At 44.5% G+C, this 123,772-nt stretch overlaps 3 protein-coding genes and 1 long non-coding RNA gene across 10 annotated transcripts; 2 read left to right on the top strand and 2 right to left on the bottom strand.

Annotated features, from left to right (window-relative positions):
- Positions 1–13,728: 13,728 nt before the first annotated feature.
- Positions 13,729–60,497, top strand: LOC124118257 (integumentary mucin C.1-like). Of its 4 annotated transcripts, XM_048394968.1 has the most exons (15): positions 13,729–13,832; positions 37,823–37,849; positions 38,798–38,839; positions 39,323–39,519; positions 44,967–45,131; positions 46,200–46,347; positions 47,964–48,011; positions 48,841–48,870; positions 49,409–49,582; positions 51,235–51,273; positions 52,146–52,175; positions 52,834–53,007; positions 53,986–54,288; positions 54,895–54,915; positions 59,778–60,497. In XM_048394968.1, the coding sequence occupies exons 1-15, from the start codon at positions 13,733–13,735 to the stop codon at positions 59,951–59,953; spliced, it is 1,674 nt and encodes a 557-aa protein (XP_048250925.1). In that variant the 5' UTR covers positions 13,729–13,732; the 3' UTR covers positions 59,954–60,497. The 4 variants fall into 4 exon arrangements, with proteins under 4 accessions (XP_048250925.1, XP_048250926.1, XP_048250928.1 ...); XM_048394969.1 differs by lacking the exon at positions 54,895–54,915; XM_048394971.1 differs by lacking the exons at positions 51,235–51,273; positions 52,146–52,175; positions 52,834–53,007 and having other exon boundaries at positions 53,986–54,289; positions 54,893–54,915.
- A 4,042-nt stretch (positions 60,498–64,539) lies between these two features.
- Positions 64,540–66,097, bottom strand: LOC125378961. The gene is made up of 2 exons (XR_007220565.1): positions 65,644–66,097; positions 64,540–65,595 (listed from the first exon to the last, which is right to left on the bottom strand). It is a non-coding gene; the product is annotated as an uncharacterized LOC125378961 (long non-coding RNA).
- A 2,425-nt stretch (positions 66,098–68,522) lies between these two features.
- Positions 68,523–108,168, bottom strand: LOC124118256 (ubiquitin carboxyl-terminal hydrolase 25-like). 4 transcript variants are annotated; one of them, XM_048394974.1, is made up of 22 exons: positions 108,014–108,168; positions 104,318–104,447; positions 102,598–102,763; positions 101,083–101,163; positions 100,084–100,233; positions 98,091–98,179; positions 96,901–96,995; positions 95,580–95,728; positions 94,734–94,861; positions 93,563–93,658; positions 92,488–92,637; positions 91,978–92,183; positions 90,360–90,430; positions 88,935–89,163; positions 87,644–87,817; positions 85,310–85,461; positions 83,660–83,844; positions 82,481–82,565; positions 81,541–81,620; positions 78,902–79,028; positions 75,760–75,946; positions 68,523–74,012 (listed from the first exon to the last, which is right to left on the bottom strand). In XM_048394974.1, the coding sequence occupies exons 5-22, from the start codon at positions 100,210–100,212 to the stop codon at positions 73,828–73,830; spliced, it is 2,517 nt and encodes an 838-aa protein (XP_048250931.1). In that variant the 5' UTR covers positions 100,213–100,233; positions 101,083–101,163; positions 102,598–102,763; positions 104,318–104,447; positions 108,014–108,168; the 3' UTR covers positions 68,523–73,827. The 4 variants fall into 4 exon arrangements, with proteins under 4 accessions (XP_048250931.1, XP_048250929.1, XP_048250930.1 ...); XM_048394972.1 differs by lacking the exons at positions 102,598–102,763; positions 104,318–104,447; positions 108,014–108,168 and adding an exon at positions 102,478–102,488; XM_048394973.1 differs by lacking the exons at positions 102,598–102,763; positions 104,318–104,447; positions 108,014–108,168 and adding an exon at positions 101,998–102,022.
- LOC125378966 (repetitive proline-rich cell wall protein 2-like) lies at positions 101,836–102,759 on the top strand. Its single transcript, XM_048394980.1, has one exon. It carries the CDS (start codon positions 101,836–101,838, stop codon positions 102,757–102,759), a length of 924 nt encoding a protein of 307 aa, XP_048250937.1.
- Positions 108,169–123,772: the final 15,604 nt, after the last annotated feature.

A 123,772-nucleotide genomic window follows, 5' to 3' on the forward strand; every position in this document is an offset into this window, starting at 1 on the left:
AAATGGGGTTTAACGTTGCGTTCGCAATAATCTTGCACTTGTATAGCGACGAGCATGCACGGGTGTATATCGAACAACGAAACTGGGATACGATGACATGCATCAACCAAGTCAGCGAGCCTGACCACCCAATCCCGTCAGTCGCCTCCTGTACGACAAGCATAGTCGCCTTTTACGGCAAGAATTGGTCGCTTAAGATCGATTCTAAACCGGATTTTCACGGATCCTGCGATGATTGAGATGACTGGGCCAGAAACATGGCTTATCCGGATTAATATGCATACGGACACGTAGGGATGAGTGAGTGAGTATTGTTTTACGCCGCTTTTAGCAATATTCCAGCAATATCACGGCGGGGGAACCAGAAATGGGCTTCACACATTGTACCCATGTGGGAAATCGAGCCCGGGTCTTCGGCGAGACGAGCGAACGCTTTATCCCCACAGCAAACATGACGTTCAGCAGAGAATGATTATTAATTTCACATACTTTGGTAGTCCAGTACGCAGAAGAGTAGCGTCCCTTAGCCGTTCTCTCTCTCTCTCTCTCCCCCCCTCTCTCTCTCTCTCTCTCTCCCCTCTCTCTCTCTCTCTCTCTCTCTCTCTCTCTCGTCGCGAGGATCAACACAGCAATTTGGGGTCAAGGTTCAGGTTTGCTGATGCCAGCTTCTCGCCAACACGCTACTTCACATGACATCATTTCAACATTAAATTCAGATTTGTCTCTGCACGGGTGTATACCGTCACTCTCAGACTGTTGTCTTTGCGCCCTCCATGTCGATGTTTAATCCATGTATGCATTTTATGTCGTACAAGGTTTGTTACAATAGCTATATAGGTGTAAATGTCTCCGTCGCGCCAAACTACATAACGTGGACATGTCAGTCGAAGGTGCGCGTTTTATTAATGGCTGTGCCAGGTTATAGGGAAACGCGGGGATGGGGGCGGGGGCACGGGGGGCCCAGTCGTCTAAGGCGCCGCGATTCGCGTCCCTTGAGCACGCCAGAAACCTATTAGTGTGGGTTCGAATCCCGTTTCGCCCCGATTAGGTTTCTAGGTTTGTCAGCACCACACCCGTGCTCGTCGGTTTCACCGAAGTGGTAAACGTCTAAGACCTGCATCACTTCGAGCTTTCCTCCCACATTAAGCTGACACCCCATGATACAACTGCAATACTGTTAAAAGCGGCGTTAAACCCAGCTCACTCACTCACCAACTCACTAACTCACTCACTCACTCACCAACTCACTAACTCACTCACTCACCAACTCACTCACTATAGGGAAACGCTTTAAACGAATGAAGTCACTCTATATAATTTTTAACTTGATTGAAATTAAAATTAATGGGATCCAATGAGTTCTGGTGTAAAAAATATGGACATAAACATGTGTGAAAATAACTCATTGTCTATTGTATATGGCAGAGGTGGTCAGATAAGGGTAGGTGATTATGCTTGTCTAACGGGATCGGGTGGTCAGGCTCGCTGACTTGATTGATGCCTGTCATCGTATCCTAATTGGGTGGATCAATGCTCATGATGTCAATCAATGGATTGTCTGGTCCAGATTCAATTATTTACAGACCGCCGTCATATAGCTGGAAAGTTGCCGAGTGCGGCGTTAAACAACAAACAAAAAACAAAGATAGGGGAAAATTCCTGTACAAATTGTAGTGTTACTGATTATGCTATCCCTTCCTTAGATACCTTAAAATATGTTACTGATTTAAAGTTGAAAATGTTGATCCTGTTTATCCCATTCCCATAGCGCTCTGAAATTTCTTTTCAAATGTTAATAACACATGTATACACTAACGCAAGTCAAATCCAATCGACAACAGACATCTGTCAATCAGACATTGAAATTGACAACACTGACTCCACGTGCAATACGAGACGATTGGATAAGAGGCACGCTGACGATTTTGTACAATCAATTTAAAACAGGGACATTTCTTGTGTGATGTCTCCAACTGATTCCTTGGTGCCCGGTGATATTTGTAATGACGATGTAAACTTTATTACACATAATATTAACAACATTTTCTTACTCACAGCGAAATCAGCATTTGCCGTGAAGCGTGTTAATCACGGTATTCACGAAATGGATCTAAGCCTTGGTTCGGGCGCCACTGTGAGATCAGTAGGGGACGGTATCACCAAGCAAAACGGAATTTTAATGAACATAAAGTTTTACAAAACAAAAAGCAAGTTTTAAACAGTAGTCGACTTTTGAAAACCTCCTCAAACTCTATAACAGTCATCGCTTCAAAATGCAAAACACTTTTTCTGACATACAAATAAATTACACAAGCGCGTTTTGGAAAATATTACGTCAGAAAGATAATGACGCAAATTTGAGACCTATCGTAACCTTTTGACTATTTCAAAAACCTAAATGCAGAAAAATGTAGATCCTATCCCTGATGATCCGACTCATCTTAATATTAATTTGGATGTCAATAATTGTAATGACATTTGAAACACTGGTGTAAGTGAACAAGAGATTGTACGCGCCATAAAACTGATTATGTTGAAAGTATTAACATTCTGTCAAAATCACGAGCGGCTTTTAGACATGGCTACTCCACAAATGATCAAATTTTTATCCTCCATGCAGTTATTGATTTACCAAACACTAGAAAAAGCTTTTGTCAATGTGTTGGTTGATAGGTTTATGAAAGAAATTATTAGCAATGTATTGATGGGAAACCTATTCGTATTATTATTAATATGTACGATGGCATTAGATCATGTGTGTGTACAAAAAGGTGTATGTTCTGAACAATTTCCTTATCTTGTTGGTGTCCGGCAAGGAGAACAGTTATCTCCAATGTTGTTTTCATTGTTTGTAAATGATCTGGAACCGTTTATATTCTTAAAACCGCCCTTGTGTATTTGTTCAATCTAAGTCACTAAATGATCTGTTAGATCTCTCCGTTTTTTGTTTGCATCACTATATGCAAATGACACAGTGACTGTTTTATTGGATTTTAATCATCGCAATGTGCAAAATATGTTTGATGTATTTTCACTGTACTGTAAGAGATGAAGGTTACATATCAATACTAGTAAAACAACAAAATATATTCTTTGGTGGTACAACAAGAGACAAGAGTAGACATTTGATTGAATTGCTCACGAATTAACGATTATAAATATCTTGGAATTCAATTTACAAACAATAACACATTTGTACACCTCTTTAAAAGCCAATTGGGAATCTGACATTTAGGACATGTACTTTGTACTACGTGAAAGTAGAAATTTAATCTATCAATAAAATGCCAACTATATTTCTTCTATTCTATGGTAAAACCAATTCTATTCCACGCTGTGAAACCTGGGGTTTTGAAAACTGTAAACAATTTGAATCTGTTCATGTTAAAACAATTTTCGTAAATTACTTCCCATATATGAAAAGTACACTTTTATTCATGTTATATGGTGAATTTGGTGGAGTATCTTTTATTAACTCTATTAAATGTCGAATTGTAGGTTTGGGGGTTAAGCTCTAATGTGGCAAAGAACAAAATGTTATCAAGAATCCTATATCAAATGTTATGTTATAAAGTGTTATAAACAATAGCTGTCATAAATTGATCAAATGTTTAGAAAGTATTTTCAATGAAACTGGGTAAAATTATTATTGGTTAAGCTTCTTAATCCTTAATCCTATCATTTCTTCTGGATTATCTGATACAGCAGATAGAATGCAGAGATTACAAATTCTTCTAAAGGTATCACATATCGGATATTTAAAACTGAACTCGTTCTTGATAGGTATTTATTATCTATCCCTTTCTCTAAGGATCAGAGTGTAAAATCTCTCTTGTTTAGAACTTCATGCCACAATTTCCCTTTGGAATTAGGTTGGTTGGTTGGTTTGTTGTTTTGCGCCGCACTCAGCAATATTCCAGCTATATGACGGCGGTCTGTAAATAATCTAGTCTGGACCAGACAATCCAGTGATTAATATCATGAGCATCAATCCACGCAACTGGGATCGATGACATGCATCAACCAAGTCAGCGAGCCTGACCACCCGATCCCGTTGGTCGCCTTTTACGACAAGCATAGTCACCTTTTACGGCAAGCATGGTTTGCTGAAGACCTATTCTACCGCGGAATCTTCACGGGTGGTTATAAAAACTCTCGTTGGTTTCACCGAAGTGGTAAACGTCTAAGACCTGCATCACTTCGGGCTTTCCTCCCACATTAAGCTGACACGCCGTGATATAACTGTAATACTGTTAAAAGCGGCGTTAAACCAAACTCACTCACTCCACCCACACCAAGCTGACACACCGTGCTATGATAAGCAGAATCAATAAGATCCATAGAAACTAGGGGGCACGGGCGGCCCAGTCGTCTAAGGCGCCGCGATTCGCTGTGCAGGGTTGCGTCCCTTGGGCACGCCAGAAACCTATGATTGTGGGTTCGAATCCCAGTTCTCCCCGATTATGTTTCTAGGTTTGCCAGCACCATACCCGTGCTCGTGGGTTTTTGCGTAGAACGATGTTTTGGATTGTCTGGTCCAAACTCGATTATTATCCCCCATCTAACAAAGTTGGCGGGGGATATAGAAACGGGCTCCGTCCGTCCGTCCGTCCGTCACGTTTCGTTTCAAGAGCATTACTCAATAACCGTTCAATATTTTTTCATGAAACTTTGCAGGTCTGTCAAGTACATGCTGAACTGGTGCCTTTTGCTAGTAAGAAATTTTAGAATGTTTTATTTTTACGTTTCCATGGCAACAAGATTGACTTAGATTCTGTGAGGGTAGGGTTCGTTTCCGGAACATAACTCATAAACCGTTCAATATGTTTTTATCAAACTTTGCAGGTCTGTCAGGTACATGCTGAACTGGTGCCCTTTACTATCTATGACAAGTTCCACCTCGGTTAAAAAAGGTTCGGGTTTGTTTAGATTTAATTATGTCATAAATTCTGCAACAGGGGCGGGGGATATAGCCACGTCAGTGGCAAACTCTTGTTTATTTTTATCATAATGCTGATTGCCACGTTAAAAAATCACAAACGACCAAACCACAAACAAAAAACATTTCCATGTATTTTAATTGTTTCTCTGCATGCGACACAAGTGTCTTTATTTTTTATTGTACACATTTTTATTGCCATATTCAAACATTAGATAAAGCTTCAGGGTTTAAAAGTTACCTGCGGTTTGACACATGCGTGTGTATGAGTGAGTGAGTTGGGTTTGAGGTCCCTGCTCTGAGCGGTGTTTCAGTCACATGTATATCCTGGCCTGTGGGGTTAATGAGGAACAAAGTGGATGGTTTACAAACATCTAAGGTACAGTTAAAACACCGGATCCTGAGGATTAGCTTGTCCTACTACACAGTAAGTTGGTTTACCTGCTATCACCAGTGATGGGACACGCTGTGCATATTTGCGGCCTCAGCAGTGCAAGAATAGGCTTGCTTTTGAAAGTAAACTTTATAAGTTTGAGGACGTCATATGCAGAGTGATATGCATGAGAATACATTAATTTGATGGACAATGTAAAATGCCTTTACATAAGCTACTTAAAATTACGCTTCTGATTAGAAACTAACAAATTGTTTCTCTGCCTAACGGCGCAATTAATACATCCTCAATTACCCATAATTTAATTGCCAAAATACTAAACTACCTGCCCAAAAAAGTATACACTTGAAAATTGGACTTGACCAAAAAACTACAAACGTTATCATAACGTTACTAGGCTGAATACAAAAGTTCCAGAACACAGCTATGATATCCGTATCAAATACATCACAATTAAATAAAAATCATGTCTTGTTTTGTTTTTTTTAAGGCCACAATCAAACATGAGGGAATGCTTTTAACTTTAATTTCACACAGTGTTCGTACGCGCACGCACGAGTATTAATGTGTCGCCATGACAAGGTGGAGTACTGCTCAGCCTTTGTTTGTCTGGTCCAGACCTGAGTATTAATGTGTTGCCATGACAAGGTGGAGTACTACTCAGCCTTTGTTTGTCTGGTCCAGACCTGAGTATTAATGTGTCGCCATGACAAGGTGGAGTACTGCTCAGCCTTTGTTTGTCTGGTCCAGACCTGAGTATTAATGTGTCGCCATGACAAGGTGGAGTACTGCTCAGCCTTTGTTTGTCTGGTCCTGACCTGAGTATTAATGTGTCGCCATGACAAGGTGGAGTACTGCTCAGCCTTTGTTTGTCTTGTCCAGACCTGAGTATTAATGTGTCGCCATGACAAGGTGGAGTACTGCTCAGCCTTTGTTTGTCTGGTCCTGACCTGAGTATTAATGTGTCGCCATGACAAGGTGGAGTACTGCTCAGCCTTTGTTTGTTTGTCTGGTCCAGACCTGAGTATTAATGTGTTGCCATGACAAGGTGGAGTGCTGCTCAGCCTTTGTTTGTCTGGTCCTGACCTGAGTATTAATGTGTCGCCATGACAAGGTGGAGTACTGCTCAGCCTTTGTTTGTCTGGTCCTGACCTGAGTATTAATGTGTCGCCATGACAAGGTGGAGTACTGCTCAGCCTTTGTTTGTCTGGTCCTGACCTGAGTATTAATGTGTCGCCATGACAAGGTGGAGTACTGCTCAGCCTTTGTTTGTCCGGTCCTGACCTGAGTATTAATGTGTCGCCATGACAAGGTGGAGTACTGCTCAGCCTTTGCTTGTTTGTTGTTTAACGCCGCACTCAGCAACATACATGACGGCGGTCTGTAAATAATCGAGTCCAGCTAAGCTTAAATTTCTGGGCCGCGTCCCAATCAAACCCTCTCATCCAAAACTTAATAAACCAAAACATCAGCCCCAAAAACCAAGCTCTAGCTCGTAAACACCCCTTACTTACCCCAATATCCCAAAGAATAACAAACTACCTAAATGAACACCAAATTAAAAATCTTAAACAAAACTGCAAACAATCAAATATCTTCACCCCTAAACTTAAAATACCCAAAATAGACACAACACTAGCTAGCCAAATAAATAAACAAACCGACCCAAACATAGCTAAAACTACCACACTAGCATACATACACGAAAATTGGCCAAATTGGTGTCACATTTACACGGACGGATCCTCAGATCCGACCTCCAAACACACAGGTTTCGGAGTCCATACCACACAACCAACTAAAACCACACAATCCTTCCGACTCCCAAACAACCAATCAATATTCACGGCAGAACTAATGGGCATGGCCTCAGCCCTCCATAATCAAGAATCCAAAAAACACAAAAAAATCCTAATACTTACCGACTCCCTAAGTGGACTGCAAGCCCTCCAAAACAAAAATACCAAAAACCGACCTAAATTAATAAATCAAATACTTAAAAGCTCCAACGACCTAACTAAGGCAGGCAAACAAATAACCTTCTTGTGGATACCCGCCCACGTAGGAATATACGGTAATGAAAACGCAGATAAAGCAGCTAAACTATCCCTCAAAATCCCAGAAATAAGCTTAAACTTACCCATCTCAAAATCAGAAATTAAAAGTGTAAACAAGCAAAAAATCAAAAAATCAATCAAACTCAAATAGCCAAATCAAAAAAGTGCTCAGCAAACCACTAACCAAACCAAAAATTCTCCATCCATCGAAAAAAATCGACAGAGTAATCACTAAACTCCAAACAGGACACACCAACCTAAATAACCACCTAAAAAAATTTAAAAAACACACTACAGGTAACTGCCCGCACTGCAAACAACCAGAAACCCCAGAACACGCACTCATCCACTGCACACACTACCTAACACATCGAACCGCATTACAAACCACCCTCAATCTAAACAAGGCTCTAACTCTAGAAGCAATACTAAACCCACAAAATAAACTAGAAAACTTCAAGGCCTTAGGCGTATTCTTAATCAAAACGGAACTAATAAAACGCATCTAAAAACACAATAACTCACCAAATCAAAATCACATAAACAAACAAACATCCACCATACCCAGCTCCCTTAGTTCTCCTCCCCAATCCCATCGGCATCTATTCCAAATCTCAAAATTCCCAAATTCTATATAAGCAACCCCTAAAACCCCCCTCTTGGGTTGCACAGACCACCTTCGCCCCTTTCGGAAACACATTAAATGGCCTGGCCGGGCCCGTGTGCGAAATACGCATCAGTCGGAAAGCGCACGTTAAATCTCCAAAGTAAGTAAGTAAGTAAGTAATAATCGAGTCTGGACCAGACAATCCAGTGATTGACATCACGAGCATCGATCCACGCATTTGTGATACGATGTTATGCATCAACCAAGTCCACGATCCCGTTAGTCGCCTCTTATGACAAGCACAGTCAGCTTTTACGACAAGCACGGGTTGTTGAAGATCTATGCTACCCCGATCTTCACGGGTAGTACTGAGTGAGGATGGAGCAGTATTCAGTAACGCTCTCCAGGTGATCACGTACCTTCACGTCATCGTAACTTTGTTGTATCCATAAAATAGATTCCTTAGGCGAGGATAAATCCAGCTTAGATAGAGGATATTAATTTTGTCTTTTTCTTGTTGTTATTTTCCTGAGTGGCTAAACCACAAAGCGACTATTGAAATATCAACTTTGCGTTTCACGAGATAAGGTGAACACGTTATTTGACAAGAAAAACGCAAATGGTCCACTTTTTGTGTCTTTTTTGCATGATTTTCATTATCTTGCCTTGAAAGCCACATCAGACTGAAAGTAGTACCAGCTTACAGTGTACTTTCATTCGAGGGGTGGTCGGGTAGCCTAGTGGTTAAAGCGTTCGTTCGTCACGCCGAAGACCCGGGTTCGATTCCCGACATGGGTACAATGTGTGAAGCCCATTTCTGGTGTCCCCCGCCGTGATATTGCTGACAAATTGCTAAAAGCGGCGTAAAACCATAGATACTCACTTACTCTTTCATTCGAATGAAATATCGATTATTTATTTCGTGATATCTATAGCAATCCATCACGAAATATGTAATAGGCCAAAATAACTTACTTTCGATATCGCGTGCATTTTATGTCCGTTTTATTCCGTGTGTTTGCCTGGTTAAACATTCTTAAAATGTGTGTGACGTTCCCCCGTGTTCTGGTCTTGCGGTTGTAGCCCAATACCTGTCTTCGAGTGTATCGAGTGATACAAGTCATAGTCTCCACCCCATACGTGTCTTCGTGTGTATCGAGTGATACAAGTCATAGTCTCCGCCCCATACCTGTCTTCGAGTGTATCGAGTGATTCACGTCTTAGTCTCCGCCCCATACCTGTCTTCGAGTGTATCGAGTGATTCACGTCTTAGTCTCCGCCCCATACCTGTCTTCGAGTGTATCGAGTGATTCACGTCTTAGTCTCCGCCCCATACCTGTCTTCGAGTGTATTGAGTGATACAAGTCATAGTCTCCGCCCCATACCTGTCTTCGAGTGTATCGAGTGATTCACGTCTTAGTCTCCGCCCCATACCTGTCTTCGAGTGTATCGAGTGATACAAGTCATAGTCTCCGCCCCATACCTGTCTTCGAGTGTATCAAGTGATACAAGTCATAGTCTCCACCCCATACCTGTCTTCGTGTGTATCGAGTGATACAAGTCATAGTCTCCACCCCATACCTATCTTCGAGTGCATCGAGTGATACAAGTCATAGTCTCCACCCCATACCTATCTTCGTGTGTATCAAGTGATACAAGTCATAGTCTCCACCCCATACCTGTCTTCGCGTGTATCGAGTGATACAAGTCATAGTCTCCACCCCATACCTATCTTCGAGTGTATCGGGTGATACAAGTCATAGTCTCCACCCCATACCTATCTTCGTGTGTATCAAGTGATACAAGTCATAGTCTCCACCCCATACCTGTCTTCGTGTGTATCGAGTGATACAAGTCATAGTCTCCACCCCATACCTGTCTTCGAGTGTATCGAGTGATACAAGTCATAGTCTCCACCCCATACCTGTCTTCGTGTGTATCGAGTGATACAAGTCATAGTCTCCACCCCATACCTGTCTTCGAGTGTATCGGGTGATACAAGTCATAGTCTCCACCCCATACCTGTCTTCGCGTATATCAAGTGAAACAAGTCATAGTCTCCACCCCATACCTATCTTCGAGTGTATCGGGTGATACAAGTCATAGTCTCCGCCCCATACCTGTCTTCGAGTGTATCAAGTGATACAAGTCATAGTCTCCGCCCCATACCTGTCTTCGAGTGTATCGAGTGATACAAGTCAAAGTCTCCGCCCCATACCTGTCTTCGAGTGTATCAAGTGATACAAGTCATAGTCTCCACCCCATACCTGTCTTCGAGTGTATCAAGTGATACAAGTCATAGTCTCCACCCCATACCAGTCTTCGTGTGTATCGAGTGATACAAGTCATAGTCTCCGCCCCATACCTGTCTTCGTGTGTATCGAGTGATACAAGTCATAGTCTCCACCCCATACCTGTCTTCGTGTGTATCGAGTGATACAAGTCATAGTCTCCGCCCCATACCTGTCTTCGAGTGTATCGGGTGATACAAGTCATAGTCCCCACCCCATACCTGTCTTCGTGTGTATCGAGTGATACAAGTCATAGTCTCCGCCCCATACCTGTCTTCGAGTGTATCGGGTGATACAAGTCATAGTCTCCGCCCCATACCTGTCTTCGTGTGTATCAAGTGATACAAGTCATAGTCTCCACCCCATACCTGTCTTCGAGTGTATCGAGTGATACAAGTCATAGTCTCCGCCCCATACCTGTCTTCGCGTATATCGAGTGATACAAGTCATAGTCTCCACCCCATACCTGTCTTCGAGTGTATCAAGTGATACAAGTCATAGTCTCCACCCCATACCTGTCTTCGTGTGTATCGAGTGATACAAGTCATAGTCTCCGCCCCATACCTGTCTTCGTGTGTATCCAGTGATACAAGTCATAGTCTCCACCCCATACCTGTCTTCGAGTGTATCGAGTGATACAAGTCATAGTCTCCGCCCCATACCTGTCTTTGTGTGTATCGAGTGATACAAGTCATAGTCTCCGCCCCATACCTGTCTTCGAGTGTATCAAGTGATACAAGTCATAGTCTCCACCCCATACCTGTCTTCGAGTGTATCGAGTGATACAAGTCATAGTCTCCGCCCCATACCTGTCTTCGAGTGTATCGAGTGATACAAGTCATAGTCTCCGCCCCATACCTGTCTTCGTGTGTATCGAGTGATACAAGTTATAGTCTCCACCCCATACCTGTCTTCGTGTGTATCGAGTGATTCACGTCATAGTCTCCGCCCCATACCTGTCTTCGAGTGTATCGAGTGATACAAGTCATAGTCTCCGCCCCATACCTGTCTTCGTGTGTATCAAGTGATACAAGTCATAGTATCCGCCCCATACCTGTCTTCGAGTGTATCAAGTGATACAAGTCATAGTCTCCGCCCCATACCTGTCTTCGTGTGTATCAAGTGATACAAGTCATAGTCTCCACCCCATACCTGTCTTCGAGTGTATCGAGTGATACAAGTCATAGTCCCCACCTCATACCTGTCTTCGAGTGTATCGAGTGATACAAGTCATAGTCTCCACCCCATACCTGTCTTCGTGTGTATCGAGTGATACAAGTCATAGTCTCCGCCCCATACCTGTCTTCGAGTGTATCGAGTGATACAAGTCATAGTCTCCGCCCCATACCTGTCTTCGTGTGTATCGAGTGATACAAGTCATAGTCTCCGCCCCATACCTGTCTTCGAGTGTATCGGGTGATACAAGTCATAGTCCCCACCCCATACCTGTCTTCGTGTGTATCGAGTGATACAAGTCATAGTCTCCACCCCATACCTGTCTTCGAGTGTATCGAGTGATACAAGTCATAGTCTCCGCCCCATACCTGTCTTCGTGTGTATCGAGTGATACAAGTCATATAGTCTCCACCCCATACTTCCTATGGGTGAGATAACCTGGCCTAGTGGATACAGCGTCTGTCTGGAGAGCGGATGTCGGTGGTTCGATCCCCCGTCGCGTCATTCGAAAAGATGGTAAAATATGGTGTGTGTTGTTACCTTGCATTAAGGGGCTAAAACAAGAACTGGTTGGCTCGGAGTCAGTATACTGTGTCTGAGTGGGGTATTCATGTTAAACTGCGGCATGGTATCTCAGTGGACTGGCACGACAAACCCGTGTTTAGTCTAGATAGTACAAACAAACAAACAAACAAACACACTAACACACACACACACACACATGCACACACACAATAACAAATACACACGAATGCATGCACACACACATTAACACACACACACGCACACACACATGCATGCACATCTCTATATAAGTGCAATAATATTGAACGCGACATTAACACCCATTACGCCTATGAATGTAATTGATAACGGTACATGTAGACCTTCAGGATGGCATCCTCTCCAGGAAGACCCCCGCCCCAGCGGACAGGGTCAACACCCCCACACGTCAACTCCACATGTGAACGACGTCCAATCCAGCATCCCCCGTCATCGTCTCACGGTACATCTAACTAACGATCATTTAAAAGTGGCGACGAGACCATGCCGGCATATTAACACATCCCACCCCACCACGGTCCCCGTCAACGGCTGCATGATGGACGGGGGAGGGTGGTATTTGAGGAAGGTGTGCCGAGTAATCAATTCTTGAAGATGGTTGTATTGGGACTGTTATTATACCTGTTAACATAACACTCTCGTTTCTCGTGACACGCCCGCCCTAAAATAGCAGAGTCCCGACTAAGTTTTTTTTTTTTTAAATTTTAGACGCTGTTGGGAGCCCACTTTAATCGGACTTGTTGCACACGTCCCATAACTCACACCTAATAGAACCCGTGAAGATCCGGGTTAGAATTAGAATCTCATCAATCCATGCTTTGTCGTAAGAGGCGGCTAACGGGATCGGGGGGTCAAGCACGCTGAATTGGTTGATGCATGTCATCGAATTCCAACTGCGTGGGTCGATGCTCATGATGTCAATCACTGGATTGTCTTGTCCAGACTCGATTATTTACAGACCTCCGTCAAATAGCTGGAATATTGCTGAGTGTGTCGTTAAACAACAAACATAACTCATAGTGTCAGTTTCTCATGGGAGCCTAGTCGCGGTTTCCATGACGTCTCGAATGGTTTTTCATCCTATTAAAATGTATGGGAGCGGTCGGGTAGCCAAGTGGTTAAAGCGTTCGCTCGTCACGCTTAAGGCCCAAGTACGATCCACAACATGGATACAATGTTTGAAACCCATTTCTGGTGTCCCCCCGCCGTGATATTGCTGAAAATATTGCTAAAAGCGGCGTAAAACCACTCACTCACTCACTCAGTAACTCGAATTGCAAGGACAGAGCCAAAATTTAAAGAGGTTACAAGATACATACTTTAGAAATATATTAAAAAATCGCCCCTTTCTACCGTCAAGTTGTGTTGTTGTAACCTGGCTTATCTGCAATATTCCAAATATTCACATACCTTCGTCGTTTAACAGAAGATGATGGTTTGAATTTTCATAACGGGAGTTGTTCCTTCATCACTGACTATCAAGGAATGTCTCTCATGAGTTTTAAGTTCAAACGATTTTAAATACATCAAGATGATTTCAAGTATCACGTATTATATGACACTCCCTAGAATATCGAGATGACGTCGTTCCCAAGGCATGCAAACATGACACCAACCTGATGCCCCTCTCACGGGGAATGGATTGCTCCATATCATATCTGGGATGTACCAATTGCTTGGGGAAAGGGGTGATATGTAATTCGCATGACTATATATAGAAGGTGCCGGGAAACGGTGTCATTTTCATCAACAGTTGGATTAAGACGAGTTGCTGCTATGAAACGTGCTATTCTTCTGTGTTGGGGTAGGTCATATACTTATGAATTATCAACCTGATTTTTTACCTAAAATATTAAATACTTTGTTTCAACAAAGAATGCAAAGCATACGATAAGTGTTCAGCTTCCTTAGAAAACGACAAAAATTGAAGGGCAAAAGGTCGAATTAAGACAATCTTCGACTCGTGAATTATATAGCCATAACGAAATTAATAATCGTCGATCATATTTACCGGGATATTGTGGACTACGGGATATTATAAACCATTCACTCACTCACTATAGCTGTTGTCATGGCAACGTTTCAGTGCTCTAGAACAACTGAATTTGATTACACGTCATAGATGTATCTCAGCGTTATCATTTGGCATATGTGAGAAACTTAAAGACAGGGGATTAAACCAAATATGTTCATGAGTCAGAAATATCAGAAATAATTTCAATGAACTATCAGCACACGACAGAAATCCTTTTCAAATTGTTTATTTTTTTCTGGTTGAAATTTTTACTTTAAAATAGTCGGTGTGAGTATACCACTCAACTATAATTAAACAAAAGTATCAGTCTTGACAGGGAATTGTCTCTCTATATAAACCCCCGCACACACATACTGAGTCGTTAGTTAAAAAATTTTTCACCAGGTTGGCAGTGCATTTTGGTATGGAGCGTATCTAGGAGTTACTGCCAGCTGCCTCATTTGCATATTTATCGGATCTTGAAAATATAGAATACTTAACGAGCTCCCGTGTAATACCAGTTTTAAGAAACGAGTGAATAGTTCTGGTATCTGACGAGCGAAAGTGAATCAGATACCACAACTATTCACGAGTTTCATAAAATTGGTTTTAAACGGGAGCGAGTTTAGTATTTTATTTATTACTTGCCATTTATAACGTTTTTAGAAGTATACTGTTGAGTATGAATAGGCTGACACCTACACGATCCACGGCATAGTCCAATTGAGTTTAACAGAATAATACTTCAAACACGTCAAAGTTTTAAACGTATGAATTTAATACCATACAACGGTCAACCTTTAGAATTCACAAAATTATCGTAGGGCTAAGACTATCGCAACTCACATACTTTAACAGACGTTGCGTTCGCCTTGTGGAACGGGGCTTGCACCTGAAAGTTTACAATAACGTCACAATACCCGATGACGTAATTTGTGGAATTTTGTTGCAAGATCCATCGGCGAAACAATGCCATGTGACGTCAGCCTACCAACAAGGTTGCTGGGGTCATCGAGTGTGCATAAGCTCCTCTCAGTGATCTATCATCTCCACACGTAATGTCGTTGAATAAGCCAAAGGATGTTGAGAGCTTTCAATATTTGTTCGTGAAACGTGTTCCGAGAGTACATAAGCACGCGTTTTGGTATTACACAATATGTAATACAGCTGTATTTTTATTAAACGGGTGATCTCTTCACGGGCAAGTAATAATCATGCTTATCACACTGGTTTGTCGCATCGATGACATATGTAAGATATGAAAATTTCTAATTCAAATTCAAATTCTACCAAGTGAAGGTTGTTGTTTAAACCCGTTGTCGAGAAATGTCCCGTTATTTCCGTTACAAACAATAGTAGTGCGGAAGGGAAAGGCACTGATTACCTATTATTACTGCACGTACCCCAGTACGCATTACGTCGTCATCTGCTAGTTCAGTACGCCTTACGACATCTACAACTCCAGTTTTGATAACGACGTAATCTATTACTCCAGGTCGCATAACGTCATCTACTAATCCAGTACGCATTACTACGTCATCAACTAGTCCAGTACGCATTACGACGTCATCTACTAGTCCAGTACGCATTACGAAGACATCCGCTACTCCAGAAGGCATTATGACGTCATCAGCTACTCCAGTAGGCATAATGACGTCATGTATTACTCCAGTACGCATTACGACGTCATCTACCAGTCCAGCATGCATTACGACTTCATCTACTAGTTCAGTTGACATTATGACGTCATCTACTAGTTCAGAACGCATTACGACATCATATACTTGTCTAATATGCATGACGACGTCATCTACCAGTCCAGCATGCATTACGACGTCATCTACTAGTCTAGTACGCATTACGGCCTCATCTACTACTCCAGAATGCATGACGACGTCATCTACTACTCCAGTACGCTTACCACGGCATCTACTACTCTAGTACGCATTACGACGTCATCCTCTACTCCAGGGCCGACTTGCACAAAACGATCTTAGCGCTAAGATGATCGTAACTCCCATACTTTACATAGCGCTATGATCGCTTTGTGCAAGTGGGCCCAGTAGGCATTATGACGTCATCAGTTACCCCAGAAGGCATAATGACGTCATATACTACTCCAGTACGCATTACGATGTAATCTGGGGCGCGTTGCAAAGCGCCAATCGCTTGTAAGCGATGTACAGCGATTCGCCTTACAACAGTGCGCTAACTTTCAGCCGCTTGCAAGCGAAACAATCGCTGACTGAGGTCGCTTCGTTCTCAAACCAAATTGGCGGCTTACTTTGACAGCGGAACAAGGAATTCTTGACTGGATCAACTAGAAAATGAGCAAAGGTAGCTAACACCCCATCATCCTCAGTCTGCTCCACATCTTCAAAGTAGTCATAAATTTCATCAGCTCGTCATCGAGCCTCTTCTATTACGTTCTTCATTACGCAGATGGTCAGGCTCGCTGACATGGTTGATGCATGTCATCGTATCCCAATTACGTGGATAGATGCTCATGATGTCAACCACTGGATTGTCTGGTCCATACTCGATTATTTACAAACCGCCGTCATATAGCTAGAAGATTGCTGAGTGCGGCGTTAAACAACAAACACACAAACGTCAAGGCAACCAAGCGGTATAGTTGTACCGCCTTTTTGGAAGAGTGCGCAAGCGCTTCGAACTGTTGCAGACCCCGGGTTGAGCGATGAATTTGCTTTCTCTAAGCGATTCGTGGCTTGCAACGCGCCCCTGCTTGTCAAGCATGCATTACGACGTCACGTAAAAGTTCAGTGGGCATTATGACGTCATCTACCAGCTCAGTACGTTTTACGACGTCATCTACTACTCCAGTATGCATTACGACGTCATCTACTACTGGAGGGCCATGGGGGGCCAGAATCTGGATGTTGTGATTCCGGAAAAAGGATGGGGTCAGTCTTTTCGTGTAAGGTCGGGCATTGTCTTGTTGGAAAGCTTAGACTGCTGTCACACCGAGTGATAGATGAAGCCTACATATATCAAGGAAATTATCAGCTTCTAAAACACCTTTGCTACTACATGTCATACACCATTTCAAAGGTCTAATCCTACTGTTTAATAATTGAAAGTAAAGTTTATCACATTATTAAAATAATGCATTTATAACTTGATTAAGTTCGTTTGTATTAAAAAAAATCTTAACGTCTGGATTAACCACCAAGAAAGCTAAATTATGGCGATTTTCGGTAATTTTAGTATTTCATTATAGAGCTATACACTAACTTTTTTCTGTTTTATTTTCATTGTTGAAGTAATGGGAAAAGATGATAAAAAGAAGTACAAGTACATGCTATCATAACATAGTTCCCGGTGACGTAAGTACATACTGGGAAACACCGCCGTTTCTGAAGCTTGGTATAAATAACATGTGCGAAAAGACGTTCGATGTTCATCATCGCCAGAAAGCTCTGAACATCAATAACATTCAGTGACCTCGTCAGGAGTACTTGCTTAGTTGTAACATGCGACTTTATTGGACGGAAATGGGGTTCTAATGACCCTTTTTGCCGTAATCTTAAAATATAAGGATCGTGATTGGTAAAAATCAAGCACATGACCTACGGCAGCTAATCAAATTACAGCAATAAATACCGTCCTCGTGTGTGATATATTTCAGGTTAAGACGTCAGTCTTTGGTTAAATCATGTTAGTTTGAACGTTTAAAGCAGAAAATCGCGACCTATGTTTAAAATATGGAACTACGTGGACATATCGTGCTAGGTTACAACCTGTGACGAAGATTTCTAATACATATAATCGCTTTCGAGGCCTAAAAATCGAGGCGAAAATGCCGAGATGTCATTTGACTTACATTTACACGATCGCACCTAAACATGGAAATAGTAACTTAGATGTAAGTTTGACAATATTTGGAAATATATTTGTTGATTTTGTTTATTACTTGATGTTATTTATTTACGATTTGCATGAAACGTCTATACACTGTTCTTTGACATGTTACATATGGACCTGTTGTCGAAGCATGTGTCTCCGATTTTCTTTTAATAACATTGCGGGAAATCGTTGATATGTTTAAATCTATTAATAGTGAGTGAGTGAGTTAATGCTTTACGTCACATCGGCAATATTTCAGCCATATCGTGACGAGAAATTATACATATTTAATACATATATTTTTGCTAAATTAACACCTGTCATCGATGGACAGTAGAATTACTAGAATATCACAGATTAATATGTAAAACTAGCATACAACTATAAAAAGATAGCACTATAAATAACGGTACAATATAAAAAAGGGCTATAGATCGCCAGCAGCTGAAGGTAGATCACCATGCTAGGGTCCATTGGGACTTACAGTACTTCAGCTTCCTGCATGGACCCCAGCCGGATTTACATCATCCCTTCAGGTGTTGGCGATTATTAACATACTTAGCAATATTAAAATAACATATATTCTACGATTAAAGACTGTGGTAAGAACAAATCTACTTTGAAAGACGTGGTCTTACATACCCTCTCCAGGGGACAATCATTTTACACTACTTTAACCCCCTTCGAGGATACAGCCACTAACAATCTCAGTTATCAAATTTATCCTGCCAATCATAAAAAGGTATATTATATACACAACATATTAATCAAAATTTATGGTACAATTCAATGTTTTTTAAAAACCAATAACTAAATGAGAACTGATATTAAAAAGATCATTAATAGATGAAACATTGAAATAAGTATCCCTTGTGATGGCAAAATCAATACAGTCAAGCAGGACATGCTTGACTGTGATTCTTTCATCACAAGGGATACAGAACGGAGGATCTTCACCTTGTAACAAATTCTCATGTGTATATCTGGAATGGCCAATACGACATCGTCGCATTATGACCTCTTCAAATCTGGACTGACAGCCCAAGTAGGTGTAACCGATATTTGGTTTAATTTCATGTAATTTATTGATACCTACTTGGGTGTCCAACTTCTTTTGCATTAGATCTCGGATGTAAGATCTAATCACGGGTTTAAAATCAGTGTACGGGATCAGAAGTGGTGTCACAGATTAAATCTATTAATTAAATATGATGAATTGAAATACTATTTTTTTATATTGTGAAAAGTGATAGATTTAATAATGAATGATAAGACAGGTAGGTTCATGAAACTATATATTATTTTGACGTGGCTTCGATGTGGCCGGTGTAGGAGGCTCAGATCACGCCCCTGGCACAGACGTCTCTAGAGTTATTTGAACCAAGGCTAAGATGACTCCTCCTAGGCCCAAACGACTACCCCGTCGTAGACTCAGATAACTCCCTAGACTCAAATGACTCCCCAGGCTCAGACGTCTCTAGAATTATTTGAGCCTAGGCTAAGATGACTCCTCCTAGGCCCAAACGACTACCCCGTCGTAGACTCAGATAACTCCCCAGGCTCAAATGACACCCCCATTTGTTTTGAAGAATACAAATGTTTTGACACTAAAAGTGCAACAGTCTGTGAATGAGTGTGTTATAATTTTAAATCAAATAATTGGATATAGAATAGGTGGAGTAGTTTGAACCTGATACTCAGGAATTGGATGTAAGACACAGGGAGTATTCTGAAAATAAATTATAGATTAAGAAAAGTATAGTGATTTAAGAGAGGCACCAGGAGTTTTTTTTCCCAATAAAGTTAAATATAAAACTATAAAAAAATAACTGGTACTGAAACATCAGACACAATATTGGGGATATTTCTTAACCTGACATTTCAGAAGAGAAATCGAGGAAGAGGGGTTGAAAACCTTCATAATACAAGATATGAGAGAGAATAATATAATACTTATCATAGTGTCACATGTTACATACACTTCATATGTACACAAACAATAAACTATAGCATCCGACCATACGAGACACTAGACAAATACAACACAATGTTCAAAGTTAAGTTAAGTTAAGAAATGTGCTGGAAAGTTCGACACCCAGATTATGTTTCTACGTGTGTCAGCGACCCGTGAAGATTCCGGCGTAGAATAGGTCTTCAGCAACCCATGCTTGTCGTAAAAGGCGACTATGCTTGTCGTTAAAGGCGACTAACGGGATCGGGTGGTCAGGCTCGCTGACTTGGTTGAAGCATGTCATCGATCCCAATTGCGTGGATCGATGTTCATGATGTCAATCACTGGATTGTCTGGTCCAGACTCGATTATTTACAGACCGCCGTCATATAGCTGGAATATTGCTGAGTGCTGCGTTAAACATCAAACCAACCAACCAACCAACGTGTGTCAGCACTCTCTCACTTTTACCAAACTGGTAAACATCACTTCGGGTTTTCCTCCCACATCTAGCTGACACGCCATGATATACCGGAATTCATTGAAGGGCTACGGTGTAATGTTTTTCTGGGCAGAATATTCGAATTTTGTATTCCAAAATATTGAATCCGCTAGAGGAGGGTGCGCATTATACTTGGGTGCGCAATAAACTCAAGTAAATACGGTAACTGAAATACTCTTCAAAGAGGGCATAAACGCTACACTCCGAATTAGGCAACAATCATTGCAAAAGGATCTCTGATGACGATGGGACAGTATTTGTGATGGGGCAGGATACGCGCACCTGACCGCGAACACCTGGTATCATCACTATTTGATAGCGATTCATAAACACACGCTCATGATACAGTCCGAATCGTAAATCGACTCCGCTTTAACTGGAGAGTTCTTATGTTTATGGAAATGTGTTTTCTCGTTTATATTTACTTAAAAATGACGCGTTTGAGGTAACCTAAAAATGTGATTTATAGTCTACATATTGTAGTTTTACATCCCGTTACACATTAGTCTATATTTAACGTCTAACCTCAAAACAAACTACAACGGTTCTGCAACACCTGTGTCGCATTCATTGCCCGGCTGTATTATAACTATTTGAGCAAACCCAAATATTTCGAATAAAGGTGAGGTAAGGTGAAATGGGGTTTAACGGCGCGTCCAAGATTATTGCACTTATATAGCGACGTGCATGTACGTGTGTGTGTGTTTGTGTGGCTGCTTGTACTAGTCCGGACGGATGCCGATTTATAGTGCTAGCACACTGAGATACCATGCCGCAGTTTAACATGAATACCCCACTCAGACACAGTATACTGACTCCGAGCCGACCAGTCCTTGTTTTAGCCCCTCAATGCCGAGCGCCAGACAGGGTAACTACAAGTACCATCTTTTAACGTCTTTTGGTATGACGCGGCCTTGAATCAAACCCCGGACCTTCCGCTCTCCGGGCGGACGCTCTACCACTAGACCACGGAGGCGGTCATTTCGAATAAAGGTACAGGTATGTATCCATCTTCCCAACCTAACTGATGACAGCGTAAAGGTGTCAGGGTGTCACAGACCGAGACAGAAATTCATTAACCTTCGCATGATAATATATCATTATGATTTTTTTCCTGGTTGAAAAAGAAGCAACCACCTACCAATGCAAACATGGCTGATAACGTATTATCCGGGCATTTTTACTGCGGAGCTACAGGACATGCGCAGTGGAATGCGTCGAACACCTCTGTTGCGACAGGAGCATGGCGAGGTCCAGGAAGGCAGGAGCTGGCAAGCGACATAGTTTGTTTATGATATCTAGGTAAATATGGGGCGGGTGCTGATAGAGATTAGCAAATAACAGTTGACTCCTCGGTCAGTAAGTGAGTTCGTTTGCATCTAGGATCTGATCCGGATATCACGAACACATCGAAACATCCAAACTCGAAGACCTTAACCATGGCGTGCCATTAACATCATAACCGACAGTTCGGCATATCGGATACTGTTTACTAATAGATAAATCAGTTTAAGGCCACAGCATATTCACGAAAGAGGCGACTAACGGGTCGGGTGGTCAGGCTCGCTGACTTGGTTGATGCATGTCATCGTATCCCAATTGCGTAGATCGATGCTCATGATGTCAATCACTGGATTGTCTGGTCCAGATTCAATCATTAAAAAAACGCCGCCCTGTAGTGGGAATATGGCTGAGTGGGGCATTAGGCAACACGCAAACAAACAAACAAACACAAACACACAAACTGGCAAATTCATAACCTGTTTACCCTACAGTAGGTTTGTCCTTTACAAAAGAGATATATACTGCTCATAGAATTCTCTGCATCAAGTGCCCGTGTGATTATAGTTAACGTGAAAATCATAATGTACGCGACCCGTGAAGATTCCGGGGTAGAATAGGTCTTCAGCAACCCATACTTGTCGTATAAGGCGACTATGCTTGTCGTAAAAGGCGACTAATGGGATCAGGTGGTCAGGCTCGCTGACTTGGTTGATACATGTCATCGATCTCAGTTGCGTGGATCGATGCTCATGATGTCAATCACTGGATTGTCTGGTCCAGACTCGATTATTTACAGACCGCCGTCATATAGCTGGAATATTGCTGAGTGCGGCGTTAAACAACAAACCAACCAACATAATGTAAGTATTGGTCTGGACAATGGAAACTATATATTTGGTAGAAGATTATGTTTGTATTGTAAAACATGTTTGTTTAAAGAAAGTGATTGAAGATGAAGACCAGTTTCTGTTCGTATAAAGCTTTGAGGATTCAGTATCACAACGTTGTAGAAGGAATTGTAATGTTATCAACATTGTGAAAACTTGTAAAAACAAACATGCTTAGGACTAGTTGCTTATATATTTTATGTTCCACTATGAAATGTTTAAGTGAGTAGGTCATGCGAAAGTAGGAAACTCGTACAGACCTGGCCTTTGCATAGAGAGCCCTCGTCCGTCACGACGGAGGCCCAGGTTTGATTCCCCTTGGTACAATGTGGCCTAGTTCTGATGTCTCCCGCCGCGATATTGCAGAAGTTTGCTAAACGCGGCGTAAAACCCACCTCACTCATATTATCCTCCCGGAATTCCGGGTTTGATTCGGCCCCCAAAATCCAATGCTGGTCGTAGGAGGCGATTTAATGGCGCGGTGACTTCGTTGATAGAGTGACGTCGTTGATAGAGTGTCGTCGTTGATAGAGTGACGTCGTTGATAGAGTGGCGTCGTTGATAGAGTGGCGTCGTTGATAGAGCGGCGTCGTTGATAGAGTGACTTCGTTGATAGAGTGACGTCGTTGATAGAGTGGCGTCGTTGATAGAGTGGCGTCGTTGATAGAGTGGCGTCGTTGACAGAGCGTCGTCGTTGATAGAGTGGCGTCGTTGATAGAGCGTCGTCGTTGATAGAGTGTCGTCGTTGATAGAGTGTCGTCGTTGACAGAGCGTCGTCGTTGATAGAGTGGCGTCGTTGATAGAGTGTCGTCGTTGATAGAGTGTCGTCGTTGATAGAGTGTCGTCGTTAATAGAGCGTCGTCGTTGATAGAGTGTCGTCGTTGATAGAGCGTCGTCGTTGACAGAGTGTCGTCGTTGATAGAGCGTCGTCGTTGATAGAGAGTTGTCGTTGATAGAGCGGCGTCGTTGATAGAGCGGCGTTGTTGATAGAGTGGCGTCGTTGATAGAGCGGCGTTGTTGATAGAGCGGCGTCGTTGATAGAGCGGCGTCGTTGATAGAGCGGCGTCGTTGATAGAGTGTCGTCGTTGCCGACCCGACCCGACGTACCCGACGGCGTGGATCGTTGTCCATAATTTTGATTTGCTGATCCAGATTCGACCATATACAGGCAGTTGGAATATTGCTGATTGCGGCTAAAAGTATGCACACACATACACACACTCACACTCTCACTCACTCATTTACGGCAGAGGGGGCACGGGTGGCCCAGACGTCTAAGGCGCCGCGAATCGCTGTGCAGAGTTGCGTCACTTGGGCACGCCAGAAACCTATGATTGTGGGTTCGAATCCCGGTTCGCCCCGATTATGTTTCTAGGTTTGTCAGCACCATACCCGTCCTCGTGGGTTTCACCGAAGTGGTAAACGTCTAAGACCTGCATCACTTCGAGCTTTCCTCCCACATTAAGCTGACACGCCGTGATACAACTGCAATACTGTTAAAAGCGGCGTTAAACCCAGCTCACTCACTCACCAACTCACTAACTCACTCACCCACCAACTCACTCACTATAGGGAAACGCTTTAAACGAATGAAGTCACTCTATATAATTAAACCCAACTCACTCACTCACATGCTCATTTACCGCAGACCTTAGTGTTTGAGATCCTCAGGAGTATATACATGTATTCCTTTGGTCATGTGTATACGTGCTGAAGTAGCCAGGATTACAGTCGTGCAAACACCGGAGATTAGTTTATGCCGTCAATGTCCCCTTCATCCATACAGGGACGCCAGCAACTGTATTGAGATAGTAAATAGTTGTGTCCACCTCACATTCCATCACACAGAGGCTTGGCACGAAAACAAATGTCGCGGGCCAAATGTCTCCCGTCGAGGTAAATTAATTCTCTGTCATGCGCAAAAAGAAAAGCGTTAAGCACGGGTGTGTTTGGCAATCTCAGCAAGATGTATTATCCTAATCTATAATCCTGGTGAAAAGTTAACAATCTATTCTGTACAGCACACATTCCCCAACTCAAATGACTCTACGTGTGATCAAGATGTCAGGAATGAAGCTATTTCTGTCTGTCAATGTGCGCGTGTTTGCAGCTGGTTTTGAAGATATGCAGCTGGTTTTGCAGGTTTGCAGCTGGTTTTGCAGGTTTGCAGCTGGTTTTGCAGATTTGCAGCTGGTTTTGAAGATATGCAGCTGGTTTTGACGAAGATTTCTCATACATATAATCGTTTTCGAGGCCTAAAAATCGAGGCGAAAATGCCGAGATGTCATTTGACTTACATTTACACGATCGCACCTAAACATGGAAATAGTAACTTAGATGTAAGTTTGACAATATTTGGAAATATATTTGTTGATTTTGTTTATTACTTGATGTAATTTATTTACGATTTGCATGAAACGTCTATACACTGTTCTTTGACATGTTACATATGGACCTGTTGTCGAAGCATGTGTCCCCGATTTTCTTTTAATAAAATTGCGGGAAATCGTTGATATGTTTAAATCTATTAATAGTGAGTGAGTGAGTTAATGCTTTACGTCACATCGGCAATATTTCAGCCATATCGTGACGAGAAATTATACATTTTTAATACATATATTTTTGCTAAATTCAAACCTGTCATCGATGGACAGTAGAATTACTAGAATATCACAGATTAATATGTAAAACTAGCATACAACTATAAAAAGATAGCACTATAAATAACGGTACAATATAAAAAAGGGCTATAGATCGCCAGCAGCTGAAGGTAGATCACCATGCTAGGGTCCATTGGGACTTACAGTACTTCAGCTTCCTGCATGGACCCCAGCCGGATTTACATCATCCCTTCAGGTGTTGGCGATTATTAACATACTTAGCAATATTAAAATAACATATATTCTACGATTAAAGACTGTGGTAAGAACAAATCTACTTTGAAAGACGTGGTCTTACATACCCTCTCCAGGGGACAATCATTTTACATTACTTTAACCCCCTTCGAGGATACATAACAGCCACTAACAATCTCAGTTATCAAATTTATCCTGCCAATCATAAAAAGGTATATTATATACACAACATATTAATCAAAATTTATGGTACAATTCAATGTTTTTTAAAAACCAATAACTAAATGAGAACTGATATTAAAAAGATCCTTAATAGATGAAACATTGAAATAAGTATCCCTTGTGATGGCAAAATCAATACAGTCAAGCAGGACATGCTTGACTGTGATTCTTTCATCACAGGGGATACAGAACGGTGATCTTCACCTTGTAACAAATACTCATGTGTATATCTGGAATGGCCAATACGACATCGTCGCATAATGACCTCTTCAAATCTGGACTGACAGCCCAAGTAGGTGTAACCGATATTTGGTTTAATTTCATGTAATTTATTGATACCTACTTGGGTGTCCAACTTCTTTTGCATTAGATCTCGGATGTAAGATCTAATCACGGGTTTAAAATCAGTGTACGGGATCAGAAGTGGTGTCACAGATTAAATCTATTAATTAAATATGATGAATTGAAATACTATTTTTTTATATTGTGAAAAGTGATAGATTTAATAATGAATGATAAGACAGGTAGGTTCATGAAACTATATATTATTTTGACGTGGCTTCGATGTGGCCGGTGTAGGAGGCTCAGATCACGCCCCTGGCACAGACGTCTCTAGAGTTATTTGAACCAAGGCTAAGATGACTCCTCCTAGGCCCAAACGACTACCCCGTCGTAGACTCAGATAATTCCCTAGACTCAAATGACTCCCCAGGCTCAGACGTCTCTAGAATTATTTGAGCCTAGGCTAAGATGACTCCTCCTAGGCCCAAACGACTACCACGTCGTAGACTCAGATAACTCCCCAGGCTCAAATGACACCCCCATTTGTTTTGAAGAATACAAATGTTTTGACACTAAAAGTGCAACAGTCTGTGAATGAGTGTGTTATAATTTTAAATCAAATAATTGGATATAGAATAGGTGGAGTAGTTTGAACCTGATATCAGGATTTGGATGTAAGACACAGGGAGTATTCTGAAAATAAATTATAGATTAAGAAAAGTATAGTGATTTAAGAGAGGCACCAGGAGTTTTTTTTCCGAATAAAGTTAAATATAAAACTATAATAAAATAACTGGTACTGAAACATCAGACACAATATTGGGGATATTTCTTAACCTGACATTTCAGAATAGAAATCGAGGAAGTGGGGTTGAAAACCTTCATAATACAAGATATGAGAGAGAGAAAAAAAATGCTGATCATAGTGTCACATGTTACATACACTTCATACTAAAACACGTACACAAACAATAAACTATAGCATCCGCCCATACGAGACACTAGACAAATACAACACAATGTTCAAAGTTAAGTTAAGTTAAGAAATGTGCTGGAAAGTTCGACACCCAGATTATGTTTCTACGTGTGTCAGCGACCCGTGAAGATTCCGGGGTAGAATAGGTCTTCAGCAACCCATGCTTGTCGTTAAAGGCGACTAACGGGATCGGGTGGTCAGGCTCGCTGACTTGGATGATGCATGTCATCGATCACAATTGCGTGGATCGATGCGCATGATGTCAATCACTGGATTGTCTGGTCCAGACTCGATTATTTACATACCGCCGTCATATAGCTGGAATATTGCCGAGTGCGGCGTTAAACATCAAACCAACCAACCAACCAACGTGTGTCAGCACTCTCTCACTTTTACCAAACTGGTAAACATCACTTCGGGTTTTCCTCCCACATCTAGCTGACACGCCATGATATACCGGAATTCATTGAAGGGCTACGGTGTAATGTTTTTCTGGGCAGAATATTCGAATTTTGTATTCCAAAATATTGAATCCGCTAGAGGAGGGTGCGCATTATACTTGGGTGCGCAATAAACTCAAGTAAATACGGTAACTGAAATACTCTTCAAAGAGGGCATAAACGCTACACTCCGAATTAGGCAACAATCAATGCAAAAGGATCTCTGATGACGATGGGACAGTATTTGTGATGGGGCAGGATACGCCCACCTGACCGCGAACACGTGGTGTCATCACTATTGGATAGTAATTCATAAACACGTGCTCGTGATATAGTCGGAATCGTAAATCGACTCCGCTTTAACTGGAGAGTTCTTATGTTTATGGAAATGTGTTTTCTCGTTTATATTTACTTAATTGTGACGCGTTTGAGGTAACCTAAAGATGTGATTTATAGTCTACATATTGTAGTTTTACATCCTGTTACACATTAGTCTATATTTGACGTCTAACCTCAAAACAAACTACAACATTTCTGCAACACCTGTGCCGCATTCATTGCCCCGCTGTATTATAACTATTTGAACAAACCCAAATATTTCGAATAAAGGTGAGGTAAGGTGAAATGGGGTTTAACGTCGCGTCCAAGAATATTCCACTTATAAAGCGACGTGCATGTACGTGTGTGTGTTTGTGTGGCTGCTTGTACTAGTCCGGAAGAATGCCGATTTATAGTGCTAGCACACTGAGATACCATGCCGCAGGTTAACATGAATACCCCACTCAGACACAGTATACTGACTCCGAGCCGACCAGTCCTTGTTTTAGCCCCTTAATGCCGAGTGCCAGACAGGGTAACAACAAGTACAATCTTTTAACGTCTTTTGGTATGACGCGGCCTGGAATCAAACCCCGGACCTTCCGCTCTCCGGGCGGACGCTCTACCACTAGACCACGGAGGTACAGGTATGTATCCATCTTCCCAACCTAACTGATGACAGAGTAAAGGTGTCAGGGTGTCACAGACCGAGACAGAAATTCATTAACCTTCGCATGATAATATATCATTATTATTTTTTTCCTGGTTGAAAAAGAAGCAACCACCTACCAATGCAAACATGGCTGATAACGTATTATCCGGGCATTTTTACTGCGGAGCTACAGGACATGCGCAGTGGAATGCGTCGAACACCTCTGTTGCGACAGGAGCATGGCGAGGTCCAGGAAGGCAGGCGCTGGCAAGCGACGTAGTTTGTTTATGATATCTAGGTAAATATGGGGCGGGTGCTGATAGAGATTAGCAAATAACAGTTGACTCCTCGGTCAGTAAGTGAGTTCGTTTGCATCTAGGATCTGATCCGGATATCACGAACACATCGAAACATCCAAACTCGAAGACCTTAACCATGGCGTGCCATTAACATCATAACCGACAGTTCGGCATATCGGATACTGTTTACTAATAGATAAATCAGTTTAAGGCCACAGCATATTCACGAAAGAGGCGACTAACGGGTCGGGTGGTCAGGCTCGCTGACTTGGTTGATGCATGTCATCGTATCCCAATTGCGTAGATCGATGCTCATGATGTCAATCACTGGATTGTCTGGTCCAGATTCAATCATTAAAAAAACGCCGCCCTGTAGTGGGAATATGGCTGAGTGGGGCATTAGGCAACACGCAAACAAACAAACAAACACAAACACACAAACTGGCAAATTCATAACCTGTTTACCCTACAGTAGGTTTGTCCTTTACAAAAGAGATATATACTGCACATAGAATTCTCTGCATCAAGTGCCCGTGTGATTATAGTTAACGTGAAAATCATAATGTACGCGACCCGTGAAGATTCCGGGGTAGAATAGCATAATGTACGCGACCCGTGAAGATTCCGGGGTAGAATAGGTCTTCAGCAACCCATACTTGTCGTATAAGGCGACTATGCTTGTCGTAAAAGGCGACTAACGGGATCGGGTGGTCAGGCTCGCTGACTTGGTTGATACATGTCATCGATCTCAGTTGCGTGGATCGATGCTCATGATGTCAATCACTGGATTGTCTGGTCCAGACTCGATTATTTACAGACCGCCGTCATATAGCTGGAATATTGCTGAGTGCGGCGTTAAACAACAAACCAACCAACATAATGTACGTATTGGTCTGGACAATGGAAACTATATATTTGGTAGAAGATTATGTTTGTATTGTAAAACATGTTTGTTTAAAGAAAGTGATTGAAGATGAAGACCAGTTTCTGTTCGTATAAAGCTTTGAAGATTCAGTATCGCAATGTTGTAGAAGGAATTGTAATGTTATCAACATTGTGAAAACTTGTAAAAACAAACATGCTTAGGACTAGTTGCTTATAAATTTAATGATTCACTATGAAATGTTTAAGTGAGTAGGTCATGCGAAAGTACGAAGCTCGTACAGACCTGGCCTTTGCACATTGAGCCTTCGTCCATCACGCCGAAGGCCCGGGTTTGTTTCCCCTGGGTACAATGTGGCCTAGTTCTGATGTCCCCGCCGCGATATTGCAGAAGTTTGCTAAACGCGGCGTAAAACCCACCTCACTCATAATATCGCCCTCGGAATTCCGGGTTTGAATCGGCCCCCAAAATCCAATGCTGGTCGTAGGAGGCGATTTAATGGCGCGGTGACTTCGTTGATAGAGAGTCGTCGTTGATGGAGTGTCGTCGTTGATAGAGCGTCGTCGTTGATAGAGAGTCGTCGTTGATGGAGTGTCGTCGTTGATAGAGCGTCGTTGTTGATAGAGAGTCGTCGTTGATGGAGTGTCGTCGTTGATAGAGCGTCGTCGTTGACAGAGCGTCGTCGTTGATGGAGTGTCGTCGTTGATAGAGTGGCGTCGTTGATGGAGTGTCGTCGTTGATAGAGCGTCGTCGTTGATAGAGGGTCGTCGTTGACAGAGCGTCGTCGTTGATAGAGTGGCGTCGTTGATAGAGTGTCGTCGTTGATAGAGTGGCGTCGTTGATAGAGCGTCGTCGTTGATAGAGTGTCGTCGTTGATAGAGTGTCGTCGTTGACAGAGCGTCGTCGTTGATAGAGTGGCGTCGTTGATAGAGTGTCGTCGTTGATAGAGTGTCGTCGTTGACAGAGTGGCGTCGTTGATAGAGTGGCGTCGTTTATGCCGTCAATGTCCCCTTCATCCATACAGGGACGCCAGCAACTGTATTTAGATAGCAAATAGTTGTGTCCACCTCGCATTCCATCACACAGAGGCTTGGCACGAACACAAATGTCGCGGGCCAAATGTCTCCCGTCGAGGTAAATTAATTCTCTGTCATGCGCAAAAAGAAAAGCGTTAAGCACGGGTGTGTTTGGCAATCTCAGCAAGATGTATTATTCTAATCTGTCATCCTGGTGAAAAGTTAACAGTCTATCCTGTACAGCACACATTCCCCAACTCAAATGACTCTACGTGTGATGAAGATGTCAGGAATGTAGGTATTTCTGTCTGTCAATGTGCGCGTGTTGGGAAATGATGTTTGCAGGTTTGCAGCTGGTTTTGAAGATATGCAGCTGGTTTTGCGGGTTTGCAGCTGGTTTTGCAGGTTTGCAGCTGCTTTTGCAGATTTGCAGCTGCTTTTGCAGATTTGCAGCTGCTTTTGCAGATTTGCAGCTGCTTTTGCAGGTTTGCAGCTGCTTTTGCATATGTGGGTGAGTGGGTATTGTTTTACGCCGCTTTTAGCAATATTCCAGCAATATCACGGCGGGGGACAACAGAAATGCACCCCTTCATGTTACAACTCTCCGTCTGCTCTCTGTGGTGTTTGCTTTCTCTTTACTAATGACATGCGTCAAACCTTGCGTCAAACCTTGGGTCAAACCTTGGTGACTAATGGGATCGGGTGGTCAGGCTCGCTGACTTGGTTAATGCATGTCATCGTATCCCAGTTGCTTGGATCGAAGCTCATGGTGTCAAGCAATATTCAAGCTATATGACGGAAGTCTGTAAATAATCGAGTTTGGACCAGACAATCCAGTGATAGCGATTTGAGTAGGTCGTTCTCGAATGTGTTGTGATTGGAGGTCATTCGAGTGAGTGAGTGAGTATGGTTTTACGCTGCTTTTAGCAAAATCCAGTAATATCACGACGGGGGACACCAGAAATTGGCTCCACACATTGTGACTATGTGGGAATTCGAACCAGGGCATTCGTCACGAAAAGCGAACACTTGAACCACGAGTTTCTATTATGATTAACTATTTGTTTATCACAATTAATGAGCACAAGAAACTGTATTATAACCAATTGCCTTGTATAATATTTAGGTAGTATATCAGTAAGCAATACCTGTTTGTAATAAACGTATGATTTATATATCATAGATCGACAGGTACATGTATTATAAAGGACTTAACATCAAATATACTCACGGGTGTATTGTAATTTCAGCCTCAGAAAACCTTTCAAATTTTTTATGGTAGACATCTAGACGACATTTCAGTGAACAAAATTATGCCCGATGCAATTGCCTATTTTGGCTTGTACCATATGTTCCCGTGTTTTTGTCAGGTGAACAATTGACTTGCCTTGCATGTGTTTGTGACGAGTGCCACAGGTTGTGAAGGATACACTCACCTTTTCAGTAACTCAATCACTTTTTGACAGCTATTCATAAACACAAGCTCGTGGTACTGTCGGCATCGTTCAATCCTCTACGCTTTTAGCAGAGATTTCTTGAGGCTGTGGAACGGATGGTCTCCCTTTTGTTCACATATAGCGTTTTCAAACAAAATTTGATATTCTGGGAATTCAGAATATGTTTATTCATTCAATTGTACATTGAGTGAAATTTCTTTACGGGCTGAGGGTGTTTCCATCAGGTAAGGCATTTCTCCAGCCAGCATGTAACATGGCACTCAGCTCAACTCTGATGGTAGCATAGGTGGCATTCAGCGCCTGGTTGTAGTTTTCCTCTGGGTCTACTTCATGATTGTACAGTTCCGCGGCCACCAGTTGGTCCCAGTGGATTGTGACCTTCTTCTTACTGGCACTGAACTTGACCCATTCTGTGTAGCGATATGTGTTGGTTTTCATGGTATAACCCATAAGAGCCTTGCCTCTGCGGTACTGGGAGAAGGCGGCTGTCTTCAGTGTCGTATTTGGATTCTTCACCAAAGGCATCAAACTGACCCCCTCTGTACACAGGGTAACATTTTGTGAACTTTCAGGACACATCTCGACTTTAGGAAGCTCTGCTGCTTCAACAAGTGTTGGAAATAGATCCACAAATTCTGTGAGCTGTTCTGTGACTACTCCTTGGTCTGTGAGCCCTGGGATGTGGATCATCATAGGAGCATGGGTTGCATCCTCGAAGTTTGTTTGTTTTTCCCATTCGCTGTGTTCCCCAAGCTGCCACCCATGGTCTCCCCAGAAAGAAATGATAGTGTTATCAGCCAGGCCAAGATTGTTAAGCTCGGCTATAACTCGCCCAAGTTCGTAGTCTGTGTAACTCATACAGCTATAATATGCCCTTCTTAACTCCAGGGTAACGTTGAGGGGGAAGGTGAAATTGATGTCTCCAACGCCCTTTAATCCAAGAGGCTTTATATTCTTGAACTCACCCATGTTGGTAAAGTTGTGCCAAGCAACTGGGGGCATACCCACTGGTGCAAAATAATTGGGAGGGGGTCTTAGACTCTCAAGAGGGTAATAGTCCATGAAGCGAGCTGGGAAGTTCCAAGGAAGATGAGGCTTGTGAAGTCCGACAGCCACAAAGAAAGGTTGCTCACCTGACTTAGCTTTAGGGGCCACGTCTTGAAGAACCTGTATTGCATGGTCAGCAAGCAGGGTGTCTCGCAGGGGTTGTTTTGCTTCTCGGTCCTCAGATACAGCCTCCCAAATGAGATCATCCTTAGCATACTTATCAGATGCATGAAAATATGGATCTGTCCACGACACGGGGTCGTCATTGCCCGACGATTTCCCAGGGTCGAACACCTTCCCCATCCCTATTGTTCTGTACCCGTTCTGTTTGAAGTACTGGGGCAGAGTGGTAAAGTTGCCTCCACATTTCCTGAAGTAGGGACCGATGTTCCAGACGTGACTTGTGTCGGGTCTCCTGCTGGTGAGAAGGGCTGTTCTGCTTGGATTGCAAAGTGCTTGGGAAACATAGGCTCTCTTGAGGAGAAGACTCGTTTTGGCTAATGCGTCTAGAGAAGGAGTCTGCATCACTGGATAGACGGGCGAGGGGAAGTCGGGGCCAAGGTATGATCCCAGGTTGGGACGCATGTCATCAGAAACGAGAAACAGAACATTTTTCTTGGCAGACACCACAGACATCAGAAGGAGAAGGGCAAGGCACTGCATTGTGTGTATGGAAGTCATAATGTGCATTCACAAGTCTTGCATGATTTGTTTTATACTGAGAGGAATTGGAACAGTTGGGAATGGCTAAATTCCACATGTTATCTCAGTCACGTTGTACGTATGCATAGCTGTGTGACGTAGGAAGCCCAAATAACTCTGCACGAGGTTATCAACAGTAGATATGCATGTAGGGAATTTGGACGGAATGTTCAGATTCAGCAAATTACAACACATGGACATTCACAGGCCTGGCTACGTAGTGTTGTGTGATAGATTCAGAACCTTGGTATTCTTGAGAAACAACAAAAGATTAGATTGTGTTCTCATGCGTGAAGCAATATGTGCATATATGGCGCCAAAAAGATCTCTTGTTTTATTTTGCTGAAAGTGATTAACAATGTCAGGAAAATCTTAATTTTGTTTAATTCAAATATCGTGGCTGCATTTGAATACAGATAAATGGAGTGTTTAACAACCAAAATCCGGAGGCTTTAGTATTTATGATACTCTGAAATGATCATAAAAGAATAATAACATCTGGCACCTTCAGTTTCATGTGAAATCTCCGTATTATAAATAATATCACAAATTTGTAAACTCATAATGGTAGTGAGAGTCTTCATATGTATTTAGAAGCTGGACAGTTGACAAGGAGTGTGATGGACAACAGTTTCTGTAGTATACATACACAACGTCTCACGGCTACATCTTGACCCTTAATAAAGCATTTAGGCCGCCTCCGTGGTCTAGTGGTAGAGTGTCAGCCCGGAGGGCGGAAGGTCCGGGGTTCGATCCGCGGCCGCGTCATACCAAAAGACGTTAAAAGATGGTACTTGTTGTTACCCTGTCTGGCGCTCGGTATTAAGGGGTTAAAACAAGGACTGGTCGGCTCGGAGTCAGTATACTGTGTCTGAGTGGGGTATTCATGTTAAACTGCGGCATGGTATATCAGTGAGCTAGCACTATAAATCGGCATCAGTCCGGACTAGTACAAGCAGCCACACAAACACACACACGTACATGCACGTCGCTATATAAGTGCAATAATCTTGGACGCGACGTTAAACCCCATTTCAGATATTCTGAAATGATAAGAATTTGCATAAGACACCGTCAGTTTCAAGAAATCCCCAGATTAAAATTTTAGAACAATGAAAATGGTACTGAGAGTCTTTATAGGCATTTAATAGAATTTAGATAGGATTATTTTGGATAGCACTCACTCACTCATTGTAATGGTAAGGTTCCTGATGCTATGTTAAGTAAAACTCACTCACTCACTCACTCACTCACTGTAATGGTCAGGTTCCTGATGTTATGTTAAGTAAAACTCACTCACTCACTCACTCACTCACTGTAATGGTCAGGTTCTTGATGTTATGTTGAGTAAAACTCACTCACTCACTCACTCACTGTAATGGTAAGGTTCCTGATAGTATGTTAAGTAAAACTCACTCACTCACTCACTGTAATGGTCAGGTTCCTGATGCTATGTTAAGTAAAACTCACTCACTCACTCACTCACTCACTGTAATGGTAAGGTTCCTGATGCTATGTTAAGTAAAACTCACTCACTCACTCACTGTAATGGTAAGGTTCCTGATAGTATGTTAAGTAAAACTCACTCACTCACTCACTCACTCACTGTAATGGTAAGGTTCCTGATAGTATGTTAAGTAAAACTCACTCACTCACTCACTGTAATGGTAAGGTTCCTGATGCTATGTTAAGTAAAACTCACTCACTCACTCACTCACTCACTGTACTGGTAAGGTTCCTGATGCTCTGTTAAGTAAAACTCACTCACTCACTCACTCACTCACTGTAATGGTCAGGTTCTTGATGCTATGTTAAGTAAAACTCACTCACTCACTCACTCACTGTAATGGTAAGGTTCCTGATGTTATGTTAAGTAAAACTCACTCACTCACTCACTCACTGTAATGATAAGGTTCCTGATGCTATGTTAAGTAAAACTCACTCACTCACTCACTCACTCACTCACTGTAATGGTCAGGTTCTTGATGCTATGTTAAGTAAAACTCACTCACTCACTGTAATGGTAAGGTTCCTGATGCTATGTTAAGTAAAACTCACTCACTCACTCACTCACTGTAATGGTCAGGTTCTTGATGCTATGTTAAGTAAAACTCACTCACTCACTCACTCACTGTAATGGTAAGGTTCCTGATGTTATGTTAAGTAAAACTCACTCACTCACTCACTCACTGTAATGATAAGGTTCCTGATGCTATGTTAAGTAAAACTCACTCACTCACTCACTCACTCACTCACTGTAATGGTCAGGTTCTTGATGCTATGTTAAGTAAAACTCACTCACTCACTGTAATGGTAAGGTTCCTGATGCTATGTTAAGTAAAACTCACTCACTCACTCACTCACTGTAATGGTCAGGTTCTTGATGTTATGTTAAGTAAAACTCACTCACTCACTCACTCACTCACTCACTCACTCACTCACATTCCTGCTATAACACAGAGATATGCCAACATGTGTCTCTTCGCCGTGTCTGCTGCATGTCGTTATCACAAAGCCACAATCCAAAAGCACCAGCACGTCTGACCAGACGCTTTTCAGATCAAGGCCGCAGCCCACATAGCTTTACTTTAGATAAACCGTTACAGTTACAAACGACAATCAGAGGCTGAAAGCCTTGAATTAGGGCTAATCAACACTACAGATAAACTTTCTTCAGACAGTTAAACTAAAGTTGTTTGAGAGGCCTTTCTTAGATGGAGAGGGCGGTCGGGTAGCCTCGTGGTTTAAGCATTCGCTCGTCACGCTGAAGACCCGGGTTCAATTCCCGATATGGGTACAATGTGTGAAGCCCATTTCTGGTGTCCCCCGCCGTCATATTGCTGGAATATTGCTAAAAGCGGAGTAAAACTCACTCACTTAGATGGAGAAAGAATGTACACGTGAATACCAAGCATAGTCAAAATCTACCCAAAAGCGCATCAGATCGAGCAGAAGGTATCGCTCGCGACAAGGTGACAGTAATTTCAATAGCCCAAGTAACTCGCGAGATCGTCCAGTGATCACATCCCAACTTGATGGTTTCAGCCAGTGCGCTGTTCGCCCATTTGTACACAATTCTATGTAGTGCGAAAAGAAGTGACAACTCTTGACAATATCAGAGATTAAAACTGATTTGATTTATGAGTGAGTGAGTGAGTGAGTGGGTGAGTGAGTATGAATTTACGCCGCGTTTAGCAACATTCCAGCAATAACACGGCGGGGACATCAGAAATGGGTTTCACACATTGTACCCATGTCGGAATCGGCGTGCCGAGCGATCGCTTTAACTACAAGGCTACCCGACCGCCCCATTCTTGACTCATGAGGGTTCTAAAGAAAGATTACGGTTATATCTGAATAAATAGGGAATTTAGATGGTGTAAAACACAGTACTATTATGTGCTATTGAACTCGCCGCTAGAACTCGTTGTCAGCCCAGAAAGGATAAGCACATCGCCATTGTACTACTTGTCGCGGACCACCCGCTCCCCCTTTCTTTCTGTATGCCTGGAACGGCGTTACAAAGAATGAAGAATGTGTTACTCATACAAAGTGACATGTATTCAGGTATATAGGTAAATACCTATCAAAGACTTGATGAATATCGATATTTCCCTCAGTGAGACCGCCTCAATGGTCTAGTGGTAGAGCGTCCGCCCGGAGAGCGGAAAGTCCTGGCTTCGATCCCAGGCCGCGTCATACCAAAAGACGTTAAAAGATGGTACTTGTTGTTACCCTGTCTGGCGCTCGGCATTAAGGGGCTAAAACAAGGACTTGTTGACTCGGAGTCAGTATACTGTGTCTGAGTGGGGTATTCATGTTAAACTGCGGCATGGTATCTCAATGAGCTAGCACTATAAATCGGCATCAGTCCGGTCTAGTACAAGCAGCCACACACGCAGACACACACACACGTACATGCACGTCGCTATATAAGTGCAATAATCTTGGACGCGACGTTAAACCCCATTTCACCTCACCACTTTGCCTCAGTGATATTGCATCGTGATAGCATAGATGCCGATGAATGGTATCGTATGCTTATTTTCTGTATGGCAATACGAATACAAATTTCAAAGATTGTGTTTGTTCCTGTTTGATCTGATGTACATGTTTCATCTTACATATTTACCTTTGCAGCCTTTTTCGGCATTGCAAGAGTACAAGGTAAGTCTTGATCAGTTTCTTTAAAGCTTAAAGAATAAAAAGAGAGGTTTTCAAATATATTGTTTATAAGACTGTATTGACGCGAATGTGATAGATATGCGTATGTAAAACAAAACATATTCCCTGTGATGTCATTTTAAGTAAAGACAAATGTCAAATTTCTACGTGACAAAATGGCTCCGATGTCTATGTGCCACGTTGACGGGCAAAGTGCGGTTTACAGTCTCGTTTTGAATGACTGTAGTATGTAGTATTTACACCGTTACTGATCACACGATCTCGTTTTGAATGACTGTAGTATATAGTATTTACACCATTACTGATCACACTATCGTGTTTTGAATGACTGTAGTATATAATATTTCATCATTACTGATCACAGGATCTTGTTTTGAATGACTGTAGTATATAATATTTCATCATTACTGATCACACGATCTTGTTTTGAATGACTGTAGTATATAATATTTCATCATTACTGATCACACGATCTTGTTTTGAATGACTGTAGTATATAATATTTCATCATTACTGTTCACCCGTTTGTTTATCCGATAAGGTTTCAATTCGGTTTCGGTCCGGATTAAGGGAGATGCACCATATCTGTGAAATATTGAGACATCAGGTCAGACGCTAACTCTCTGTCATCTGAAAGATTCCGTAGCTTCGGTCCTGCCCAACACTGAACCACATCGAGCACGTGGTGTCTACTTCGTTTGTAATATGCCTGTTCACCAAGCAGTGAAGGGGTACCCGGTAGGATGGGATGGTAATGTGACTCGTTTAGCGCAAAACACTGCAGCTTGAGTTGTATACTACCCAGGGAGCAGATAATGGAACATGAATGCATGCTGACCCATTGCATTAGGTAATAGTGGTAATAATGTTCCCGCATATGGATTTGGCGCTCGAATTTACAATATATATTATTATTATATTTAACTCCAGGTGCGACAACAGCTGCCACTACAGGGGCGGCAACAGCAACAAGTAAGTGAGGAACGTCATGGGCACTGGAACACTTTAACACTGATCTCGTTCTTATTGCGATATCTGAGACATTTAACTGCCTCTCTTTTCTTTGAACAATTAATGTGCACCTGATGAAAACAGATATCGTAGGTTGCATAAAACTTCTATTGTTTTTTTACATTAATCTGACCAAATGGAGAATTATTATATATTTAGGACACGTTTCTATTGTACATATCTAAAAAACGTTAATCTCTAAGTCATTGATTTTAACCTGCGAAATGATAGATAAATGATTAAAACTACTATCCCTATCACCGCAAATATTTTGTTTTGATAATAATTTTTGTATAATACTTAATTGAAACGTGAATCTCTCAGTTGTCTCTTTATGGGTGTTCGTCACGATATGGCTGAGATACTGCCGATGTGACGTTAAATTTTAACTCACTCACTCTTTATGGGTGCGAAACGGTCGATAAAGCCCACTCTTCATCCCAGGTGTTTGTGACGACTCGCTGACGGAGACGCTCCCAGACGCGGCGTTCTCCGCCTCCAGCGACTACACCAGCAAGGATCCTGTTCACAACTACGCCCCCTACAGGGGAAAACTAAACGTCAAGGTTGACCCTGATCCCAAAGCTTACAAGGTCGGCTCTTGGGTCTCCCTCGATTTGGATACAAAACAATGGCTGCAGGTAACCCCGGGATCGTAGCTACAATCATAGAGACTTAAAGGGGCACTGATCTAACCCATTTCCCCGGACTGGTTGTTGCCTTTGTTATTGTTTTTCCCCCCCGTGAGTACCCGGATGATACGCAACGCAACTGAGCGTGACCAGAGACTGGGCTACCGTCTGCAAGGACAGCTAAATAAACTTGGAGGCTGGAGGCAATATTTGTTTTACGCATTTTTGCATAAACACTGATTGGTTAACTGTGATCTATAAAGATTTCGACAAAGGGCGCATCTTAATTAATTTCTCCAGCCTAAACAAACAGACAAAAGGAACGACGGAGCTCATCGGATGTCGTCATTTGGAAATACCCCAGATGGTTATAGTTTAATACTAAAAAAAGTATCCATGCAGTGAAAGCATTTTCGGATTTCCGATTGCGTCGATAATACGATTACTACTCCCTTGTTGTCATCCACGTTTTCTCGTATAACCCTACACTTGTGTATTTGTCGTCATTCACTTGATGCTCAGTTAAGGAATTTATTACAGGTACAATTAGTGGTAGCACCACTTAGATTACCTGACAAAGGTTATCTCCCAAAACCCCTACATCCCATTTCCCCTACAACCCAGTTCCCCTACAATTAGTTAAAAACAACACGCGGCATTTACCTGTCTGGCATTATGAACTCACCTGAAGGAGAGATTAAGGTCTGGAGTAGAGGTAGTAGAAATGAGTTGAGATCACTAGGTTTAGTATATAGATACTTGAAACTGACTAACATGACATCAACATGTCTGGGCTTCGCTATGTTGAGTTTGTTATGTTACAGAGAGGAAAGCCCCAAGTCCTATTTGATCGTTATCTTCACACTAAGAACGTCGAGAGACTGACTTGCGTACACTATTATTTTGTTATAATGTATTATGAATTTTGAAAAATGAACATTTTATTATAATGTATTATGAATTTTGAAAAATGAACATTTTATTATTATGTATTATGAATTTTGAAAAATGAACATTTTATTATAATGTATTATGAAATTTGAATAATATCGTAATTTAATATTTATCTCAATCTATTCGTGTTTCTTGGGTTGTTCCATTGTATGAAATAGGTAATAGACTAGGGATTAGCAGTGCCATGGACCGTGAACTTTGTTGTCTTAAGCTGTAGGGGAAATGGGATGTAGGGGTTTTGGGAGGTTACCCTGACAAAGGTTCCCATTTGGCATTTATTGTGTCTGGGGTAATTATTCAATCTAAATCCAGGTTTGAAGTGAGATGAAATGTGTGTTGTGTAATATGCACGTGGCAGCCCAGCAAGAGATGAATGATCAGTTAATTTACTTTTTTTTGTAAATCAACGGATCGTTCCTAATCATCAAAGGATTAACAGAAAATACGTTGATTGATTAATCACTGTTATCTTGCGCAGTGGATATGTCAAAAGTGAGTGTTTACATGTCTAGGTTTACTAAAACAAAGGGAATACACTCACATCATGGCGTGAAGCGCCGATGTAAAAACAACATACTTTGTTCAAAGGGTTAACTGATAATACGTTGATTGATTGCTCATTGTTATCTATCACTCAATGGATTTTTTAGGAACCGTGGACGTTATGAAAATAGTTGTCACGTGGGCTTTCTCAGCCGACCCTTGAGACTTGACACCTATGTGAAACACCTGAAACAATCTAAGTGATCAGTTGAGAAATCGAACACGGGTTATAATATCCCGAAACGATATATATCTTTTATACCATACCCAGCTCCCTTAGTTCTCCTCCCCTACCCCATTGGCATCTATTCCAAATCTCAAAATTCCCAAATTCTATAGAAGCAACCCCTAAAGCCCCCTCTTGGGTTGCACACACCACTTTCGCCCCTTTCGGAAACACATTAAATGGCCTGGCCGGGCCCGTGTGCGAAATACGCATCAGTCGGAAAGCGCACGTTAAATCTCCAAAGTAAGTAAGTAAGTAAGTAAGTATATCTTTTAAAATATTTGATTGTTACAGAGACACGTGACATGCATCGAATAAGTTTCTTTGTACAGCTGCAGACGAGTAGGATATTGTTCCTTTGTGTGCATGGATATTCACGGACACATTCCTCGAACAAGGAAGTTGCCTAAAATTTATACACATAAATTTGGTAGGTTGTAATTATGGTATTTGCATTTTGTTTTCCTTCATTTGAACCGATTCGTTCTTGTTCCTCTACATCTTGGTTGGGAAATTCTTCAATGCGCGATAGACGTTGTTTTCACAAGTCTTTTCCTTTGTAAGCGTGTATATATTACCGTCAATTTGTAAAATCTGATTCTCTCAGTCAATTTATGAAATGTGTAAATATTTCAGGCATTTTGACTGAAAAATCTGTCCAGATTGACTAAAATTGATTAAGACGATCCAACGGGCCTAAAAACACCACAACAGATTATTATGTAGGGTGAGAAGCCAAACAACATAGAAATGTACTTTTCATCGTAACATTTTCAGTCTCTTGGTGATGACATTAAACATCAAAATGTTTGGAATTCGTTATCATAATAATACAGATGGAAATGTTTTTCAGTCACTTTGTAAAATAACTGAATATTTAGACGTTTAATAAATTTGTTACACATTTTGACAGTAAAAAAATATACACACTATAAAAAAAGCAATGCTCAGGTGAAATATTTACTTTGTGTTGCAAGTCGAAATAGTGTAAACAAAAATCGCAAAATTATCAAGCAAGTGACTTATTAAAACTTCGTCACCATTACCGATGCTACCCACAAAGATACCTACATTTCCTTATTATCTCGAAAACTGTATTTAATTTTGTTGATCAATGTGACCATACGCCCTTATTACTACCCATTGACTAATGCGCTTACGAATAGCGCAGCAGAGGTCGCGAACTAGTCTAGATTTCTGCTATGCATCCGGGTACTCACTGGGAAAAAACAATAACAAAGGCAACAACCAGTCCCGGGGAATTGCGTTAGATCAGTGCCCCTTTAACGCCAACCTCCATCATGCTCCAGCTTAGTCTTCAGCAAACCATGCATATCGTAAGAGGGGGAGACTATACTTGTCGTAAGAGGGGAGACTATGTATGTCGTAAGAGGGGGAGACTATGCTTGTCGTAAGAGGGGAGACTATGTATGTCGTAAGAGGGGGAGACTATGCTTGTCGTAAGAGGGGAGACTATGCATATCGTAAGAGAGGGAGACTATGCTTGTCGTAAGAGGGGAGACTATGTATGTCGTAAGAGGGGGAGACTATGCATGCCGTAAGAGGGGGAGACTATGCTTGTCGTAAGAGGGGAGACTATGCTTGTCGTAAGAGGGGAGACTATGTATGTCGTAAGAAGTGGAGACTATGCTTGTCGTAAGAGGGGGAGACTATGCTTGTCGTAAGAGGGGAGACTATGCTTGTCGTAAGAGGTGAGACTATGCTTGTCGTAAGAGGGGAGACTATGTATGTCGTAAGAGGGGGAGACTATGCATGTCGTAAGAGGGGGAGACTATGCATGTCGTAAGATGGGGAGACTATGCATGTCGTAAGAGGGGAGACTATGCTTGTCGTAAGAGGGGAGACTATGTATGTAATAAGAAGTGGAGACTATGCTTGTCGTAAGAGGGGGAGACTATGCTTGTCGTAAGAGGGGAGACTATGCTTGTCGTAAGAGGTGAGACTATGCTTGTCGTAAGAGGGGAGACTATGCATGTCGTAAGAGGGGGAGACTATGCATGTCGTAAGAGGGGAGACTATGTATGTCGTAAGAAGTGGAGACTATGCTTGTCGTAAGAGGGGGAGACTATGCTTGTCGTAAGAGGGGAGACTATGCTTGTCGTAAGAGGGGAGACTATGCTTGTCGTAAGAGGGGAGACTATGTATGTCGTAAGAGGGGGAGACTATGCATGTCGTAAGAGGGAGACTATGCATGTCGTAAGATGGGGAGACTATGCATGTCGTAAGAGGGGAGACTATGTATGTCGTAAGAGGTGGAGACTATGCATGTCGTAAGAGGGGGAGACTATGCATGCTGTAAGAGGGGGAGACTATGCATGCCGTAAGAGGGGGAGACTATGCTTGTCGTAAGAGGGGGAGACTATGCATGTCGTAAGAGGGGGAGACTATGCATGCTGTAAGAGGGGGAGACTATGCTTGTCGTAAGAGGGGGAGACTATGCATGTCGTAAGAGGGGGAGACTATGCTTGTCGTAAGAGGTGGAGATTATGTATGTCGTAAGAGGGGACACTTTGCTTGTCGTAAGAGGGGAGACTATGTATGTCGTAAGAGGGGAGACTATGTATGTCGTAAGAGGTGGAGACTATGTATGTCGTAAGAGGGGAGACTATGCATGCCGTAAGCGGAGGAAACTATGCATGCCGTAAGAGGGGGAGACTATGCATGCCGTAAGAGGGGGAGACTATGCATGTCATAAGAGGGGGAGACTATGCATGTCGTAAGAGGGGGAGACTATGCTTGTCGTAAGAGGGGAGACTATGCTTGTCGTAAGAAGTGGAGACTATGCTTGTCGTAAGAGGGGAGACTATGCTTGTCGTAAGAGGTGAGACTATGCTTGTCGTAAGAGGGGAGACTATGTATGTCGTAAGAGGGGGAGACTATGCATGTCGTAAGAGGGGGAGACTATGCATGTCGTAAGATGGGGAGACTATGCATGTCGTAAGAGGGGAGACTATGCTTGTCGTAAGAGGGGAGACTATGTATGTCGTAAGAAGTGGAGACTATGCTTGTCGTAAGAGGGGGAGACTATGCTTGTCGTAAGAAGTGGAGACTATGCTTGTCGTAAGAGGGGGAGACTATGCTTGTCGTAAGAGGGGAGACTATGCTTGTCGTAAGAGGGGAGACTATGTATGTCGTAAGAGGGAGACTATGTATGTCGTAAGAGGGGGAGACTATGCTTGTAGTAAGAGGGGGAGACTATGCTTGAAGAAGAGGGGGAGACTATGCATGCCGTAAGAGGGGGAGACTATGCTTGTCGTAAGAGGGGGAGACTATGCATGCCGTAAGAGGGGGAGACTCTGCTTGTCGTAAGAGGGGGACACTATGCTTGTCGTAAGAGGGGGAGACTCTGCTTGTCGTAAGAGGGGGACACTATGCTTGTCGTAAGAGGGGGAGACTCTGCTTGTCGTAAGAGGGGGACACTATGCTTGTCGTAAGAGGCGGCTAACGGTATAAGTTGGTCAGGCTCGCTGATTTGGTTGATGCCTGTCATCGATCCCAATTGGGTGGATCGATATTTATGATGTCAATCACTGGATTGTCTGGTCCAGACTCGATTATTTACAGACAGCCGTTGTGTAGGTGGAATATTGTGCGTCGGCATTAAACAACAAACAAACAAGCAGACCGCCGTCACGAAGCAGGAATATTGCTGAGTCGACATTGAACAACGTGCAAACAGAACCCCTTTTCACCACCCCTCGTCGCATTACAGGTTGATCTGCCCAACCCGAGCGTTGTGCAGACGGTGACGACAGCGGGACGTGACCCCGACCCCGTCAGCGGCTGCTGCAACCAGTGGGTGACGAAGTACACTGTACAGTACAGTCTGGATGGCACCACGTGGACAACGGTCACCGACAGCGCTGGAGCAGATAAGGTGAGCTACCAAATTAGACCCAGTCGTCTAAAGTGCCGCAATTCGCTCTGCAGTATTACTTTCATTGCATGTCCAACAAACCTATAGTCATGGGTTCGAATCCCGGTTCGACCTGATTATATTTCAAGGTTGGTTATGTTTTCCCTGCTGAGTCAATTCGGGCATTTCTCCCGCACGCCGTAATGTAACTGAAATACTCTTCAAATCGCTCCGCTAGACAAAGTCGGACATATTAATAATGGGTATTTTGTACTTTCGGTCACATCTGTGCTAGGTTTGATTTTGTGTCTCAACTTTCTGTGCAAAGATTCAAGAAATCTATTGGTCCAATTTCTTGGCCTAAAATTGTGGAGGTTGGGTTTCAAAATGGCCATTTTAGACCTTGTTAATAAAAGTCATCCATTTCATTAAAATTCAAAATTCGAACGAATTATGCACATGGTTTGAGTGTTGTTTGAAACATCAAATGTGTTTAAAAATTATTTGTTGTTAGTGGGTCAATACTTAGCTTTGAATGATTAAGGGTAATGTACCGTATAATTAAGCGATAAAAGTTTGTAATACTAATTTCAAAACGCAGTTTTTTATGAAGGGATTACCATTCAAGCCATTCCTCATAATTCAAACAGGTTTGAAATTCTTCTCAATGAAATAAAATAGGTTTACTGATAGAGGGCAGTTGAACAAATCCGCCACTATAAAAATCCAAGATGACCGACGACAAAATTGGGACCAATTAATTTCTTAATCGTTGTGGAATAGAAAATAGAATGCGCACTAAAAAAAATCAAATTTGAGTCAAGATTCCCACAAATCTAAACCACGTGACATTTCGCCCTATAAAATATTCGTGATACCTCGAGATGTGACACCAGGAAAATCTTCGGCCATCTTCGGCATTCGTCGGGATGATACAGCATCCGGTCATCTTCAAGATGCCATTTGGGGATGTCATATTTGTCTTCTGTCATCTCAAAACGTCGGATGTCACGTCAAACATTTCTTTTCTATTCACGTTCTCTTATTTCTTCGCATGAGTATATGCGGCCATTACATGTTGGTTGGCAGGTTTTCGACGGCAACACCGACTCCACGTCGCCTGTAACGAACAGTCTCGACTGTCCAATCATCGCCAAGTATGTCCGAGTCAGTCCAGTGGACTGGCACAAACACATCGCAATGAGGCTGGGCTTCAACGGCTGTAACATCGCATCTGGTGGGTGTCACATCAGCAAAACCACAGCTATATATCAGGGGTGACCAATAGGAATACTCTTAGTGAGACTTATGTTTGTTTGTTTGTTTGTTGTTTAACGCCGTACTCAGCAATATTCCAGCTATATGACGGCGGTCTGTAAAATAATCGAGTCTGGACCAGACAATCCAGTGATTGACATCATGAGCATCGACCCACGCAATTGGGATCGATGACATGTATCAACCAAGTCAGCGAGCCTGACCACCCGATCCCGTTAGTCGCCTTTTACGACAAGCATAGTCGCCTTTTATTGAGACGTATACACGAATCAGACTTAGATAGGAATCAGACACGTGATGGGAATAGGACACGTGATACTACTTCAAAAACGTGTTCTTTGACATGTGGAAGGTATATGTCTGTGTTTTTATTGTTTAACGCCGCACTCAGCAATATTACCGTAAAAAATCGAGTCGACCAGACAATCCAGTGGTTGACATCATGAGCATTGATCCACGCAGTTGCGTTACGATGACATGCATCAACCAAGTCAGCGAGCTTGACCACCCGATCCCGTTAGTCGCCTCTTACGACAAGCAAAGTCGCCTTTTACGGCAAGCATGGGTTGCTGAAGACCTATTCTGAACCGAATATTCACGGGTCGGCAGGTATATGAACATACAGCAGCTACCCCATGTCCACAAAGGTAGCAATAATGAAGAATTTATATTGTGCAGAAAGGTCCCCGCTTTCTTGTAGAAATAGAGAATATTATATATATATATTCTTGTATAGACTATGTTAACGACACGAGTGTCTGAATTCCGATATTTACCGAATGAAATATTTCCCGGGAAATACCGAAATTAAGCACCAGTGTCGAAAACACAGTGTGACGTGAACATATAATGTTCTATGTATTACCGAAGAAGGTATCTACAGAGACGAGTTTTAGTGCTTACCTGTAGGCAAGCGAAACCACAATATGTCTAGTGTGACGTCATTCCGACCTCACGTCACAATAAGATTCGAATGACGTCAACAATGCCGTCCGGATGACGGAAACAATACACCATTGTCACGTTACATATATCCCTAGGGCACATATGATTTTTATGAACCCTGATATGTTTGCCCTCGTAGGTAATAAATATAATCAACTAACTATACTTCGCCTAAATCGGCCTGCATCATACGTACAGTCCAGCAGGGCCAATACGGGATAGGAGGGCCAATATGGTCACCCTAGGGCCAATATGACTGACATTGGACCTGTAACAAGGCCAATACGAAAACAGCCATTTAATAACATAATAATATGACCCAAATTATAGTACAAGGGCCAAGGGTTAAATTAGTCAAACGGGAACAAACATGAACCACAAGAACAAGGTTGACCCCAGCCCGTTGATACAAATCAGTTTATTTGTTTGCTTTGTCAAGCTATATGCAAGCTGTATGATCGCGGTCTGTAAATAATCTTGACTAGACTATCAGTTTACTCTTTGAGTCTGTCAAATAAACACTTTAATCCCTTTTTTCATAAGGTGTTTTAAAGTGTTTTTTTGTTCCATTAGTACAATAAAAATGTGCTTTTCAAAAGTAACTATATCTGTTTTTATATCGTCCCCTAGGTAAAGCAACAGCTGGACCATCTACCACGGCACCTACAACACAGACAAGTAAGGGACCGTATATCAAACGCACTGAGATACCATGCCACATTTAAACACGGATACCCCACTCAGACACAGTTCTTGATATATTTTCTTAATGCCGAGCGCCAGGACGAATACTACCAGGTATAATCTTGTATGGCCTTTGTGTATGATGTGACCTGGGATCAAGACGTTCAATCCTCTACACCAAGACCTGTATGTGAGCGACACTGCTTCAAGATATACGTTTAACTGCAAGGGGGGACACTGTATATTTCATAACACATGTTTGTGTAGGGCATTCAACAGCGAGCTTTAGGGAGAGAGTAGGCACAAAAATCCATAATTTCATAGACATAACCTGCAGTTTTATTTGAATGCCCTTTCTGCACATACTGTCTTGGTATCCTTATTTCAATAATATTCAGCAAGAGTGATGTGTCTCTTCACCGCTATTAAACTGGACCGCCTCCGTGGTCTAATGGTAAACGTCCGCCCGGAGAGCGGAAGGTACGGCCGCGTCATACCAAAAGACGTTAAAAGATGGTACTTGTTGTTACCCTGTCTGGCTCTCGGCATAATGGGCTAAAACAAGGACTGGTCGGCTCGGAGTCAGTATACTGTGTCCGAGTGGGGTATTCATGTTAAACTCAGTGGGCTAGCACTATAAATCAGCATCAGTCCGGACGAGTGCAAGCAGCCACACGTACATGCACGTCGCTATATAAGTGCAATAAGGAATAAGGAAGACTCAGTACTCAGACCATCTTGAGGAACATACAGTGTGTTTGTTAACTTTTGTCCATGTGTATATGACAAAATGACAAATACACATAAATAATTCCCATTGCAGCCGTGGTTGCAGGGCAGCTTTCAACTGGCCGTAAGTACACTTATGTATTTTTATACAGTGCAGTATACACTCCATGTAGATACATGTATAGATATCATTGATGAAAGGTTAATCTTCATTTCCATTCATACCACAGCATGTAAGCTTAATGTGGGAGAAAAGTCCGAATTGTCCGCTTACCGCTTTGGTGAAACCCACTAGCACGGGTATGGTGCTGACAAGCCTAGAAACATTATCGGGCCAAACCGGGACTCGAATCCATGATCATGGGTTCCTGGCGTGTCTAAGGGACGCAACTCTGCTCAGCGAATTGCGGCGCCTTAGACGACTGGGTCCCCGTGTCCCCATACGTTCATAGAGTAACGAGTAGTTATCATAACAGTGATCTTCACTACCTTGGGTAAAATATAGGTTTGGATGTGCCTTCATCAAACTTACGTTCAGCTGAACTGCCTATATATCAAAACATTTTATCATATTTTACTTTCGTTTTGTAAAGTGAGCTTCAGTGCCTCTGTCAGCATCCTTTACAATGTATCCACATCACATCCTCGTCCCCTGTTTACAGAATGTGTCATCGACTGCAGCAGTAAAAGTGATGGATTCTACCAGTCCTGTCAGGGCTGTGATGTTTATGTCCGATGTGTCAACAAGCAGATCACGGACAACAACCCCTGTCCCCCCGGGACTGTGTGGAACGACAACATCAAGTTCTGTGATTCCAGCTCCCCCACCTGTCACGGTAGGAAGTTCACACTGAGCGATTCATTTTGAGGATAATGGTTTGGAACCCACAGTGAATAAGCATTGCCATTTCTTAAAAAAGGGGATGGTTTGTCAAAGACAAATTCATATCCGGCGTTGGGGTAGCCTATTGGTTAAAGCGTTGGCTCGTCACGCCGAATGCCTGCTGGAATAGTGCTGGAATAGTGCTGAAACCATGCTCACTCACTCACTCACTCACTCACTCACTCACTCACTCACTCACTAAAAGCATGTCGGTATATGCAACAGCTGAAAAAAACCTTTGTGAGCTTACAGAGAACACCCAACCTCGGACCTAAAGATATAGAGATTATTGCCCTCGTGTGTTTCCATATGTCAAAGGGCAAGTAAGGTGAAACAATTATCCCCTTATACATTTAGCCAGAGAGACAAATTCATAATATTCGTAATAAGCATTCAAACGTTTCAGTGAAAGTGCTGAAATCCCACGCTCCTTAATGGGCTGCCAAAACAAACCTACTTGGGGTTCGTGCCTAAACCACAAGAGAGACGTAATGTATTACAAAATCCCAGACAGAACAACGGGAACCAGTTTTAACCCCAGTCAGGGGATTCCCCTCAGTGGCGGAATTTTTCGTTTATGGACGATTTGGCCTTGTGTTTTATATCGTCTGTTTTACGCTATTTCCAAGTTTCAGTTTGATCAAGCATTTATTATTTAGTATGCCCTGGAGTATTAACATCTGAAAAGTTGCTATGTTGACTTTAATTGACCTTTCTGAATATGCATTGCGTTATGCGAGGCTTTGACGAGGATAATATATGTGTTATTCTTTGTGTATGATACTTACAATATGGAAACGCACGAGGAAAATAATCTCTTTATTGTATAATGTCATTCCTAAAATAATCCATGTTAAAGACGTATTAATACTAAATGAAGTGACTTATGAAAATGCGTATAAATGCAATGATTAAGTGAAAGCGCTTATTTTATCACATATAGTGCCAAATGATTCATTAGGAAGCCCCTAAACATACTGGGGAACTCAATCATTTATTGATGTATTGATCAAGGTGAGTTGAAATGGGGTTTAACGTCGCGGACAAGATTATTGCACTTATATAGCGGAATGCATGCACGTGTTTGTGTGTGGCTGCTTGTACTAGTCCGGACTGATGCCGATTTATAGTGCTAGCCCACTGAGATACCATGCCGCAGTTTAACATGAATACCCCACTCAGACACAGTATACTGTCTCCGAGCCGACCAGTCCTTGTTTTAGCCCCTTTACGCCGAACGCCAGGCAGGGTAACAACAAGTACCATCTTTTAAGGTCTTTAGTGTGACGCAGCCGGGGATCGAACTCCCGACCTTCCGCTAACCGGCGGACGCTTTACTACTGGACCACGGAGGCGGCTATATATTGATCAAGCAGACATTGCATCGATACTTAGAGCTTAAATGAAGTTTCTGTTGGCTGACCGCATTTGCATATTTATCGGATCCTGATGCCATTTTATTGGATCAGTTTTTCCATCGATAACACTATCCATTACATGATAATACATTCAGAGCAAAGGGGTAAACTGACCCGCCCTGGTGACCTATAGTCAGGGGCGTCACACCAAACACACACAGCTCACTTTACCTCTCTGTGGTTGTAGTCCCCACGAGCCCGACCACACCAGGATCCACAACTACAAGTAAGTCCTTATATTATACCCCTAGAAGGTTCCGCAAATACTCCTAACAATACACAGTCAGTGCAAAACTCTAAGAGTGGGTTCGAATCCCGGATGGGACTCAACCAAACAAATTACTAGAATTTGTACTTTACTAAGAAAGTTTTATCCCCAAAATAACATTTGTTACATTTGGATGTATGGATTGTAGCGTCAGACAATATACAAATTGGTTGATCCCTGTTGGGACAAGTGTGAGGTATATATCGATGGCTACAAAACACAAAATGAGATTTCAGGTTAATATTTCTTATTCGTGATTATAGAATATTGCACATCATTATAACGTCATGTGTGTGTTTATGTGGTATTAAGTTAACAGATAAATACAAAAATGTTTCTATTTTCTAATCTAGAGCTATAGCATTACATGAAGTCTGACAAGTGTATCCCGAGATTAGCAGGATACGAACATGACTGTATTAATATATAACTTGTCCAGTCTCAAAGTGTTTGCAGTAAAGAAGTCAGTAAACTACGGTTATAACGAACTCAAAGGAACCGCTAATTTTAGTTCGTTATAGCCGTAGTTTGTTAGAAGCATATGTGCAGCAAATGGCCGGGACCAAATAGCAGTTCGTTATATCCGTCAGTTCGTTATAAGCGTGTTCGTTATAAACGTAGTTTACTGTATTCTCGTATATGCTGTATACTGAAAACTCTGTTGAGAATCCAACAGGACGTCAACTAAATATCTTTTTGTACTTTTCTTTAACATGGTTTTTAATACGATTTTCCACGTGCGTTGAAGCCCCGTGCCGTAGCCCCTTATTACGTAAATGCTCAACACACGTGCCAACCTGCGTTAACATATATTATCTTTATGATTGCAGCAATGGCTCCAGGACAGCTTTCAACTGGCAGTAAGTGACGTGATGATGGTTGGTTGGTTGTTTGTTTGTTGTTTAACGCCGCACTCAGCAATATTTCAGCTATATGACGGCGGTCTGTAAATAATCGAGTCTGGACCAGACAATCCAGTGATTGACGCCATGAGCATCGATCAACGCAATTGGGATCGATGACATGCATCAACCAAGTCAGCGAGCCTGACCACCCGATCCCGTTAGTCGCCTTTTACGACAAGCATAGTCACCTTTTACGGCAAGTATGGGTTGCTGAAGACCTATTCTACCCCGGAATATTCACGGGTCGATGATGGTTAATCATGTGATCATTATAATGTTTAAGAATAATCTGGGATATTATTTTAATCACTAGTTCGCAAATACGACATTTATTGACATACTTTCTAATAGTCATGTAAGCGTTGATTCTTTTGATATTTTGTTAAAGGTATACACGGCAATTTCTGGAATGATTCTACAAAATTTAACCTGAAGGCATCTGCTCATTATAAGGTTATAGATGTACAATTTGAAAAGTGAGCTTCAGTGCCTTGGATACAATCTGTTTGAACATGTTGTCCTCAAAACTGCCCGTTTTGTTAAGTGAGCTTCAGTGCCTCTGTCAGCATCCTTTACAATGTATCCACATCACATCCTCGTCCTCTGTGTACAGAATGTGTCAGCGACTGCAGCAGTAAAAGTGATGGATTCTACCAGTCCTGTCAGGGCTGTGATGTTTATGTCCGATGTGTCAACAAGCAGATCACGGACAACAACCCCTGTCCCCCCAGGACTGTGTGGAACGACAACATCAAGTTCTGTGACTCCAGCTCCCCCACCTGTCACGGTAGGAAGATCATACTGAGCGATTGATCTTGAGGATAATGGTTTGGAACATACAGAGAACAAGCGTTGCCATTTTTTGAAAAAGGGGATGGTTTGTCAAAGACGTTAAATTCATATCCGGCGTTGGGGTAGCCTAGTGGTTAAAGCGTTGGCACGTCACGCCGAAGGCCCGGGTTTGATTCCCCGCATGGGTACAATGTGTGAAGCCCATTTCTGGTGTCCCCCGCCATGATATTGCTGGAATATTGCTGAAACCCTGCTCACCCACTCACTCACTCACTCACTCACTAAAAGCATGTCGGTATATAATCCTATTATAAATGTGGATGATTCGCTGTCTCATTATTTCCATGGTAACAGTTACAGTTCATTCTAATATTTCCATGGTTACACTTACAGCTCATTCCAATATTTCCATGGTTACACTTACAGCTCATTCCAATATTTCCATGGTTACACTAACAGCAATATTCCCATGGTAACAGTTATTGCTCATTCCAATACTTTTATTAAGTTACAATCGTTAACATTGAGATTGCCTCTAGCCCACATGTCCTTTTCCTGCATCGGGCCATGTCCAGTTCACGTTTCCTACCTATGTACAAATCCCATACGTTGTGACCGCCTCCGTGGTCTAGTGGTAGAACGTCCGCCCGGAGAGCGGAAGGTCCAGAGTTCGATTCCCGGCCGCGTCATACCAAAAGACGTTAAAAGATGGTACTTGTTGTTACCTTGTCTGGCGCTCGGCATTAAGGGGCTAAAACAAGGACTGGTCGGCTCGGAGTCAGTATACTGTGTCTGAGTGGGGTATTCATGTTAAACTGTGGCATGCTATCTCAGTGGCAATGTACATCGGCATAAGTCCACACTAGTACAAGCAGCCACACACACGTGCATGCACGTCGCTATATGAGTGCAATAATCTTAGACGCGCTGTAAAACCACATTTCACTTACCTCACACATACGTTGTGCAACAGAAACTACGACAACGTCCACCGTCGCACCCACGACTACGCCGGTGCAGACCACACCTACCACCACTCAACCAACAACGACTCCTACACCAAAACCCACGACCACACCAACACCACAACCAACAACGATTCCTACACCAAAACCAACCAGCGCACCAACACCACGACCAACAACGATTCCTACACCAAAACCAACCACCGCACCAACACCAAGACCAACAACGGTGCCAACACCTACGCCAACCACGACCACGACCACAACGTCATCAACAGTTCCCCCGACCACGCCTACACCAACGAAGCCAGGTATCGTATTTCTTTGTGTATAAATATAAATTAGTAGATTTCATATGTTGTGGGGGACCGCCTCCGTGGTTTAGAGGTAGAGCGTCCGCCCGGAGAGCGGAAGGTCCGGGCTTCGATCCCCGACCGCGTCATACCAAAAGACGTTAAAAGATGGTACTTGTTGTTACCCTGTCTGGCGCTCGGCATGAAGGGGCTAAAACAAGGACTGGTCGGCTCGGAGTCAGTAAACTGTGTCTGAGTGGGGTATTCATGTTAAACTGCGGCATGGTGTCTCAGTGAGCTAGCACTATAAATCGGCATCAGTCCGGACTAGTTCAAGCAGCCACACAAACACACACACGTAGATGCACGTCGCTATATAAGTGTAATAATCTTGAACGCGACGTTAAACCACATTTCACCTCACCTCACATCATATGTTGTGGAACGCACACCAGAGATTGTTGAGTGCGGTATTTATCTGAGTTTGACTTTGACATATTTTACAACTTAAAAGAGATCTTAGAAAACAAACATTAACAAGTCACTGTATGTTATCACAGTATATTGGTGTACCCTTTGCTGACAAAACAACTGCAGAATTTGACTTGTTACTTTTTTCTCCAGTCCAAATGCCCCAGCCATGGCGTGAGTATATGCTGTTGTTGAGACAATTGGCGCTAAAACATTCTTTAACTTGTCTATACTTCTGACTTCTGTGCTTGTGTCTGACCTCCTTCTTTGTTGCGTTATGTCTGACCTCCTTCTTTGTAGCGTTGTCTGACCACCTTCTTTGTAGCGATGTCTGACCTCCTTCTTTGTTGCGTTATGTCTGACCTCCTTCTTTGTAGCGTTGTCTGACCACCTTCTTTGTAGCGATGTCTGACCTCCTTCTTTGTAGCGTTATGCCTGACCTCCTTCTTTGTAGCGTTATGTCTGACCTCCTTCTTTGTAGCGTTATGCCTGACCTCCTTCTTTGTAGCGTAATGTCTGACCTCCTTCTTTGTGGCGTTATGTCTGACCTCCTTCTTTGTAGCGTTATGTCTGACCTCCTGCTCTGTAGCGTTATGTCTGACCTCCTTCTTTGTGGCGTTATGTCTGACCTCCTTCTTTATAGCGTTATGCCTGACCTTCTTCTTTGTAGCGTTATGTCTGACCTCCTTTTTTGTAGCGTTATGTCTGACCTTCTTCTTTGTAGCGTTATGTCTGACCTTCTTTGTAGCGTAATGTCTGACCTTCTTCTTTGTAGCGTAATGTCTGACCTTCTTTGTAGCGTTATGTCTGACCTTCTTCTTTGTAGCGTAATGTCTGACCTCCTTCTTTGTAGCGTTATGTCTGACCTTCTTTGTGGCGTTATGCCTGTCCTCCTTCTTTGTGGCGTAATGTCTGACCTTCTTCTTTGTAGCGTAATGTCTGACCTTATTCTTTGTAGCGCTATGTCTGACCTTCTTCTTTGTAGCGTAATAACTGACCTTCTTCTTTGTAGCGTAATGTCTGACCTTCTTTGTGGCGTTATGTCTGACCTTCTCCTTTGTAGCGTAATGTCTGACCTCCTTCTTTGTAGCGTTATGTCTGACCTCTTTCTTTGTGGCGTTATGTCTGACCTTCTTCTTTGTAGCGTTATGTCTGACCTTCTTCTTTGTAGCGTTATGTCTGACCTCCTTCTTTGTGGCGTTATGTCTGACCTTCTTCTTTGTAGCGTTATGTCTGACCTTATTCTTTGTAGCGCTATGTCTGACCTTCTTCTTTGTAGCGTAATGTCTGACCTTCTCCTTTGTAGCGTAATGTCTGACCTCCTTCTTTGTAGCGTTATGTCTGACCTCCTTCTTTGTAGCGTTATGTCTGACCTTCTTTGTGGCGTTATGTCTGACCTTCTTTGTGGCGTTATGTCTGACCTCCTTCTTTGTAGCGTAATGTCTGACCTTCTTTGTAGCGTTATGTCTGACCTTCTTCTTTGTAGCGTAATGTCTGACCTTCTTCTTTGTAGCATAATGTCTGACCTTCTTCTTTGTAGCGTTATGTCTGACCTTCTTCTTTGTAGCGTAATGTCTGACCTTCTTCTTTGTAGCGTAATGTCTGACCTTCTTCTTTGTAGCGTTATGTCTGACCTTCTTCTTTGTAGCGTTATGTCTGACCTTCTTTGTAGCGTAATGTCTGACCTTCTTCTTTGTAGCGTTATGTCTGACCTTCTTCTTTGTAGCGTAATGTCTGACCTTCTTCTTTGTAGCGTAATGTCTGACCTTCTTCTTTGTAGCGTTATGTCTGACCTTCTTCTTTGTAGCGTAATGTCTGACCTTCTTCTTTGTAGCGTAATGTCTGACCTTCTTCTTTGTAGCGTTATGTCTGACCTTCTTCTTTGTAGCGTAATTTCTGACCTTCTTCTTTGTAGCGTAATGTCTGACCTTCTTTGTGGCGTTATGTCTGACCTTCTCCTTTGTAGCGTAATGTCTGACCTCCTTCTTTGTAGCGTTATGTCTGACCTCCTTCTTTGTAGCGTTATGTCTGACCTTCTTTGTGGCGTTATGTCTGACCTTCTTTGTGGCGTTATGTCTGACCTTCTTTGTGGCGTTATGTCTGACTTCCTTCTTTGTAGCTTTATGCCTGACCTCCTTCTTTGTAGCGTTATGTCTGACCTCCTTATTTGTAACGTTATGCCTGTCCTTCTTCTTTGTGGCGTCATGTCTGACCTCCTTCTTTGTTGCGTTATGTCTGACCTCCTTCTTTGTAGCGTTATGTCTGACCTCCTTCTTTGTAACGTTATGCCTGACCTCCTTCTTTGTAGCATTATGTTTGACCTCCTTCTCTGTAGCGTTATCCCTGACCTCCTTCTCTGTAGCGTTATGTCTGACCTCCTTCTTTGTAGCATTATGTCTGACCTCCTTCTTTGTAGCGTTATGTCTGACCTCCTTCTTTGTAATATTATGTCTGACCTTCTTTGTGGCGCTATGTCTGAACTTCTTTGTGGCGTTATGTCTGACCTTCTTTGTGGCGTTATGTCTGACTTCCTTCTTTGTAGCTTTATGTCTGACCTCCTTCTTTGTAGCATTATGTCTGACCTCCTTCTTTGTAACGTTATGCCTGTCCTCCTTCTTTGTGGCGTCATGTCTGACCTCCTTCTTTGTAGCGTTATGTCTGACCTCCTTCTTTGTAGCGTTATGTCTGACCTCCTTCTTTGTGGCGTTATGCCTGACCTCCTTCTTTGTGACGTTATGTCTGACCTTCTTCTTTGTAGCGTTATGTCTGACCTCCTTCTTTGTAGCGTTATGTCTGACCTCCTTCTTTGTGGCGTTATGTCTGACCTTCTTTGTAGCGTAATGTCTGACCTTCTTTGTGGCGTTATGTCTGACCTTCTCCTTTGTAGCGTAATGTCTGACCTCCTTCTTTGTAGCGTTATGTCTGACCTCCTTCTTTGTAGCCTTATGTCTGACCTTCTTTGTGGCGTTATGTCTGACTTCCTTCTTTGTAGCTTTATGCCTGACCTCCTTCTTTGTAGCGTAATGGCTGACCTCCTTTTTTGTAACGTTATGCCTGTCCTCCTTCTTTGTGGCGTCATGTCTGACCTCCTTCTTTGTAGCGTTATGTCTGACCTCCTTCTTTGTAGCGTTATGCCTGACCTCCTTCTTTGTAGCGTTATGTCTGACCTCCTTCTTTGTAGCGTTATGTCTGACCTCCTTCTTTGTAGCGTTATGTCTGACCTCCTTCTTTGTAGCGTTATGTCTGACCTCCTTCTCTGTAGCGTTATGTCTGACCTCCTTCTTTATAGCGTTATGTCTGACCTCCTTCTTTGTAGCATTATGTCTGACCTCCTTCTTTGTGGCGATATGTCTGACCACCTTCTTTGTGGCGTTATGTCTGACCTCCTTCTTTGTAGCGTTATGTCTGACCTCCTTCTTTGTAGCGTTATGTCTGACCTCCTTCTTTGTAGCGTTATGTCTGACCTCCTTCTTTGTAGCGTTATGTCTGACCTCCTTCTTTGTAGCGTTATGTCTGACCTCCTTCTTTGTAGCGTTATGTCTGACCTCCTTCTTTGTGGCGTTATGTCTGACCTCCTTTGTAGCGTTATGTCTGACCTCCTTCTTTGTAGCGTTATGTCTGATCTCCTTCTTTGTAGCGTTATGTCTGACCTCCTTCTTTGTAGCGTTATGTCTGACCTTCTTTGTGGCGTTATGCCTGTCCTCCTTCTTTGTGGCGTTATGTCTGACCTCCTTTGTAGCGTTATGTCTGACCTCCTTTGTAGCGTTAAGTCTGACCTCCTTCTTTGTAGCGTTATGTCTGACCTCCTTCTTTGTGGCGTTATGTCTGACCTCCTTCTTTGTGACGTTATGTCTGACCTCCTTCTTTGTAGCGTTATGTCTGACCTCCTTCTTTGTAGCATTATGTCTGACGTCCTTCTCTGTAGCGTTATGTCTGACCTCCTTCTTTGTAGCGTTATGTCTGACCTCCTTTGTAGCGTTATGTCTGACCTCCTTCTTTGTAGCGTTATGTCTGACCTCCTTTGTAGCGTTATGCCTGACCTCCTTCTTTGTGGCGTTATGTCTGACCTCCTTCTTTGTAGCGTTATGTCTGAAGATCATGCATGTAGCGTTATGCCTTAAGACATGCATGTAGCATTATGCCTGAAGACATGCATGTAGCGTTATGCCTGAAGACATGCATGTAGCGTTATGCCTGAAGACATGCATGTAGCGTTATGCCTGAAGACATGCATGTAGCGTTATGCCTGAAGTCATGCATGTAGCATTATGCCTGAAGACATGCATGTAGCGTTATGTCTGAAGACATGCATGTAGCGTTATGCCTAACGCCATATATGTTTGTTGCACGACTTCTGCAATGTTATTTATGAAGGCATATGACTGTGGTGCTGCGTCAAACGACATATGCTAGCAGTGTTGTGCTAGCACTTCAATTGTTAAGCCTCAGTGCAAAAGCTTTCAGCGTAGAAGGCAGGCTGGAGGCGCTGTGTCCTAAGACAACGCCAGCAGTGTTATGCGTGAACACATATGCTTGAAATATTAAGCCTGAAGACGTTCCGGGACAAAGGTTTGCCAATGTGCGCTCTATGATTTACAGGGCAGTTCCACATCTTGGGCGGCACGGGTGGCCCAGTAGTCTAAGGCGCCGCGATTCGCTGTGCAGAGTTGCGTCCTTTGGGCACGCCAGAAACCTATGATTGTGGGTTCGAATCCCGGTTCGCCCCGATTCTGTTTCTAGGTTTGTCAGCACCATACCCGTGCTCGTGGGTTTCACCGAAGTGGTGAACGTCTGAGACCTGCATCACTTCGGGCTTTCCTCCCACATTAAGCTGACACGCCGTGATATGACTGGAATACTGTTAAAGCGGCGTTAAACCCAACTCACTCACTCACTCACTCTTGGACAAGTAAATATGTGCGGCGGAGTAATACCTTCTATATCTCAGCCACTTGGTGTCCTTGCGGAGAAATATAAAGCAAACTATCGAACAAAAATATAGTTCCTTGTATCCTAATTCATATTACCTTCCCCAGCATGTGTGAGTGACTGTAATGGAGTTCCTAACGGAGATTACCAGTCGTGCCGGGGCTGCAACATCTACATCACCTGCTCCAGCGGACTGACGTACGACGGCTTTAAGTGCCCGGCGTCGACCGTCTGGAATAACGACGCCAAGTACTGCGACTACACATCACCAACCTGCCCCTAGAGACGGCCGTTTTAACTGGCTGTTCCCTGTTGTCAGGGACAACAGACATGTGACAAGAAATCAGAATTATTATTGGTCGTCAAAATAATGTTAACAGACAAAATGGCGTCGGTATACGGTTTTTGAGTTTAAATAAAATGTATATCCATTTTAATTCTGAGAGTCTTAAAAAATGTCACATACGGGTCAATTTGGATAATTCCTTGTTTATTGCATTAAACCACCAACATTTGTAAAAAAAATGTAATAGTTTGATAAAAAGACCCCGATAACCAACATTCGGGTGAAGTAAATGCTAAATATACGAAAATTGAAAATCAGAAAGTGAAAATGAATTTCATTTCCGATTTTATAAATTTGATTTAACATCATGATCCACGCAGATCTGCGTCGACTTACGGTGTTCGTACGACCAAGATGGTTCAATATTCCCATAAAGAGATGCGGTTGAGGACCATCTTGTCAACATCCCATTGTTGTTAATACCTTGAGATTTTGTACAAAACAGAGAAAAACAGCTACAATAAAACATGGATCTTGCAAATGATTTGAATTGTCATGTTTAAAAGAAAATAGGACTCATCACACTCTCCGCAGCGGGCACGGGTGGCCCAGTCGTCTAAGGCGCCGCGATTCGTTGTGCAGAGTTGCGTCCCTTGGGCACGCCAGAATCCTATGATTGTGGGTTCGAATCCCGATTCGCCCCGATTATGTTTCTAGGTTTGTCAGCACCATACCCATGCTCGTGGGTTTCACCGAAGTGGTAAACGTCCGAGATCTGCATCACTTCGGGCTTTCTTCCCACATTAAGCTGACACGCCGCAATATAACTGGAATAATGTTAAAAGTGGCGTTAAACCAAACTCACTCACTCTTCGCATGGCGTTATAATTGTTGGGTGACAGGCTGATTTGGTAGGGTTGGTCAGTTCCTTTTGCGCCAAAGGTCATGTTTGGATCCAGCCTCCGTGTTGTACGGTGGGGATGTGGAGGGACGGGTTTGTGCTGCAATTGACAACTTTCAAACCCCGGATTGGTTACATTCACGCCGGGAACATAGATTCGTCGTAAGAGGTGACGAAATGGATCGGGTGATCAGGCTCGCTGGCATTGTTGATCACATGCAATCGTATCCCAAAGAAAGATCAATGTTAAGTTCTAATGTGCCTTGATATTGTTCTAGGGAAGGTTCATCAGCCTTCACATACAAACTGTTCACAGAAAGGTCTTAAATTCTCCAAGACAGAGCCTTAGATGAGGTGAGGCTAAATGGGGTTTAACGTCGCGTCCAAGATTATTGCAGTTATATAGCGACGTGCATGCACGTGTGTGTGTGTGTGTGTGTGTGGCTGCTTGTACTAGTCCGAGCGCCGGACAGGGTAACAACAAGTACCATCTTTTAACGTCTTTTGGTATGACGCGGCCGGGGATCGAACTCCGGACCTTCCGCTCTCCGGGCGGACGCTCTACCACTAGACCACGGAGGCGGTCACACAGAGCCTTAGGCCTTTGTGATGCACTGTGTCAATTTTTTACAACTTGCTTTTGCTGGCTCCACCACAGACAATGGAGCCATAAGCTAATACTAGAATGTTTTACTTACCTGTACAAGAGAAGGAGGGCTGTCTGATCCCATCGCCTCTCGGAATTTTAAACGACTTTAAAATAATCAAGAGACTTCGGTCACTCTGCCTTTAGATAGTTGATGTGTGGTAAGAATGTGAGATGACGGTCCAATGTAAGGGCGAGCAATTTGTCTTCCTCTACTACCTTGATTGGAGTACCATCTAAAAATAAATCTATAAATCTAGATCCTTGATAAATCACGATTTGTATATTCGACAAAAGTGAATGCAGTTTGTTTTGGATCTTGAAAATTTGAAGACATTTTCATTGGCATATTTTTTAATTTTGTTAAGACAGAGCTGTAACTGTTTTTCTATTGCGTGCAGCCAAGAAATGTTGGAATCGTCCACAAAGAGTGACGTATAAACAGAGATGTTTAAAACTTGAGTGAGACTACCAATTGCGATGATAAACAGTGTGACGGATAGGATACTGCCTTGAGAGACGCCATATGATCAGACACGGTTTAGCCCACATGTACGAGGTACATGTAATTGTCCGTTGTTTAAAAATTGAGATATGAACTGGGGCAATGTGCCCCTCAATCCAAATTCATGCAAATCTTTTAAAATACCATGTTTCCTCGTTGTATCATATGCCTTCTCAAGGTCGAAAATGATTGATACAGTATGTTGTTTGTTGATAATGGATTTCGTAACAAATAATTCTAAACGCACCAAATGGTCAATGGTAATTCTGTTTTGTACCTGGGCAGTTTGTAATTCGTGGAGTAAAATGTTTCATTGTAGTCCTCGCCATTATCAGAGCTGAAATTGAACTTTTTCTTTTTCTGCTGTTTTCGGTTTTGTATGAAACTGGGGGTTATTGTTGGATGAGGAGGAATGGTTTTCCAAAGTTTGTTGGCAGTTTCAGATTTAGTTGTTAATAGTTTGTTACCATTTTTCAGATTGTGATCCTTTGAATCTTTGAGTGAGTGACTGAGTTGAGTTTAACGCCGCTTTTAACAGTATTCTAGTTATATCACGGCGTGTCAGCTTAATGTTGGAGGAAAGCTCGAAGTGATGCAGGTCTCAGACGTTTACCACTTCGGTGAAACCCACGAGCACGGGTATGGTGCTGACAAACCTAGAAACATAATCGGGGTGAACCGGGATTCGCACCCACAATCATAGGTTTCTGGCGTGCCCAAGGGACGCAACTCTGCACAGCGAATTGCGGCGCCTTAGACGACTGGGCCACCCGTGCCCCCTTGAATCTTTGAAATCATGTTCCACCTTTGACATGTGTGCGGGAACTGATCTTAGATACATAATTCCTCAAGGATTGGCGTTTACTTTGTTTGAAATACGTCTCGCCTTGTCGCTTGTGATGTTAACGTTATTCACTCTGTGAAGGATGCAGGCGGAAATATTTCTCAGCTTTCTCCCAATTTTCTTAGCTTGTTCACAATCATTATTAAACCATGATTTAAGTATACAAGGGTTTGCAGAGGACTTAGGAATGCTTTCGTCTCCAACAGCATTTAATTGATCTGAAAACGGTTGTATAGGATCAGGAACATTCCTGAAAATTGTCAGGAGTTGCTCCAGAACATAGAGTGTTTGGAATAAAGACCAATTGGCCTTTGAAAATTTCCACCTTTTAGAAGGTGGTTTATCAGTGGGATCGATAGAATTAAGTATTAATGGAAAATGGTCACGTTTACAAAGGTCATCATGGGCTGACCATTCAAATATTTGAAGAATGTACTGGCAGAGTATGTGCCAGTATCATATCCATCATTGCAGTTGCATAAATCATTGTTTGCGATAAAATCTTGAAGGACTTTTCCCTTATTATCAGTACTCCCCCCATAGGGCATTATGACCGATTAAATCACCCACGATTATACAGGGCTTCGGAAGTTGATCAAAAAAGGTCCGAAGATCTGATTGACGGACAGTTGAGGACCAGACAATCATGAGCAGCGATCCACGCAATTGAGATCGATGATATGCATCAACCAAGTCAGTCGTAAAATTGTCGATAGTACTAGTGAGTGAGTGAGTGAGTGAGTGAGTATGGTTTTACGCCGCTTTTAGCAATATTCCAGCAATATCACGGCAGGGGACAACAGAAATGGGCTTCACACATTGTACCCATGAGTATTGGAGACCCTCCCGCTTTGCAATTGACACTGGGTCCATTTGGAAAACATGGGACTCACTAACATATTTTGATCAGTCGGCGAATACGGATTGCCCAACCTTAAGCAATATCCCAGCCATATGAATGGACTTCCCACAATGTACAGAGGTGAGACATCGAAATCATGTTTTTGGCACAAACGAGCTAGTGATTTAACCACTGGGCTCTCAACCAATCTGTCTGTTTAAAACATGGAATTCTTTATTCACACTCCAAACATATGGGTCATTCTTCTCAAGAATCCTCAATCGGTTTGTTGCTAAAGACTGTAAATAATCGAGTCTGGACTAAAAAATCCAGTACTGACACTATGATGACGTCACGATGACCAGCCATCAAACAACTCACAAAAACAATTTATTCTGTCGACTCTCACGGGGCGAGAGAGAAAAAGAGAAAAAAAGAGCGGGTGAGAATATTTTAAGCAGCTTTTAGCAATATTCCAGCAACATCATGTCAGATTTGTTTGGTTTGTTGTTTAACGCCGCACTCAGCAATATTCCAGCTATACAACGGCGGTCTGTAAATAATCGATAATCCAGTGATTGATAACATGAGCATTAATCCACGCATTTGGGATCGATGACATGCATCAACCAGGTCAGCGAGCCTGACCACCCGATCCCGTTAGTCGCCTTTAACGACAAGCATAGTCACCTTTTACGGCAAGCATGGGTTGCTGAAGACCCATTCTACCCCGGAATCTTCCCGGGTCTCATCATGTCAGAAGACCCATATTGTTCCCCGGTCCTCTCTCGTACAAGCAACACTTTTACCCTCCACACCCCACAGAACAAAGACATAAAACCAAAATCAATGAACAATAATGATTTATTGAACAGTTGGCTTGTTTAATCTTGTCGTTTTTTGATAACAACCATATCACAGATAGACTTACACAAGAGAGAGATATAGCCTGATTCTTCAGGTCTCTGAACACGGCCATCAACCACCACAGACCTTTCAAAACTTGCCAAGTAGCCACACTATCTCATATACACCCAGCGTCATAAAGAGTTTAAAAAATGGTCAGGAATAATTTCAAACAAAATGTCTCCAAACGAACTATCCAGCAATAGTACACTGGGACCAGGTAGTCCTAGGCAATGTGTGCTTAACTTGATCTAAATGTATCATTCAGTGAAGTATCCCTGTCAGGGGTTGTGAGAGAGCTTTGGTCAACTCAAGTAAACAGTGAGATTCATAATTCATACAAAACATCAGTTAGGGGTGCACACGTTTCTAGATCCACTTCGTGGCGTTACATGATCCAATGCCAGAATTTGAGATCATGGCCCATCCAACGAAGCCACTTGAGCCTTCAACCATCGTCCTGTCGAAGGCACGAACTGTAGTGCAACGACCATCATCACAAACTGTAGTGTAGTGTTGAGGATAACAACTCAGTGATGAATTTAGATTATGAGAATAGCCTTCCAACTGTAATGCCAGGCCACGTCATCAGTGAGTGAGTGAGTGAGTGAGTTAAGTTTTACGCCGCTTTTAGCAATATTCCAGCAATATCACGGCGGGGGACACCAGAAATGGGCTTCACACATTGTACCCATGTCGGGAATCGAACCCGGGTCTTCAGCGTGACAAGCTAACGCTTTAACCACTAGGCTACCCGACCGCCCCCCACGTCATCAGACTACAATTCGCTAACTGTTTTAGGATGTGTCACTATGCCTCAAAATGCATACAATCTGCAGCTCAGTGCCAAACCTCATTGGTCAAATTGAACTCATTACAATCTGCAGCCCAGTGGGAGACCTCATTGATCAAATTGAACTCAATTCAATCTGCAGCTCAGTGCCAAACCTCATTGGTCAAATTGAACTCAATTCAATCTGCAGCTCAGTGGCAGACCTCATTGGTCAAATTGAACTCATTACAATCTGCAGCTCAGTGGCAGACCTCGTTGGTCAAATTGAACTCAATTCAGACATATGGTACACATAGAATAACCAGATTTTGACAGCAATAAATAGTCCCTTTAAACTTTCTCGGACTAATACAATAGTGGTGGTCTATCCCCCATTACTTCCATCATAATTGTGCTCAAATTACTTTCTATAAAAATTCTTTTCAAGTCAACATTTCACAAACAACATGACTGATAACAGAAATATACAAAACATGTCTTCCTAGCATTGTCTATGGCTCCAGGCTTCTGAATCACCTGCACTGGCCGTTCTTGCCAAACTAAGCACCTCCATTCCAAAATTTTACCACAGCTTTTATACATCAGTGTTCGAAATACCTGCCTGCCCGACCGTCCGAGACGGGTTGATTTCAACTCGGGCTGCCAGATTTTCAAATCCCCCTGCCCGACGGTCGGGTTATATTTCATATGTGAAAATATTCAAAATATTTCCCCGATGATAAGCATTAATTCACATGTAAAGATGAATGATAAAATGTAACCAAAAAGAAACCCTGTTAGCTTATCCTGAGAAACATATGATTATAGTGGGCAGGCAGGTTTTGGTCAGGGCTGGCAAGTATTTCAGCTAGCCAGTCCTGTGGTCTGGCTGAAATTTTTGGGAGTTTCATACCCTGCTTTTATACATCAGAAACTAAACTGATGTACATTAACTATACTCTTTAACAGTTTTATTGAATTATTTTGCTTTTGATAGCTAATTCTATGACCATGATCAATTTACACAAAGGTGAGCTACCGTCACAAAAATCAGCAATATACACTCAAAGGCAAAGGTAACAGATTATATAATTTATTGTTTGTTTAATGCTGCACTCAGCAATATTTCAGCTATATGGTGGCCGTCACGCACATGTGGACCAGACAATCCAGTGATTGACATCATAAGCATCGATCTACACAATTTTGGATACGATGACATGCATCAACCAAGTCAGCGAGTCTGACCTCCCCGATCCCGGTTGTCGCCTCCGTGGTCTTGTGGTAGAGCGTCCGCCCGGAGACCGCCCCCGTGGTCTTGTGGTAGAGCGTCCGTCCGGAGACCGCCTCCATGGTCTTGTGGTAGAGCGTACGCCCGGAGACCGCCTCCGTGGTCTAGTGGTAGAGCGTCCGCCCGGAGACCGCCTCCGTGGTCTAGTGGTAGAACGTCCGCCTGGAGAGCAGAAGGTCCAGGGTCCCATTCCCGGCCGCGTCATACCAAAAGACGTTAAAATATGGTACTTGTTGTTACCCTGTCTGGCGCTCGGCATTAAGGGGCAAAAACAAGGACTGGTCGGCTCGCAGTCAGTATACTGTGTCTGAGTTGGGTATTCATGTTAAACTGTGGCATGGTATCTCAGTGAGCTAGCACTTTAAATCGGCGTCAGTCCAGACAAGTACAAGCAGCCACACCCACATGCATGCACGTCGCTGTATAAGCCTCACCTCACCCTCTGTATATCTTTGACTGGGATTGAAAGTAACCAGCGGATTCATTATTACAAAGCCAACACAAATTTTGCAACAGAAACAAAAGCTAAATGTGTAAAAACTGAATTTCTAAAGTAAACAAATCCTCAGAAAGACTATTTGGGTTAATGATTATTTACCCCAAGTAGACATGTTCTAGGAATGTGTTTGAATGAATGACACTGAGCACCATGTCAGTACAATCAGCTTGGTGTGTGAGGAGAGAGAGTGAGTATGGTTTTACGCCGCTTTTAGCAATATTCCAGCAATATCATGGCGGGGGACACCAGAAATGGGCTTCACACATTGTACCCATGCCGGGAATCGAACCCGGGTCTCCGGCGTGGCGTGGCGTGCCAACGCTCTAACCACAAGGCTACCACACCGCCCCTGGTGTGTTAGGAAAGCCTGCAATATTATAGTGAGCCGATACTTTTACCACTAGGCTACCCAACCGCCCTGAAAGCCTGCACTAGTGAGTGAGTATGGTTTTACGCCGCTTTTAGCAATATTCCAGCAATATCATGGCGGGGGACACCAGAAATGGGCTTCACACATTGTACCCATGTCGGGAATCGAACCCGGGTCTTCAGTGTGACTGGCCAACGCTTTAACTACCAGGCTACCCGACCGCCCTAAAAGCACTACAGCAGGTCATAGATGTTACAATCACTCATGTGAAACCCACATCTATGTATGACAAGTTGCAGCTCCGTAGGGGTGTGACACTCCCTGGAGAACACTGAGAAACAATAATACATGCACTGTCACTGATGCCTTTGAATATAACTTGCTGACACTGTAAAAAATAGGTAAATTTGTAACCTCAAAAGAGGGAAAGAAATATCAGCAAGGCAAAATGGCAAAAAGTAAAGCCTAGCTAGATCAAAAACGACTTTAAAAAACACATTGTATCTCAAGTCATTACAGAGAAACAAAACACCTCTCCATCTAAGATTTATCATTTCGTTTTTAACAAAACTGAATTAATATTTTCCCCAATTGTCAATAAATGAAGTCATCATACTTCCTTGAAACCCTAACTACTGTCTTTAGATTGAATACTCCTTGGAAATAATGTCAAAACTCATAAAAGTTACTTTCTGGGCAAATGATGATCACAAATGTATGCATATTTGTTAACAAATATAGAATAAACAATATACATAGGATTGGTGGTCTCCCTTTTTTCAAATGTGGAAGAGGGGTTGTTTCCCTTTCTACATAGAAGATGGGTTGTCTCCCTTTCTTGACATGTAGAGGATGGGTAGTCTCCCTTTCTTCCTAGTTCCTAGAATGGCCACGAGGTGCAGTATTTACACTGAGATCGTAGTACCATTGTTACAGAATATATATACACTTCACACTATGTTCATGATCATAAATAGAATGTATATATACATAGGTATCTACACTGCCGAAGAACCTGCACGTGAGATCAACAGCAAGCTGTGAGAGGATGATATATGACAGGAGCCTGTTTAAGCCCAGAAATTCAGCATCCTTTCAGAAATAACTTTTCAAAATCATTATAAAAATCATAAAATGAGTTCATTCCAATGTTTGTTTTTTACTTCCAAAACCCAAAGTGGATGAAGGTGTCATGAAGACTGATGTTGGAGGATTTCAAAAGTCATCTTCATCCAATATTTGTACAAGAGGATATCTTTGACCAAAGCTGAATTTGTTAGAAATGTACGAGTCAATCCAAACATGGTGAAACATCAACTGTGGTCCAAGACATTCTCTTTAGTTAGAACAATAAAAGTAGTTGGTCATACGAACACGATTCCAATGCAATTGGGCCATTTCATTGGGTCAAAACAGAACCCTGTCCTAGATCCTCCTTTCAGAGAAACAGTGAGTAGTCATTGTGTGAACGATGAAACATTGGCGAGAAATTCTCCTCTTAAACAAAGGCACATAACAAGCTTGATAAAAGGTTTTGTCAAAACCTTACTTTCTTATTTGGTGAGTGGAGAAGCACAAAATCCACTGTCCCAGGTTAAGATGCATGTACAGACGTGCCAGGCTTCCAGACCACTAGCTGTTCTGGTGTGTCTAGGACCGTCCCTCATGTCATGGTGGGCATAAAGTGAGTGAGTGAGTTGGGTTTAACACACCGCCTTTAACAGTATTCCAGTTATATCGCGGCGTGTCAGCTTAATGTGGGAGGAAAGCCCAAAGTGATGCAGGTCTCAGACGTTTACCACTTCGGTGAAACCCACGAGCATGGGTATGGTGCTGACAAACCTAGAAACATAATTGGGGAGAACCAGGATTCGAACCCACAAGCATAGGTTTCTGGAGTGCCCAAGGGACGCAACTCTGCACAGCGAATCGCGGCGCCTTAGACGACTGGGCCACTCGTGCCCCCTGTATAGGTTTGAATAAATCACTAGCATGACATTGTATCATCAAAAGTCTTTAAACCCTCCAATCACCAGCACTAACTGACTGAGGTCAATAACAAGATGAAATGACGGGAGATCGTGTTCAGACATAATGCTTCTGGCGGAATTTTCTCTAAAAATCGTACTGATTCTCACAAAAACTTAATGGTTAATCTTCCTGCCTGATCATCATTATCCGTCAGCTCTCAGGACAAGAAATCAAAATTGCTCTGGAATCCCCCCAATATATTGTTAAGGGTTAAAAATTCAAGGCATTTTCCTCTGTAATGTTGAAGGGCATGCAAATAAAATATTAAATATCATTCCATTCAAATGGTTACCGCATATCTGACTTGACAGGATGCAGCTGCTTCTTGGTAGGGAGATGCGTCAACAGTAACCGACTATAAAAAAATCACATACAGAAAAATTCTTGAACATATTTAGATCATTTCATCATTTTTTGTCAAGCTAGAAAAAGATGTGTGATTAACTTGAGAAGAGGATTGATTGTTGAAAGTCAAGGCCTTTTCAAAGCAGAATTGAAATTCCATGACTTCTAAAGACACTGACAGGACTAAAGGTTCCAGGCCTCTGGTGGCAATGTACAATCATCTATTTGGAACCGATATTTTATGTAATACTTTGCATAACATAGAAACAGCTTCACACTTCAACAACCCTGCTTGCCCAAGCCCTGGTAGTGGTACAATCACTCCCTACTTGCCCACGCCCTGGCAGTGTTACAATCACTACCTACTTGCCCTCGCCCTGGTAGTGGTACAATCACTACCTACTTGCCCTCGCCCTGGTAGTGGTACAATCACTCCCTACTTGCCCACGCCCTGGCAGTGGTACAATCACTACCTACTTGCCCACGCCCTGATAGTGGTACAATCACTACCTACTTGCCCACGCCCTGGTAGTGGTACAATCACTCCCTACTTGCCCTCGCCCTGGTACTGGTACAATCACTCCCTACTTGCCCTCGCCCTGGTACTGGTACAATCACTCCCTGCTTGCCCACGCCCTGGTAGTGGTACAATCACTACCTACTTGCCCACGCCCTGGTACTGGTACAATCACTCCCTGCTTGCTCACGCCCTGGTAGTGGTACAATCACTACCTACTTGCCCACGCCCTGGTAGTGGTACAATCACTACCTACTTGCCCGAGCCCTGGTAGTGGTACAATCACTCCCCGCTTGCCCACGCCCTGGTAGTGGTACAATGACTCCCTGCTTGCCCACGCCCTGGTACTGGTACAATCACTCCCTGCTTGCCCACGCCCTGGTAGTGGTACAATCACTACCTACTTGCCCACGCCCTGGTACTGGTACACTCACTACCTGCTTGACCACGCCCTGGTACTGGTACACTCACTACCTGCTTGCCCACGCCCTGGTACTGGTACAATCACTCCCTACTTGCCCACGCCCTGGTACTGGTACAATCACTCCCTACTTGCCCACGCCCTGGTACTGGTACAATCACTCCCTGCTTGCCCGCGCCCTGGTAGTGGTACACTCACTCCCTGCTTGCCCACGCCCTGGTAATGGTACAATCACTACCTGCTTGCCCACGCCCTGGTACTGGTACACTCACTACCTGCTTGCCCACGCCCTGGTACTGGTACACTCACTCCCTGCTGTACCTTCACACCGTCCACACGAGAGCCAACAACAAACAGAAACCTTGTGCAGTGGGGGAAAGGTAAGGATAAGATATATGGAAGAACAACTTCTTTATTACAAATGGGAGCGCGTTTCGGTGTAGGTTCTAGTGAGTGAGTGAGTGAGTTTGGTTTTACGTCGCTTTTTGCAATATTCCAGCAATATCACGGCGGGGGACACCACAAATGGGCTTCACACATTGTACCCATGTCGGGAATCGAACCGGGTCTTCAGCGTGACGAGCGAACGCTTTAACCACCAGGCTACCCGACCGCCCGTGTAGCTTCTAACTTGCTTCATAACGGTGTTAGAACCTGCACCGAAACGTCGCTTCCAATTGTAATAAAGAAGTTGTTCATCCATCTATCCTTACTTCGTACTCCAACTTCTAAATGCCTCTCAAGGAAATCACTGGGTAAAAGAAGGGTAAACCATTTCTTGGGAAAAACACAGACTTTCCAATTCACAAAGGACAATTTCTTCATGAAACAGAATTTTGTGCCGTGATAATTACTTTCTCCCTGACAATGGTTTCAAGACAATGGGAAGCCCCATGACGTTCTGGTACCGCAAGTATAAGATGCACGCATATATACTGAGATACTTTTGAATGTTTTTAGAAGTTCGTTGTCACTTAAAAAAACAAATTGATAAGGAATAAAGAAATAATTACAATAAAACTGTTCCTCTCTACTGACAAAACTGTCCCTCAAACAAGGGATTTATTTGTTGTGGCCTGGGCTAAGTACTTAGCACAAATCATACTCTAAATACTTACAACAACTCTAAAAGAAGAAATAGGATTAAATAAATAATAGTTTAAAATTTGTCCATCTTGCGATTAAAGGTGTGAAAGAATAGGAGATATGAGAATGATTTCCTAACGACTAATCACAACCATCGTGTAAGTAGGACTGAACCACCAACATGGGAGACGATGAGTATTATAGTGAACAGATGAATATATATACAGGCCAATGTATTTCCTCAAACACACAATTCAATCTCATTCTGGGCCTTGTTCAACAAAGCGATCATCGCAAGTCTACTAGAGTTATTATTGACTTGGCGCCAAGATCACTTTGTGGGGGCCAGGGCCCTGGAGGATAAACACTTTCAGAAATATGATGATGATGATGATGATGATGATGATGATGATGGGGATGAAATGTTTATTCTAGTTTGCTCTTGAAAGCTGAGGCAGGTGAACATGGCACATGCAAAAACTGAAATATATATCCCAAACAGCTTGTAACCTATTTAGTCAGGGAAAGTGTATGTAAGTTTGATACAAAATATCTGCATCTATTAAAGATTTGATTGGATTAAAGTAAAATATATTTTCAAAAGTTCCAACGGATCCAAATAAGTGAAGAAAAACAAATTTCAATGTTGGGTTGGCAATATCAACATCATGGCGGCCAGTATCACCGATTACGATAGAAATTAAAAATTTAAAAAAACTGACTGAAAAGGAAAAGAAAGCCGTCAAAATTCTTTTTGATGGAACAGATGTCTTCATGTCCTTTAAAACTGGCTACACAAGTCTTCCCATACCCATTCCCGATCTCGACATTATTTAAGATCACGAGAACCAGGAACACGGGTCGTGGGGTTAGTGTAGGTTCAGTGAAATACGAGCCCTGGAGACATGGAGGATGCAGCGAGGATGCAGCGAGGATGCAGCTGTCCAGTCCTGACTCAGATCAGAGATGCTGACAAACCAGCCCTCAGCTTCACCTCTCACAGAACTACTGCTTAAAATCTTCTCTGAGTTTCCCACAACTGAGGGCTACAAGCAATTTGAAAGGAAAAAATAAATCCGTAACTAATATCCATAATAATCCTGGCAACAACAACAATGAAAATGATGATGATGATGATGATGATGACGATGATGACGATGATGTTAATGACGATGATGATGATAACGGCAATGATTAAATATAGAATTTCTGGCATTCTGGATTCACACGTTCCCACGAGAGCCGTCTCACACATTGGAAGAGAAAGCCTATGAGTGCACACTTTGGTCAAAGTGACAACTAGCCTTTGCTTAAAAAGAAAGAAACACAAAATACACGATGGATCTCAGTCGTTGGTGGAGAAAGTGTGACTAATCTCAGCTTTTTTCTCAACAGTAGTCTTTGGCCAAAAAACAGGCCTTACTAGCAGACTCTAATGCAATGCCATGGATGCGGAACACCAGTGAACACAAGCTATCATGTTGCTTAAATAGCATTTTACAGAGTTGCTGCCACAAAGTCCAAAGCACATCTTTCTTCACCATTCCAGGTTGAATCATCTGACTTTTCAGGGCATATTCCACGACCTTGACCTTGACCTTGACCCCACACCTAGCTTGACCTGACCTGGGTCCTGGCATTATGTGTCAGTCTGTCTTTAGACTTCAACTGGACTGTTATGTCTCTCAAAGCTCACGCATGGCTGTTTAGATGGCATGACCTTGAACTCTTTGGGGTGACCTTGACCCTGATGATGAGTGCAGGATACATGATGATGAACTATGACATAGGGGGTTATGTCGTACGTGCTATGCATCCCGAGTTCTCGCAACATCCACAACACAGGTAGACGCTGCTGAGAGGAAGTGACTCTTTCCATATGACCTCTTAAGCCTTCTATGTGACCTTCAAAACAAGGTCAAGGTCACCCTGATTGTCTGCTGTGGCCATGATAGACTTGTACTGATAGTAGAGTTCATTCATGTCTGTGATTCGGACTGATGGTGTCCTAACTGACCGTGTCTCTGATGCGGGCTCGAACAACTTGGAGAGAATCTCTTGCAGCTTCTCAACCTTGTATTCTGAAACAGCAACACAAAATCTCAGATGAGCAACTTGCATCCCTGAGGTGAGGTGAAATGGGGTTTAACGTCGCGTCCAAGATTATTGCACTTACATAGCGACGTGCATGTACGTGTGTGTGTTTGTGTGGCTGCTTGTACTAGTCCGGACTGATGATTTATAGTGCTAGCTCACTGAGATACCATGCCATAGTTTAACATGAATACCCCACTCAGACACAGTATACTGACTCCGAGCCGACCAGTCCTTGTTTTAGCCCCTTAATACCCTTAACGTCTTTTGGTATGCTGTGGTCGGGGATCAAACCCTGGACCTTCCGCTCTCTGGGCGGACGCTCTACCACTAGACCACGGAGGCGGTCTCTTGCATCCCTGAAGCCTAGGATCATGTGTTCAAATTCCAGATTCTTTACCAGGATCACACCAATGCCTCAGGGATTTACCGAAGTGGAAGACTTGCATCACTTTTTCTCACACACCAAGCTCGCATGCCATGATACAACTAAAATAATGTTCCGAGGGCGTTAAACCAAACTCACTAACTCAGATGTGTAATCAATATATTGAGACAGAAATATGTGATATGTAAATGTCGATCAAAGTTGGTTGGTTGGTTTGTTTGTTGTTTAACGTCGCACTCAGCAATATTCCAGCTATATGACGGCGGTCGGTAAATAATCGAGTCTGAAACCAGAGAATCCAGTGATTAATATCATGAGCATCAATCCACGCAATTGGGATCGATGACATGCATCAACCAAGTCAGCGAGCCTGATCACCCGATCCCGTTAGTTGCCTTTTACGACAAGTAGAGTCACCTTTTACATCAAGCATGGGTTGCTGAAAACCTATTCTACCCCGGAATCTTCACGGGTCTTTGGATCAAAGAATCATTCAGCAATATTTTCAGCAAAAGCCCACTTAGATCCCGTGCCACAGTCATGGTTAAAGCACTCAGACTCTGCACACAGACTCCGTGCCTACCAGTCCTTGTCTCGTCCCCTTACTGCCGAGCAACAGGCAGGGAAACAAGAAGTACCATCTTAAAACATCTTTTGTTATGTCGGGGTCCGGGAAGATGCATTATTGACTACAACATGGAAATGGGCTTCACACTTTATACCCATGTCGGGAATTGAACCCGGGTCTTCGGCGTGAACGCTTTAACCACTAGACCGCCCCGAACTGGGATTTGAATCCACAATCATAGGTTTATTGCGTGACCAGGGGATGCAACTCTTCAGAGATTGCGACTGTCAAGCCCCCAGAAACAGCAAGGTATGAGTGACATGATTGGTTGGTTGGTTTGTTGTTTAAAGCCGCAATCAGCAATATTCCAGCTATATGACGGCGGTCTGTAAATAATCGAGTCTGGACCAGACAATCCAGTGATTGATTTCATGAGCATCAATCAACGCAACTGAGATCTATGACATGCATCAACCAAGTCAGCGAGGCTGACCACCCAATCCCGATAGTCGCCTCTTAGGACAAGCATAGTCGCCTTTTACGGCAAGTATGGGATGCTGAAGACCTATTCTACCCCCAATCTTCATGGGGGGAGACAAGCATGGGTTGCTGAAGACCTATTCTACCCCGGATCTTCATGGGGGGAGACAAGCATGGGTTGCTTAAGACCTATTCTATCCCGGATCTTCACGGGGGGAGACAAGCATGGGTTGCTTAAGACCTATTCTACCCCGGATCTTCACGGGGCATAAGTGACATGAAGATGAAGCTGTCTCACCATCCAGGTCCTGCCCCAGGAATGAACACCATCTTTCCCTCATCTCCTCTGCTGAAGCCGTGTCGTCCGAGAAGCCCGACAGGAAGAGAGCTGGCATGGAAGGCAGCACCAGGTCCATCATAGTCGTCAGCATCTCGGAGATGTCATCCTCCGCCTCGAACATCTGGGCGGACCACGCGTTCAGTTTCTGTGACATGAACATGACATGACATGATAGCTTCATCTCAAATGACTTCCTCCCATTAACTTATTCTCTTGTTTCGTTTGTTGTTTAACGCTGCACTCAGCAATATTCCAGCTATATGACTGCAGTCTGTAAAGGATCAAGTCTGGACCAGACAATCCAGTGATTGACATCATCAGCATCGATCCAGGCAATTGGGATACAATGACATGCATCAATTAAGTCAGCGAGTCTAACCACCCAATCCCTTTTCGCCTCTTACGACAAGCATAGGCACCTCTTACGACAAGCATAGTTGCCTCTTTACACAAGCATGGCTTGCTGAAGACCTATTCTAACCTGCATCTTCACCGGTCTAAACTTTATTCAATAACAACATACTGTGACATTCACCTACTGTGAAGTATTCAGCCTCATGAATGTACAAAAACATTACCATTGTGTAAATAACACTTTACAGACAGTTTGACAACAAACCAGTGGTTAATATGATGAGCAACAGATTAATGCCCATGCTCCACTCAGCTGTTTACTCCCCACATTCTGCCCCGACATCTACTCACCTCTAAGCATTCCCTCTGGTAGAAGGCCACCAACTGTTTACTCCTCCCAAAGTCCTGCCCCGACATCTACTCACCTCTAAGCATTCCCTCTGGTAGAAGGCCACCAACTGTTTACTCCTCCCCACATTCTGCCCCGACATCTACTCACCTCTAAGCACTCCCTCTGGTAGAAGGTGAGGTGAAATTGGGTTTAACGTCGCGTCCAAGATTATTGCACTTATATAGCGACGTGCATGCACGTGTACGTGTGTGTGTGGCTGCTTGTACTAGTCCGGACTGATGCCGATTTATAGTGCTAGCTCACTGAGATACCATGCCGCAGTTTAACATGAATACCTCACTCAGACACAGTATACTGACTCCGAGCCGACCAGTCCTTGTTTTAGCCCCTTAATGCCGAGCGCCAGACAGGGTAACAACAAGTACAATCTTTTAACGTCTTTTTGTATGACGCGGCCCGGGATCGAACCCTGGACCTTCCGCTCTCCGGGCGGACGCTCTACCACAAGACCACGGAGGCGGTCTCTGGTAGAAGGCCACCAACTGTTTACTCCTCCCCACATTCTGCCCCGACATCTACTCACCTCTAAGCATTCACTCTGGTAGAAGGCCACCAACTGTTTACTCCTCCCCACATTCTGCCCCGACATCTACTCACCTCTAAGCATTCACTCTGGTAGAAGGCCACCAACTGTTTACTCCTCCCCACATTCTGCCCCGACATCTACTCACCTCTAAGCATTCACTCTGGTAGAAGGCCACCAACTGTTTACTCCTCCCCAAGTCCTGCCCCGACATCTACTCACCTCTAAGCACTCCTGCCCCGACATCTACTCACCTCTAAGCACTCCTGCCCCGACATCTACTCACCTCTAAGCACTCCTGCCCCGACATCTACTCACCTCTAAGCATTCACTCTAGTAGAAGGCCACCAGCTGTTTACTCCTCCCCAAGTCCTGCCCTGACATCTACTCAAGTCCTGCCCCGACATCTACTCTCCTCTAAGCATTCCCTCTGGCAGAAGGCCACCAACTGTTTACTCCTCCCCAAGTCCTGCCCCGACATCTACTCACCTCTAAGCATTCCCTCTGGTAGAAGGCCACCAACTGTTTACTCCTCCCCAAGTCCTGCCCTGACATCTACTCACCTCTAAGCACTCCTGCCCCGACATCTACTCACCTCTAAGCACTCCCTCTGGTAGAAGGCCACCAACTGTTTACTCCTCCCCAAGTCCTGCCCCGACATCTACTCACCTCTAAGCACTCCCTCTGGTAGAAGGCCACCAACTGTTTACTCCTCCCCAAGTCCTGCCCCGACATCTACTCACCTCTAAGCATTCACTCTGGTAGAAGGCCACCAACTGTTTACTCCTCCCCAAGTCCTGCCCTGACATCTACTCACCTCTTAGCACTCCTGCCCGGACATCTACTCACCTCTAAGCATTCCCTCTGGTAGAAGGCCACCAACTGTTTAGTCCTCCCCAAGTCCTGCCCCGACATCTACTCACCTCTAAGCATTCCCTCTGGTAGAAGGCCACCAACTGTTTACTCCTCCCCAAGTCCTGCCCCGACATCTACTCACATCTAAGCATTCCCTCTGGTAGAAGGCCACCAGCTGTTTACTCCTCCCCAAGTCCTGCCTCGACATCTACTCACCTCTTAGCATTCCCTCTGGTAGAAGGCCACCAGCTGTTTACTCCTCCCCAAGTCCTGCCCCGACATCTACTCACCTCTAAGCACTCCCTCTGGTAGAAGGCCACCAACTGTTTACTCCTCCCCAAGTTCTGCCCCGACATCTACTCACCTCTAAGCACTCCCTCTGGTAGAAGGCCACCAGCTGTTTACTCCTCCCCAAGTCCTGCCCTGACATCTACTCACCTCTAAGCACTCTCTCTGGTAGAAGGCCACCAGCTGTTTACTCCTCCCCAAGTCCTGCCCCGACATCTACTCACCTCTAAGCACTCCCTCTGGTAGAAGGCCACCAGTTGTTTACTCCTCCCCAAGTCCTGCCTCGACATCTACTCACCTCTAAGCATTCCCTCTGTTAGAAGGCCACCAACTGTTTACTCCTCCCCAAGTCTTGCCCCGACATCTACTCACCTCTAAGCACTCCCTCTGGTAGAAGGCCACCAACTGTTTACTCCTCCCCAAGTTCTGCCCCGACATCTACTCACCTCTAAGCACTCCCTCTGGTAGAAGGCCACCAGCTGTTTACTCCTCCCCAAGTCCTGCCCCGACATCTACTCACCTCTAAGCACTCCCTCTGGTAGAAGGCCACCAACTGTTTACTCCTCCCCAAGTCCTGCCCCGACATCTACTCACCTCTAAGCACTCCCTCTGGTAGAAGGCCACCAACTGTTTACTCCTCCCCAAGTCCTGCCCGGAGATCTACTCACCTCTAAGCATTCCCTCTGGTAGAAGGCCACCAACTGTTTACTCATCCCCAAGTTTTCACTCTTGCCCTCGATCACCTCAGTGTTGTAATGCCAAGCTATGTTAAAGTAAGGCATTGCTTCTGCAAACCTGCAATAAAACACAAGGGCTGTAGTCTAACTCATCTCACCTTCCCGAGGCTAGAGAGTTAACGGACTATAAAAGTCCAGTATTCACCCTTGCCGAACTAGGCTGGTATTATGGAGTTACATGATGGCTGGATTAACGAGTCTATGCATAGTCCAATCAAAATCGCGCACAGAAATCGAAATCAGGTTCATTAACTGTTGAGCAGATTTCGGTCGATTTCAGGATTTGCAAAACATGTGCACCGCCAACTCGTTGTCGGCAGATATTTCCCAAATCTTTTCATGTTTTTAATCAAGGTGCTCACGTGATTTGATGTATTTCGCGATGTAAGACCCGTTTTATCACAATACAGATCTTGATTATCGATCAGATCCTCCTGACTGGGCGCCACCATTCGGTAAAACAAACGCAAGTGATACGAGAGGTGGAATCTCATTGGTCCATAGGAGAGGCTTAGAGGGGACATAACTGGTAAAAGCCACTGGTTGCGCTATGATCGAGCCAAGTAGTTCTAGCCTAGTTAGGCAAGGGTGGAGACTGGACTTTTAAAGTCAGTTTACTCTCTTGCTTCGGGAAGATGAACTCATCTAGCCTGACCCACAACCTCCTGTATTATTTCAGGGCTGCACAGTAATGTTCATGTATGCAGTGTCTAACACTCTGACATATTGAGTGAGTGAGTGAGTTGGGTTTAACGCCATTTTAACAGTATTCCAGTTATATCGCCGCGTGTCAGCTTAATGTGGGAGGAAAGCCCGAAGTGATGCAGGTCTCAGACGTTTACCATCTAGGTGAAACCTATGAGCACGGGTATGGTGCTGACAAACCTAGAAACATAATCGGGGCGAACTGGGATTCAAACCCAAAATCATAGGTTTCTGGCGTGCCCAAGGGACGCAACTCTGCACAGCGAATTGGGGCGCCTTAGCAACTGAGCCACCCGTGCCCCCCGTGCCCCCCGTGCCCCCGGCCACATGTTGAACACAACATCAACAAGAGACAAGGCAATCCTGTCAAGTTAGACTGAATTCTTTAAAACACCAACTGGGCGGTTGGGTAGCCTAGTGGTTAAAGCGTTCGCTCGTCTCACCGAAGACCCGGGTTCGATTCCCAACGTGGGTACAATGTGTGAAACCTATTTCTCGTGTCCCCCCCCCAGTGATATTGCTGGAATATTGCTAAAAGCGGCGTAAAACAGTACTCACTCACTCACCAACTTGATGTAGATCAATCTGACACAGTCTAACGCCACACACTGAATGTTCCAGCAACATGATGGCTGCCTTTAAATAATTGAGTCTAGGCCAAACAATCCAGTGATCGATATTGTAAGCAGAGACAAGACACTGAGCCCGACCACCAATCCATTTGGCCACCTCTTACCACCAGCATGGTCGGGGTAATTCTTACCCAGACCTTATATATTGCAACTCATTACTCGACCTGGACATCAGCACCTGGGGTAGAGTAAACCTTTAAGAATTAATTCAACATGCTACACATTATCATCTATTTTAGTAAGGTCACTACTCTTTGAAATTAATATGCAGCCAGTGTCAAAAACAAGCTCAAACCTGACGCCGATTTTGTCATGCATTCTTGTGTTTTGCCCTGTTATTTTCGGAATGCTTATTTAATGAAGTTTATTTAAGAGGTGTTTACAATCATTTGTAGGGTTCTTATAGATAGATCACATCTGTAATCATGTATAGATGGACAATTGATAAAACCCCGTCTTGAGGAAAGACTTGATGTAACTATTTAACGTTGATTGTGTCAGATGGAAAACTGTGCAGGTCCATTAAGCTCCATTTGTCATCGTAATACAGTAATTTTCTGATTAAAATAGTAATGACTAAATCGTCATAGTGGGCAGTTCGGGGGGGGGGGGGGGGGCAGCAATTAATCGAATTAGGTTCAGTTGGTTGGTTGGTTGGTTTGTTGTTTTGCACTCAGCAATATTCCAGCTATATGACGGCGGTCTGTAAATAATCAAGTCTGGACCAGACAATCCAGTGATTGATATCATGAGCATGGATCCACGCAATTGGGATCGATGACATGCATCAACCAAGTCAGCGAGCCTGACCACCCGATCCCGTTAGTCGCCTTTTACGACAAGCATAGTCACCTTTTACAGCAAGCATGGGTTGCTGAAGACCTATTCTTCCCCGGATCTTCACGGGTCAAATCTGGTTCAGAAAAACATGGCCGAAAACCACAGAAACGATCAGCACTTTCAGGTCACGATGACCTCAGCCAGATGACATCAGCCAGGTCACCCACTGAGACCACCCATGTATGGGGCCTTTTCTAAACGGGAATCAGTGTGTATGGTCTTAGCAATATTGCAGCAATATCATGGCGTAACACCAAAATGAGCTTGACACAATGTACTCATGTGGGGAATTGAATCCGGGCTTTCGGCGTGACGAGCGAAAGCTTTAACCACGAGGCTATTAACACAGGGAACTTTCATCAGATCCAATGACTTTAGGTGAGATTATCTTACCTTTCTTTATAATACGCTTCTAATCCTTTAACAAAGAGGTACACCACTTCCCTGAACTGATGGTACTTCCGATGCCAGGCCTGAAACAGAACAGGGATGAAAAAGTGGGATGTTTCAAAATAATTGAGTCTTGACCAGACAGTACAGTGATTGACATCGTGAAGAAGAATTTCCAAAGTATATAGACAATACACAAAAAGTAGATTATTTGAAATGTCCACGTTCTATTCGTGCAATCAATATTTAAGTTACATTCTCTGTTACACACTCAGATTACAGCCAACATGGAATTCAACAGAAACCTCTGGCTAACACGTTCAAAACGAAATTACCTTACATCAAATACTAAATAAATTCCCGAAACAGAAACACCTAATGTTTATCTCTTAATTTGATACCTCATGTATCCTCAGACCCTGCTAGATATTCTCTCCAAATTACCTGACATCAAATATTCAATAACATCCCGAAACAGAAACACCTAATGTTTATCTCTTAATTTGATACCTCATGTATCCTCAGATCCTGCTAGATATTCTCTCCAAATTACCTGACATCAAATATTCAATAACATCCCGAAACAGAAACACCTAATGTTTATCTCTTAATTTGATACCTCATGTATCCTCAGACCCTGCTAGATATTCTCTCCAAATTACCTGACATCAAATATTCAATAACATCCCGAAACAGAAACACATAATGTTTATCTCTTAATTTGATACCTCGTGTAGCCTCAGACCCTGCTAGCCCTTTTCTCGAAATTACCACGCATTAAATTATAAAAGAATTTTCGAAACAGAAACACATAATGTTTATCTCCTCATTTGATACCTCGTGTAGCCTCAGACCCTAACCATTTTCTCGAATTTACCATGTATTAAATACTAAAAAAAATCCCCAAACAGAAACACGTAATGTTTATCTCCTAATTTGATACCTCGTGTAGCCTCAGACCCTGCTCGCCCTTCTCCTGTTGGATGGTCGTCATCATCTCCTGAGCTGCCGCACGTAAAGACTTCGTTCTGAAACACAGGAGGAGCATATCCTAATGTCTGTTTGTTGGTTCGTGTCGCAGTCAGCAATATTCCAGCTTTGTCCCATAATTGATTAATGCAGTCTGGACCAGACAATCCAGTGATTGATATGAGCAGTATCCATGCCTTCCTGCATATTGACACGCTATCAGTCACCGAGTCTGACCACAAATCTAATTAGTCACCTCCTATGACAAGCAAGGTATACTGAATGTAAGTAATAACACTTTTAGCAATATTCCAGCAGCGGACACCGGAAATGGGCTTTACACATTGTACCGATGTGGGATTCGAACACACTTGAAACGGATGGATTAAGCATCAGTCTGGCCGAGGAACAAGTGGTTGAAAGCATGAGCAAAAACACAAAACTGTTGGGGGGCTATGACACAGAGTCAAGAAGATCCCAAATGGAATTTGTGGAATTACCCAAATTGTTTTTGGTTTGGTTTGTTGTTTTACGCAGCTATATGACGGCGGTCTGTAAATAATCATAGACCAGACAAGCCAGTGATTAATATCATGAGCATTGATCCACGCAATTGGGATCAATGACATGCATCAACCAAGTCAGCGAGCCTGACCACCCGATCCCGTTAGTCACATTTACGACAAGCAGAGTCACCTTTTACATCAAGCATAGGTTGCTGAAGACCTATTCTACCCCGGATCTTCACGGATCCAATACTGTTGTGGGGCTATGACACCAAATCAAGAAGATCCCAAGTAGAGTGTGTGGAATTACCCAAATTGTGAACTGTCCCTGGGTGATTAAAACAGCAAACATTCATTTGTCTAGAGTCGAAGTCTTAATTGTCATAATGTTTCAACACAAACTTGGTAATTTACAGCCCACGATTTCGTTTTGACATAAATGAATCAGTTTTCGTATCTTCCTGGCTTTTTGAACAGCCACTGCGATCTGCCATGACTATTTACAATAAGTTGCAAAATCCAAAACACATGCTCAAGCACGATCGAAATCCGAACGTGAAAGTGAAAAATACGCTGTAGTCAGTGTGATTGGTCCTACTCAATATGTTTACACTTTTTCAAAACTATATTCAGTACTTGTCACTCACCTCTGTTCGTGGTCCAGCCTGTTCAGGTATGTGATCTGCTCCAGCAGCACCCACTTCTGTGTGTCCTCGTCCGTCCCGTTCATGAACAGATACAGGCTCACCATCCGCAGCCGCAGGTCGTCAAGAGGCTTCTTGGGAAACTGTTTCTCCAGCTTGGCCAGACTCCTTAGCTCACCCATAATGATCTGAAAGATGGACACCAGTTTGTAAATATTGACTGACAGTGTTCAAAATAAGGCCTGAAAGTCCTCAGCTCCATATAATGATCTGAAAGATGGACACCAGTTTGTAAATTCTCAAATTATTGACTGACAGTGTTCAAAATAAGGCCTGAAAGTCCTTAGCTCACCATAACGATCTGAAAGATGGACACCAGTTTGTCAATTCTCAAATTATTGACTGGCAGTGTTCAAAATAAGGCCTGAAAGTCCTTAGCTCACCATAACGATCTGAAAGATGGACACCAATTTGTAAATTCTCAAATTATTGACTGGCAGTGTTCAAAATAAGGCCTGAAAGTCCTTAGCTCACCATAACGATCTGAAAGATGGACACCAGTTTGTCAATTCTCAAATTATTGACTGGCAGTGTTCAAAATAAGGCCTGAAAGTCCTTAGCTCACCATAACGATCTGAAAGATGGACACCAGTTTGTAAATTCTCAAATTATTGACTGGCAGTGTTCAAAATAAGGCCTGAAAGTCCTTAGCTCACCATAATGATCGGAAAGATGGACACCAGTTTGTAAATTCTCAAATTATTGACTGGCAGTGTTCAAAATTAGCTAAGGTGAGATTTTCTTACCTTTTTTTATAATACGCTTCTAATCCTTTAACAAAAAGGTACACCACTTCCCTGAACTGATGGTACTTCCGATGCCATTGTGAAGTCATTGGTTACCATGACGTCAAATTTAAATTACATCACTAATGGCTCTGGACCCGTGAAGATCCGGGGTAGAATAGGTCTTCAGCAACCCATACTTGCCGTAAAAGGGGACTATGCTTGTCGTAAGAGGCGACTAACAGGATCGGGTGGTCAGACTCGCTGACTTGGTTGATGCATGTCATCATATCCCAATTGCGTGGATCAATGCTCATGATATCAATCCCTGGATTGTCTGGTCCAGACTTGATTATTTACAGACCGCCGTCATATAGCTGGAATATTGCTGAGTGCAGCGTTAAACCACAAACAAACAATGTCTCTGCTACTGAAGCTGTTAGCAGTACTTTTTACAGTTAAGACACTGCTTACTACTGTCTACAAACTGATGATGTTGGATGATGAATAAAATCTCAAGCAAGTGTCTGTTGATATAAAATTGGTTGGTTGATTGGTTTGTTGTTTAACGCCAGACAATCCAGTTATTAATATCATGAACATCAATCCATGCAATTGGGATTGATGACATGCATCAACCAAGTCAGCGAACCTGACAACCCGATCCCGTTAGTCTCCTTCTATGACAAGCAGTCACCTTTTATCGCAAGCATGGGTTGCTGAAGACCTATTCTACCCTGGAATCTTCACGGGTCTTTTGATATAAAATATATCAACACTCATTGACATATTTGATATCAAAAGACAATGGGGCAAGATTCTCTACATATTAAACAAATCTAGAGAAATGATGTCAGTCCAGACTCACACTCTGCAGCAACTCCCCCGGGGGCTTGGCGGCACTCATCTCCATCATGTTGATGACGATGCCCATGGTGTCTTGCATGGCCAGCTGGGCGTGGACGACGGACAGGTTGATCCGCTGGGACAGGTGCACTGTCTGAGTGCCTGTAGTTTGTGCTGAAACGCAACACCACAAATATACGGTAGTGATTGGGAGATGTGCACTGTCTGAGTGCGTGTAGTTTGTGCTGAAACGCAACACCACAAACATACTGTAGTGATTGGGAGATGGATTGAGTGAGTTGGGTTTAAGGCCGCGCTGAACTTGTCAGCTTAATCTGAGAGGATGAATATAAAGTGGTGCAGAACTGTAGTGATTGGGAGATGGATTGAGTGAGTTGGGTTTAAGGCCGCGCTGAGCTTGTCAGCTTTACCTGAGTTAATTATTGTGGGTAGGGAGACTTAAAGCGGCATATAACTGTAGGGATCCCAAGTGAGTGAATGTGAGTGAGTTGGGTTTAACGTCTCTTTTAATATTAACGTCTCCACTCATATCGCGGCGTGTCAGCTTAATGTGGGAGGAAAGCCCGAAGTGATGCAGGTTTCAGACGTTTACCACTTGGGTGAAACCCACGAGCACGGGTATGGTGCTGACAAACCTAGAAACATAATTGGGGCGAATCGGGATTCGAACCCACAAGCATAGGTTTCTGGTGTGCCCAAGGGACGCAACTCTGCACAGCAAATCGCGGCGCCTTAGACGACTGGGCCACCCATGCTCCCGGATCCCTAGTGAAACAAGAGTCATCAGGAGATGACATATCCCTCCATTCTGGTGCAACTCCAAAATGGAGTTGGTCACTTATACCTCACTCTTGGTTCATTAATATTGGATATGTTCACTTCAGTGAAGAAAAAATGCTGCTGTTCAGAATTTTTCAACATCCCAGTTCATCAAAAAGACAAAAATAAAAATTCAAAAAATAAAAACACAAAATTATCAAAAGGCACCAGATCACCACTAGACTGATCTGCATAGCAAGTTTCAACAAGAAATATTTTCAACGATTAAGGAGCTTGAATGGCTGACAGACGGACATGGTGATCAGAAGAATGGAGGTCCGAGAGAGATGCCTGACGTCAATGAAGAGGAAATGACAATTCCCGTGCTTATAACAACTCAGGATTCTGTCTAGATGTCTGAAAGGAAGTAAGGATGTCACGCCTCGAACATAATACTTGTATCTCAACTAGTTATCGATAGTTGCCAGTGAAGAGAACTGCTTGAAAAATCTTAAGATTTTTGTAGCGCTATGACAGCGGAAATACCGGATTTCTGGCACTGATGTAATAGAGGTTTTGTATCCACAGGCTGTAGGACCTTGCATCTGGGAAATCCCTGGTTGAAATCCTCAAGCATGCCATAGTGAGACTTGGAGCAATAGTCCAGCAGTACACCAGAAAATGGCTTCACACATTGTACTCATGTGGGCCATGGGCTTGAACTAAGGCACTTATTCCAGCAATATCAGGGCAGCAGTACACCAGAATGGCTTCACACATTGTACTCATGTGGGCCATGGGCTTGTACTGAGGCAATTATTCCAGCAATATCAGGGCAGCAGTACACCAGAATGGCTTCACACATTGTACTCATGTGGGCCATGGGCTTGTACTGAGGCAATTATTTCAGCAATATCAGGGCAGCAGTACACCAGAATGGCTTCACACATTGTACTCATGTGGGCCATGGGCTTGTACTGAGGCAATTATTCCAGCAATATCAGGGCAGCAGTACACCAGAATGGCTTCACACATTGTACTCATGTGGGCCATGGGCTTGTACTGAGGCAATTATTCCAGCAATATCAGGGCAGCAGTACACCAGAATGGCTTCACACATTGTACTCATGTGGGCCATGGGCTTGTACTGAGGCAATTATTCCAGCAATATCAGGGCAGCAGTACACCAGAATGGCTTCTCACATTGTACTCATGTGGGCCATGGGCTTGTACTGAGGCAATTATTCCAGCAATATCAGGGCAGCAGTACACCAGAATGGCTTCACACATTGTACTCATGTGGGCCATGGGCTTGTACTGAGGCAATTATTTCAGCAATATCAGGGCAGCAGTACACCAGAATGGCTTCTCACATTGTACTCATGTGGGCCATGGGCTTGTACTGAGGCAATTATTCCAGCAATATCAGGGCAGCAGTACACCAGAATGGCTTCACACATTGTACTCATGTGGGGCTTGAACTAAGGCAGTTATTCCAGCAATATCAGGGCAGCAGTACACAAGAATAGCTTCACACATGGTTGTTGCTGGTTCCTCTGTGAGGAGTTGGACCTACCAGGCTTGTCCCCTCTCCTCCTGTGGTCGGTCACCTCAGCGTCTCCCCCCACTTTCTTCAGCGCCATCTCTCGGTCCCAGTCCTCCAGCTCCTTCCCGAACTTCTTGTTGTCGTCCATCACCTGGTCGGAGAGGTCTGGTGGGAGAGGCTCTACCTGCTCGTTACGCTGCCTCCCTGAAACAATAAGCACATGGTGGACATCCGACTCTCCGATCAACCAGGGACCATTTTTACCCGAGTTGTGTACTGCAATTCACAGCAATAACGATTCATGTATGGCAATACGTACAACATATTTAATGCATTCTTTCGTCAGCAATATTCCAGCTACACGAGGTTGGTCTGTGAATAATCAAGTCTGGACCAGACAATCTAGTGAGACATCATGAGCATCGACCTACACAATTGGGATAAGCTAACATGCATCAACCAAGTCAGCAAGGCTGACCACCCGATCTCGAAAGTCTCCTTAATTTGTTATGGATCTATACATAGGACTTTCCCCGCACAATTTTGACGAAGTTGTCCGCCATTTTGTTGGATGTTGCTATGGTCCCAATGCATAATAGACACAGCATATACAGGAAGCTGGTCATGAACAGTTTTGATTTTTAGATGACAGGATTCAGTTGCATATTTCTGAACATGATTTTGAAAAACGCAATATACCAATATTTTCCAAATGTACTTTGATACATATTCATCAGTATTTCAAATTGTGGTATTCCGGTACACCTCTCTTCTCTACAATCAACTGTATCTGAGAACAAACAGGCACAAACAGACCATTACGGTGTACCTACCACGTACATGAGGCAGTAGGCACTGTCACTGTGGTAGCCTCCATTACGGTGTACCTACCTTCCAACGCCTCCAGTCTGGTGCGGTCCACGTACATGAGGAAGTAGGCACTGTCACTATAGTAGCCTCCACTACGGTGTACCTACCTTCAAACGCCTCCAGTCTGGTGCGGTCCACGTACATGAGGCAGTAGGCACTGGCATTGTGGTAGCCTCCATTACGGTGTACCTACCTTCCAACGCCTCCAGTCTGGTGCGGTCCACGTACATGAGGCAGTAGGCACTGTCACTATGGTAGCCTCCATTACGGGGTACCTACCTTCCAACGCCTCCAGCCTGGTGCGGTCCACGTACATGAGGCAGTAGGCACTGTCACTGTGGTAGCCTCCATTACAGTGTACCTACCTTCCAATGCCTCCAGTCTGGTGCGGTCCACGTACATGAGGCAGTAGGCACTGTCACTATGGTAGCCTCCATTACGGTGTACCTACCTTCCAACGCCTCCAGCCTGGTGCGGTCCACGTACATGAGGCAGTAGGCACTGGCATTGTGGTAGCCTCCCATGCTCTCCTTCTCAAGCTCCTCCCAGGAGGACTCGGACACGGTGATGTCGTTAAACTTGAGCCACTTCTCCCTGGTCAGGTCGTAAATGTAGGCCCAGTAGTGGCCGGACGCCGCCTGACCCTCGTGAACCAGCACAGCATGGAGATGGTAGGGGAACTGGAATACAAGTCAGGCCATGTTATAGTAACCAGAGCTCCAGATAAGCTTTTGGTGTTGTGGGTATTTTACCCATGCATTTTAAAATCATTGGGTATCAGTAATTCTATCTGGGTATTCAAATTTCTGTTACCCACTAGTTTTTACACATGTGGGTATTTAAGTTAAATATTTAAAAACACTATTCATCTAGTCCCTACAAACTGGTGTCGTGCTGGTTGGAGAGCTTTATAGGACTAAAAAATACCCAGATACTTCCACAGGAAAGTGTGATGGCAAATGATCATGATGTAACTGTCATCGTGGAGTTTGGCAAGGTTGACGAATGCCCGTTATAATTTCAAAATAAGTTGCTGATTTGCTAATCGTATACGCAGGGTTACTTCACAATATTTTGATGATACGGACAAGTTTGATTTTTGTAGCGTATCTGTAATGTTCGTTGTGGATTTGATACGCTTAGATTATATTTTACTGCGTATTTCTGCATTTCTGATGCGTATTTCACGCAGATACGCAGCTTATCTGGAGCTCTGAGTAACAGTGCAGGACATATTTATCTGGGATTCCAGACCAACTGACCTTGCCAATCAGGCTATGTTATATAATATTCCAGTTATATGACAGCGGTCTGTAAATAATCGAGTCTGGACCAGACAATCCAGTGATTGATATCATGAGCATCAATCCACGCAATTGGGATCGATGACATGCATCAACCAAGTCAGCGAGCCTGACCACCCAATCCCGTTAGTCACCTTTTACGACAAGCATAGTCGCCTTTTACGGCAAGCATGGGTTGCTGAAGACCTATTCTACCCCGGAATCTTCACATGTCAGCACTAGTTTGAAACTGGCGACTTCCATTCCAGACTAAGCTTTTCAAAGTATTTTAAATCAGTCATACAGCCCGTAACCATAGTTTTGTGTTAAGCTTGCATGATTAGAAATCATATTCCGCTAACAATGTAACAAAACAATGTAAATATTTTATTTTTCATTTTTTTATTTCATGTTCGTATCGTTATCTATCATGTTGTTGTCCAATTTTCGATCACAAACATTGATACTACTTAATTTCATTTATCCGACATACTCGTTAATCTGACATAATCATGCAACCAACCATGTTGGATTAACGGGACTTGACTGTATTTGAGAAGGTGATCAAGATAAGACATATACTGCGCACTCACTTTTTGCATAGCGTCGTCACTGTACGTGCTGTTGACCTGATCTTCAAGTCGAGATATGTTCTCTTGTAACTCTGAAACCAATTGGAAATCATGTTCAAACCTTGACAGGTAGCATACAGCTATCACTGGCTGTTGGGGATGGGTCTTGGATGGTTAAAGTGTATCCCAATATTTTACAATGTACAAGGCCGTGTTGTGATATGTATCACACTATATTGTATAATTCAAAATTTTGAGTATCAGAAGCAATTTGAAACATCAGAGCAAGAACTGAAGTTCATAAATGAACAAAACAAGATGCTGGAACAGCATAATATTCACTCATTCAATAAATACGCAGGGATGCACGCTCCGGGACAGTGGTGACTTGGTGTTACACCACTGCCACAGAAGAACTCCAGAATGCGAATTTGCATTTTGGAATTACGGAAAAATTTTGAAGGGACAAGTATTTGGCAAGTGTATTCCATTAAACACATGATAAAAATTGCTAACTGAAATCACACAATATACTGAGCACTAAAGCATGATATTGTGATATCATATTGTGATATCATATTGTGATATAATGGAAGGAATGAACCTCAATTCACCGATATACCGGTAATACTGCAACCCATACTGGCTACTAGTCCAGAGCTCCAGATAAGCTTTTGGTGTTGTGGGTATTTGACCCATGCATTTTAAAATCATTGGGTATCAGTAATTCTATCTGCGTATTCAAATTTCTGTTACCCACTAGTTTTTACACATGTGGGTATTTAAGTTAAATATTTAAAAACACTATTCATCTAGTCCCTGCAAACTGGTGTCGTGTGGGTTCGAGAGCTTTATAGGACTCAAAAATACCCAGATACTTCCACAAGAAAGTGTGATGGCAAATGATCATGATGTAACTGTCATCGTGGAGTTTGGCAAGGTTGACGGAATGCCCTTTATAATTTCAAAATAAGTTGCTGATTTGCTAATCGAATACGCAGGGTTACTTCACAATATTTTGATGATACACACAAGTTTTATTTTTGTAGCGTATCTGTAATGTTCGTTGCGTATTTGATACGCTTGGATTATATTTTACTGTGTATTTCTGCATTTCTGATGCGTATTTCACGCAGATACGCAGCTTATCTGGAGCTCTGCTAGTCTCAACATAGTGTCACGTCCTCTGAGGCAACACCGTCAAGTTAGCTTTACACAGAGCCAGGGTGGGCGCCTATGGACTTCTGGTGTGAAGAACAACACAGACGATGGAGAACTCCATCTATGAGGTATTCCTCCATGCCAACTCATTTGAGTTTTGTATGTTTGATTGTTGCTTGACGCTGCACTCAGCAATATCGCAACAAAATGACGGCGGTCTGTAAATAATTGAGTCTGGACCAGAAAATCCAGTGACTGAGATCATGAGTATCGATCCACGTAATGGAGACACGATGACATGCATCAACCAAGTCAGAGAGCCTGACCACCCGATCCCGTTAGTCACCTCTTACGACAAGCATGAGTTGCTGAAGACCTATTCTAACCCGGATCTTCACCGGTTGTTCCTCCAGGGAGCAGCTGGGGAACAGCTGACTGGCATCCCTCTTTCTTACTGAGAGAGTTGACAAAGCCTCACCCCTGACGTCAGTCTCCACCTCAGTCCGCCACCGCCGCAGACAGTCTTGTAGCACCTGGAGTTCACTCTCGGACACATGGCGGGGGGAGGGGCTGGGCACGTCGGGCGGGGGCTTGGGGGGCCTGCCCGGGGAGCGAGGCAGGGGGGATGACATGGTCACATCAACCGAGGGGACCGGTAGAGAGCTAGGAGATTCTGTCCTGCAGCTGAAGCACAGGATGACAAAGAGCATTTGTTTGTTGTTCAAAATCACATTCACCAATAACCTGACAACATAACACTGGCCTCTTTATAAATAAAGTCTGGATCAGACAAGCCAGTGATTGATATAATGAGCAACAACCCTCATAATCAGGGAATGATGACACATGATCGTAGTACTTGGATAAGAAAAAATAGCGAAATAGTGTGTACTAAATAGGCTGTTTCTCATCAGGTACTAAAATCCCAGAGCAAGCTATCCAACATATCTTGATACAATTTATGAACAATGAAAAGCTGTTTTCTTACTTTGTGACTGAGTTTGGTTTTGGAGATTCCATCTCGACATCATGTGACTGCTGGCTGGGAGTGCTGGGCTTACTCTCCGCGAACTGCAGCACGGAGGACAACACGTCCTGCAGGGGGAACCGCTTGCTTCCGGACCCGTAGCAGATGAACCTGGGACAGGCACAGGAATACAGGGGCAGGAACAAACGCCAACAGATGCTAATCCTTCTCACTGACTTACTTATCCATGACTAATCCATCTCACTGACCTACTTGTCCATCTCACTGACTTATCAATCTCACTGACCTACTTGTCCATCTCACTGACCTACTTGTCCATCTCACTGACTTATCAATCTCACTGACCTACTTATCCATCTCATTGACTTACTTATATATCTCATTTACCTACTTATCCATCTCATTGACCTACTTATCCATCTCACTGACCTACTTATCCATCTCACTGACCAACTTATCCATCTCACTGACCTACTTATCCATCTCACTGACCTACTTATCCATCTCACTGACTTACATATCAATCTCACTGACTTATCCATCTAACTGACCTACTTATCCATCTCGCTGACCTACTTATCCATCTCATTGACCTACTTATCCATCTCACTGACCTACTTATCCATCTCACTGACCAACTTATCCATCTCACTGACCTACTTGTCCATCTCACTGACCTACTTATCAATCTCACTGACTTACTTATCAATCTCACTGACTTACTTAAACATCTCGCTGACCTACTTATCAATCTCACTGACTTACTGACTTATCAATCTCACTGACTTACTGACTTATCAATCTCACTGACTTACTTATCAATCTCAATGACTTACTTATCAATCACACTGACTCACTGACTTATCAATCTCACTGACTTACTTATCAATCTCACTGACCTACTTATCCATCTCATTGACTTACTTTTACATCTCGCTGACCTACTTATCAATCTCACTGACCTACTTATCAATCTCACTGACCTACTTATCAATCTCACTGACCTACTTATCCATCTCACTGACCTACATATCCATCTCTCTGACTTACTTACTTATCCATCTCGCTGACTTACTTATCGAGTTTAGCATGCAAGACAGTGAGTTCCTCCTTCAGTTTTCTGGCCTCTTCCCGCCTCTGCCGAGTCAGCGCCTTGTTCCTCTCCATGTACCTGTGTAACAGAGACACCTTACGCTGAGACCGGCAACAACCAACCAGTGGCTGATAGCATGAACAGGAGTACTGACTGTGGACAGCGTTTGTTTGTTTGTTTGTTTGTGTTGTTTGTGTTGTTTAATGCTGCACTCAGCAATATTCCAGCTATATGACGGCGGGCTGTAAATAATCGAGTCTGGACCAGACAATCCAGGGATTAATATCATGAGCATCGTCCCACGCAATTGGCGATCCTGACCACCGGATCCCGTTAGTCGCCTTTTACGACAAGCATAGTCACCTTTTACAGCAAGCATGGGTTGCTGAAGACCTATTCTATCCCGGTCTACACAATTGGGATACAATGACATGCAAGCCAGCAAACCTGACCACCGGATCCCGTTAGTCGCCTCTTACAACAAACATCGTCTCCTTTCTATCGCATGGTGGATGGAATCGGTGAGCAAAGACAATTGGTTGAACATCTACTTCACATCACGCTTTCAGTATCAGTTACAGACACACCGTACTCAGTGTATTACGGTAAGCGCCTGCTCCAATAGCAGACTTTTCAAGCATATGACCTTCCAGGAGGTTGGTTGGTTGGATTGTTGTTTAACGCCACACTCAGCAATATTCTATATGACGGCGGTCTGTAAATATTCGAATCTGGACCAGACAATCCAGTGATTGACATCATGAGCATCGATCCACGCAATTGGGACCAATGACATGCATCAACCAAGTCAGCGAGCCTGACCGCCCGATCCCGTTAGTCCCCTTTTACGACAAGTATAGTCGCCTTTTACAGCAAGCATGGGTTGCCGAAGACCAATATTACCCCGATCTTCACAGGTCCCTTCCAGGAGGAAAGATTATATACAGGTGGATGTCATGAACCAATTTGTTGAAACCCGCTTATACCAAAATCAAGGGGGCAGCATTAGGTGTGGTGCCAAGGATCATAATCAGGATCAGCAGATCCTGGCATGGCAAGGGGACATAACTCAGTATCAAATGCCACATTTCGAGATGATTCCAATAAATGGTGCATGTAAGACTGGACGCTGAAAGAGAAAACATTTACTTACCTGTCCATGTAGATAACTTTAGGAAACTCTATCTTATTATGTATTTTTTCAGGTCGACCCATCTGCTGGTTGAACTGGAAACGTGAAAGCTCAAAGGTCAATACTGGAGGCAGGCGGGAGAACCACAGCTGAAACAGTAACAGGAGACCTGTGAGTGAGTGAGTGAGTGAGTGAGTGAGTGGGTGGCAGGGTGGGTGAGTGAGTGAGTGAGTGAGTGGGTGGGTGGGTTGGTGGGTGGGTGGGTGAATGGGTGAGTGAGTGAGTGAGTGAGTGAGTGAGTGAGTGAGTGAGTTGGGTTTAACGCCACTTTTAACAGTATCCCAGTTATACCACGGCGTGTCAGCTTAATGTGGGAGGAAAGGCCGAAGTGATGCAGGGATTCGAACCCACAATCATAGGTTTCTTGTGCGCCCAAGGGATGCTGCTCTGCACAGCAATTTGCAGCACCTTAGACAACTGGGCCACCCATGCCCCCAGGAGACATGTGAAACTTCTGTTTTACGTCTGTCTCAGAAACTCATATATATATATATATATGGCAAGACAAGCATGGTACTTGGGACATATTCTGGCCCAGAATCCCCAGTGGGGTGATAGCAAGAGTTGCTTGAAACCTATTCTGACCCAGAATCCCAAATTGAGTGTAAGCAAGAGTTTCTGGGGACCTATTCTGACCTAGGATCCAATATGGGTATAAGCAAGAGTTTCTGGGAACCTATTCTGACCCAGGATCCAATATGGTATAATCAAGAGGTCGTCAAAGGAAAAGCAAGTAGCACTATATCTATAGAAAGCAAACTGTTTACTGCAACAGTGTGTGACAAATGACATATTTCCAACACTCACCTCCTGGCCTGATTTCTGTGTGACGTCACTACTGACAGCCTCGATCTCACCCTGGGCAGTGGCGCCCTCTAGGCTCTCGTGAATATCACGAAAGCCGTTCACCTGCAAGGGGAACTGCCCAAACGTCTCCTCATTGGTGAAACCCTTTCCTGTGAACCAGACATTGAATTCTAGACGTGTTGGTCAGTTCTACACCAACAGGAGGTGTATTTATAGAGTTGAGTCATTTACGATAAATATCTCCGTACTATGGGTGCTATTAGTATCTCAATACAGTACTTTTATTTCATCAGTTGACATTCTCTTGTTTTGCTGGTAAATCACAACACTCAATCATTTGTTAATTAATTTCCAAAGGCCAAAGATGAGTGAGGTGAGGTGAAATTGTGTTTAACGTCGCGTCCAAGATTATTGCACTTACATAGCGACGTGCATACAGGTGTGTGTGTGTGGCTGCTTGTACTAGTCCGGACTGATGCCGATTTATAGTGCTAGCTCACTGAGATACCATGCTGCAGGTTAACATGAATACCCAACTCAGACACAGTATACGGACTCCGAGCCGACCAGTCCTTGTTTTAGCCCCTTAATGCCGAGTGCCAGACAGGGTAACAACAAGTACCATCTTTTAACGTCTTTTGGTATGACGCGGCCGGGGATCGAACTCTGGGCACTGTGAATGTTATGCTATTTATAGTCAACTGGGAAATACCAGAGAATCTGCAACAGTTTTAATTCAGGTTTTTTTACACCAATATAATTTGAAATGTCATATATCGTATGTATCGTGATCATTGAGTTGTATATCGATATAATCATGTGGGGCTCCTATCAAGTACAATACTGTATCACCATATCGTTACACCCCTACGATCAATTACTGTATTCGACGTAATAAGCACCCAGGGCACTCTCAAAATTAGACATAGGGGGCTCATATCAGAATATAATTTTGGTGAGGAAAAAAATCAGAATTGAAAGATTGTAAATTTCGTGGTTTATGCTGACAGCCTGAAATGATACAAAAGAAGAATCTGTGCATATTATACATGACAGATATATTTTTCCAGAATTTAATTGCCCATAATTAAAGGTGCATATAACACGTGTGCGTATTATACATAAATAAATAAGTCTTGTGTACATTGATCAATCTGAAGGGGTGCTATTTTGAGATTGTTCACTAGCCAATATATTAGCAAATATCGCAATGGGCGCTTATTAGAGTGGGGTGCTTATTACGTGGAATCCAGTAAGTCATCTCTTACAATAAGCATGGGTTACTTGAGATAAATTCCAACCCAAGATCCACATCACCCACCTTCGTGATATCCCTCCGCCTGGAACTGCCCATAAAATAGATCCACAACAGGATTGTCATCCTTCTTATCCTCCTGCTGAGAACACCCCGCCTTCCTGGAAAAAAACATAATTCAGTTGCCATGGTTACTGTGTGAAGTGTTCAAACCATTATGTTTAAATGCAGTAATTTCTTCATTGACATGATGCTACTGTCTGCAATCTACAATTAGAGATTTAAAAATGCATATTTGAAACATACTGTCAGTGTCAAAATTCAATCTTATCAAAATTAGATCTGAAGACCTGAGAACCTCTCTATAAGGAGTGAGTATGGTTTCAGCCAGATTCCAGCAATATTCCAGCAATATCACGGGGGGGCACCGGGGGGTTTACCACTATGTGGCCGAGGGGCTTCAGACATTGTACCCATGTTGGGAATCAAACTTGAATCTTCGGCATCAACCACTAGGCCAGGGTTAGAAACTAACAGTTTTCCTCCACTAGTCCTTATAATGATAACATATAGCAAAACCCTTAAAAAGGGCAAATTTCTACACGTCCTTATGATACCTTTACCATTTGGCAGTTTGGCAAGGACTATAGGACTAGTGCCAATTTCTAACGCTGTAGGCTACCCCACCATCCCTACAAAGAGGACGTCAGGCGAACTTTCTAATTAGCCACTAAGCTTCCTATATTCTCGGTACAAGTCTCTCTTACTGCTATTGCCTGTATTCTGCTGCATACGAGGTTGTGTATTTCTGGTCATGCATGCGTTTCTCTGTTTACTTTCACAATGGTGGCGTGTACAAATCAGAATATTTCACATTTTTTCAAGAGCCATACCACCCTGACAATTGCAGAAAGACAGAACAATGGCTGAAACTGCCAGAAGAACTGAGGCGCGTTTATTAGATGCAATGTGGTCAGCATAATGGAATCACAAAGTTCAGCATTGCTATTATGTAGCAGTGCCTTGCAATGCACAGTGACGAAACTCATCTCCCCAGTGAACCACATGATTATTCCCTGAAGTACAATCGTGAACATTTTGTGAATAGATGGCAACATGTCAGTACAAGCAAGGTGTACCTTGCAGCAAAACGAATGTCAAATTAATTACAACATCATCAAAAGCAGATCTTTTACTCCAATACCAGCTCCCCAAGCTTAGATGTGTCCACCCAATACACACAAAACAAGACTTACGCTTCTTGTGGGGATGAAGGGTCGGAGTTATCTTTCTTGAAAGCATCCTCAAGCCATTCCAAGAGTTTATGTTGAAACTCACTAACGTCCTGCAATACAAGTCAATACAATAAGACATCATTAGATTAACATCATAAACATGAGAATACACTTTTTAATTTCATGTTTTGCTGACCAGGTTTGAGTGAGTGAGTGAGTTTGGTTTAATGCCGCTTTTAACAGTATTCCAGTTATATCACGGCGTGTCAGCTTAATGTGGGAGGAACGCCAGAAGTGATGCAGGTCTCAGACGTTTACCACTTCGGTGAAACCCACAGCATGGGTATGGTGCTGACAAACCTAGAAACGGGGCGAACCGGAATTCGAACCCACAATCATAGGTTTCCGGCGTGTCCAAGGGACGCAACTCTGCAAAGCGAATCGCGGTGCCTTAGATGACTGGGCCACCCGTGCCCCCGGGAAGGACAAGATATATGAATGAACAACTTCTTTATTACAATTAGGAGCGACGGTTTTGTGTAGATTCTAACCCCGTTATCAAGCTAGTTTTAGAACCTACACCGAAATATCCCTCCTAATTGTAAATCCATCCTAAATGTTCATCCATTGGCATACATCTTTTTAAATTACTTGGCACTCCAACTTCTAAATGCCTCTCAAAGATGTTCCTCTATAAGGTGTTTGCCAGGGCCAGAAGAGATCATATATAAAATTCTAATATAAATTTATTATATAATAATATAAAAGGTCATATTTACTTATTGTTACATTATTTTACTTGCAGCATTCATTTTCTAATCCTTGGGGAGATAACTATAACCTAAATGTGCTACAATAACCTGCACCACCCCCAGAACACACTGGGCCTGTGACTATCTGTACGGGCTACCATCACCCACCTGCTGGCTGTCACTGGCTCCTGTAGGAGACTACCACCAATCACCTGCTGTAGGAGACTACCACCACCCACCTGCTGGCTGTCACTGGCTCCTGTAGGAGACTACCACCACCCACCTGCTGTAGGAGACTACCACCACCCACCTGCTGTAGGAGACTACCACCAATCACCTGCTGTAGGAGACTACCACCACCCACCTGCTGTAGGAGACTACCACCAATCACCTGCTGTAGGAGACTACCACCAATCACCTGCTGTAGGAGACTACCACCACCCACCTGCTGGAGGAGACTACCACCACCCACCTGCTGTAGGAGACTACCACCAATCACCTGCTGTAGGAGACTACCACCAATCACCTGCTGTAGGAGACTACCACCACCCACCTGCTGGAGGAGACTACCACCACCCACCTGCTGTAGGAGACTACCACCAATCACCTGCTGTAGGAGACTACCACCACCCACCTGCTGGAGGAGACTACCACCACCCACCTGCTGGAGGAGACTACCACCACCCACCTGCTGTAGGGGCTACCACCACCCACCTGCTGTAGGAGACTACCACACCCACCTGCTGTAGGTGACTACGACCACCCACCTGCTGTAGGGGCTACCATCACCCACCTGCTGTAGGAGACTACCACACCCACCTGCTGTACGGGCTACCATCACCCACCTGCTGTAGGGGCTACCATCACCCACCTGCTGTAGGGGCTACCATCACCCACCTGCTGTAGGGGACTACCACCACCCACCTGCTGTAGGGGCTACCACCACCCACCTGCTGTAGGGGACTACCACCACCCACCTGCTGTAGGGGCTACCACCACCCACCTGCTGTAGGGGACTACCACACCCACCTGCTGGCTGTCACTGGCTCCTGTAGGAGACTACCACCACCCACCTGCTGTAGGAGACTACCACCACCCACCTGCTGTAGGAGACTACCACCACCCACCTGCTGTAGGAGACTACCACCACCCACCTGCTGTAGGAGACTACCACCACCCATCTGCTGTAGGGGACTACCACCACCCACCTGCTGTAGGAGACTACCACCACCCACCTGCTGGAGGAGACTACCACCACCCACCTGCTGGCTGTCACTGGCTCCTGTAGGGGAGGAGAAAGCCTCCTTCAGAATATCCACAGCTTTGGACGGATCCACGTACTTCTTGTTAGAGCCGACCAGCAAGGCAAACAGGTGACGCAGCTCGTGCATGAACCGATGGTTTCTCCTCTCCTGCCAAAGATGCAACAAACCCAATAACACTTGTAGCAATCCACTTCCGTAATAACTGACGAGGTGGGGCACAGTTTTAAAAAAACATTGGAACAGGCAACAAGACTTCTGTAAAAGTTTCAAATTTCAAATATTTTCTTTCATGCCCCACTCAAAAAAAGTTAAACAACACCAACAAATGGAAAGATAATCATGACAGATAAAGTATGGTATATGTATAACTGTGTTTGAATATGCTGTGGGAAATATTAACCTCATTAGTTGTTACATGTCTATGTTTAGTTTGATTGGTCGGTCGGTTGGTTGTTTAACGTCACACTCAGCAATATTGCAGCTATATGACGGCGGTCTGTTAATAATAGAGTCTGGACCAGACAAGCCAGTGATTGATATCATGAGCATTGATCCACGCAATTGGGATCAATTGGCATGCATCAACCAGTGAGCCAGACCACCTGATCCCATTAGTCGCCTTTTACGACATGTATAGTTGCCTTTTACAGCAAGCATGGGTTGATTAAGACCTGCTCTACCCCGGCTCATCATCATCATATGACTGTGGGTGAGTATGGTTTTACGCCTCTTTTGGCAATATTCCAGCAATATCACGGCGGGGGACACCAGAAATGGGCTTCACACTTTGTACCCATGTCGGGAATCGAACCCGGGTCTTCGGCGTGACGTCATCATCATATGAAGGCCTCACCAGTCATTGGAAGAAGAAAAGACATTATTGTCCCAGAGTAGCTGACCTTAATATGTGACATTTATCACAATAAAAATTCAGATGAGCTTCTGCTAGGGTGCTCTGCTACTTCCTCATCGCCATGGCAACACGGACATACTTACATTGGTTGTTGTTGAAGGCCCATCATTTGGAAGCTGGAAATTCAGCACTATGCGTCGAAATTTTCGTAGATGAAAGAGTGACTGAAACAAAGACAGAAACGTCCACAAACACCCAGGTCACTGAAACATTACTCCTGAACAAAGACTAGGACCAGTTCCTGCTGTATCCGAGATTTCATGATCGCGGAATATTTTAAAGAAATTCCCACTTGCAGAACTCAAGAACTCTTGCAGAATTTTGCATTCATTTGCCACAAAATTTTAACACACAAGTCAAAAGCTTGTTTTATTCCTGTAAACATGTATGCCGTTCTGGAGTGAAGTTTCATGATTTGTGTGTATATATATATATCAAATTATTGTGGCAGAATTTACAAAAATTGAATATTTTTTTTTTGGCAGTGGAACGGAGGGGGGACTGTACGACGTCCCTAACAAGGTCAGGAGGTCAAAGAACATCCCTGGAACAATGCTAGTGCGCTGATACGGCAATCCAACCGTTCTAGTCAAAGGGAGATAACTGTTCCTGATCTCTGCATCTCTCTACTTGCCTCACATAGAGAGGCGTTGATGATCAGATTTTTTTTCTAGCAAAAACAGACATACAAGGAAAATATTTCTTATCTTTCCTTGTGAGGGTGTCCGGCATTGCAACTCCCTCTTAAGTTCATCTGTTACAAAATATCATAATGAAGTTGTGTGATGAGAACAGATCTCGGAAGCCTGTTACTATTAATATCAAATTTCCAAAAAATGTGTCACTCGATTTTCGCAGAAAAGGAATCTCATCTTATACCTTTTACATTATCAATCAATGTATGTGAAGTGTCACCATGGCAACCGACCCCTGCGTACCTGTATGACAGCACTGAACCAGCATGTATTGTGTCACCATGGCAACAGCCACCTGCGTACCTGTATGACAGCGCTGAACCAGCATGTATTGTGTCACCATGGCAACCGACACCTGCGTACCTGTATGACAGCACTGAACCAGCATGTATTGTGTCACCATGGCAACAGCCACCTGCGTACCTGTATGACAGCGCTGAACCAGCATGTATTGTGTCACCATGGCAACAGCCACCTGCGTACCTGTATGACAGCACTGAACCAGCATGTATTGTGTCACCATGGCAACAGCCACCTGCGTACCTGTATGACAGCACTGAACCAGCATGTATTGTGTCACCATGGCAACAGCCACCTGCGTACCTGTATGACAGCACTGAACCAGCATGTATTGTGTCACCATGGCAACCGACACCTGCGTACCTGTATGACAGCACTGAACCAGCATGTATTGTGTCACCATGGCAACAGCCACCTGCGTACCTGTATGACAGCACTGAACCAGCATGTATTGTGTCACCATGGCAACAGCCACCTGCGTACCTGTATGACAGCGCTGAACCAGCATGTATTGTGTCACCATGGCAACAGCCACCTGCGTACCTGTATGACAGCACTGAACCAGCATGTATTGTGTCACCATGGCAACAGCCACCTGCGTACCTGTATGACAGCACTGAACCAGCATGTGTTGCCAACGTTCTTCAGTCCTACTGGCCATCCCTCGGTGCGCTTGCGTTCATGGGGGTTGAGTGGGTCGACAAACCATACCTCCCCTCGTTTCCTCTTTGTCCCTGCCTTGCTCTCGGCCAGACTGGCTTCTAGAACCCTGCAGTACAGAGTGAGTGAGTGAGTGAGTGAGTGAGCGAGTGAGCGAGTGAGCGAGTGAGCGAGCGAGTGAGTGAAGTTGGGTGTTTCGATGGGTGAGTGGGTGGTTGAGTGAGTGAGTGAGTGAGTGAGTGAGTGAGTGAGTGAGTGAGTGAGTGAGTGAAATTGGGTGTTTCGATGGGTGAGTGGGTGGTTGAGTGAGGTGAGTGAGTGTGTGAGTAAGTGAGTGAGTGAGTATGGTTTTACACCACTTTTAGCAATATTCCAGCAATATCACGGCTGGGGACACCAGAAATGGGCTTCACACATTGTACCCATGTCGGGAAGCGACCCGGGTCTTCAGCGTGACGAGCGAACGTTTTAACCAGAATCCTGCTGTACAGAGTGAGTGAGTGAGTGTTTCGATGGGTGAGTGAGTGTTTCGATGGATGAGTGGGTGTTTGGTTGGGTGTTTCGATGGTTGAATGAGTGAGTGTTTCGATGGGTGAGTGTTTGAGTGTTTGAGTGAGTGAGTGAGTGAGTGAGTGAGTGACTGAGTGAGAGTGTTTTGATAGGCGAGTGGGTGTTTGGTTGGGTGTTTCGATGGTTGAATGAGTGGTTGAGTGAATGAGTGGTTGAGTGAGTGAGTGAGTGAGTGAGTGAGTTTAACACTGCTTTCAATAGTATTTCAGCTATATATGCTAGCTTGATGCAAGCCCCAGACATTTACTGCAATGATGAAACACAATCATGGAGCTGACAAACCTCGGACATAATCAGGATGAATGTGGAGTCGAAACCCCGATCATCATCTTCCCGAGGCATGAGAGTTAACTGACTATAAAAGTCCAGTTTCCACCCTTGCCGAACTAGGCTGGAATTCATGGGCTCAATCGTAGCGCCACCAGTGGCTATTACCAGTTATGTCCCTTCTAAGCCTCTCCTATGGACCAATCAGATACCCCCTCTCATATCACTTGAATTTCTTTTCAAACAAAATGGCGGCGCCCAGTCAAGATGATATGATCAATAATCAAGAATATATTGTGATAAAACGAGTCTTACATAGCGAAGTCCATCATACCACGTGAGCACCTTGATTAGAAACATGAACAGATTAAGAAAATATCTGTTGACAACGGGTTGGCGGTGCACATGCTTTGCAAATCCTGCAATTGACCGAAATCTCCACGACAGTTGACGAACCGGATTTCGATTTCGTTGCGCTATTATGATTGGACTATGCATAGACTCGTTAGTCCAGCCAAAATGTAACTCCATAATACCAGCCTGGTTCGGCAAGGGTGGAAACTGGACTTTTATAGTCAGTTAACTCTCTTGCCTCGGGAAGATGCCGATCATAGGTTTCTAGCCCATCTGAGGAACACATTTATGTACAGCGATCTGTCAGTGACACTGAGGACAACTGGGCCACCCATGCCCTCAGTCCTAATGATTCTTCACATACGGGTTATAGGGGCGTGGCGTGCGTCGTTTAGGTGGTGGGTAGGGAGGAAGGCCCTCTATAAGTGGTGATGCTGATTCCGACAGTTCATTCATGGTATCGTCAAGGTACCTGCTGATATCCTGCTCCTCTCTGGTCACCTGACCTCCCAGAATGCCCTGGCTGTCCTGTAGACTGGCCGCTATAGCTTTCTGCAACTCATCACGGTCAGTGGTCGGCTCATTGGTCAGGTCGATTACTCCTGGAAACATAGAGAGAAACTGTAAAATAGTCACCAAAAGAAATTGACTTCCTGTTATTAGTTTTGTGTCAAAAAGTTTATGTCCCATAACTTTACCTCTTTATTCTGCGTGGTGCTGAGGTTGCTTCCACCAATACCTACCACTACTACCACTGCTACCACTACTACCACTGCTACCACTACTACCACTGCTGCTTACCCTTGCTGGAGACTGCTCCCTCTGTCTTCTGTGTGGGGCTGGGGACGGCCTCACCCCGCCCACCCTAACATCTACCACTACTACCACTGCTGCTTACCCTTGCTGGAGACTGCTCCCTCTGTCTTCTGTGTGGGGCTGGGGACGGCCTCACCCCGCCCACCCTTACATCTACCACTACTACGACCATCAGTTCTGTTGCTGCTTACCCTTGCTGGAGGCTGCTCCCTCTGTCTTCTGGGTCGGGCTGGGGACTGCCTCACCCCGCCCACCCTAACATCTACCACTACTACCACTGCTGCTTACCCTTGCTGGAGACTGCTCCCTCTGTCTTCTGTGTGGGGCTGGGGACGGCCTCACCCCGCCCACCCTTACATCTACCACTACTACGACCATCAGTTCTGTTGCTGCTTACCCTTGCTGGAGGCTGCTCCCTCTGTCTTCTGGGTGGGGCTGGGGACGGCCTCACCCCGCCCACCCTAACATCTACCACTACTACCACTGCTGCTTACCCTTGCTGGAGACTGCTCCCTCTGTCTTCTGTGTGGGGCTGGGGACGGCCTCACCCCGCCCACCCTAACATCTACCACTACTACGACCATCAGTTCTGTTGCTGCTTACCCTTGCTGGAGGCTGCTCCCTCTGTCTTCTGGGTGGGGCTGGGGACGGCCTCACCCCACCCACCCTAACATCTACCACTACTACCACTGCTGCTTACCCTTGCTGGAGACTGCTCCCTCTGTCTTCTGTGTGGGGCTGGGGACGGCCTCACCCCGCCCACCCTAACATCTACCACTACTACCACTGCTGCTTACCCTTGCTGGAGACTGCTCCCTCTGTCTTCTGTGTGGGGCTGGGGACGGCCTCACCCCGCCCACCCTTACATCTACCACTACTACGACCATCAGTTCTGTTGCTGCTTACCCTTGCTGGAGGCTGCTCCCTCTGTCTTCTGGGTGGGGCTGGGGACGGCCTCACCCCGCCCACCCTAACATCTACCACTACTACCACTGCTGCTTACCCTTGCTGGAGACTGCCCCCTCTGTCTTCTGTGTGGGGCTGGGGACGGCCTCACCCCGCCCACCCTTACATCTACCACTACTACGACCATCAGTTCTGTTGCTGCTTACCCTTGCTGGAGGCTGCTCCCTCTGTCTTCTGGGTGGGGCTGGGGACGGCCTCACCCCGCCCACCCTAACATCTACCACTACTACCACTGCTGCTTACCCTTGCTGGAGACTGCTCCCTCTGTCTTCTGTGTGGGGCTGGGGACGGCCTCACCCCGCTCACCCTTACATCTACCACTACTACCACTGCTGCTTACCCTTGCTGGAGACTGCTCCCTCTGTCTTCTGTGTGGGGCTGGGGACGGCCTCACCCCGCCCACCCTAACATCTACCACTACTACCACTGCTGCTTACCCTTGCTGGAGACTGCTCCCTCTGTCTTCTGTGTGGGGCTGGAGCAGCCTCACCCCGCTCACCCTAACATCTACCACTACTACCACTGCTGCTTACCCTTGCTGGAGACTGCTCCCTGTCTTCTGTGTGGGGCTGGGGACAGCCTCACCCCGCTCACCCTAACATCTACCACTACTACCACTGCTGCTTACCCTTGCTGGAGACTGCTCCCTCTGTCTTCTGTGTGGGGCTGGAGACGGCCTCACCCCGCTCACCCTAACATCTACCACTACTACCACTGCTGCATACCCTTGCTGGAGACTGCTCCCTCTGTCTTCTGTGTGGGGCTGGGGACGGCCTCACCCCGCTCACCCTAACATCTACCACTACTACCACTGCTGCTTACCCTTGCTGGAGACTGCTCCCTCTGTCTTCTGTGTGGGGCTGGGGACGGCCTCACCCCGCTCACCCTAACATCTACCACTACTACCACTGCTGCTTACCCTTGCTGGAGACTGCTCCCTCTGTCTTCTGTGTGGGGCTGGGGACGGCCTCACCCCGCCCACCCTAACATCTACCACTACTACCACTGCTGCTTACCCTTGCTGGAGACTGCTCCCTCTGTCTTCTGTGTGGGGCTGGGGATGGCCTCACCCCGCTCATCCTAACATCTACCACTACTACCACTGCTGCTTACCCTTGCTGGAGGCTGCTCCCTCTGTCTTCTGTGTGGGGCTGGGGACGGCCTCACCCCGCTCACCCTAACATCTACCACTACTACCACTGCTGCTTACCCTTGCTGGAGACTGCTCCCTCTGTCTTCTGTGTGGGGCTGGAGACGGCCTCACCCCGCTCAACCTAACATCTACCACTACTACCACTGCTGCATACCCTTGCTGGAGACTGCTCCCTCTGTCTTCTGTGTGGGGCTGGGGACGGCCTCACCCCGCTCACCCTAACATCTACCACTACTACCACTGCTGCTTACCCTTGCTGGAGACTGCTCCCTCTGTCTTCTGTGTGGGGCTGGGGACGGCCTCACCCCGCTCACCCTAACATCTACCACTACTACCACTGCTGCTTACCCTTGCTGGAGACTGCTCCCTCTGTCTTCTGTGTGGGGCTGGGGACGGCCTCACCCCGCTCACCCTAACATCTACCACTACTACCACTGCTGCTTACCCTTGCTGGAGACTGCTCCCTCTGTCTTCTGTGTGGGGCTGGGGACGGCCTCACCCCGCTCACCCTAACATCTACCACTACTACCACTGCTGCTTACCCTTGCTGGTGACTGCTCCCTCTGTCTTCTGTGTGGGGCTGGGGACGGCCTCACCCCGCCCACCCTAACATCTACCACTACTACCACTGGTGCTTACCCTTGCTGGAGACTGCTCCCTCTGTCTTCTGTGTGGGGCTGGGGACGGCCTCACCCCGCTCACCCTTACATCTACCACTACTACCACTGCTGCTTACCCTTGCTGGAGACTGCTCCCTCTGTCTTCTGTGTGGGGCTGGAGACGGCCTCACCCCGCTCACCCTAACATCTACCACTACTACCACTGCTGCATACCCTTGCTGGAGACTGCTCCCTCTGTCTTCTGTGTGGGGCAGGGGACGGCCTCACCCCGCCCACCCTAACATCTACCACTACTACCACTGCTGCTTACCCTTGCTGGAGACTGCTCCCTCTGTCTTCTGTGTGGGGCTGGGGACGGCCTCACCCCGCTCACCCTAACATCTACCACTACTACCACTGCTGCTTACCCTTGCTGGAGACTGCTCCCTCTGTCTTCTGTGTGGGGCTGGGGACGGCCTCACCCCGCCCACCCTAACATCTACCACTACTACCACTGCTGCTTACCCTTGCTGGAGACTGCTCCCTCTGTCTTCTGTGTGGGGCTGGGGACGGCCTCACCCCGCCCACCCTAACATCTACCACTACTACGACCATCAGTTCTATTGCTGCTTACCCTTGCTGGAGGCTGCTTCAGCTCCCTCTGTCTTCTGTGTGGGGCTGGGGACAGCCTCACCCCCGCTCCTCGGAGTGGTCTGGCTCTGGGTCACGTGCGGCAGAGCGTCCGTAACATCCCGGTACGGCTTCACAACCTGCGGCAATTGTGGGGAAACACATATAGTGGTAGGATTCGGACAGCAAGTCGAAGGAACAGTGAATGTTGTACAAGTAACGCCAGTCAAAAATACAAAGATATTAAAGCTAAATCACTGCAGCCTGCTAGTAGCTGTCTACAATCAAAACTGGGGTGTCACAGACCCCGGGGACTACCACATATGTAATCGAACCTGAGTGTAATCTCATTCACAGCATCATATTTAACTCTTTCTACGTCATGTGTCCCCATGCGCTGCGGGCAGCTACACTGGCCCGGCCTGTAGCCTGGTCCCATCATTAATGCATAGAAGATACTTATACTTAGCTCTTTTAAGAACTGGAGGTGTAAAAATGTACATAAATGTTGGAAGGCGGAAAAATGTTAAAAAATGTAAAAGAATCTGTCAGAATTGTAATTTAAATGAGTTAGAGGATGAATTCCACATAATAATGAAATGGCCATGTTTTAATGATTTGAGAAACCTTTTTGTACCAAAGAATATTTAAGCAAATGCACATTCAAATGTTTTGTTATTTTAATGAATGATTTATGATCTAGCTATAGTAGAAAACTTGTTAAAATTTGGTAAAGCTTCACTTGTAAGGAGAGAATGTTATCATTAAATACTGAACACTCTGTTATCATTGAATATATGTATAGGTATATATATATATACACATATGATAAACCGCCATCACCCTTGATGTATAATTTATATTTTTGTATACTCTGTACACTTTGTATATGGACCTGAGGCCTCAAGCACAAATAAAGATTGATATATAGTCGGAATCGTTCAGTTCTTTAATCTATCACTTTTCCTTTTGTATCACGTTTGTTTGTTTGTTGTTTAACGCCGCACTCAGCAATTTTCCAGCTATATGACGACGGTCTGTAAATAATCAAGTCTGGACCAGACAATCCAGTGATTGACATCATGAGCATCGATCCACGCAATTGGGATCGATGACATGCATCAACCAAGGCATGGTACTGAGAATAAGACCAGTAGTGTTACATTTAATGGAAGTTGCGGGTGTAGTTTAGTTTATTATTGTTTAACGTCTATTGAAAATAATGATGATGTAAATGAATGTGATGTTAAAACAGGGCAGAATCTAGTCATCTACCAATATCATTAGTTATAAGGTGAGGTGAAATTGGGTTTTACGTCGCGTCCCAGATCATTGCACTTATATAGCGACATGCATGCACGTGTATCTGTGTGTGTGGCTGCTTGTACTAGTCCGGACTGATGCCAATTTATAGTGCTAGCTCACTGAGATACCATGCCGCAGTTTAACATGAATACCCCACTCAGACACAGTATACTGACTCCGAGCCGACCAGTCCTTGTTTTAGCCCCTTAATGCCGAGCGCCAGACAGGGTAACAACAAGTACAATCTTTTAACGTCTTTTTGTATGACGCGGCCCGGGATCGAACCCTGGACCTTCCGCTCTCCGGGCGGACGCTCTACCACAAGACCACGGAGGCGGTCTCATTAGTTATGAAAACAATAGGATCATTTGATGAGAATTCAACCAGTTATATGTGAGGGTGAAACGATACACCGATATTCCGATGCATCGCGATACTTGACCCACAATACGATATACGATAAACGTGGGCCCATTTATCGGTACGCCGAGATACGGAACGCAAATCTCAAGTACAGCGTTTCCTTGCTATTGTGCCTTTCAATAAACCGCTAACTTGGTTATAGAGCGCGGTAACGCATGGTTCCCAAAAACGTACTTACATTTTTAATAAGCTCAGGTTTTACACTGACAGATGTTTTTCCCCATCCCAATAACATTATCAGCTGATCACCGCAAGCACATAACACCGGAAATACCAGTCAGCAGACCGAACTAAAGTACGCAATTCAATACCATCATTATACTATCTTGTTATTAATACGTGTTCATTGTATATCTGGACTTGTGTTTGTAATATATTTTATGAATTCTATTTAAAATTTCATTTAATATTGTTTTCGTTAAGTTAGGTGAAATTTTGTGTGAAGAGATACAGCAACCACAGTCAGATTTCCGCTTTTGACGCATTGACGCTAAAGAATGGATACATGTATTAATGTCATACTTTGACTCGTTAAAATTCATATTTGTGACAATTTGGCTATTATATGTCAACATAACATTTTCGCAATCAAAATACATGTCGTGCGGGAAGTCCATACGGTGACTGGTCAAGTTGTTCCAACTTCCATACATAAAAATATCCTGCAACAGCTATCACCAGTACCAAGAGGCTACGCTTGTGGTTTTTATCATTTTAAATACATATATAGTAAAAAAAATATATATTGTGGTTTATGCTCACAGCCTGAAATGTTTATATTTGAGATACATTTTTCGAGAATTTTATTGCTCATAATTAAGGGTGCATGTAACACACGAGTGCGTATTATACGTGAATAAATAAGTGTTGTGTACATTGATCAATCGGAAGGGGTGCTAATTGGTATTGTTCACTAGCCAATATATTAGCAAATGGCTGTATAGAATATGACAAAGAGCCAAATAAAGACATTTAAAGCAAATCCCTTAACATATCAAACAAGGCAAAGCGTGAGAAGGGCTCCTGATAAACCCAGACCGCAACTCCAACCTCTTGATCCCCAGCTTCTTGTGAGATTGTGTAATGTAAGTCCAAAACACTTGGACACAATGTTTAATGCCAAAATATATGCACAAAGAATCTTATCTCAGGTCTTAACCAAGCTCAATATGTCCACCAAGTTTCATATCTTAAATAAGGTTGTGATTTCAAGCCCCAAACGTTCAGAATAAAATGATGAAACCAGAATCTTTTATCTAAATTTGAAAATTATCGCACACAAGGACAGGATCCATTGCTGTAATTTGATTGGCTGCCTTAAGTCATATGCTTGAATTTGTTTGTTTTCCGAACTCCACAATATTCCAGCAAAATGACGACAGGCTGTAAAAAATCAAGTTTGGACCAGACAATCCAGTGATTGACAACATGAGCATCAATCTAGGCAATTGGGATACAATTACATTCATCAACCGACTCAGCGAACCAGACCACCCGATCCAGTTAGTCGTTTCTTATGACAGGCATAGTTGCCTTTTACAGCAAGCATGGGTTGTTGGAAGAATTTTTTTTCCCAAGATCTTCAGTGTCTGTTAGAAATCGACCAATCACGATCCTTATCATGCTTATAGCAGATTACGTAAAAAAAGCTCTTTAGATTCATTAATTAAATGAATTTTTATCCATCAGAAACACTTGTTACAACTGCGAATACCGTATTCGACGTAATAAGCGCCCACGGCGAGATTTGCTAATATATTGGCTAGTGAACAATCCCAATTAGCACCCCTTCCGACCCCTATTCGCATATAATACGCCTCGCTTCCTTCCCCTATTCGCGTATAATACACACTCGTGTGTTATATGCACCCTTTATTATTGGCATTTAAATTCTGGAAACATATATCTGTCGTACATAAACATTTCAGGCTGTCAGCATAAACCACGAAATTTAGCTTTCAACTCTGATTTTTTCACCCAAATAATATTCTAATAAGAGCCCCCTATTTCTAATTTTGAGAGCGCCCTGGGCGCTTATTACGTCGAATACGGTATACCACTGGATACGTCACGATGCGATCTGGATGCTCAGAGCTTTCAAATGAAACCATACATCAAAGGAATCTTTGCATGTGTTATTCATACACAGCTTCAAAAATGGAGGTACTTCACGTTATTTTCTTTCAAGGTTCATACAGATATGAGACACAAACTAAAATTCAAGGCCTTTTCAAGACTTTCAACTGTCATTTTCAAGGCTTTTATTTGGTTTATTTGCCATACTCTGTCAATACTTTTTTTCACATCCACTGATCCAGCACACCATCTATATATAAGTCGTAAGACCTAAGAAGCCGTATGAACATCACAAAATTTCCAACACGATTTATTTTCACAATCAACAAATAAAATATTCATTGAGCCATAAAGGCAACACGTTTATGTCATATTGTACAAATTCAAGGCTTTTCAAGTTATATTGGTGATTTTCAAAGCTTACTAAGGTTGTCATTAAAAATCAAGGTTTTTCAGGAGGGACCTTAAAATTCATGGCGTTTTCAAGCCTGTATGAGCCTCATTTCTTGTTACTGAGAGGAAAGCCACTCTTATCAGAAAATAGGTGCTGATAGACATTATTTCAAATTCTTTTTAGAATAATTTTCCGATTACGTAAACAATATAGAGGAAATAGGTAAGTGAATAGCATGAAATCTTAATATTGTCAAAAAAAACGCTACAATTTTCGCTTACTCTGTACTTAATCTGGATATTATGAATGTGTAGCTTACATTTGTAGTAAAATAATTAAGTGGTATGTTTATTAAGTTGTAAATACATTTTATAAATAACATTATAAACATGACGTTTACATTCATAAACAGTAGGGCGAGACATTTCAAACAGTGTATGACCTGCAGTTGCAAATGTTTTACAAGCTGATATTTTCCTGTGAACATGCAGGTCCCATCTATAACTAACCACCCCCCCCCCCCGAGTCTCTGGGAACGAGTTAACAGTGTTCCCGTTTACCGGGAATTACCAGTTTTTTTACCGGTAAAATAAGGCTTGGACCGGTAATTCATGTGACAGCCAGTCCCTGTGGACTGGCAAATAAAGTACCTTATAAATCTTTGATGTTGAACAAAACATCGGCGATATTCTTTTAATAAAGTGAGCTTGTCTGTTACCTTCAGGGTTTCCCCTTGTCCTATTTCGTGCAAGAAATAACATTTTGCTTTGCTCCGAGGTTAAATATATATTTGTAGTGACTTAGTCTTGAAATATTAAAAAGGAGAAAATTGTGACTTAACTTTGTGTGAATGACGTGTAGATCTAACTAAGTTACTTCAGAGATGGTGTCATGTTGAATGAATTAAAACCCAGAGCTCCAGATAAGCTGCGTATCTGCGTGAAATACTCATAAAAAATGCAGAAATACGCAGTAAAATAAAATCCAAGCGTATCAAATACGCAACGAACATTACTGATACGCTACAAAAATAAAACTTGTGCGTATCATCAAAATAGTGTTAAGTAACCCTGCCTATTCGATTAGCAAATCAGCAACTTATTTTGAAATTATAAACGGGCATTCCGTCAACCTTGCCAAACTCCACGACGACAGTTACATCACGATCATTTGCCATCACACTTTCTTGTGGAAGTATCGTGGTATTTTTGAGTCCTATAAAGCTCTCGAACCCACACGACACCAGTTTGCAGGGCCTAGATGAATAGTGTTTTTAAATATTTAACTTAAATACCCACATGTGTAAAAACTAGTGGGTAACAGAAATTTGAATACCCAGATAGAATTACTGATACCCAATGATCTTAAAATGCATGGGTAAAATACCCACAACACCAAAAGCTTATCTGGAGCTCTGAAACCGAATAATTTTTATACATTTTTTAATTGTTGAAAGTTGGGACTGACAACAACTAGGAGGGGACTGGCAACAACTAGGAAGGGACTGACAACAACTAGGAGGGGACTGACAACAACTAGGAGGGGACTGACAACAACTAGGAAGGGACTGACAACAACTAGGAGGGGACTGACAACAACTAGGAGGGGACTGACAACAACTAGGAGGGGACTGACAACAACTAGGAAGGGACTGACAACAACTAGGAGGGGACTGACAACAACTAGGAGGGGACTGACAACAACTAGGAGGGGGGGGGGACTGACAACAACTAGGAGGGGGGAGGGGACTGACAACAACTAGGAAGGGACTGACAACAACTAGGAAGGGACTGACAACAACTAGGAGGGGACTGGCAACAACTAGGAGGGGACTGACAACAACTAGGAGGGGACTGACAACAACTAGGAGGGGACTGACAACAACTAGGAGGGGACTGACAACAACTAGGAGGGGACTGACAACAACTAGGAAGGGACTGACAACAACTAGGAGGGGACTGACAACAACTAGGAGGGGGGGGGGGACTGACAACAACTAGGAAGGGACTGACAACAACTAGGAGGGGACTGACAACAACTAGGAGGGGACTGACAACAACTAGGAGGGGACTGACAACAACTAGGAAGGGACTGACAACAACTAGGAGGGGACTGACAACAACTAGGAAGGGACTGACAACAACTAGGAGGGGACTGACAACAACTAGGAGGGGACTGACAACAACTAGGAAGGGACTGACAACAACTAGGAGGGGACTGACAACAACTAGGAGGGGGGGGGGACTGACAACAACTAGGAGGGGACTGACAACAACTAGGAAGGGACTGACAACAACTAGGAGGGGACTGACAACAACTAGGAGGGGACTGACAACAACTAGGAAGGGACTGACAACAACTAGGAAGGGACTGACAACAACTAGGAGGAGGGGGGGGGGGGGGGACTGACAACAACTAGGAGGGGACTGACAACAACTAGGAGGGGACTGACAACAACTAGGAGGGGGGGGGGGACTGACAACAACTAGGAGGGGACTGACAACAACTAGGAAGGGACTGACAACAACTAGGAGGGGACTGACAACAACTAGGAGGGGACTGACAACAACTAGGAAGGGACTGACAACAACTAGGAGGGGACTGACAACAACTAGGAGGGGACTGACAACAACTAGGAAGGGACTGACAACAACTAGGAAGGGACTGACAACAACTAGGAGGAGGGGGGGGGGGGGACTGACAACAACTAGGAGGGGACTGACAACAACTAGGAGGGGACTGACAACAACTAGGAGGGGACTGACAACAACTAGGGGGGGACTGACAACAACTAGGAGGGGACTGACAACAACTAGGGGGGGACTGACAACAACTAGGAGGGGACTGACAACAACTAGGAGGGGACTGACAACAACTAGGAGGGGACTGACAACAACTAGGAGGGGACTGACAACAACTAGGAGGGGACTGACAACAACTAGGAGGGGACTGGCAACAACTAGGAGGGGACTGACAACAACTAGGAGGGGACTGACAACAACTAGGAGGGGACTGACAACAACTAGGAGGGGACTGGCAACAACTAGGAAGGGACTGACAACAACTAGGAAGGGACTGACAACAACTAGGAAGGGACTGACAACAACTAGGAAGGGACTGACAACAACTAGGAAGGGACTGACAACAACTAGGAAGGGACTGACAACAACTAGGAGGGGACTGACAACAACTAGGAAGGGACTGACAACAACTAGGAGGGGACTGACAACAACTAGGAGGGGACTGACAACAACTAGGAGGGGACTGGCAACAACTAGGAGGGGACTGACAACAACTAGGAGGGGACTGACAACAACTAGGAGGGGACTGACAACAACTAGGAGGGGGGGGGGGGGGGGGGGACTGACAACAACTAGGAAGGGACTGACAACAACTAGGAGGGGACTGACAACAACTAGGAGGGGGAGGGACTGGCAACAACTAGGAGGGGACTGACAACAACTAGGAGGGGACTGACAACAACTAGGAGGGGACTGGCAACAACTAGGAAGGGACTGACAACAACTAGGAGGGGACTGACAACAACTAGGAAGGGACTGACAACAACTAGGAGGGGACTGACAACAACTAGGAGGGGACTGACAACAACTAGGAGGGGACTGACAACAACTAGGAGGGGACTGACAACAACTAGGAGGGGACTGGCAACAACTAGGAGGGGACTGGCAACAACTAGGAGGGGACTGACAACAACTAGGAGGGGACTGACAACAACTAGGAGGGGACTGGCAACAACTAGGAAGGGACTGACAACAACTAGGAGGGGACTGACAACAACTAGGAGGGGGAGGGACTGGCAACAACTAGGAGGGGACTGACAACAACTAGGAGGGGGAGGGACTGGCAACAACTAGGAGGGGACTGACAACAACTAGGAGGGGACTGACAACAACTAGGAGGGGGGGGGGACTGACAACAACTAGGAGGGGACTGGCAACAACTAGGAGGGGACTGACAACAACTAGGAGGGGACTGACAACAACTAGGAGGGGACTGGCAACAACTAGGAAGGGACTGACAACAACTAGGAGGGGACTGACAACAACTAGGAGGGGACTGGCAACAACTAGGAAGGGACTGACAACAACTAGGAGGGGACTGGCAACAACTAGGAAGGGACTGACAACAACTAGGAAGGGACTGACAACAACTAGGAGGGGGGGGGGGGGGACTGACAACAACTAGGAGGGGACTGACAACAACTAGGAGGGGACTGGCAACAACTAGGAGGGGACTGACAACAACTAGGAGGGGACTGGCAACAACTAGGAGGGGACTGGCAACAACTAGGAGGGGGGGGGGGGGGGGGGGACTGACAACAACTAGGAGGGGACTGGCAACAACTAGGAGGGGACTGGCAACAACTAGGAGGGGACTGACAACAACTAGGAGGGGACTGACAACAACTAGGAGGGGACTGGCAACAACTAGGAGGGGACTGACAACAACTAGGAGGGGACTGACAACAACTAGGAGGGGGGGGGGGGGGGGGGGGACTGACAACAACTAGGAGGGGACTGACTACAACTAGGAGGGGACTGACAACAACTAGGAAGGGACTGACAACAACTAGGAGGGGGGGGGGGGGGGGGGACTGACAACAACTAGGAGGGGACTGACTACAACTAGGAGGGGGGGGGGGGACTGACTACAACTAGGAGGGGACTGACAACAACTAGGAAGGGACTGACAACAACTAGGAGGGGGGGGGGGGGGGGACTGACAACAACTAGGAGGGGACTGACTACAACTAGGAGGGGACTGACAACAACTAGGAGGGGACTGACAACAACTAGGAAGGGACTGACAACAACTAGGAGGGGACTGACAACAACTAGGAGGGGACTGACAACAACTAGGAAGGGACTGGCAACAACTAGGAGGGGACTGACAACAACTAGGAGGGGACTGACAACAACTAGGAGGGGACTGACAACAACTAGGAAGGGACTGACAACAACTAGGAGGGGACTGACAACAACTAGGAAGGGACTGACAACAACTAGGAAGGGACTGACAACAACTAGGAGGGGACTGACAACAACTAGGAAGGGACTGACAACAACTAGGAAGGGACTGACAACTAGGAGGGGACTGACAACAACTAGGAGGGGACTGACAACAACTAGGAAGGGACTGACAACAACTAGGAGGGGACTGGCAACAACTAGGAAGGGACTGACAACAACTAGGAGGGGACTGGCAACAACTAGGAAGGGACTGGCAACAACTAGGAGGGGACTGGCAACAACTAGGAGGGGAGGGGACTGACAACAACTAGGAAGGGACTGACAACAACTAGGAGGGGACTGACAACAACTAGGAGGGGACTGACAACAACTAGGAGGGGACTGACAACAACTAGGAGGGGACTGACAACAACTAGGAGGGGAGGGGACTGACAACAACTAGGAGGGGGGGGGGGACTGACAACAACTAGGAAGGGACTGACAACAACTAGGAGGGGGGGGGACTGACAACAACTAGGAAGGGACTGACAACAACTAGGAGGGGACTGACAACAACTAGGAGGGGACTGACAACAACTAGGAGGGGGGGGGGGGGGGGGGGGACTGACAACAACTAGGAGGGGACTGACAACAACTAGGAGGGGACTGACAACAACTAGGAGGGGACTGACAACAACTAGGAGGGGGGGGGGGGGGGGACTGACAACAACTAGGAAGGGACTGACAACAACTAGGAGGGGGGGGGACTGACAACAACTAGGAAGGGACTGACAACAACTAGGAGGGGACTGACAACAACTAGGAGGGGACTGACAACAACTAGGAGGGGGGGGGGGGGGACTGACAACAACTAGGAGGGGACTGACAACAACTAGGAGGGGACTGACAACAACTAGGAGGGGACTGACAACTAGGAGGGGACTGGCAACAACTAGGAGGGGACTGACAACAACTAGGAAGGGACTGACAACAACTAGGAGGGGACTGACAACAACTAGGAGGGGGGGGACTGACAACAACTAGGAAGGGACTGACAACAACTAGGAGGGGACTGACAACAACTAGGAGGGGACTGACAACAACTAGGAGGGGACTGACAACAACTAGGAAGGGACTGACAACAACTAGGAGGGGACTGACAACAACTAGGAGGGGGGGGACTGACAACAACTAGGAAGGGACTGACAACAACTAGGAGGGGACTGACAACAACTAGGAGGGGACTGACAACAACTAGGAGGGGACTGACAACAACTAGGAGGGGACTGACAACAACTAGGAAGGGACTGACAACAACTAGGAGGGGACTGACAACAACTAGGAGGGGGGGGACTGACAACAACTAGGAAGGGACTGACAACAACTAGGAGGGGACTGACAACAACTAGGAGGGGACTGGCAACAACTAGGAGGGGACTGGCAACAACTAGGAGGGGACTGACAACAACTAGGAGGGGACTGACAACAACTAGGAGGGGACTGACAACAACTAGGAGGGGACTGACAACAACTAGGAGGGGACTGACAACAACTAGGAGGGGACTGACAACAACTAGGAGGGGACTGACAACAACTAGGAGGGGACTGACAACAACTAGGAAGGGACTGACAACAACTAGGAGGGGACTGACAACAACTAGGAGGGGACTGACCAACTAGGAGGGGACTGACAACAACTAGGAGGGGACTGACAACAACTAGGAGGGGACTGACAACAACTAGGAGGGGACTGGCAACAACTAGGAGGGGACTGACAACAACTAGGAGGGGACTGACAACAACTAGGAAGGGACTGACAACAACTAGGAGGGGGGGGACTGACAACAACTAGGAGGGGACTGGCAACAACTAGGAGGGGGGGGGGGGGGGGACTGACAACAACTAGGAAGGGACTGACAACAACTAGGAGGGGGGGGACTGACAACAACTAGGAAGGGGACTGACAACAACTAGGAGGGGACTGACAACAACTAGGAGGGGACTGACAACAACTAGGAGGGGACTGACAACAACTAGGAGGGGACTGACAACAACTAGGAGGGGGGGGGGGACTGACAACAACTAGGAAGGGACTGACAACAACTAGGAGGGGACTGACAACAACTAGGAGGGGACTGACAACAACTAGGAGGGGACTGACAACAACTAGGAGGGGACTGACAACAACTAGGAGGGGGGGGGGGACTGACAACAACTAGGAGGGGACTGACAACAACTAGGAGGGGACTGACAACAACTAGGAGGGGGGGGGGGACTGACAACAACTAGGAAGGGACTGACAACAACTAGGAGGGGACTGACAACAACTAGGAGGGGACTGACAACAACTAGGAGGGGACTGACAACAACTAGGAGGGGACTGACAACAACTAGGAGGGGACTGACAACAACTAGGAGGGGGGGGGGGACTGACAACAACTAGGAGGGACTGACAACAACTAGGAGGGGACTGACAACAACTAGGAGGGGGACTGACAACAACTAGGAAGGGACTGACAACAACTAGGAAGGGACTGACAACAACTAGGAGGGGACTGACAACAACTAGGAGGGGACTGACAACAACTAGGAGGGGACTGACAACAACTAGGAGGGGACTGACAACAACTAGGAGGGGACTGACAACAACTAGGAAGGGACTGACAACAACTAGGAGGGGACTGACAACAACTAGGAGGGGACTGACAACTAGGAGGGGACTGGCAACAACTAGGAAGGGACTGACAACAACTAGGAGGGGACTGACAACAACTAGGGGGGGACTGACAACAACTAGGAGGGGACTGACAACAACTAGGAGGGGACTACAACTAGGAGGGGACTGACAACAACTAGGAGGGGACTGACAACAACTAGGAGGGGACTGACAACAACTAGGAGGGGGGGGACAACAACTAGGAGGGGGGGACTGACAACAACTAGGAGGGGACTGACAACAACTAGGAGGGGACTGACAACTAGGAGGGGACTGACAACTAGGAGGGGACTGACAACAACTAGGAGGGGACTGACAACAACTAGGAGGGGACTGACAACAACTAGGAGGGGACTGACAACAACTAGGAGGGGACTGACAACAACTAGGAGGGGACTGACAACAACTAGGAGGGGACTGACAACAACTAGGAGGGGACTGACAACAACTAGGAGGGGACTGACAACAACTAGGAGGGGACTGACAACTAGGAGGGGACTGACAACTAGGAAGGGACTGACAACAACTAGGAGGGGACTGACAACTAGGAGGGGACTGACAACAACTAGGAGGGGACTGACAACAACTAGGAGGGGACTGACAACAACTAGGAGGGGACTGACAACAACTAGGAGGGGACTGACAACAACTAGGAGGGGACTGACAACTAGGAGGGGACTGACAACAACTAGGAGGGGACTGACAACAACTAGGAGGGGACTGACAACAACTAGGAGGGGACTGACAACAACTAGGAGGGGACTGACAACAACTAGGAGGGGACTGACAACAACTAGGAGGGGACTGACAACTAGGAGGGGACTGACAACAACTAGGAGGGGACTGACAACAACTAGGAGGGGACTGACAACAACTAGGAGGGGACTGACAACAACTAGGAGGGGACTGACAACAACTAGGAGGGGACTGACAACAACTAGGAGGGGACTGACAACAACTAGGAGGGGACTGACAACAACTAGGAGGGGACTGACAACTAGGAGGGGACTGACAACTAGGAAGGGACTGACAACAACTAGGAGGGGACTGACAACAACTAGGAGGGGACTGACAACTAGGAGGGGACTGACAACAACTAGGAGGGGACTGACAACAACTAGGAGGGGACTGACAACAACTAGGAGGGGACTGACAACAACTAGGAGGGGACTGACAACTAGGAGGGGACTGACAACAACTAGGAGGGGACTGACAACAACTAGGAGGGGACTGACAACAACTAGGAGGGGACTGACAACTAGGAGGGGACTGACAACTAGGAAGGGACTGACAACAACTAGGAGGGGGGGAGGGGGGACTGACAACAACTAGGAGGGGACTGACAACAACTAGGAGGGGACTGACAACTAGGAGGGGACTGACAACTAGGAGGGGACTGGCAACAACTAGGAGGGGACTGACAACAACTAGGAGGGGACTGACAACAACTAGGAGGGGACTGACAACAACTAGGAGGGGACTGACAACAACTAGGAGGGGACTGACAACAACTAGGAGGGGACTGACAACAACTAGGAGGGGACTGACAACTAGGAGGGGACTGACAACTAGGAGGGGACTGACAACAACTAGGAAGGGACTGACAACAACTAGGAGGGGACTGACAACAACTAGGAGGGGACTGACAACAACTAGGAGGGGACTGACAACAACTAGGAGGGGACTGACAACTAGGAGGGGACTGACAACTAGGAGGGGACTGACAACAACTAGGAAGGGGACTGACAACAACTAGGAGGGGACTGACAACAACTAGGAGGGGACTGACAACTAGGAGGGGACTGGCAACAACTAGGAGGGGACTGGCAACAACTAGGAGGGGACTGACAACAACTAGGAGGGGACTGACAACAACTAGGAGGGGACTGACAACAACTAGGAGGGACTGACAACAACTAGGAGGGGACTGACAACAACTAGGAGGGGACTGACAACAACTAGGAGGGGACTGACAACTAGGAGGGGACTGACAACTAGGAGGGGACTGACAACAACTAGGAAGGGACTGACAACAACTAGGAGGGGACTGACAACAACTAGGAGGGGACTGACAACAACTAGGAGGGGACTGACAACAACTAGGAGGGGACTGACAACAACTAGGAGGGGACTGACAACTAGGAGGGGACTGACAACTAGGAGGGGACTGACAACTAGGAGGGGACTGACAACAACTAGGAGGGGACTGACAACAACTAGGAGGGGACTGACAACAACTAGGAGGGGACTGACAACAACTAGGAGGGGACTGACAACAACTAGGAGGGGACTGACAACAACTAGGAGGGGACTGACAACAACTAGGAGGGGACTGACAACAACTAGGAGGGGACTGACAACAACTAGGAAGGGGACTGACAACAACTAGGAGGGGACTGACAACAACTAGGAGGGGACTGACAACAACTAGGAGGGGACTGACACAACTAGGAGGGGACTGACAACAACTAGGAAGGGACTGACAACAACTAGGAGGGGACTGACAACAACTAGGAGGGGACTGACAACAACTAGGAGGGGACTGACAACAACTAGGAGGGGACTGACAACAACTAGGAGGGGACTGACAACAACTAGGAGGGGACTGACAACAACTAGGAGGGGACTGACAACAACTAGGAGGGGACTGACAACAACTAGGAGGGGACTGACAACAACTAGGAGGGGACTGACAACAACTAGGAGGGGAGGGACTGGCAACAACTAGGAGGGGACTGACAACAACTAGGAGGGGACTGACAACAACTAGGAGGGGACTGACAACAACTAGGAGGGGAGGGACTGGCAACAACTAGGAGGGGACTGACAACAACTAGGAGGGGACTGACAACTAGGAGGGGACTGGCAACAACTAGGAGGGGACTGACAACAACTAGGAGGGGACTGACAACAACTAGGAGGGGACTGACAACTAGGAGGGGACTGACAACAACTAGGAGGGGACTGACAACAACTAGGAGGGGACTGACAACAACTAGGAGGGGACTGACAACAACTAGGAGGGGACTGACAACTAGGAGGGACTGACAACAACTAGGAGGGGACTGACAACAACTAGGAGGGGACTGACAACAACTAGGAGGGGACTGACAACAACTAGGAGGGGACTGACAACAACTAGGAGGGGACTGACAACAACTAGGAGGGGACTGACAACTAGGAGGGGACTGACAACAACTAGGAGGGGACTGACAACAACTAGAAGGGGACTGACAACAACTAGGAGGGGACTGACAACTAGGAGGGGACTGACAACAACTAGGAGGGGACTGACAACAACTAGGAGGGGACTGACAACAACTAGGAGGGGACTGACAACAACTAGGAAGGGGACTGACAACAACTAGGAGGGGACTGACAACAACTAGGAGGGGACTGACAACAACTAGGAGGGGACTGACAACTAGGAGGGGACTGACAACAACTAGGAGGGGACTGACAACAACTAGGAGGGGACTGACAACAACTAGAGGGGACTGACAACAACTAGGAGGGGACTGACAACAACTAGGAGGGGACTGACAACAACTAGGAGGGGACTGACAACAACTAGGAGGGGACTGACAACAACTAGGAGGGGACTGACAACTAGGAGGGGACTGACACTAGGAGGGGACTGACAACTAGGAGGGGACTGACAACAACTAGGAGGGACTGACAACAACTAGGAGGGGACTGACAACAACTAGGAGGGGACTGACAACAACTAGGAGGGGACTGACAACAACTAGGAGGGGACTGACAACAACTAGGAGGGGACTGACAACAACTAGGAGGGGACTGACAACAACTAGGAGGGGACTGACAACACTAGGAGGGGACTGACAACAACTAGGAGGGGACTGACAACTAGGAGGG

Source organism: Haliotis rufescens, unplaced genomic scaffold (genome assembly GCF_023055435.1).
Source record: "Haliotis rufescens isolate VD_foot unplaced genomic scaffold, xgHalRufe1.0.p SCAF_136, whole genome shotgun sequence".
Lineage (NCBI taxonomy): Eukaryota > Metazoa > Mollusca > Gastropoda > Lepetellida > Haliotidae > Haliotis > Haliotis rufescens.

What these genes read in the sequence shown, in the direction of transcription:
- LOC124118257 (XM_048394968.1), top strand. Translation starts at nt 13,733, where the DNA reads ATGACTATATATAGAAGGTGCCGGGAAACGGTGTCATTTTCATCAACA. An exon ending in ATACAAAACAATGGCTGCAG is followed by an intron (nt 39,520 to 44,966) that starts GTAACCCCGGGA and finishes GTCGCATTACAG; the next exon opens with GTTGATCTGCCCAACCCGAG. An exon ending in CGGCTGTAACATCGCATCTG is followed by an intron (nt 46,348 to 47,963) that starts GTGGGTGTCACA and finishes ATCGTCCCCTAG; the next exon opens with GTAAAGCAACAGCTGGACCA.
- LOC124118256 (XM_048394974.1), bottom strand. Translation starts at nt 100,212, where the DNA reads ATGCACGAGCTGCGTCACCTGTTTGCCTTGCTGGTCGGCTCTAACAAG. An exon ending in TTGCATGCTAAACTCGATAA is followed by an intron (nt 92,638 to 93,562) that starts GTAAGTCAGCGA and finishes TGCCTGTCCCAG; the next exon opens with GTTCATCTGCTACGGGTCCG. An exon ending in GTGACGACGCTATGCAAAAA is followed by an intron (nt 89,164 to 90,359) that starts GTGAGTGCGCAG and finishes CTTGTATTCCAG; the next exon opens with TTCCCCTACCATCTCCATGC.
- LOC125378966 (XM_048394980.1), top strand. Translation starts at nt 101,836, where the DNA reads ATGTGTCACTCGATTTTCGCAGAAAAGGAATCTCATCTTATACCTTTT.